Source organism: Eurosta solidaginis, chromosome 3 (assembly GCF_040869045.1).
Source record: "Eurosta solidaginis isolate ZX-2024a chromosome 3, ASM4086904v1, whole genome shotgun sequence".
Classification (NCBI taxonomy): Eukaryota; Metazoa; Arthropoda; class Insecta; order Diptera; family Tephritidae; genus Eurosta; species Eurosta solidaginis.
The window spans coordinates 225265678-225383655 of NC_090321.1; the positions used below are offsets into that span (position 1 = coordinate 225265678).

The window sequence follows — 117978 nt, forward strand, 5'->3', positions numbered from 1 at the left end:
TCAGAAAAAAAAAAACACTTTTTCTGTATGACCCACTGTGCGTTACCTTAGAGCCATCGTCGCTGTTGTCATTGGTTGTGACTGCTCGCGCCCAAACGTTGCGTGCCATCATTGCTAAAGTGACGCACCGCCACTTGCAATCAACGTATGCCTTTGTTTTTTTTTTGGAAAACAATTTTTTCCACATATTTCCATGATTCGTTTTATCACCAACTTCTTCTTGGTGGCGAACTTAAGAATTTCATATTTAAAAATAGATAAGGAAGCGCAAGAACCTTTCGCATGAACACTGTCTGAGAGTCATGTGCTCTCAATTAGTTGCGCTGCAGTAACCAACCAGTCTTTGGCTGGCAAGGTAGTCCAGCTATCAGCGCGCACACCAAAAACTATTCGACATCAATTGATTGCATGAAACGTTTGCTTATGGTTGAGCTAGTAACAGAGGCACCATCGCGCGATCAACATACCTTAACCAGTCTGTGGTGCTGTGCGCAATAAGTGTGTCTGTGTGTGTGCAACAGTATGGATTGACTATTCGACGCAAGCGGATTGCATTGTGTATATATTGACAAGCCAACGGATTTTTTACTTGTGTGCAGAGGCAAATTCAAAAATAAAATTTTATGATTTTTAATTTAATCAATGAAAAATTTGTGCAAAAAAAAGATTAGTTCAAAAGTGTGCGCGTGTTTTGTTTTATGTTTCATTATCGAACGCAAGAATGCTGTGCATACCTGGTTACATTGCCTACAAATAGTTTGGCCGTAAAAAGTGGTTTGACCAGGCAGGTTCGTATCTTAAGTCTTTGGTTTTGTTTTGTATTTTATACCACTCGTTTCAGTATTTTTTCATATTTGCAACAAATATTTATATTTGATATACACAAACCGGGGTAATGCCTACGCATAATAAGTTTTTGTTGTAATACATAAATTTAGATTTTTTTTATCTCAGCGAAGCTAATTTTCAAAATACGAAAATAGTTGATATATAAAATATGTAGTCCCATGTTAAAAATATTACCATTCGATTGATAAACTTTCATACAAGAATATTTATTAAGCGAAAATTCAGCTGAAAAGGCGGCAAACGCAACTTCGAAGGTCGCATTTTCCTTTACATACACGTTTTTAGGACCAAGCAGATCTTTATTTTGTGAAAAACTTTTGCAAGTTCAAAATTCACTGACGGCGTTATCGAAAACTTCTAGCCTGGAACGCCACATATTTTGATGTTGAAGCTTGATGCTAGCCTCTGTTGTAGTAAGTAACACCTATTATCAAGGCAATACGTAAACACAGCTTGGCGGACTCCACCGGTATTATTTTTGAATGACACTGTATGTTGTTGTTGTTGTTGTTGTTTTTTTTTTTTTTTTTTTTTGCAGAAGTGATTCGCCCTATCCAATAGGTAAGACCAGGGCCTGATACGATATGTCGAAAATTTAAATGTCGAGATTAAAAATGCCGAAAAAAATGTCGAAAAAGGAAATGATGAAAACCAAAAATGTTGAAAATTAAAATCTCGAAGAAAAAAATGTCAAAACAATGATGTGTAAAATTCGCGCGAATTTGTAGGAAGTATTTTTATACCCAGCTGAGCAGAGCTCACAGAGTATATTAATTTTGTTCGCATAACGGCACCCCGTAACGGCATAAACTAATCGAGATAGATGTATTCTTCTATATATCAAAATGACCTGGGCGAAAAAAGAAATTCATTTAGCCATGTCCGTCCGTCCGTCTGTCCGTTACACGATAACTTGAGTAAATTTTGAGGTATATAAATGAAATATGGTATGTAAGTTACTGGGCACTCATCTCAGATTTCTAATTAAAATGAACGAACTCGGACTATAAACACGGCCACTTTTTCGATATCGAAAATTTCGAAAAACCGAAAAAGTGCGATAATTCATTACCAAAGACCGATAAAACGATGAAACTTGGAAGGTGGGTTGACCTTATGACGCAGAATAAAAAATTAGCAAAATTTTGGACTATGGGCGTGGCAACGCCCACTTTTAAAAGAAGGTAATTTAAAAGTTGGCGGCCACCGTGGTGTGATGGTAGCGTGGTCCGCCTACCACACCGAAGCAACATCAAAATTTTAGAAATAAGGTTTTTCAATTAGATGAAAATCTTTCTAAGCGGGGTCGCCCCTCGAAAGTGTTTGGCAAGCGCTCCGGGTGTATTTCTGCCATGAAAAGCTCTCAGTGAAAACTCATCTGCCTTGCAGATGCCGTTCGGAGTCGGCATAAAACAAGTAGGTCCCGTCCCGCCAATTTGTATGAAAAACTAAAAAGGAGCACAACGCAAATTGGAAGAGAAGCTCGACCTAAACTCTCTTCGGAGGTTATCGCGCCTTACCTTTATTTTTATCTTTTATAATTTAAAAGTTTTGCAAACTGTAATTTGGCAGTCGCTGAAGATATCATGATGAAATTTGGAAGGAACGTTACTCCTATTACTATACGTATTTTATATACAAATTAGCTAAATCGGATGACGAACACGCCCACTTTAAAAAAAGAAAATTTTTAATAAAATTTTAACAGTATATAAATAAATTACGTCAAAATTCAACTCCAGTAATGACATGGTGCAACAAAATACAAAAATAAAAGAAAATTTCAAAAGGGGTGTGGCTCCGCCCTTTTTCATTTAATTTGTCTAGAAGAAATTTACCAATCCTAGTGAAATTTGGTAAGGGAATAGCATCTATGACGATAACTGTTTTCTGTGAAAATGGGCGAAATTGGTTTAAAGCCACGCCCAGTTTTTATACACAGTCGACCGTCTGTCCTTCCGCTCGGCCGTTAACACGATAACTTGAGCAAAAATCGATATATCTTTACTAAACTTAGTTCACGTACTTATCTGAACTCACTTTATCTTGGTATTAAAAATGGGCGAAATTCGACTATGACCACGCCCACTTTCGATATCGAAAATTTCGAAAAAAAAATTACATAATTCTATACCAAATACGAAAAAAGGAATGAAACATGGTGATTGGATTGGTTTATTAACGCAAAATATAACTTTGGAAAAAAAAACTTTGTAAAATGGGTGTGACACCTACCATATTAAGTAGAAGAAAATGAAAAACTTCTGAGTATGTAATGTTCGGTTACACCCGAACTTAGCCTTCCTTACTTTTTCTTTCTGCCTTGCACAGGGTTATTCATGTAAATGCTCTAACTAAATATATGCGAGCTAACGGTAAACCTAAATATGCACAATAAATCATTAGCTTTTCTCAATAAAATCAGCTTAATTAGTACTGAAGATGCAACAAAACCAAACAAAGTATATCAAAAGAGAAAAGAACGTATTCGAAATATTCTTGATAAAAAGACAGAGTAACAAAAAATTTAAGTTTTGAGAAATTTAGCATAATCCAAATATTTATAACAAGCTATAAATTTTGGCAAACAATTTTCGAAGTTTGATAAATTTTTGTGAGTTAAGTATAACTCTTTAATCTTTTTTTGGTATTTTTTATTATCTATGTATATTAACCTGTGTCGATTTGTATGGACGAAAGTTAACCGATATCGCGCCATCGACTTATCGATAGGATTTGGGCTCAGGAAAAAAGTTCCACTACGCATACCCAATAAAATAAATTGCGAGCCTGCAAAAATTCATTTTTTTGACTTTTTTTCCTCTTTCGATTTTTAAAGTTTTTTTCATAACCTACTAAAAAATTTTCATATGTATACTCTGTCCGACCCCAAAATGTCCGCTAAAAACGCTGGTGATAACCGTTTTTTTTTTGAAAAAAGGTTATGAAAAAAACCTTAAAAATCAAAGTCGAAAAAAGTCAAAAAAATTAAATTTCCCAGGCTCGAAAATTATTTTTTTGGGCATGCGTAGTGGAACTTTTTTTTTCTGAGCCCAAATCCTATCGAAAATTCCATGTCGCGATATCGGTTAATAAATCGACACAGTCTAATATATATACTGTGACAAATATTATCATCTCTAAGGTTATTAAATAGAGGCACTACAACAGAAACATTAAGCAAGCTACATCATTTACCCACATACATACAAGGCAACGAAGAGATAACTAACATACAGATGTAGACATCGCTGGAAGTAGTACTCACATATACACGCGCATATGGCTATGCGAGAGGCTATAAACATGTATCTGTAGTTTATAGCTGGTAGCGCATAGCTGGTAACCAAGTAGAAAATTTTAGCAGAAGAAACGTCTAGACATTTGGGCACAGAGTATAAAAGCAGCGAAAGCTGAGTAATCTGTAATCAGTTTGATTTAAGCACGCTATTGGTTGTGAAGTATAACTGTTATTGTGACATACTTTCAAAGTAGTCTAATAAAGACCATTTTGCATTATTGAATATTGGAGTTATTTATTCCACAGTTTAGCGAAACGAACGATAGTAGAAGGTGTAAAATAAGCGGAATTTCACTACATTCGTTACAATACTAATATATGAATACTACTTCCAAAAATTACGTTATTGTGATTAGGAAACAGATTTTTTATATTGGTGCCATCTTAACGCCCACCACTCATTGTACAAGTATAGTTTTTTTTTAATAATAAAACACTGTCTTAAAATTTTATTTTTGGAGTTTTGCTTTAAGTATACATACCAATTTCGACTTTTTACGGTCATTATTCTTTTTTCGACATTTTTTAATTCGATAAAAAAAGTTTTCTTTAAAAGGAGGTTTTTTACGATTCGGACTTTTGTGTTTCGACAATTTTTTTTCGACATATCGTACGGATCCCGTAAGACCACTCACAAATTGTCATCAATATCCTCTAACGGGAGTCAGAGGAAACTTGTAGTTCGACAGGGGTGGACCAGCGTAAGAGGGATGGTAGAGGCGTTGGTTCCACATTGCAATTAAAGATATGGTTGGTATCATATGAGGGCACATGAAATGCTATCCAGTGCTACTACGGTTAGGGAATTTAACATCTACTCTGATAGCCAAGCGGCTATCAAGGCCTTGAGCTCAACTACAGTGCGATCGAGGGTGGTCTGGGAGTGCCTGACCTCGCTTGCGGTTGCATCGAATTATTTTACAATTAAGATTATATGGGTCCCGCGCCATAGCGATATCCCGGGTAACTGTCAAGCGGATCTCCTTAGCCCGCATCGGTACAACTGAACCGGATGAAGATGGCTGTAGGGATTTCGAGATTCCGCTGGCCACCTGTGGATTGCTCCTCCATAGTTGGGCCTCGAGTCATCGCAGCAAACGTTGGGCGGACACCACATCTTGCAGGATAGCAAGATCTTTCTGGCCGAAAGTGGATGGCAGGAGGTCTGCTGAAATAATTGGGTTCACTAAGGCTCACCTATCAATGATCATTGGGGTTTTGACAGGGCTCTGTCCCATGGTTATCCATGCGGTACGTCTCAATATACTGGAAACTCCATCCTTCTGCAGCTGTATGGAGGATGATGAGGTGGAATCACCAAATAACTTTATGCTTGATTGCCCAACTTTTGCCAGAACTAGGCGAAAGTACTTCGGTCGCGACTCACTTGGGTCTCCCGAGGATTTATCCAAAGTGGAGATCGGTATCATTCGGAGCTTTATCGTTGCTACCTACCCAACGATTCTCTAAGTAGCTAGATCTAAGTCCCGTTATTTTTGGTGTATTTCGTATCACAACGGACCATCGTGTTGTCCAAGTGAGCTATCCTTATCAGGGCAGCTACCACCTAACCTATGCGAGTTCAGGCTATTTATCTTTTGGAACGTAGTTCTCTGGGTAATTTTCATCATAGAGGTCCGAAACCTTTTTGTGGATCTAACTGAAGACCTGTTTGTGTTTTTTTTTTTCTACATACGTCTGTGTTATCAGTGCCGTATTTCCTCATAATGCTTGCGGAAATAACTTCTTAAGCCCCTGTGATTGCCAGGTTTCTGGGTATTCAATAGAAACTGTTTGTTCAGCATTTTATTTCTCTCTCTAATAGGAATTACTCTCGTATCACTGTGTAGGTGTTGTTCTGGGGACATGGTAAGACAGCGATTCTGAGAGCAGTGTTTTGGCAGGCCTGTATTTTCTTGCAGTGAGTAACCTTTAGGCTTGGCGACCATATCGAGGACGCGTAGCATGCAAGCGGTCGGCCAATTGCTTTGTAAGTGGTAATGAGCGTCTCTTATTCTTTACCCCAAGTGTTGCCGCCAAGAAATTTAGGGATTTTATTACGGCTCTGGACTTAAGGTACAAATGCGGTTGCATGCTCGCCAAAATGTAGATCCTGATCCAGCATCGCACCCAGTTTTTTTTTGTTGTTATGGTAACGCATTTACCGTGGAAGCAGTAAGGAAGGCGGTCGGCATGATGTGTTGGTGCACAGTGGCTAGTCATTGTCGGCTGGGGTGGGTCCTTGCCAACCTTACTGTTCCTGCGCCATAAACAGAAAAAAATGCCTATCATGCCTATCAAAACTAGCTGTCAAAAAGCGCAGAGACCGACTCAAAACGCTTATAAATTCAAAATAAAACAACATCCGGTCGAACCGGATGTCACGGACAGACCGTTGACATTCAAAGATTTAAACTCAAATTCAAAAAAGAAACTAAACGCAACAAAAATTTCCGAACCGGACATGACCGGTTAACAAACGCAGAAAATCAAAATGACAAAAAAAGCTGAAAATTGGAACAAACAAAAAGGCCGAATATACATAGGGGCGCCGCGGGTGGTGTTGCGACGCCCGGTGCATTATCCCACCCTCAAAAAACCATGGCCACCGTCGCACCTAAAATTCCGGTGGCCCCTTACCTGTTTACCCTACGTGCCTTCTAAATGAATGGTGACGCCTGCATTCCCATATTGTTAACAGATTTATTCAATATTCATTATTACTAACATAGCTTTTCTTTTTCTTTTCTTACTGCAAGGTTTTTTTGAATATATTTATGCTTATAAATAATTTTATAAAAAAAATAGCAATCGAGAATGCGTGCCTAATTGAAGAGGAACTCTATTCCTTTTTGTAAGTTTTTAAAAAAATTTATTGTGAGCCGCGTTTTGCGACGGTTCATTGAAAGTAATAATAATTGGTATGTTTTATAATCTACTATACTATATATGTAATAAAAAAAATCTTTTTTTTTTGTAGGAATTTGGTTAAATGCCCTTTTTTCTTTTTTTTTCTTTTTACAAACCTATCTTAGGGCTGTACAGTTTGTATACAACTTCTGATAATTGGGGCCCCCTTACAAAATTAATAGGTTGTTGTATTAGACTTACTTTGAGTTTAACAGAACATAAATTTGGTATTACACATAGTATAATGACACTAATATGTACTATGCACTAAGAAATTTGTTAAAAACGCAACTAGGACTAAACTCGGGGTAAATCCTACCCCTCAAAAAAATATCGTTTCACAAGTTCAAGTAAAACGTAAGCTTTCAAATTCCTGGAAAAATTACCGGAGCCATTCACCAGTTCAGGTAGAACGTGAACTTTTAAATTTATTGTAAACTCGACGAAATTGTTTTACAGGTTCAGGTAAAACATGAACCTTTTAAACTTATAGTACAATTAATGAGATCGTTTTACTTGTTCAAGTGAAACGTAAACTGTTTTACATGTAACAGTCAGGGTTGATATTGTTTCGGGCTTAGTTAAACTCAGTCAACAAAAAATGTATACAAAAGAAGTTTTTGTTTTGATAATGCAAGCTAATCCGCATTACTTGTTATTTGCGTCTCTTAATATAGATTTAATGCATTTTAGCTGATAATGCAACTGAACTTGAATTACCAATAAAACTTTATTCCTTACCGAAACAATATCAACACTTTTGCTCATTCCAAAATCATATTCGCAACGATTGCATCAATTAAAAAATGTAATGGTAAAATTCTACCGTAACGCAAAGCAAATTTTAATACCTGAAACACTTTTTTCTGTTTCGCCGGTATGAACGCATCTAATAAAGATGCGCTAGTAGTATTTTCGCCGGTATGAACGCATCTAATAAAGAGGCGCTAGTAGTATTTTCGCCGGTATGGACGCATCTAATAAAGATGCGCTAGTAGTATTTTCGCCGGTATGGAAGCATCTAATAAGGATGAGCTAGTAGTATTATCGCCGGTATGAACGCAGCCGATAAAGATGCGGCTAGTATTGGGGTCGGTGGTACCGCCTGTTGTTGGTGTTAACATTAATGGCCGCAGGCCTATGTACGTGGCCCCGCTACGTGCGTTGCAACTGGTGTGGCGGTACGTCTGGTGGTTGTTGCGCTCGTGGTTGGCGCTTATGAAGGAGTTGGGGGAGGTACTACCGATGGTGATGCCCGTGGTAATAGTAGGCACCGTTGGTGGTGGTTGGCGCTTTGGTCCGAGGTAACCAAATGACCCGGGTGGCGATAAAGCTTCGTGCTGGCCTTTACGCCGGTGGTAGTGTCCTTAGTAAACGTAGAGGAAAAGGTTTATCTCGCTAAGTATGCTGCAAACACCGGCCTGCTTCCACTGGATCTTGTGTCCACTCAACATAACCTGTACGCGTTTATGATCACCACAAAATAGCCGTGCAAAGCGAGATTTGTCGCAAAGAACTGTTTCGGTGTTTTGCGCTATTGACTCTTTCCTCGCTTTTCTTACAGATCCTCGGGTAAGTGCACCGCCGGCGAGGATGTTTTCCGATCTTTTTTAAAAATTGTACGTACCTCCACACCTTATCTTGCCGGAAACTTAATTGCCTTTTTCTTTTTTTCCTCTAGTGATGGCCGGTCTGTCTTTTTTCTTGTTTTCGATATCTTTTTATCGCAACTTTCGCCACATCGCTAGGTGTGTTCGCGTGAAGACGCTCCCAAGTGGATCGTAGCCGTAGACCGTAGCGGCAGACCGTAACAAACCTGCTTCGCTTTGAAGACCTGACGATGAAGCGAACAGGAAACCGGATCATCTGTGGGAAGCTACTGCCAGGGATCTCCGACGACAAGCAACGTGGGGCACGACTCACCCCTGAGATAAGAGTCTCAAAGTCCTACTACGAAGCTAGCCGGGCAACATAGGTCCATCAAAAAAAACTAAGTGAAGTTGGGAATTAATTCTGTTTCCTAGTTTAAAAGGGCTTTGCGGCAATTAGACATTTGTTATGGAGAACTCGTCAAAACTCCGAAAGATGATTTCTAGTGGGTATCGCTCCCACAGGAATGCAAAACAAAAAAAAAGTGTAGACATTTTGATCTGGAGAACTCGTCCAAACTCCGAAAGGCTAGTCCGACCTAAGCGTGGACTGCCAGGGTGTTCACGTTCCTCGGTGAGTACGCGTGTGAACATCCTATGAGGTCAGTGCTCGGGGAGAATACTGGGCGAGATGTCTCCGACCGCCAAAACGCCCAGACAAAAAAGTCCGATTGGTAGATATAAAAAAAAAAAAGATCAGATTGTAATTTAGCAAAAGAAACGCCCTTGTTGGTTCATTGCGGACGAATATCCGAAGCATGGAAGCGACCTATCAATTTCCCGTTTAGGTCCTCGAGATCATACAATGCATTGCCTATTTTTCGGAGCACACGACACTTAAGGTATTTCGGCAGGAATTTGGCGTTAATGCCCTGTTTAAAGTTACTTAAGGCAAAGTTTCTTCGGAAAACTTCCTGACCTTCCTTGTAGTTGACTTGCCTAGAGCGCCTGTTATAGGTGGTTACTCCCCTATCCTTAGCCTGATCTAAATTTTTACGGATTTGCTCGCGAATATTAGTCAACTTGTCAGTTCGACTTACTATCGTAACTTGGTCTTCCCGAAGGCTGCCGAGCTTCGCTAAAATTTTGTACGTTGCGGCATGCTGGACCATATTTTGACCATATAATGCAAAGTATGGAGAACACTGAATCGCCGTATGAAAATCACTTCTCAAAACTGATAAAATTTCGGGTATATGCTTATCCCAATCGGTGTGGTCAGGCTTATCCTTCAGGAAAATCCTAATCTTAGAAACAATTTCTCTATTGACGCGTTCGGATGCGTTCGCTTGGGGAGAATATAGCCCCGTCCTCACGTGCGTCACCCCGTAATTTACTAAAAATTGGTTAATTCCCTTCGAGATAAACTGTTTACCATTGTCACTATGGATAAATTCAGGAACCCCTACAGTCGGGAAAATTTCGGAGGCGAAGTAATTTATAACGTTAACAGTGGTGGCTCTTTGCATGGGCTTTAGCCAAACTTATTTTGAAAGATGGTCTAATACTATAAAAAGAAATTGATTACGCCGCTTAGATCTTGGATACGGCCCTAGAAAGTCGCAATATAACCGCTGAAATGGCCTTTCGGATTCAAAGGTACTCCCTATAGGTGGTCTCGACTGCTGATTGGTGGGTTTTACCGTTTTGCAGGTGTCACAACGCTGGACGTAGTCCCTGACGTCCTTAGCCTGCTGCGGCCAGAAGTACTTCTGCCTGACACGTTCTAAGGTTTTCTGCCATCCGCCATGGTAACTCCGGTTAGCGTCATGTGCTAATCTCACTGCTTCCTTAGTCAACCCTTTTGGCAACCATAACCGCCACAGCGAGTCTTCTTCCCCTTCCATCCCCTTACGAAACTTAACTCTTTTGAAAATTACACCGTCCACAACTCGTAAATCCGGAAGTGATTCCTCGTTTTCAGTGACGGTCCGAATTAAGTCTTAATATTCGTTGCTTCTAAATTCGGGAGAGACTAAATCTATTTCTCCGGGTGTGGTAGTGAAAGACAACTCATCGGCATCAAAACGCGACAGCGCGTCTGGTACTACATTCAGGGTGCCCTTACGATGTTCCATTCTAAAATCGTATCTTTGCAGGAAGAGTGACCATCTCGCCAACCTCCCGCTCAAGTATTTTTGTGTCATCAACCACTTGAGACTGGAGTGGTCCGTAATAATCCGAAAAGGTAATCCTTCGACATAGGGTCGGAAACGCTTCACGCTGATTATGGCTGCAAGACATTCCAGCTCGGTTACTGTATAATTGCGTTGAGCATTATTCAGCTTTTTCGACACGTATGCGATTGGATGCTCAGCGCCCTCATCATCGACCTGGAACAACACTCCGCCAACACCTATTTTGGAAGCGTCGCATTGTATTACGAATTCTTTGGAAAAGTCTGGTTGGGCCAAGACAGGCGCCGAACTCAAGGCTACTTTTAGTTTTTCGAATGCCTCTATAGCTTCAGGAGTAAGCTTAAACAGGCCTGCTGACTTGCGGAGACAGTCGGTCAAGGGACCTGCCAAGTCAGCAAAATTGGTAATAAACGCTCGGTACCAACTCGCCATGCCCACAAACCTACGCACTTGCCGAGGGGATTAAGGGATCGGGAAGTTTTGCATTACATCTATTTTTTCCGGATCCACTTTCAAACACCCGCTGCCCATCAGGTACCCTAAATAGCGTATTTCTTTCTGGCAAAATTTACTTTTCTCGACGTTTATTGTCAGACCTGCGTCTCTCAAACAGTTAGCCACTTCCGCCAGCAATTTCAGGTGGTCTTCAAAATTTGTACTACACACCATTAGATCATCTAGGTAGACGAAGGCATTCTCTCGCAGACGCGAAGGGATTGCCTTGTCCATCAGCCTACTCATAGTCTGCGGTCCATTGCACAGACGAAATGGCATCACCTTGAAGTGGTACAGAGGCCTCCCCGGAACTGCGAATGCTGTTTTTTCCTTGGAGGACTCTGTCAGTTTGATCTGGAAGAACGCGTCCTTCAGGTCAATGCCACTAATAAAATGCGTATCTTTCAGTCTGCTCAATAAGCAGTTGATATGAGGCAGGGGGTACGAGTCTTTCTTAGTCACCGCGTTGACCTTCCTGGAATCTATGCACAGCCTAACTTTACCTGGTTTCCGGACCAGTACTACAGGACTACACCACGGGGAGTTCGATTCTTCTATAACTCCTAATTCGAGTAACCTGTTTAGTTCTCTAAAAGCGTCGGCTTGCCTCGGTGGCGAAAGAGGGAAATGTTTGCTTTTTATAGGTACAGCATCACCGGTGTCGATGTGATGCTCCACTAATTTGGTTTGCTCTAGGCCTAATTTCTCGTATGAAGGAAACGTCTCGATGACCTTTTGTAATTCTAATTTCCGGTCTGGTGACAATTCATGGAGGTTAAGTTCCTCTTCCTTTTCAAGCCTAATCTCTAAACACTCTACGCTTGGGAATATTTCGGGAGCTAACGCAAATGCTCTCCAAAAATCTACCCCGAAGTATGCTTCTTGGAGCAATGAGGGAACAAGGTAAAAACGAATAACCTTTGTGATATTTTTGAAGGTGACTGGTAGGGATACTGAGCCTAAAATTGTTTGCTTGTTGCCGCCCGCTGTATATACGAACGCGTGTAAGGGCTGATATTCGAAGCCGTTATCCTCTAGGAATTCTACTCCATTTTTCCCTAAGATGGAGACGTTGGCTCCCGAGTCCAACAACCCTACAAGAAAACTATCTTTAATTTTAGCCTTTACTAAAGGCCTTTCGTCCTCTGGAGATCGCATGGAGATCTCCATCATGATCTCGTGGTCAGTTTTCAAAGTGCCAAACTCTCTTTTCAATGAGTAGCACAAAAAGGCATAAGTCGCGTTTGGGTTTTGTTTCGTGAAAAGCCAGTACCATTCTTCGGCCCGCCCGGAAAGAAACAGGTGGAAACTAGCCATTATTTGTTCGTCCGTGCATTGTGTGCGCTCACACAAGGTGTTCAGTTTAAAAAGGAAATCGGCCACGCTCCCAGTGCCGTCGAACGAGATTTTCCACTCCTGCGGCTTCACTACTATGTTGCTCGGAGCAGGGTATATTGGCGGTACTACCGTTGGAAATGGGTTACGGTCCATCCTACTTGCGTTCCTGTTTTGCTGATTTGATTGCTGCGCGGATTCGAGAGCGGCGTTGAGCTGGTCCATATTGGTTCTAATTGACCCTATATCTCTCCGCATTTCCTCCTGCGAAGCCTAGAACAGCTGGTGTAGCGCGTCCACCCACGAGCCTCCACGAGTGGCTTCTCCCTGCATTCCTAGGGTATTCGTCCGATCACTTGTAGCGTCCCCAAAATTTCCCGTCTCCTGATTTGGTGGTAAAGCACCAGCTCCTTCGGGTTCATAGATCGATGCATTGGTTATTAGCCCCGAGATATCATGCGCGTTTAATACGGGCGCGTTCAATTGACTGTTGCTTCCCGGTCTGTCCAATTTTTCGCGAGGGTCATTCAGGTCCGGGCCCATATTCGGCCCCGCGGGATCTACATATGGTCCACCTACTGGGGTGTGCACCACCAAGGGACGCCTTGCCTTGGGGAAAGCCCCCTATTACTACCGCCCCGGTTCTGGCTCCCACGGAAGCTTCCCGCACTCCCGAACGGAGTAGTTCGGCCAGGTTGGCCGTACGACTGCTCGCGTGACATAATAATTAAAAAAAAATTTTATTTGTTAGGTCGTAGTTTGTTAAATCCTAGTATTCGGAGAAAGCCTTTTATTTACTGCCAAACGTAAGGCCGTTAGGGGTTAGGTAAAAGGTCTGAACTAACCCCCCTTCCACCCTATATTTTAGGCGAGGATTTGTCAAAAAAAAAAAAAAATGTGTATATATATACATATGCGAGAAAAAAAAAATTTTTTGTGCGGAAAAAAATCGTGCGAACACGTATTATTGTCCTTTTTTCGACTATCGTATCGACAAGAAATTCAAAGCTGGGAAAAAAGTAGTTAGTAAAATATACAATATAGGTGGTGATGGGAATGCTGACATCCCATCACTAGAAGGCAGCAGGGCTTACAGAAAAAAAAACACAGATACATTCATACATGTCCCTAGTGCTCCCAACCGCAATGCGAGGGGGTCTTAAGGCCCCCCTCCGAGACTGGTAGGGGCCACTAGGGTCCGCTCCAGGCACACACGGGTCGGTCTCAACACGCCCAGCCGCAACGCAGGGGCAGTCTCCAGGGGCTCGCCCCTGGGACTGGTTGGGGGTGTTGGGGCCTCCCGTCCATTCTCTCTGGGCACCCCTCCTGCCTCCACAGCAATGGGTGGAGCGGTTTCGAAACCGCTCCCCCAGTCTGATGGGACAGGAAGGAGTGCCACTCTGAATCCCAGCTCAACCCGTCACAGTCCAGGTGGTATTCCAAACTGCCACCTGGGACGTGGGATGAGCTGGGGTTCTTATAATACACAGACACAATCTCGCACCGGACAACACAGAACAAAACAAATTCGGCATAAGGGAAAACTAAAAAAAATTATTTCACATTATAAAAAAAACCCAATTAGCGGACATATTCAACCAGGGCCGACTAACGGACAAAACATCCGGAAACACAAAAACCCACTTACAAAAAAAAATCAAGTGCGTGCAGCACTGCTTCATCGGGTGAAACACAAAAGTCCGGAGGACAAGACGTTCAGTCCGCGGCTCCTTCGGGCACTGCCCCCGATGACCAGCCCGGACAACCTGATCCGTCTAACCATCCCACCGCAACGTAGGTGGCAGCTGCTGTGGCTGCTCACTCGGACTGGTGGAATGGTCAACCTCACAGGCTGACCCGACTGACCCTCGCGGCCAGCGCCTCAGGCGCCACGTTGGACGCCATCTGTTATGGCGCCCTCAGCAACTGTCATCGCGACAGTGCCTGGGACGCCAAAACGTTGGGCGCCATCTGTTATGGTAACGCATTTACCGTGGAAGCAGTAAGGAAGGCGGTCGGCATGATGTGTTGGTGCACAGTGGCTAGTCATTGTCGGCTGGGGTGGGTCCTTGCCAACCTTACTGTTCCTGCGCCATAAACAGAAAAAAATTCCTATCATGCCTATCAAAACTAGCTGTCAAAAAGCGCAGAGACCGACTCAAAACGCTTATAAATTCAAAATAAAACAACATCCGGTCGAACCGGATGTCACGGACAGACCGTTGACATTCAAAGATTTAAACTCAAATTCAAAAAAGAAACTAAACGCAACAAAAATTTCCGAACCGGACATGACCGGTTACCAAACCCAGAAAATCAAAATGACAAAAAAAGCTGAAAATTGGAACAAACAAAAAGGCCGAATATATATAGGGGCGCCGCGGGTGGTGTTGCGACGCCCGGTGCATTATCCCACCCTCAAAAAACCATGGCCACCGTCGCACCTAAAATTCCGGTGGCCCCTTACCTGTTCACCCTACGTGCCTTCTAAATGAATGGTGACGCCTGCATTCCCATATTGTTAACAGATTTATTCAATATTCATTATTACTAACATAGCTTTTCTTTTTCTTTTCTTACTGCAAGGTTTTTTTGAATATATTTATGCTTATAAATAATTTTATAAAAAAAATAGCAATCGAGAATGCGTGCCTAATTGAAGAGGAACTCTATTCCTTTTTGTAAGTTTTTAGAAAAGTTTATTGTGAGCCGCGTTTTGCGACGGTTCATTGAAAGTAATAATAATTGGTTTGTTTTATAATCTACTATACTATATATGTAATAAAAAAAATCTTTTTTTTTTGTAGGAATTTGGTTAAATGCCCTTTTTTCTTTTTTTTTTTTTTCTTTTTACAAACCTATCTTAGGGCTGTACAGTTTGTATACAACTTCTGATAATTGGGGCCCTCTTAATAGGTTGTTGAATTAGACTTACTTTGAGTTTAACAGAACATCAATTTGGTATTACACATAGTATAATGACACTAATATGTACTATGCACTAAGAAATTTGTTAAAAACGCAACTAGGACTAAACTCGGGGTAAATCCTACCCCTCAAAAAAATATCGTTTCACAAGTTCAAGTAAAACGTAAGCTTTTAAATTCCTGGAAAAATTACCGGAGCCATTCACCAGTTCAGGTAGAACGTGAACTTTTAAATTTATTGTAAACTCGACGAAATTGTTTTACAGGTTCAGGTAAAACATGAACCTTTTAAACTTATAGTACAATTAATGAGATCGTTTTACTTGTTCAAGTGAAACGTAAACTGTTTTACATGTAACAGTCAGGGTTGATATTGTTTCGGGCTTAGTTAAACTCAGTCAACAAAAAATGTATACAAAAGAAGTTTTTGTTTTGATAATGCAAGCTAATCCGCATTACTTGTTATTTGCGTCTCTTAATATAGATTTAATGCATTTTAGCTGATAATGCAACTGAACTTGAATTACCAATAAAACTTTATTCCTTACCGAAACAATATCAACACTTTTGCTCATTCCAAAATCATATTCGCAACGATTGCATCAATTAAAAAATGTAATGGTAAAATTCTACCGTAACGCAAAGCAAATTTTAATAACTGAAACACTTTTTTTTGTTTCACAGGCAGTATAAATTGCACACCTATGACCATTAAAATATGCTTTGTTTTTTTTGTTGGGTAATTTTTTTTTTTTTTTGTATGCAACAATTTTGAACGTACAACAAGAATTGCTTTTTTTTTCTAAACTTTTCATTTCCTTTGGTCATTGTGCATATTGCATTCGTATTCACATTCGCTTTAATTCTACACTAGGGTGATAGCCTTAAACTTGAGTATGTTGGTATATTGACATTATATAATGTTGCAGAGTCAAAAATATAATTTTAAAAGACAAGGTTAAGGCTACAAATACATAATTTTAGTTCAGTATTGGAACGAACTCACCGCTTTAACCGCTGATGTTCGTTATCGCAATTGGAATGGCCGCAGGCCTATATTCGCTGCCCTGTGATTGTCATTGTAGCTGGTTTATTGTAGCCCATATGGTCGTAGCGGATAAGGGTTGCGCTAGTATGGTTATAGCCGGTATGGGCGCATCTAATAAAGATGCGCTAGTAGTATTATCGCCGGTATGAACGCATCTAATAAAGATGCGCTAGTAGTATTTTCGCCGGTATGAACGCATCTAATAAAGAGGCGCTAGTAGTATTTTCGCCAGTATGGACGCATCTAATAAAGATGCGCTAGTAGTATTTTCGCCGGTATGGAAGCATCTAATAAGGATGAGCTAGTAGTATTATCGCCGGTATGAACGCAGCCGATAAAGATGCGGCTAGTATTGGGGTCGGTGGTACCGCCTGTTGTTGGTGTTAACATTAATGGCCGCAGGCCTATGTACGTGGCCCCGCTACGTGCGTTGCAACTGGTGTGGCGGTACGTCTGGTGGTTGTTGCGCTCGTGGTTGGCGCTTATGAAGGAGTTGGGGGAGGTACTACCGATGGTGATGCCCGTGGTAATAGTAGGCACCGTTGGTGGTGGCTGGCGCTTTGGTCCGAGGTAACCAAATGACCCGGGTGGCGATAAAGCTTCGTGCTGGCCTTTACGCCGGTGGTAGTGTCCTTAGTAAACGTAGAGGAAAAGGTTTATCTCGCTAAGTATGCTGCAAACAGCGGCCTGCTTCCACTGGATCTTGTGTCCACTCAACATAACCTGTACGCGTTTATGATCACCACAAAATAGCCGTGCAAAGCGAGATTTGTCGCAAAGAACTGTTTCGGTGCTTTGCGCTATTGACTCTTTCCTCGCTTTTCTTACAGATCCTCGGGTAAGTGCACCGCCGGCGAGGATGTTTTCCGATCTTTTTTAAAAATTGTACGTACCTCCACACCTTATCTTGCCGGAAACTTAATTGCCTTTTTCTTTTTTTCCTCTAGTGATGGCCGGTCTGTCTTTTTTCTTGTTTTCGATATCTTTTTATCGCAACTTTCGCCACATCGCTAGGTGTGTTCGCGTGAACACGCTCCCAAGTGGATCGTAGCCGTAGACCGTAGCGGCAGACCGTAACATTGTGTAAGACGGTCGGTAGCGTAATGCCATCGACGGGGGTGTCAAATATGGTCAACATTTGCCATGTCCATATTGTAAAAAAATAAGGTTGCCGATGATTTCGTCGGTGACAATGTCAGTTTTCGCGAGGCGAAAAAACTGGAGAGATCAGATAGCTAGTTGTGTATTTTATTACATAGGTTATCGATGGGTGGGCCGGAACCTGTAGCCATTATTGTGCAGTCAACGGCGTAGGATACAATGGTTGCTCCTTCTGGTAGCGAAGGGAGCTTCGGTATGTAGAAGTTAAAGAAAATTAGGAATGGGACACCACCCTGTGATACCCCTTATTTAATTCTTTTAGGTTTAAATGTTACGTCCCCGATTTACACCGATGCTTTCCGACCAGACAGAAATTTCCGGTTGAGACTTGGAGGACGGTAGGACCCTTCCAAGTTTTACAGCAACCTGCCGTGGTTGACTGTATCAAAAGCTTCTGATAAGCCTAGCGCTATGAGCTGGTTTTCCAGGCTTTAGCAGCGCTAACACCCTGGCCATTTTCAGGATGACGAAGGTGGACAAGGGCAGGTTGAAGACATGCACTAAATATTTAAATCCCTATATGTGGAAGCTTTCAATGTACATATCTGAGTATCTCTTCAGGATTTCTACTACATATCACCAGGGGATTAAGACTCACGCCACCTAGATGATCGGTTAGATTTAACTTAAGTACATAGGTAATGTCGTATATTACAGTGTCCCGTATAGTTCCGAGTTAGAAGCCGTAGATCATCGTTGCTTTAACTAATGAGTTGGGCTGATACTCTCACTGCTGGGAGTATAAATAATTTGGCCTGTCTTTACCCTGGGCATTTCATCCAATGTTGTCTGAGCTGCTTTTTTTTCCCAGTTACTTACGTTTTACCTAGTGTGTGCCTTTTTGAGTGCACGGAAGGGCTCTGGAGCATAGAATGCTGCAATAGAGCCCCGCCTGACTAAGTAGTCTGTTGGTTCATTACCTCCATGTCCCTGATTACCCGTACCCCATCCTAACTAAATCTTGTTTTTGGTTGCGAGATGATTAAGGACTCCAATGCATTATTCCACTAGCTTAGAAGTAGTTGTGTAAGACTGCAAGGCACACAAGGCTGCTGGCTATCTGACATAATGAGAATACTCTTCGAAGTTAAACCTCTTCGTAGACATTCTCTATTGCAATCTTCCATGGCATGTATTTCTGCCTGAGATGTAGTGGGATAGCATGCCACTGGTATAGATTTCTTAAATTTCGTATCTCAAATACCAGCTCCCGCTTTTCCGATCTATCCGTTTACCAGATCTTTGAGTCAGAGTCACTATATGGCGGATCCATGTTTCCAAAGAGTTTAGTACGCAACGGTCACCACAAAGTTCCGTGAGATTCTAAGCATAGGGACCATTGAATTAGAGATATACGCCGCCATAAACGCCGCCGCCGCCGCCGATTAGGGTCGCTTTTCGCACGCCGCCGCCGAAAGTTAAAAATATCGGCGCTATATTTTCTATTCGTTTAAGACTGTTTATGCCATTTATTGTTCATGTCGAAAATTGGTCGGATATGATCGAAAGTGGTAACAACGGATGCGCATAACTGCCAGTTATAAGAAACTAATTGCGAAATTTAACTCGTTCTAAATGTTCAAAAGTTATTTAAAAAAACAGGCGTTTTCGATGTCAGCTTAACACGGACTTTCCATCACCCAATTCACCAAGTTATTAAAACAAAACACTAAAAGAAAAGTTATATAATAAATTTATATGCTCACTTTGCATACTTTTTTCAAAAAATTAATAATGAACAATGAATTCAAATAAAATGACCTAAGGCGCTTCAAATTGTTTTCAAATTGTCCTCAAGTTGTAAAAAAAAAAACCAAAATACCCAAAAAAGGTGCCGATTTTTTTTTTTTAAATATTATATTGCGATTGGCTGAAAGAAAAGCGAAATCAGTCATGCAAAATCCTTTAGTAGGTTCTAGGGGCATGAACACTCCTTTGAAATGATTCTTACCTCATACTTAAGTTGAGGATATATGTACGTAATAGAAGGGTTTGAAAATCCGCTTGGGCTTACATTCAAACATCTGTTGTTTATTTGCGAAATTATACAATAGCGTATGAAATTTTAATTTTGATTTTCACACTTCATCCTTCAACACCCAAGTCTCCCGGTTTGACATTTCCTAAAGGTGGCGGTCCTATCCAAAACTAGTCCTTTGGAGTGACTTACATTGACTATACCTATCAACCAAGTTTAAATATCAACTACATGTTACGGCTCCTTTTACAAATGTGAATACGTAGGCACATATATTTACCAGGTGAGGCTTTGTCCTTCGCAAGAACACTCAAAGTGATGAAGCAAAAGCTTTCCGAAGACAGTCGAAATAATGACCATGTGTGCTACTACCCTAACGTAGTGGACATTCGAACTAATCTGAAAACTGACGCTACGCGGTCATCCATAATGAGCTGTTATATCATAAGGCCGGAAAACAGCAGTAAAGATTTTCAACTTAAAATCGGTCGACTCTCATTCTAAGATATCGTTTTGAATTAAGGAAGACTATTAAATCAATGTTGTGAACACAAACGTCTGCAAACTATGGTCTACATTTCAAAAAATTTATTCAGGGTCCTTGTAAAATTTTAATCATGCAGATGCGCCGAGGATTATACGATTTTCACCCATTACGCAATGACTTCCACTTAGATTGCTTATGATTTCGAAGGCGGCATCCTTGGCCGAATAGTCACTCCCTAACGTTTCATGGCGTTTCTCTGGTGTAGCTCGGCAGCATAGCGACAAAGCATCCGTTGGAAAGTCTTCGGAGCTACACCTTGAGCTTCTAGGAAAGTGAAGTCGACGAAGGTATGAGTTCGAAGTCGCAGTCCTATAGCTTCTGCATATGGTGTGAGGGTCAGGAGGCATGGTAGCGACTGGTTGTAGGGATTGCTACTGTTCGCACATTGGGAATTGTAGCTCTTAAAATACAGCCGAAAACACTGGACACCTGTGCTACGAGAGTCATGAGTATTAATAGACCATTAATAGCAACCGTAAGTCGCCTTTGTGCGTGACCGCCAAGGAGCCACAAATGATTTAAAGAAATTGTGTTAGTGACGAGTATTAGGAGTTAACCCTAGGTGAAACTACGCTTTGCACGAGATATGCAGACAAAAGTGTGGCTATTTTATGTATCTCTATTTCTTTTCAGCAGACGCAGCAGTACCATTTCCAAAGACCGGGGTTAGGTTCGAAGCCTCTCTGGAGTAAGTGAACGAGGGACAATCCCTCCGCAAGGAGCTACTCCTGAAAATTTTTGAACGGTCTGCGAGATCTTGAGGTAAAAACCCCGGATCTTTCCGAAATGGCCAACACTTTGATTTCCTTAAATACATAAAACAAAACCTTTCCTAAATATTATTTTTTTTAAATAGAAAAATCAAGCTTTTTAAAGTAAGAACACCGGCGTAAGCTGCCGCCGCCGGTATATAATAGAGCCTACGCCGCCGCCGCCGATAAAGCAATCGGCGTAACCCTCTACATTGCATCACATATGTAGTTGCAATATGAGATTTTCTACGAGTTTTCTTATTACCTTCATATGCTCTGTCATGTTTCCGATCTTTACCTCAGAAATATTTTCAAGTCTTATTGGAGCAAGTGTTGCCTCTTTCTCTATAAGAATAGGAAGGTAAGAACTCCTACTGAGGCATTAATTGCATCAGCAGGAGACGTTCTCATCGCACCCGTTTTGCCAATACAAACTAGTCGATGCAGTTTTATTTAATTTTGGCTTGGGGAGTGTTATCGAGTTGATGGTCCTTTGCCGGATGCAGATCCGGTACGTTCCGGTACCAAGCCCGACTATCTCCGGAACGATTTGTTATGACCACATGCGACCTTCTAGGCCATACCACCCTTCCGCCCCCTAGATCCATGAGGAGTTTGGGGTCGTCAAAGCCTCGGCTGTTAATGGAACAGAATTCGCCACGGATAGGCGGGGTTGACAATTGGGTTTGGAGAAGCTATGTATTGCGCTGGCAACCTGAAAGGGCTGCACTACACAAATGCCTTGAATTCGGTATTTTAGTGGCCTCTTACGACAGGCATACCTACCACGGATATATTCTAGCCCCCTAACCCGCTGCTTTTCTTTGAGTGGTGTTCGGCCATCAAGCTAACGAAGTACAGGTGACCATTGGTTTCATAACAGTATTAAATTTCCATTTCATCGATAGCCTCCAAACGATAGCAGGAAACCACAGTTCAGTCTTTACCAATTTCCTTTAGGGCACGTGCCTATCTAAAAAGATCGTTTTGTTGGTCTCTGAGATCCTAGCCTCAGGTGGAAACAACGAACGTTCAAGTGGTTACTCTTTGTATTAGGAGTGACATGATGGACGGCCAAAACCGTTTAAACGGTTAAGCGTGTTTTTACCGCAGCCTAAACCTCCCCTCATTCCTTCCACGAAGGATAACTTTTATTAAGTACAGTTCACATTGTAAGTAAGTTCAGTTTCCATCCCCATTTAATCGACCACTTGCCATGCCATCGAATATCGTTTGCGTTCCTGTATTCGGCTGATTTCCAAATGTTGAGTTCCTTCAGGCGGTGAGCCTCATTTGGCATTTAAAATAATGTTTGTTTGTATTTCTAGACCTAGTACACGTACTATGTTGCGGCACAATGGACCCGACATCATGAACGTACATAGCAGTAAAAATTTGAGCGCAACTATAACGAATACGAATGGCTCGTCTTCGGGTAATCCAATGGATGCGCTTCCCAAACAGTTTGTCACATCAATGAAAACACTCTTCGACATATTGGATGATCAGCACACGGGCTTTGTAAGATTCGTAGACATCGAAAAGGGTTGGCAAGATGATGGCAGTAAAGGATTGCCGTATGGTGTTATAGACTCTTTAAGAAAGGTCACACCCGCTAGTGGTCTCCTGTCGTTTGATCGATTTTGTGCGGGCTTAAAATTGTGTTTACTGCGAAATCAGAGCACTACCTCAAGCGGAGGCGACATGGCGGTGTCGCCGTATAAACCACCACGTCCACCATCTGCACCACTACTGGACATTGACACTCCTATGCGTCCTAGCAGCACAACATGGGCTCACAATAACACCAACACCACAACCGCAATGCGTTCCCATAAAATTTTGTCTACACATCGAGCTCTGAGTTTACCACAATTGAGTCCAGATTCCGAATTGGAAGCGGAGATGGCTAATGCTGATGTTGACGTTTATAATTCACCACCACCACCACCGAAGCCGCCACGTGCTTCAGCTGCTGGTCAGCTTGTTGCGAGCGCGACGACGCCTACAACATCTTTGGATAAAGCGGAAATTCGACATCATTTACAAAATTGGCAAATGGGTATATTATTGAATGAAATGGGTTCCAAGGAGAAACATAATCCTACGTACAATATGTATAATCAATATCCGTATCGTGGTTGTGCTGATGGTGGTTCATCATCAGCTACCGATAGTTTAACTGGAGGACCTGCTGCAGCCACATTGCATTCAAAAAAGGGCATCTCGAAACGTAGAGAACCTCGAAGACACACCCTACAGAATGGTATTGATTATAATATGCTGAAGCGACTTAAGCAGTTTGAGGAAGAACGTGAAGTCCTATTGACGGGCTTGGATGCAGTGGATAAGGCGCGTGATTGGTATTTACAGCAAATTGCAAATGTTCAAGAGAAAATGAAATATTTGGGACGGATGGGACATGTGGTGAGTATTTGTTTTTAGATAGATATTTAGCTACATACATATATAACATTGATGCATTGCGACCCACGCCTGTCGCATACAAATTGTGGTCTAGTTTCAAAAAAGTTTTGAATTTATTTATGAAATCCTGAGCAATAAGCTGTCGTAGAAGAATATATTATGGTTGTTGTTGTTGTTGTTGTTGTTGATGTAGCGATAAGGTTGCTCACCGAAGGCTTTGGGGAGTGTTATCGATGTGATGGTCCAATGCCGGATACAGATCCGGTTCGCTCCGGTAACACAGCACTATTAAGGTGCCAGCCCGACCATCTCGGGAACTATTTATATGACCACATTAAACCTTCAGGCCATCCCTCCCTCCCCACCCCCAAGTTCCATGAGCAGCTTGGGATCGCCAGAGCCTCGTCTGTTAGTGAAACAGGATTCGCCGCGGATGGGTGAGGTTGACAATTGGGTGTGGAGAAGCTATATATTGCGCTGGCAACCTGAATGGGTTGCGCTACTCAGCCCCTTGAATATGGTATTTTAGTCGCCTCTTACGACAGCCATACCTACCACGGGTATATTCCGACCCCCTAACCCGCTGGGGCAATATATTATGGTATTGGTCCCAAGTATAACCATTGTTTACACCGAGTAAACACACTGACAGACTCAAAATGATAATTGTTCCGGCTCTGGATTTTCGGAACAATTGCGGCTGCGTGCTCACCAAAATGTAGATCCTGATCAAACGTCACACCCAAGATTTTGGGGTGTAGGACAGTCGGTAGCGTAGTGCCATCGACGTGGATGTTCAAAATAGCCAACATTTGGTACGTCCATGTTGTAAATAAGGTCGCGGAAGATTTATTCGGTGATAATGCCAGGTTTCGCGAGGCGAAAAAACTGGAGAGATCGGGGGAGGTAGCCGTTTATTCTGTTGCAAAGCTCATCGATCTGTGGGCCTGGGCCTGTGGCCATTATTGTGCAGTCATCGGCGTATGAAACGATAGTGACTCCTTCTGGTGGTGAAGGTAGCTTAGATATGTAGAAATTAAACAAAAGTGGGGATAGGACACCACCCTGTGGCACCCCTTGTTTAATTCTTCTTTGTTTTGATGTTTCGTTTCTAAATTGCACCGATGCCTGCCGACCACCCAGATAATTTGCGGTCCACCTTTTAGGACATGCGGGAAGGGTAGACCCTTCCAGGTCTTGCAGTAACGTGCCATGGTTGACCGTATCAAAAGCTTTTGATAGGTCTAGCGCTACGAGTACTGTTCTATGGTGGGGGTTTTGATTTAAACCGCAATTTATCTGGGTGCTGATTGCATTTAGCCCGGTGGTGGTGCTATGGAGTTTTCTGAAGCCATGCTGATGAGAGGCTAGCTGCAAATTTGCTTGGAAGTAGGGGAGCAAAATGGCTTCAAGCGTCTTTGCTACTGGCGATAGGAGAGATATCGGACGATACGACTCTCCTATGTTAGCTGGTTTCCCAGGCTTTAGTAGCGGGACCACCATTTTCCATTTTTCGGGTATGACAAAGGTGGAAAGAGACAGGTTGAAGACATGTGCGAATTTCGGGAATTCTCCCGGCGGGAATGAAACGTGCCGAGGCGGATTCAATGACCTTGCGGAAAGCACGCTCCCCTTGGCGGGCATCAGTCGGGATAGGGAGGGCTGCAAAGAGGTTGTCTGCAAAAGATTTGTATTCCTCCCACTTTACTTTTTTAAAGTTTATGAAAGTGCGTTTTTCTGTAACGATGAAGTCAGCGGTACGAAATAAGTATAGGCAGGTGGTCGGATGCCAATGTTACCATCCGCTGCCAGTTGACGCAGTTTACGAGTTCTGCGCTCACGATTGAGATATCCGGCGAACTGTGACAGCTTCCTGCCATACGTGTGGGGGCATCTCCGTTTATTGTGCAGAACGTCGTAAGGCGTAGACTACGGGACGCCCTTGGACGTAAACAGCAAGGAGCCACAAAAGATTTATAAAAGTTACGTGGACGTCGGGTTTTGGGATCAAGCCCAGAACAACCTGTCCGATGCAACCATCCCTTACACGAGACACACTCAACAGAGTATGACCGTCCTAAAAAGAGTCTATTCCGGCAGATGCAGCAAAACCATTTCTCAGTACGGGGGTCAGGAGACAGACCCGGATTGGATTCGATACCTTCTTGGAGCAAGAGAATATGGAGCAGTCCCGCTGCAAGAAGCTGCTGGGAGGATGACAATTTGTGGAAGGGACGCAACAAATTAAATGGGGTTACACTGAAATGACAGTCCTTGGTCGGGAAAAATCCCGAGTCGCTCCGGTACATAGAACCAACTGCCTTGGGAAGCGCCGTAATAAAATCCTCAGATCCCTTGCTGACAGTACTTGGGGAAAAGACAAAGAAACGCTCATTACCACATACAAAGCAATTGGCCAGCCGATTGCATGCTACGCGTCCCCTATATGGTCGCCAAGCCTAAAAATTAGCCACTGGAAGATGCTACAGGCGTGCCAAAATACTGCTCTCAGAATCGCCACGGGCTGTCTTCTTATGTCCCCAGAACATCACCTACATAATGAGGCGAGAATACTCCCCATCAGGGAGAGAAATGAGATGCTAACCAAACAGTTTCTGTTGAATACCCAGGAACCTGATCATCCCAACAGACATCTGATTGATGAGCCAACACCGCCTAGGGGCTTAAGGAGTCCTCTCCGTAAGCATTTTGAGGAAATACGGCCCCTGAGAACTCAGTCGTATGAAGCAAAAAAACACAAGCAAGTCCTTGGCGAACTCCACAAACAGGCGTTGGACCTTTATGCCGGGAATTGCCCGGTGAATCCAGTACTCAAAGAACAGTACCCAAAACTTGCGGAAGAGGAACGCATACTCCCCAGGGAAACGTCAGTCACTCTAGCTGAACTTCGTTCTGGATACTGTAACAGGTTAAACTCTTAGCTATCCAGAATCAACCCCGACATACAAAATGTATGCCCCGCTTGCAATGTGTCCCCACATGACACCAACCATCTCTTTAATTGTAATGTGGGACCAACGCCTCTAACACCCCTTTCATTATGGTCCACCCCTGTTGAAAACAGCAAGTTTCCTCGGACTCCCGTTAGAGGATATTGATGACAATTTGTGATCGATCTCAGCTGTTAGGGGGCGAAGCGCTGCTACAACAACAACAACAACATGAGCTAGAGTGACATGCTTTTCCCTAGGGAGATTGCGTTCCTCTTCTGGCAGTTTTGGGTATTTTTCTTTAAGAACTGGATTCGCCGGGAAATTCCTGCCATAGAGGTCCGACGCCAGTCTTTTGGGAAGCCCAGGTTTCTGGGTATTCAACAGAAACTGTTGGTTCTGCATTTTATTTCCCTCCCTAATGGGGAGTGCTCTCGCCGCATGGTGTAGGTGATGTTCTGGGGACATAAGAAGACATCCCGTAGCGGTTCTGAGGGCAGTATTTTGGCAGGACTGTATTTTCTTCCAGTGAGTAACCTTGAGGCTTGGTAACCATTTTGGGGTACACGTAGCATGCAATGCCCATTTAATTTAATACCAGTGGTTGTTGGCAGTAGTTAACACAGTCCTTATGCTAGTCTGTGCAGAGATAGAATGCAGCCTTCGTCAGGAGTTATCTCAACTGATCCGGCAGCAACAACTTAATGGCGAGGCGATTGTAACGTAACGTAGTTGAGGAACTGCCAAAGTTTTATAGAGATGGAGACTGTGGTGATATTAACCTATTAGTCATTTCAGCAGTGCCAACATTTTGGTTTCACGCCTGTCTATTAAGTTAATAGGTATGCCTCTCGTAAGAGGCGACTAAAATACCAAATTCATTCAAGGGGTTGTGTAGCGCAACCCTTTCAGGTTACCAGGGCAATATATATAATTTCTGCAACCCAATTATCAACCTCACCTACCGTGGCGAATCCGGTTACATTAAAAGCCGAGGCTCTGGCGACCCCAAGTTCCTCACGGATCTAGGAGTGGGAGGGCGGTATGGCATTGAAGGCTTCATGTGGTGTTGTTGTTGTTGTTGTTGTAGCGATTAGGTTACTCCCCGAAGGCTTAGGGGAGTGTTATCGATGTGATGGTCCTTTGTCGGATACAGATCCGATACGCTCCGGTAACACAGCACCATTAAGGTGCTGGCCCGACCATCTCGGGAACGATTTATATGGCCACATTAAACCTTCAGGCCATCCCTCCCTCCCCACACCCAAGTTCCATGAGGAGCTTGGGGTCGCCAGAGCCTCGTCTGTTAGTGAAACGGGATTCGCCGCTCGAAGGTGAGGTTGACAATTGGGTTGGAGAAGCTATATATTGCGCTACACAACCCCTTGAATCCCGGCTTCATGTGGTCATACGAAATCGTACCCGATCTGGTGCCTTAGTGGCGAATGTCCTTATCGCTATAACAACAACAACAACAACAAGATAACAGACTACCATCCTCGTCAGCCAACAGCATGTTCTTTGAAATCCTGTTTCCAGTGTTAGTCTCTCATCGCCGCTTCACCAGAAATCTTAGAATGGAATAGAAGGTTCAATGTGGTCATATTAAATCTTTCCCGAAATGGTAGGGCTTGTACTTGAGTGGTGATTGCTACCAGAACTTACCGGATATTAATCCCGCAAAGGACCATCAACAGCGGGTCAGGGGTTAGAATATACCCGCGGTAGGTATGCCTCTCCGTAAGAGGCGACTAAAATACCAAATGGATTCAAGGGGTTGTGTAGCGCAACTCTTTCAGGTTGCCAAGGCAATATATAGCTTCTCCAAACCCAATTGTCAACCTCACATATTCGTGGCGAATCCTGTTTCATTAACAGCCGAGGCTCTGGCAACCCCGAACTCCTCATGGATCTAGGGGATGGGAGGGCGGTATGGCCTTGAAGGTCGCATGTGGTTGTTGTTGTTGTTGTAGCGATAAACACTCCCCAAGGTCTTGATGGTCCTTTGCCGGATGCAGATCCGGTACGTTCCTGTACCAAACCCGACCATCTCGGGAACGAGTAGTTATGACCACTGCGACCTTCTAGGCCATCCTATCAACTATTGATGATAGTTTTATTTTTCTATGCTGTTTGCGAAGGCTTGCATAGTGCCTAATAATGTCAATAAAAAGATCTAGATGTTATCCATTACTGTATTCTTTTTTTTTTTTTTTGCCAAATAGTCGCATATCTTAATAACGATTATTTATATAAATATTTCTCTAATTAGGAACAATGGTCCGATGTACAACAGGAGCGACTGGAGTTTCAACGTGCTCGTGTATATGAAGTTAATCGAAACTTAGCAACACTTGCCGATTGCTGGGAACGCGGAGGATTCCCTTTACATTTCAATCTTGCCATAAGAACACCCGGAAAGGCGTTGAGTCAACGTAACAATAGTAGTAACAATAGTGGTGGAGGCCTACTACAACCAGTCGATCGCCTGCGTCAACAAAATCATAATCTTACCAATGAGGTGAACATGAAAAGCGATCGAATAGCATTACTTGAACGGGAAAAGCAAACGCTAATGAGAGAACTATGTGAACTCAGACAACGAGTTGGGATAGTTGGGCGAAATCCTGGATTCGTAACGGTTTTAGGTCAGTCATCACCTTCGTCTTCTGGCGGTCTCGGAGAGGCCGATGTGGTTTTTTAATATAGAATAACTAAATAAATAATTTAGAATTTTCCATTAATAATATAGCTTTCGTATGTATATATATAGATACCGTATAGCATATATAATAAGTGATAATATAGTACATTGTATATATTTCATCTAAAATATACAGCAATGCATCTTTTAATTCCAGAGTTGTTGAGTAAGTTTTATGGTATAGATTATTGCCCCTATTACCGTTTACAACTCAACTTAGTTGGGTTGTAATTAAAACAACTCAACTTTAAGACAACTCAACTCCTGTTTGGTATTACGAATTACAACTTATTTCAGTTGAAATTGAATTGAGTTGCCAACTTCCGAAAGTGATGATTTGACAGATAAATAAACAGCTGATCAATTTGTGGCAGAAATTTAAGCATTTTCAAATGTGATTTTTTTATTAATATTATATGAAATCTATTTTATAATGACAAAAATGTTGGTGATTGACATTTCGAGAATACGGAAAACATTCGCGTGATCATTCCAATCCCTTGGAACTACCAAGCACCAAGTAAGAAAATGTTTAAGTGACAAACAAATAATGTGTTTCATATGAAGTTATTTTTCAGATTTGAAAGGAAGCATTTTACTCAGTACTAAACAAAATTAAGGACCATTTCCGCATACGCGTTCGTATTTTAAAATTATGCGCCATACTCCGATTCCTTGCTGACGGCAGCTATCAAATATGATGTGGAAATGATTTTGGTGTTGGATTGGTTTTAGATATTATTGAGGAGAATATTTGTGTGAAGTAGATTAAAACCCAAACAGAAAAAACTGTATTTTACTCAAATAGGATTCCCAGGAGTAGTGATAAGTATCAATGGGACTCGCATATTTATTTCACCTATTTTGGCTGCATCCGAACTGCGGCCAGCCTCGTCCAACTAAAGTCAAAAAGTTATTCAATGTAATTCGTTTAAACGTTGTTTTTTTCTAGAAATGTGTACAAAATTGTTGATTATTGTTTTTGCTTTTTTTTTGGTAACGTTTTATAAGCCCGTGCACCATCTAACTCTTATCAAAGGTGGTATCAAAAGACGGGTTTCCATCTCCGTTTTTAGGATTCGAGAGCGGAAATTAAAAATGTTATTTCTTTTGAAAGATATTTACAAAGACCCACAAAATGGCCCGAGAGAGTACGAAATATGAGGCCCGTTCCACAGTTTTTTTTGCACAGAACACTTTTCTGCGTTGGCGGCCTTTGGCCGCGATTCGTAAAAATAACTCTGGTTGGGTCCAACACCTTTCTGCATAGCTGTGTACAAAAAATCTGGCAAAATACAACAACCACATGAAATTAGATTTTATTAGAAATACAATTTTTAATTTTTGTGGTAATTCTTTACGACAGCATGACACTGCTAATACGTGTCCAAAAATATCGAGAGAGGTATTAAACGATGCGTCTTGGCATCAGTATTAATAATCCGAAGGCGGAAAATAAAAATTTTAACTCCTTCAAAAGATATTAAACAAAAACCGAAAAAAGACAACAACATTACAACAACCACATGAAAATCGCCAACTTCAACTACAAATATCTCCGGAAAAGAGATAAAATGTTTCTTTTCCGCCTTCGGATTATTGTTCTCGAGATTAATACGCGTCTCGATATTTTTGGACGCGTATTAGCAGTGCCATGCTGTCGCAAAGAATTACAATTTTTGTTTTCGGATTCTTAAATCGGAGGTCGAAACGTGTCTTTTGATATCAACTTTGAACATCTTTGTTAAAAATTAGGTGGTGAACCGTCTTCTAAAACGTAACATTTTTTCAAAACAACTGCAAAATTGCATGAGACAACTGCTAGTAAGCAGTTGTAAGATTTTGACGTCTTTGACAACTACACCAACACAAGGTTGTAAACGGCAATGCCACAAAAAGTTGTAAGACTAGACAACTCAACCGAAATTTTTTTTGACAGGTTGAGTTGTAATCTGTAATACCAAATTACGAAATTTCAACTCAACCAGAGTTGAGTTGTAAACAGTAATAGGGGCATATGATACCATGAAACTTATAAGTCGTCACAATAGAGAGCCTCATTAATATTTACTACATAATTTCTAAAAAATATCAAGATACAATTCCTTGCTCTTTAAGCAGTTTCTAACGGAATGTCTATATCCGTATTTGTTGTTATCATCTTGTAGAGGTAGACAAAGTAGTTATTACCACACATCCGTTCATACTGTCATGATGGAAAAGTTTTTTATATTCTTTAAAATTTTGAATGAACAAAGATTTCGTGATTATATTGAAACACTTTATTGTTTTCCTTTTTGTTTTAATTTGGTTTAAGTAGTTGTGAACTATTGTGGATTCGGGTACAGCCTCATATATTTATTGAGCTGCTTATAGTTAAGATTTTTCCCGGGTGTTATTATACCTTGATTCACAGTTTTCTTGGCTTCAAATTTCGCATTCGTGTAGGTCTTATAACATTTTTGGAATTGTTGTATTTCCTTATTACAAAACTTTTCCACAAATTCATTGTCTTTGAGACAAGCAAAAAGCACTCCCATTTCCTGCAAACAAGCTACATCCGATGAAGAATCCGCTTTACCGCTTACTCGATTCTTTAGTCGCAGCGGCAGAATTTCTTGGAAGGGAACTAAATGCTCTTTTTGCGGTGCGCGTGCAGCGCCGTTTTTGGACGCAAAAACTTGTGTGGGTACACGCATTTTTAAGATCTGAAAAAAAAAAAAATTCATTTTTAATAATGCAATGCATGTACATATTTCCGAGCAAATGTACTATGTATGTATCAGGGACGCCTTAACTATGAGCATACTTTGGTTTAGAGAAATTAAACGGCGTTTTAGCGATATTTGAAACGTTGGTTAATTCATTAATGTTACCTTTTTTACCAAACTCCCAAATATTTTGATTAAAATTCGTATGAAAGAGTAAATAATATTTTTGTTACATGAACAATAAAGTGCTGCCAGGTTTAATTAGAAATCACCTGTTGTCAGCTGAGTTGGGTGTAGCTTCTAAAGGCCTAAACATATTCAACTATCGCGACGTTTCGGTGGTAGCGTTCGTCAAAGAAGATAAATATCATCCCAAAAAAAAAAAAATTCCGTGCGAGTTTTTTCCCTTCTCCTATTTCTCGTATTCTAAATAAAAATTACTCGGGAGTTTTTTCGTTTCTCCCTATCCTCCTATTCTGAACAATGTTCGAAAAAGCGGAAACGGGTTATGGGAGAAAAGTAGGTATTATGTATCAGAGAACTGCAAAAATCACAATTTTCTTGATTTAATCAAACACGAAAACTTGCATTCACATTCCATTATGCGAACAAACTCATGATTGAATAAACTTATAATTGAATAAACTCAGCATCTGTCTTTACTAGACTCCGCCAAAGTGTCAGTAAATAATAATTACCTGTAAATATACACATATTTATATTTTTACATATTACATATTTATACTATTATTTATTTGAAAATTTTCTTTCTTTCTACAAAACAATATTTATTTTTCTTGTTTGTTTTGCCATTTTGTTTAGGAGCTCTTCATGAGTTACTTCAATAGTAAAGTGGATGTTGAGTATATCCAGCCCATTCATCCTCTTCTGGCCCATTGTATTTCTTATATAAGTTTTTAGCCTTCGAAGGGAAGAGAAAGAGCGTTCGCTAGGAGCAACGGAAACTGGAAATGTCGCAGCAATTTTTATATATCGATATACCGTAGGGAAAAAGACACGGAACAATTATTTAATGCATCACTGAACGTGCTTGGTCGCTTCTCCTTTGGGATTGTCAAACTTTGCCGTAAAAAGGTTTGCTATGTTTTTTATTATGGCGTAATACAAAAAAATATTCTTGATCATATTTTCATTTGATTTAGTTGATTAGAGATTTCTTTCATTGCATTTTTATTGAGAGGTGGGTAAAGCCGCGTCATAACCGGACATGTTTTTTTAATTGATATATAGAATTGCAACAACGAAGCAAAAATTTTTAGGTAATGTCGATCCAACATTACACTTTTCGAGACTCCTCTTCGTTTGCAAGAAAACATTTTTTTAAATGGAACATTTCAGTGAAAAATTAATAACTCGCATGTATATTCTTTTTGTAGACAAAACATTTGCCTACTCTCAAAAAAATTTTTATAGATTTATTTGGTTTGCTGATGTGGTTATGGCGTTAGCGTTATGGTATGGCACCATTAATGGATTACATTGATTTCCATAAGGTTGGTTCTATCAGCTGTCTTATCTGGTTATGGTGATATGGTTATAAGTCACAATTAATTGGCCCTTTACATCTATCATTTAGAACCTCTAAATTTCAATAGCATTATACTCAGATGCAACTGATATATGTGTCTATGTTTCACCTACCTCTACACTAATTCTATATATCACCTCTACAAATGGTGTGCGTCCACTATTCGTCGCAACCGATATGTTATACACTACGGCCACCAGAGGTTTATATTCTAAGCGAGGATACGCCTTTTTTTACCCGCAAACTTAAGCGTATATGCATTTAAAAAAAGAAACCATTTAATTATCTTTTGTTAAAATGGGTAAAAACGTCACAAAAATTAATTTTAGAAGCAGTTAGTATACGGAATTTATTAATTTTTGGCATTCCTTTCGTCTTTTTCGCATTTTTTACGTTTCGTTAACCTGTGCTGCCACCTTTCTACTATTAAAACGAAATTTAAATGTCATTTATTTCGAGTCGTTAAATCTAAGTTAGTGAATAGTACAATCGATAAGGCAAGCGACAAAATCGTTAATTAAAATCTCAACATATCGCATCTTTATAAGTTAGTGAATTCCACTACTGGTTATGGTTTTATGGTTATAAGTCACCGTTAATTGACCCAAAGTTGACATCTAAATTTCAAGTTTGACGTGCGAATTGTTGTAAAGGTTTGGCAGCACTTTTTCATTCATGAATTCATATTCTTTTGACATTAGTCCTAAATGTACTTTACTTATTTGTTTTCATTTCGCTGCACATAAAAGTAAAGTGAAAATTACTTGTATACAATTTAAATCACCTTAAGTGGACATTTTAACACGCCAAATAAATAAAAAGTAAAATAAACTCTGCTTATTTAAAAAATGGACAGTGAAATCACAACGCCAGGTGATGGAGTACCAGGTGCTGCGCCATTTCCCAACGTTTCCGCACCTACCTTGTCGGCATCTTCATCAGCGGCTAATAGTGTACCAGTAAGTAATGGTGAGATCTTACCTTCAACTAGCCACATTAGTAGCAAGCGACAATTAGCACGATTCCATCCATATCATGGCGCCAATATTATTTTATGTGAAGACAACACAGTCGCTTATCGCAAGGCAAGTTTTGCTGATGCAGTTACCTTTTCGGAAAAGCCACTAGAACCAGGAGAAATATTTTTGGTCGAAATTGAAAAAAATGAGCGCGGTTGGTCTGGTCACATTAGACTAGGTTTAACACAGTTAATACCCGATGTGGTGGGTTCAATGTCTGAGGGTTTGCCACAATTTGCATTACCAGATTTAGCTAACTTGGGTACAAGTTGGATTTACCCGATATCAAAATTTGAATCACATTCATTGACAAACTCCAGCAGTGCTATTGGTGCTGACATCGACACAACAAATCCATTTATACTAAATGGGCAACAACAGCAACCTTCTACAGCACGCGATTCATCATCACGTATGGACTCGGATAGTGATGAGCCAGGTAGCAGCAACCCTACAAGAAGTAAGTTTATTTTAATTTGTTAAATTCTTTGTAAGTTTTATAATGTTGTTTTTTTTTTTTTTTAATTTATTAAGGTAACATTTTAGGCGATGCACTTTATGTACGTACACCACGCGGCATGATTCCAAAACGTTTACTACAACCCACTCTTGGTAATGGGTGCGATAGCAACTCTGGCATTTTGCTAACAGATAAGGGTTCACGCATTGGCGTTGTTTATGTGCCTACTGAGACGGATAAAGATAAAGGAGAGATGCATTTTATTATAAATGGCGTTGATCAAGGTCCATGCACAAAAGAAATACCAATGGATAAATCACCATTGCATGTAGTCATTGACGTTTATGGCACAACAAAGCAAATACGTATAATACAACTTTATGGGAGTAAGTAATTTAGCATCCTATAAAAACGACTTTTAATAAAAATATCTTTTTACTTTCCAGTCGTTTCCTTACAAAATGCTTGCCGAGATGCCATTCTTTTACACACAAAACCACATAACATTGATATGTTACCGTTACCCGAACGTCTCAAAACTTTTCTTCGACGTTGTGATTAAGTGCTACATATACGTACTAGTTTTATTTACCATTCAGCTCAGACATCCAAGTAGTTTCTATGGATTGTATGTCAGCATTAATTTCTGAGGAAAACAGAGAATGAATTTATATGGAACTATAGAAAACGTTGACGCAATGTATTGTTAGAAGTATTTTTTTGTTACAACGATGTTGTGCAAGAGCTGAAAACGAATTTCCTTTGCATTATTTATAAGGAGATTATAACAATCATTTAAGTATTTTTCATTTAAGAAATATAAAAGTTCTGCTGGGGCATCTACTTTAATAAATATTCTTTTATAATTAGACCACATAATAATTATTCGATATCTTAATTCTTGAATATTTCTCAGAAATAATTACAGCTGCTGGCTTACCATATACAGTTTTGGATTGTTTTAAAATATTTTAGAAACATGCTTGTTATCTTGTCTTCTTTTTCAAATTTTCTAAAAAAAACCTACTCCCAGCCGGCTGGGGGAGTGCTCACAGTTACAGAACTATTTATATGATGTTAGCGAAATTTGTTGTCAGCTCTTGTACTATTGTTATTAGTATTGATAAGAAAAAGTGTGTCACAGGCACAATTATGTAAAGTTTATGAAGTAGAAGCGCGGTACCTTTTTACCGTTAGTCTATTTGGTGGAAAAGGGAGGACGCAGCACCGGTATGGAATGAAAATATATAGATTGAAGAAGAATCCTGCAGTTGGTTACAACGCAAACATACATAAATAAGTAAACCATAAATGCCCATATATAAAAAAAAGGGTTTTATTATAATGCAAAATCTAAATAAATAAATATTTATACATAATGATATGCATACATATGTATGCACTTATGTATATATGAGCCCTTCAGTGCACACAACGATTAACTACTTTTTACGAGGACGACGGATTTTGGGGTCTAGCACAGAACATCCCGTCCCGTGTAAGTATCCCTTACACGTGATACACTGACAAGAGTGTGACCGTCCTAAAAAGATTCTTTTCCGGCAAACGCAGCAAAACTATTTCTCTGGATCGGGATCACGTACAGGTCCCGGATTTGGTTCGGTACCTTCCCGGAGCAGGAGAATATGGCGCAGTCCCGCTGCTAGAATCTGCTGGGAGGACGAAAATTTGTGCGAGGGCCGCAACAAATTAAATGGGGTTACACTGAAATTACAGCCCTTGGTCGGGAAAAATTCCAAGTCGCTCCGGTACATAGAACCGGCTCCCTAGGGAAAAGCGCGCCACTCTAGCTCAACTTCGATCTGGGTGCTGTAACTGGTTAAACTCCTACCTATCCAGAATCAACCCCGACATACAAAATGTATGTTCTGCTTGCAATGTGTCCCCACATGACCCCAACCATCTCTTCAATTGTATTGTGAAACCAACGCCTCTAACACACCCCCCTCACTATGGTCCACCCCTGTTGAAACAGCAAGATTCCTTGGACTCCCGTTAGAGGATATTGACGACAATTCGTGATCGCTCGTACCTATTGGATGTGGCGAAGTACTGTTACAACAACAACAACATCAACTCCTTTTTGAAAAGAATCATGGACCCAATTTTAGAATTTTTATAGTAGTACATGCTGCTATAGCATTTTTTTAAAATCACCAGAAAAATTGTTTCCGAAAGTGGACTGGCGCTTCTTTTAAAAATACAGTTAATCATTGTGTGGACTGAATGGCTTAAATACATACTAATTAATAATAATCTGTTTCTTGTAGTATATTTAATGCTAATTATTGGTTTTTTTTTAGTGTAAACTTGGATGAAAAGTAGCATAAACAAGTAAACATGTCATTTACATTAATACAAATAAGTATGCATACCAAATATATTTATCACATTTCTTTGTAAACAAATTCGGAAAACTGCTTTACGCAAAGGGGTGCCAGGAATCGAGTTAAGAAATGTATGCGACTCTAAATGAATAGAAGACATTGATTATTTTTGTTCTTACCGTAATATGTACATATGTAACATTAGGGTGGGTACAAGGGATATGGTGAATTTTCATTTTTGTTCTATCTTTCGGGGCACCCTTCTAAAATATGCTAATGATCAGAAAATGATTATTGCAAAGTTTTAGGCCAATCCGATAATGTTAAAAGGTGCCTCATTGAGGTCAAAGTTAAGAAAAACAGCGATTTTTCAGAAAAAATTTTTTGTGTTTTGTCAGTAAAAGTGAAACCATTTATGCCAGGAACTTGACTCGTATACCATTGAATATTGTAATGTCCATAGACGTTTGCATGGAAATTAAAAATTAGGGATATCCACTATGACCTGAAATGCTAAATACTGCTAAAAATAAACGTTTTATAAAATTATTATTAAGATAAAAATCAATACAAATAAAATTACCTATCGAATGGTGTACGAGTCAAGTTCCTGCCATAAATGGTTTCACTTTTACTGATGAAACACAAACAATTTTTTCTGAAAAATCGCTGTTTTTCCCAACTTTGACCTCAATGAGGCACGTGTTAACATTATCGGATTGGCCTGAAACTTTGTATGTATCATTTTCTAATCTATAGGCATATTTTATGGGGGTGCCCCAGCGGAAAATCTAAAATTGATTTCTTGTGGCCACCCTAATGTAACATTCACTATTGTTTAATTGATTTTCTAAGTTTATTTTTATTCTTTCGTATTATTATGAAATTTTATTATAAAAACAAACTTTCATTAAACTGAATAAAGATTCAAAAATAGTAAGTGTTTTGAATACCACGGAAATACGAAAGCACTGTCCTGACTTGCATGCTACTCAAATGGGCTTAGTGTTAAATTAAAAAGAAAAATATGTTGTTCAAATTATACAGACACTCGGAAAACAAAATAATCCGAAATTATACAAATATAGTTTCTAAAACAATCCCGAAATATTTGTAAAATAAACAATGCCGACATGATCCCGTAAGCAATTTCCAAATCGCCCGAAATTAACCCGAGTAGACCCGGAACATACGAGCACATTTCTGAAAAGTTACCCGAATAATCCGGAGATAGTTCCGAATTGGTGTGCATTCTGATCCCAAAAACAACTTCGAACTAATGACGAACACAAACGTTCTCGAAATAGTCTCTATACGGTCCTTAAAGCAGTTTCGAAAAGCTCCTAAAATTAACACTCAAACAATTCAGATGTAACTCGGTGATTCGGAAGAGGAAGGGATAACAGTATTCACTTTTCCACAATTGATTAAACCTCGATCTATGTACATAACTTTGACTCTAAATATTATTAGTCTAAGTCAAATGGTTTTTGACAAAAAAATATTCCGGAGAAGGCGGTGGCACTTCCACTTCTTCAAAATTGCTTAGACATGTACCCATATGACCACCATATACTCAATATTATTGGTCTAGTTCAATATATGTACGATTAAAAAAATTTTTAAAAAGTGACTGTTCCCCGGGCCCCTTGACGCCTCCCCCTTTTTCAAATAAAATTGTAGCTGGTAGATGCTTCCATACTACTGAAAATATGTGCTCAAAATCCATTTAGTCCTTCTCGTGTGATTAGGTCACAAAGATAATTAAATGTCATAGGTGCGTGGAGCCCTCATTATTCAGCGCTCTAAATGTTATCTTATTAACCTTTATAAGGTGTTCGGGTCAAATTTCACCCATTTTAGGAAGAAAATCGTTTTTTTCCGGAAAAGTTTGAGGATATAGTTATTTATATTTTATGACTTTCATTTTAGAAGCCACAAATGTACTAATTATTTTGAACTCATATATTTACTACTTTTTTGATATACAATTTTTTAAAAATAGGGTCTTCGGATCAAGTTTGACCTATAGTAAACGCACTATTAATTTTGTTTTGCTCGATACTTCTTTTGGCGGACTTCCGCTTTTCTAACGTCTATAAATTCAAACTAAACGCTTATATATGTTTGTCTCGCTTCCTTTTATTGCGTTTTTGCTTTTATATCGGGGAATCCCCAGATTAATGGTTTGTGAATGAACTAAAAATGTTTGCTTGCAATACTGATACAGTAGTGAAATAAACACGGAAAGAGTAACACGAATAAATTTGAACTCTAAGAAAAATGGCTTCAAAGAAAATAAAAGATAGTGAAATAGAGATCCTATTGAATGAAATAGCAGGCGAAGAGGAATATTGTTCAGAAAGTTAAGATAACATTGTATACGCTGAGTCGTCAGGTAGTGAAAGTGATAGTCAAAGTAATAACGCAAATATTTTCACTGAGGACTTCGTTTCGAAAACTGGACAAATAAAATATTCAAAGGCGCCTTGTAACAATATGTATGGAAGAGCACCCATCGAAAATGTTATCGATAAAATTCCAGGTGTGACTCGCTATGCCTCTTCAAGAATTACTGAGGAAGAGATGTCAATCTTTCAATTATTCTTCCCAACTCCTATGAGCACTATTATGAGGCGCACAAACATTGAAGGAAAACGTATTTTCGGTGATGACCGGCATCGACGAGATTGAAATGTTCGCGTTTATTTGTTTACTTTTGTTAGCTGGAGTGTATCGGTCAAATAATGAAAGTACCGAAAGTTTATGGCACTCTGAAAGATGAAGACCCATATTTGGAGCAAGTATGCCTTTGAAAAGGTTCAAAGTCATTTCAAGAGTAATAAGGTTCGCCAATAGAGACTCGGAGCCAACGGTGAATGGTATACAAGTTTGCACCGATACGTGAACTGTGGAATCAGTTGGTTGACTTTATAACCTTTCACAAGATGTAACAATCGATGAGCAGCTGGAAGCATTTAGAGGAAGATGCCCATTCCGACAATACATACCATCAAAACCAGCAAAATATGGGATTAAATTTTGGGTTCTTTGTGATGCGGTTACTATTTATGCCTGGAGTATCCAACCGTATACAGGCAAAGATATAGGAGCCATGTCCAAAAAAAAAACCAAGGTATGCATGTAGTTCTTGATTTGACAGCTGGACTTAAAGGGCATAATGTGACTGCAGACAATTTTTTCACATCATATCAACTTGGACAAAAACTACTGGAAAACACATTACTTTAGTTGGAAACATTCGCAATAGTAAGCCTGAGTTGCCGTCAGAGTTAGTAACAACTAAAGGAAGACCTCTTTAGTCTTCGACATTTTGTTTTACAGAGAACACCATCCTGCTGTCTTACATCCCAAAGAAAAACAGACTGGTGCTTCTGCTTAGCACTTTGCATCATAGCTCAGAGGGAAATTATCACGAAGACAAAAAACCTCAAATAATATTGGATTATAACAAGTGTAAAGGCGGTGCAGATAGGTTAGATAAAGTTGTGTCCTATTATACTTGCAAAAGAAAGACAAATCGATGGCCACAACTTGTATTTAGCAATATGATTGACATATCAGCGTATTATGCTTTTATTTTATTTACATCTGTTAATAATGGCTATAACGAAAACCTTTTTCCAAACGCCGACACTTCTTGGAAAACGTAGGCCTCCAGCCCACATCGCCTTATATAAAAAAAAGAGAAACGTTACCAAGGACTAAATTTTCTGGGTAAATCGTTAAGAGAATTCAAGATTTGGATCAACACGATTAACAGCCGTCTATTTAAACAAGATCGGAGTTAAGACCAGACAAAAGTACAACAAAAAGACGTCGATATCAACCATGCCAGAAGTCAGATAATAAAACTGGTTTAGTCTGTACCAATTGTGAAACCTTTGTATATAAGGAGCATTCTAAAACGATTGCTTTATGTAACCGATGCAATAATTAAAAACTTGCATTACCTAGATATCATTTTTCCATGAACACCATTTTATTTTTTTCTTGAACTTAAATAATTAATACTATATTTTTATTCCATAATAAATAAAAATAAATGTAAGGCGCGATAACCTCCGAAGAGATCTAAGGCCGAGCTTCTCTTCCAATTTGCGCCGTGCTCCTCTTGATTTTCCCTACAAATTGGCCGGACGGGACCTACATGTTTTATGCCGACTCCGAACGGCATCTGCAAGGCAGATGAGTTTTCACTGAGAGCTTTTCATGGCAGAAATACACCCGGAGCGCTTGCCAAACACCGCCGAGGGGCGACCCCGCTTAGAAAAATGAAAAAACATTATAATATGTTAAATTAGTTCTATATCGCAACTTTGCCGCTTGGGTCAAATTTGACCCAAAGAACTTTAACGTCAATAATTTTGAAGAACTTATGAAGGTTAAAGTGATACACTCATAAGAGCTACAAAATTGGGTGTTCGATTTTTGTAACTCAAATACTTAAAAGAATACGAGAATATTTCTGATTGTTGTTGTTATAGAGATAAATCCCCGAAGGTTTTAGGGAGTATTACCAATGCTGATGGTCCTTTGCCGGTACATTTCGGTAACAAGCACCATTAAGGTACAATTCCAACAACAACAACATTAAGGTACAAGCCTGACCATCTCGGGAACGATTTAATAAAACCACATTAAACCTTCTAGGTCATCCCGCCCGAAAATTATTTTTTAAAGCTTCCTATTTGCTTTAAAATAACATAATTAATATTTATTATAGAATTTTGCAATAACTAAACATTTTTGATTTACACAAAAAAAATGTATTATTTTTGCTTAGAACGATTTGCTGCTAAAATTTCCTTAAATATCTTCTTCAATTCATCAGCACCTTCTTGATTGGTCTTTTGATAGTTCGGCAATTCAGATAAACGTTTCAACCATGCAAGCAACTTTGGAAATTTGAATGCATCAATCGGTGCCACTTCATCAACGGAAGTTATTGTTGCTACGCAACAAAAATCGGCAATTGTTAAATCATCGCCGCAAACGTATGAATGATCTTTTAACATTTCTTCCAAAATTTCATAGGTCTTTTGTATATAAGCAATTTTATCCATTGAACAATCAGTTGACCCATAATACAATATCGGTTCGTAGAGAATACGCAAACGCGCAAATAAATGCCCGGAATCGAAGTGTAAACGTGCATTCACTTGTGCACGTTTTACCAAATCGTTTGGATATAATTTATCATTCTTTCCATATTTATCAACCAAATAACCACAAATGGCATGCGAATCATAAATAATGCTTCCATTATCGTCCAATGTGGGTATGGTATGTTGGGGATTCATTTTTAAGAAATCGTCTGTTAGATGTTCACCCTTTAACAGGTTTATGGGGCTGTGGAGAAATTTGAAAAATTACACTCATAATTATTTTTTTTTGTTTGTTCACAAACCATACCGTAATTCCAATTCAATGCCGAGTGCATTTGCTGTCAATAAAACAGCACGCGATGGTGGGCTCAATGTGGCATAGTATAAAACCGGTTTTGCCATGTTTCTAAAAAAAAGTAGGTAGATATGAAACACATAGATTGTCAAGATAATACGGTGAATTTTTTTTAAAATTAAAAGAAATTTTTCTAATGGACTTAAGTTATCCAAAACATATGTATGTATTAACTCAAATAAATAAACCACATATCAGTTCTCGCTATAGCATCATTGTGTCAAAATGAATATTATACCATGTGATGTTTAATGCATTTGTACAATGTCACGCCTTAAATGAAATCGCAACATGTAATATGCTTTCACGTGATATTACATTTTGTGGTATGACATCATGTGACAAAAGCGCTTGTCATATGACATAAAATCATGTGTTTTGGCATCATGTGATAGGTCAAAGTATGATATTGTAACGAATTTTGGGGATTTCTGATATTTATGCACCTTCTGATAACCTTCGAATCGCCAAGCCGTTGAATAAATCACTCCAATGTTCAGTATTGCAAACTAGTCTTTATTTAGATTACTTCGGGAGTACAACACACCATAGCGTGTTTCAATCACAACTGATTAGTTATTACTTGGCTTGCGCTACTTTTATACTCTCAGTTTCCTCGCTCACCCATTTCTCCTAAGGTCTAGTAATTTCGCGAACAGTTGTACCTCATGCTTGGTTAGTTACCAGCTATATACATGTATATCTGTAGTCCACGTCTCTCCCATAGCCATATGCGTGTGTATGAGTGAGTAACTACTTCGGCTGATGACTACATATTTGTGTGTGTGATATATCTCTTCGTCGCCTTCTACATAAGGGTGGCTGCTTTATTGTTGTTGTGCATTTATTTATTAGCAGCTCACTGATGCTAATTTTCGTTGCAATATTATATCATGCAACTATTAAATGAAAATGTATCATGTGATATGCCATCACGTGATATGGCCGCATTTAATGTGCAATTAGGCAATGTTACGTCATATAATATGATACCATATGATATTAAATAAAAATAAAAAATGTAAGGCGCGATAACCTCCGAAGAGATCTAAGGCCGAGCTTCTCTTCCAATTTGCGTCGTGCTCCTCTTGATTTTTCCCTACAAATTGACCGGACGGGACCTACATATTTTATGCCGACTCCGAATGGCACCTGCAAGGCAGATGAGTTTTCATTGAGAGCTATGATATTATGATATTGCATCATGCAATATGACAACATGTGCTGTATATGATGTCAACTAAAATAATGAAAATCCTTAATATTTTAATATATACACGAGGGTGGTTGTTATATATCAAATTGCCAGTTTCTTACAGTCTCACCCCTTAAAAGGACGATACCAAGGTTAAAAATATCACTTATAAATTTCGATTGGAGGCGGTTAAAGGGTTTCACACTATGGTCAAAGTTAGGATTTCTCTATGAAGACACAAACATTTTTAAATAATTTTTTTTTTCTTCTAATATTCAAATGACTATATGAGATATACATTTTGGTCTGGATTGGAAACGGCTACAGCGTGTTGCACAGGAGTTCAAGCTCAGATTTGGCTATGAAGGCTCAAGTATAACAATATGAACTTTAAACGCTGTGTGACACCCTTTAAGCAAGACCAAAACTATAAATGATTTGATTTATAAGGACCACCCCATTATATAAAAATAAATAAGTAAAGGGTGCTATATACCTCCGAAGAGATTTAGGTTTTAGGATTTCACTGAAAAGCTTTTCATTACTAAAAGACGATTTGATAACGACAGCAAATCGACAGATTAGTGGAATATATAAACTAAGCTGAATTTCCAATTGCCTTATGAAGCAAACCTCAGAGTGTGGCTCTCAACCGTCTCTGTTATGAAAACATTCATTTATTTTGTCAATAGTCGATTTTTAATAAGAACCCCAACTTCTACAGAAGCTTTAAAAAGAAAATGAGTTTAATTTTTAAATCAGGTATCAAACTAATCCTATCAGATATGTAAGTGATGGGTAAAAAGAATTTGAGATTTCACGTTCTCACGACAATTGGAATTACAGAAAAAATAAATGTGCTAAAGTTATACACATAAATATATGCTTATAAATGCTTGCTCCCACAAAAAATGGTGTAAGTAATTATAGCCGTGTTTTTTTTACACGTAAACGTCCATACGCTTAAACTTTATATGGACTGCTAAGCGTCAAACTTTAAATACACCTCTGAAATTGCTGCGCATAAAATGTGTACTACTAAATTTCAATACGCATTATACTCAGATGTAACTGAAATATGTGTCTATGTTTCACCCTCTACACTAATTCTATGTATTCTATGCGTGTCCACTATTCATCTCAACTGATTCAGCTATATGTCAATATATTTTAACGAATTCTGGGAAAATTCCGCTTATTTGAATCCTTCTGCTAACGTTCGTCTCGCTAAACTGGTGAATAAATCACTCCAATACTCTGTATTGCAAAATGGTCTTTATTAGACTGCTTTGGAAGTAGTACAATTATACTTCACAATTATACTCCACTTCGCAACTGATAGCGTGTTTAAATGAAACTGATTAGTCATTCCTCAGCTTGCGCTGCTTTTTTACTCTCTGTTGCCTCGTCGGCATATTTCTCCAAAGGTAGTTTATGTTTATGTTATAGTTTATTCTTATCTTATAGCCATATGCTGGTGTATGCCTGAGTACTACTTCGGCTGATGATTACATGTGTTTGGGAGTATCTCTTCGTTGCCTTGTATGTATGTGTGTAAATGGTGATTGATTTGCTTACGTACACACGAGTGGCTGCTTCATGTTTTTTTATTATTACGTGATCATTTATTTAGAATCAGCTTAGTGATGCTAATATTCGTCACAATATGTGACCCGGCCTATGAAAAGGTGGCTTATGACACAAAAAAGAAATTGCGAGAAACAGCTGTTAAAGATAAACGATGCATGTCTTCGGTTTCTTAGTAGTTTTTCTTTTGCATTATGCACAGTCATGTTCAAAAGGCAAAGCACAAACCAGTTTCTGACCGATATTTTGGCTCAATTGCCATCGAAAAAAATGCTATCAAAAAAATCTGAGGATGCTTCACCAGCCACCAAAGTGGCATCGAAGGAACCAAAGGCTTCATCGTCTTTCATTTGTGCTCTTCTTTCTCTACATTTTTAATGCACTTCTAAGCAAGTTAGGACTTTCTAGGTTTCACCAATAGTCTCAAAAACTATCGAAACCAGAAAAAAAGTGGAAAAATTTTTTTTGAGTCATAAGCCACCTTTTCATAGACCGGGTCACATATGTTAAACAATTTTCAATTTAGTTTTTTAATTTCAAACAATTGTTATTCAATTTTCTATTTAACTTCAAAATAATTTAAATAATATTATCCTATTTTTAAAGCATTTGTTTTCTATAGTATACTCTGTGTGTTTCTTAATTTACTTACTGTCACATCGATCGCAAATAACACTGGCCTCGTATATGAGTTAGTCTTTCAGTGGTTCGACGATACTGAAGCCGAATAACTTTCGCAAAAAGAGCTGAGCTAAGCTTTTAAAAATGATGATAGCTTGGTTCTTTATAGCTTCTCTCTCTTGTTAGTGTACCCAAACTCGAAGTTTAACATAGACCTAAAATTATACAGGTTTCGGCTCATGTCAGTTGGGCGCACTAGAGCAATCAAGTCTTCCCCCAACTCTGTCAGCCAGTCATGACGATATAGTCGGAAATATATTAAAATTAACTCTATACAAGTAAGGAAGGCTAAGTTCGGGAGTAACCGAATATTACATACTCAGCTGAGAGCTTTGGAGTCAACCTAGGGTAACCTTGGAATGTGTTTGTATGACATGGGTATCAAATGGAAGGTATTAAAGAGTATTTTAAAAGGGAGTAGGTCATAGTTCTATAGGTGGACGCCATTTCGGGATATCGCCATAAAGGTGGACCAGGGGTGACTCTAGAATGTGTTTGTACGATATGGGTATGAAATGAAAGGTGTTAATGAGTATTTTAAAAGGGAGTGGGCCTTAGTTCTATAGGTGGACGCCTTTTCGAGATATCTATTTTACAAAGTTTTTTCTAAGTTATATTTGCGTCAATAAACCAATACAATTACCATGTTTCATGCCTTTTTTCGTATTTGGTATAGAATTGTGGAATTTTTTTAATTTTTCGTAATTTTCGATATCGAAAAAGTGGACGTGGTCATAGTCGGATTTCGGCCATTTTTTATACCAAGATAGAGTAAGTTCAGATAAGTACGTGAACTAAGTTTAGTAAAGATATATCGATTTTTGTTCAAGTTATCGTGTTAACGGCCGAGCGGAAGGACAGACGGTCGACTGTGCATAAAAACTGGGCGTAGCTTCAGCCGATTTCGCCCATTTTCACAGAAAACAGTTATCGTCAAAGAATATATGACCCTACCGAATTTCACAAGGATTGGTAAATTTTTGTTCAACTTATGGCACTAAAAGTATTCTAGATACATTAAATGAAAAAGGGCGGAGCCACGCCCATTTTGAAATTTTCTTTAATTTTTGTATTTTGTTGCACCATATCATTACTGGAGTTGAATCTTGACATAATTTACTTATTTCTAATATATAAAATTCTTCTGTCACGGTGTTAGAGACTCAACTCCTCCGAAACGGCTAAACCGATTCTCATGAAGTTTTGTGAGCATATTGGGTAGGTTTGAGAATCGGCCAACGTCTACCTTTTTTTCGCTACGTGCCTAGGGTTTTGAGATCAAAACATGGACCCGGGTACCCGTAGAATGTGTTTATACAATATGGATATCAAATGAAAGCTGTTGATAAGTGATATAGTACAGGATAATTTTCATACCCCTGGGTGACTAGGGTCTCGAGATATAAGCCAAAACGTGGACACGGGTACCCCTAGAATGTGTTTATACAATATGGATATCAAATGAAAGCTGTTGATAAGTGCTATAGTACAGGATAATTTTCATACAACTGGGTGGCTAGGGTTTCGAGATATAGCCCAAAACGTGGACCCGGGTACCCCTAAAATGTGTTTATACAATATGGATATCAAATGAAAGCTGTTGATGAGTGCTATAGTACAGGATAATTTTTATACAACTGGGAGGCTAGGGTTTCGAGATATAGCCCAAAACGTGGACCCGGATACCCCTAGAATGTGTTTATACAATATGGATATCAAATGAAATCTGTTGAAGAGTGCTATAGTACAGGATAATTTCCATACAACTGGGAGGCTAGGGTCTCGAGATATAGCCCTAAACGTGGACCCGGGTACTCCTAGAATGTGTTTATACAATATGGATATGAAATAAAAACTGTTGATGAGTGCTATAGTACAGGATAATTTTCATGCAACTTGCAGGCTAGGGTCTCGATATATAGCCCAAAACGTGGACCCGGGTACCCCTAGAATGTGTTTATACAATATGGATATCAAATGAAAGCTGTTGATGAGTGCTATAGTACAGGATAATTTTTATACAACTGGGGCGCTAGGGTCTCGATATATAGCCCAAAACGTGGACCCGGGTACCCCTAGAATGTGTTTATAAAATATGGATATCAAATGAAAGCTGTTGATGAGTGCTATAGTACAGGATAATTTTCATACAACTGGGAGGCTAGGGTCTCGAGATGTAGCCCAAAACGTGGAACGGGGACCCCTAGAATGTGTTTACAATATGGATATCAAATGAAAGCTGTTGATGAGTGCTATAGTACAGGATAATTTTCATACAAGTGGGAGGCTAGGGTCTCGAGATATAGCACAAAACGTGGACCCGGATACACCTAGAATGTGTTTTTACATTATGGGTATCAAATTGAAGCTGTTGACGTGTGCTATAATACAGAGGAAGTTTTACACCGCTGAGTGACTAGGTCTCGAGATATAGGCCAAAACAAGGACCCGGATACCCCTAGTATGTGTGTGTGTTAGGGATATCAAATGAATGCTGTTGCTGAGAGCTCTAAAGTTCATTGTGGGACGGAGTGGGACTGGGACTGAGACTCGGAATGGGACTGGAACAAAATACATACCACCCTCTGGGACTGGCAATAAGAGATAAAGAAGAAGGAGAAAACTTGAGAGAAGAGAAAAGAGAGAAGGAGACTGAGAAAGAGATAGAATGAGACGAAGATGGAGATGAAGCGAAAAAGACGAAGGGAGGAGTGAATAAAAAGATTAGGAAAAAGTGTAGAGGGGTAGGGCAGAGTAAGACGGAAAAAGCTTATTAAAATGTATGCAGATAGACCAAATTTAGGGCAGAATAACGTCTGCCGTGTCTGCTAGTATACTATAAAGATATTCAATTTTTTGTTAAAATTTTACTTTTAAATTTTTTTTTTAAAGTGGGCGTGTTCTTCATACGATTTGGCTAATTTTTATTTAGCACATATATAGTAATAGTAGTAACGTTCCTGCCAAATTTCATCATGAAATCTTCAACGACTGCCAAATTACAGCTTGCAAAACTTTTAAATTACCTTCTTTTAAAAGTGGGCGGTACTACGCCCATTGTCCAAAATTTTACTAATCTTCTATTCTGCGTCATAATGTCAACCCACCTACCAAGCTTCATCGCTTTATCCGTCTTTGGTAATGAATTATCGCATTTTTTCGGTTTTTCGAAATTTTCGATAGCGAAAAAGTGGGCGTGGTTATAGTCCGATATCGTTCATTTTAAATAGCGATCTGAGGTGAGTGTTCAGGAACCTATGTACCAAATTTCATCAAGATATCTCAAAATTTGCTCAAGTTATCGTGTTAACGGGCAGACGGACGGACGGACGGGCATGGCTCAATCAAATATTTCTTTGATACTGATGATTTTGATATATGGAAGTCTGTATCTATCTCGATTCCTTTATACTTGTACAACCAACCGTTATCCAATCAAAGTTAATATACTCTGTGTGCAAAGCACGCTGAGTATAAAAATGCAACCAATCCGTGCAAGGAATATGAATACAACCTAGGAGTTTAGTATACATTTGGATTAAAGCATCGCGCATACAACGAACAATACGAAATTCAACGCCCTTACTCTGTAATTCGAATTGAAAGGGAACATATAACATAGGTATCCTGTTTCCAATAAAAAAAACTTTAACGTCTTGGCGATATGGGAATCGATATAAAACAGCGTATTCAACTAACCTTAATGGAAATTATTAATGTATATGGTCAATGCTGCCATACCATAATGCCTTAGCCATAAACATACCATGTTTTTTCGCTATATTCATAACCTATAAATATTTGACTTGTGAATTTATCAAATTTATTTTAACAGAGCAAAGAGCCAGCGCATTTGAGCCATGGAAACCCAACCCACTGTTGGCAGCCATAATTTCGAAATAGTAAAAGACCTCATTTATTTTTGAGCTAGCATTAACACAAACAACAACATTAGCTATGAAATCCAGTGAAGAATCACTCTTGCCAATTAATGCTACTTGGTAATTGAAAAGTATGCAGAAGCATCGACCATGACTACATCAGATTAGGCAGCTCTGGATGTGTTCGAGAGAAAAGTTGTTCGAAAAATTTATATCGCGTTAGCTATGGCAAATACCGAAAAAGATTTAATGATGAGCTGTACAAGCTTCACCCGCTGACATCAACATAGTCCAGCGAATTAAAACGCAGCAGCTACACTGACTAGGCCATTTTATGCGAATAAAAGATGATGCTCCGGATAAGAAAGTATTTTTAGTGGAACCCTCCTATGGAAGCAGAGGTAAAAATCATTTAAACGGTTAAGCGTCCATTAGTAGTAGTAGTAGTAGTAGTAGTAGTAGAGTTTATTTATTTAGCAATTTAGATACTTTTTAAAAAATAAATTAAATGTAGTAATTCATAATTACATCTCAAACCTTAATCATAATTAACTTTAACAAATTCAATCACTTCTCATAAAAATATATATATATTAGATTCAGACTTTTTTTCCATCGGCAATGAATTAAATAAGTAATATGTTTTTACTACATGACTTATTATTAACCCGATTTGTTAGTTATTTTTGCATTCTCTTCTTTTTTATGCAATTATAACATTTTTTAGGTTATCCGTTTGTCTGTCCCATGCATGAAATCACGTTCGCTGTCTCTTGGGGTCAACATGACCCCAACGAAACGTCAATACAAAATAAAAGGAATCTGTATAAATACTGGCCGTATTAAATTTAAAATTGAACGGCGATTCCCCGAAATGTGATTTTTCTTCTTTTACGCTTTGCTAACGCCATTTCAGTGTTTGGGGTTGAAGTGAAAACATACAATTCAGTAATTGCTACTACCGGTATAGTAAAAATTTAAGTTTTCAGTGAAGATGTGCCTCAAGATATTGAGGAAGTGTTTTCTGACTTTGACGAATGCGATTATATCGAAGTGATAAATTTCTCAGAGGAGGAAGAGGATGGAACCCAAGAAGAAGGTAAAATAACTGCATTAGAAACTCATGCCGATCAGCTATATGGTAAAAATGGACGTGCATGGAGTACTGGATGCAGCCCAGTGACTCAACCAAGAATTGCAGATATCGTACGTGAAAAACAGGGATTACCCAGCCGACACGCTCAAGATATTCTGAATCCAATAGACGTGTTTTAGCATATAATCAGACTGACAATCGTCCAATTTATCGAGCAGCAATGTCTTTGAAGCGTTTCCAGCAGTTACTGCTATTACGATTCGACGATTTTCGCACACGAGAGAGACTTGCTTCCGATAAAATTGGTGTTGTTCGAGATATTCGGGATATGTTTCAGGCTCGTCTAAAGAACATATATAATCCTTCTGCCTATTTAACTGTAGATGAGCAACTAGTGACCACTCGACTGCGTTGTTCGTTCCGTCAATACCTACCATCAAAACCATGAAAGTACGGTTTCAAAATATTTTGGTGTGACGCAACAAACAGTTATCCAATGAAAGGCGAAATATATATTGGTCGTCAACCAAATACAGACAGAGCACAAAACTATGCAATGTCCCTAGTAAACAGAATAACTGGGCCGTGGCGTCGAAAAGTTAAGTGTTCATTTCGGCTGATATCTTATATATTGTCTTATTCTCTTCTCATATACTTTTTATAGGTCGAAGTTTACCAATAGATGGTTTTTCATAAGTGTGGAGTTAGCTGAGCAAATGATAACACAAAACATTACTATTGTAGGAACAACGCGGAAGAATAAGATACACCCAAAGAGCTTTTAGCAGTAAAGGGAAGACAAGTAGAAACTAGAATCTTTTGCTTCAACAAAGACCTGACTTTGGTTAGTTAGATTCCAAAAAAAGGAAAAATTGTTATCATGCTATCTACTCTGGATCACACTTCAGAGGTTGATTCCGAACAAAAAAATTAACCTTTCATTATCTTGGACTATAACCAATATAAAGGCGGCGTCGATACTCTGGATCAGCTGGTTTCTACATATACATGCAGGAGAAAAACTTTTACAATATGATCGATGTTGCTGCCGTAGCTGCTTATAATTTGTATAACATCAAATTCCCTAATTGGAGCACTACGAAACGCAAACTATTTCTACAAAAACTTGGTCGAGAGCTATAGGATCCGCCTATTTGTAGAACGTCTGGCGAACGCCAATATCCGTAAGCGATAAGCGGCATGTGCCATACGCCAAATGGGATATTCAGTGATAGGAATATCAGAGACGTCTGAGCCATCAAATTCTCGGAAACATTTGCGATGCGCGCCATGTCCTCGATCAAATGATCGTAATACTATGTTCAAACAGAAAAATAAATTGAGGAAATTTCGATTTGAATTGAGTGCTGTTCATACAACTCGATTTAGCTTACACAATAGTAATTTGATAGCTGGTTGGCTCATCTCTACAGCAAGAACATACCTTTGTTCAGACTGTCAAAATAAACACGCACATTATTAGGCGAATGAAATGGAATGAAAACATATAACTTTGAAATTTTTGTGTGTTGTAAGAAAATGTGTTCAATGTTTTGGTTTCATTTTGAGTTTGCCATCTTCTTTTGACAATCCCTACTCCAGGAAATGAAAGACATAAAAACTGCTGATGAGATGAGCCAACCATATAGTTTAGCCATGCGTAACTGACATTTAAATATACTCAATAAACACACTTTACAATGTTGCATTTGCAGTTTGAAACAATTTATTACGCAATTTTTTTTAAATTGGCAATTTATTATTACAATTTATTATATGACAAATTGCGTAATAAATTGCCCAAATAGTATAAATTGCCCAAATAGTATAAATTGCCAATTTGGTGTGTGTTTGAACTTAGTATAAGGTAAACACTTATTGCCAATCGTGCTAGAAACCCACTTGTAAGGAGCATTCTTGCATGATACGCAGCAAATACATAAGTGCCGAGGAGGACCACAGCGAGAACGAGATGGATTCGGATTAAATTCGTTTGAAAATCTAAACTTATAACACTAATTTGTTTTTATTAATAAATTAAGTTTTTCTAAAGAATATTAAATAACTATACCTATATTTCCTCAAAAACACTTGGGGTTAGTGTGACCCCAAAGGACAATAAGTGTGAGTTTAGACTTTAAGTCAAAATATGAGGCTTTGGGGAATTATTGTAGGGTTCCAATCATTTCGAAAGCGTTGATAATTGGGTATTCAAGGATGTCCTAGAAGATGGATTACGTGAGAATCGAGGAAAAATAATTATAACAAATTAAAGTGGCCTGGGGTCAAATGGACCGCAAGGGACAGACAAACGGTTAAGGCACCAATAACCGATGTCTATAGATATGGTTAAGTATTAATGTAGTTATGACTGAGGTGTTATAATTAATTGAACTTTGCCAGTGATTTTACGTTACATTTTTGTGGGTACCACATATATTACTAACTGCGAATGTATTCAAACAACTCAATTATCCCGGAAAACAGCCGTCCATACCTACATGTTCTTTCATATATTGTACAATAAGCAATAAATACATACAGGGATATATACAAATATGTATATATATTTACTTGAAGTACATTTAAGACTATGTAGGAAATTCGAAAAGTAAGAGCTTTCGTCATAGCATATTGAACACTGGAAGCTACTGATGGTATTTTTAGCTGGGCAATGATAATGTTGGCGGTCACCGTGGTGTGATGATAGCGTGCTCCGCCTACCACACCACACCGAAGAACCTGGGTTCGTGCCCCGGGCATAGCAACATCAAAATTTTAGAAACAAATCTTTCAATTAGAAGACAATTTTCCTAAGCGGGGTCGCCCCTCGGCAGTGTTTGGCAAGCACTCCGAGTGTATTCTCTCAATTAAAACTCATCTGCCTTGCAGTTGCCGTTCGGAGTCGGCATAAAACAAGTAGGTCCCGTCCCGCCAATTTGTAGGAAAAATTAAAAAGTAGCACGACGCCCATTGGAAGAGAAGCTCGACCAAAAATCTCTTCGGAGGTTATCGCGCCTTACATTTTTTTTAATGATAATGACAAAGAATTTTTTTAGGCGCGGTTATTCAGTGCGAGTTTAAACTCTATTTAAAGCTGGCAAGAGTTTGGCCTTGAATAAAATTTTGCTGCTCATCTCACGCCAAAATGGTTGTTAGTAAATAATCACGCAACAACAGAAACATGAACCAGCCACTTATGTACGTGTACACATTGAAGCTACCAACATATGTAGAAGGCGAGGAAGAGCTATTTCACACACACAGATGTAGTCATCAGCCGAAGTAGTTACTCACACATACACACGCATATGGCTATAAACTACGAATATACCTACATGTACTAATATAACTGGTAACTAACCAAGCATGAGCTACAACTGTTCGGGAAATTACTAGACTTTAGGAGAAATGGGTTAACGAGGAAACCGACAGTATAAAAGCAGTGCAAGTTGAGTAATAATGAATCAGTTTTGATTTAAGCACGCTATTAGTTGCGAAGTGAAGTATAATTATACTACTCCCAAAGTAGGCTAATAAAGAGCATTTTGCAATACAGAATATTGGAGTTATTTATTCGACAGTTCAGCGATTCGAACTTTAGCAGAAGGTTTCAAATAAGCGGAATTTCCTTAAATTCGTTACAATATATATACCGTTGAAAAGCTAAAATTATAAGCTTAATTTTCAGTTATTAAAAAAAAAAAAAAACAAATAATAAAATTGTGTTTTATTAAAAATAAAACATTTTTTTTTTACCATCATGACCATGTCAATTGAAAAGTAATGAAAAAATGCTACGGAATGCATTGTGGATAAGACAAGTGTGATATCTTAGGCGAAGGCGTCAAAATAACAAATAGAACCCATTACTTTATTTTTTATAGTGGCTATGGTGGTCCTGTATCTATTTTTATCACTCGTTGAAGATGGCCGACCGTATGCATAGCCATATTGAACATTCTGTTAAAAGTTGATGCATAAGGTAACACACTTGTTTTGAACACAATTACAGGCACTTGCAAGTATTCAGCCGAAGAATAAACATCGTTTTTTAGAAATGTCCGCGTAATAAGTACATATTCGTTGTATGTAGAATCGTCGTGTAAAGAAAAAATGTTTTGTGTTAAATAAAAGAATTATGTTTTAAATATTTAAATAAACTTTCGTTTATTAATAAAAAATTTTTGTAATTATGTGAAAGATTAAAATCAAATTTACTTTGCTACTATCATAATCGTATGATATAATGGAGAAACAAGCGCTACTATTATAATCGTATGATAAAATGGAGATACAAAGCGGTAAAATTATCATAAGTACATGAAAAGAGGTAAAATTATCATAAGTTCATGATATAACGGAGCCACAAAACTGTAAAACGAAAATTATTGGATGACTAACGGAGCAATCAAAATAGAAGAAAAATAAATTAAGTGATTAATAAATATGCAAAATTTAATACAATATTTAAAATAATTACATTAAATATTTTATAAAAATTATTAATCGACATAAATAATGACACCAGCTAGATTAAAAAATCAAAATGACATTAGTAATCACAAACATGAGCTGATATATATATAGATACATGCACATGCATTATACTTATTTTAACAAAAAATTAAATTAAAATTTGACTATATAGCCTAAAATTACTAAACTATCTATGCTACTACGTAAATCAAAGGAAAAATTAAGATTTAACTAAATTTCGGAGACATTGAGAATAATGGAAAGCGAAACAAAAATATAGACATAGCAACATGACTTATGAATACAAAACTTATTTTAACTTCCCAGTCTTTGTATGAAGCTAAATGGTTAATTAAAAGACTTTATATCTATGAAAAATATAAACAGATTAAATTGGACAAAAATACAAATAAACATAATTTCTACGATTATAATCGTTGTGATAAAATGGAGTGACAAAGCGGTAAATTTATCATAAGTTCATGATATAACGGAGTTACAAAACTGTAAAACAATTAAAAAATTTCTACGATTACATTTACAAAAATATGTTTAAGTAAATATTGGCAAAAAAGCATAAAATAATAACTATTACAAGTGCATTGCAGTGTAAATATTAGAAAATAAGCATAGCATTACAACTATAACAAGCGCATTACAATACCTTGTCTAACCCGGTCTCAACTTTACAATTAAAGAAATTTCTACGATTGGAATTACAACTTTACAATTGAAGGATTAATAATCTACATTAAGAAAACAAGTCACCACTGGGAATTACCCAAAAAGCTGAATTATTTAACAAATTAACATGACACATGATGACTATATTAATATTTCTATTACAATGGGAGGATGTCTGAAGCCACTGGCTTGGGCATGATGGGGTTACCACTTGCTGGATGGGAGTGAAATTATGATACATACATAAAAATATAATTTACGATGAATGGAAAATCTTGAAAAGGCACATGGCAATAAGCCATATATTTAGCAATTACAAGGAGAAAATTTGTGCGACGGGTTTTTACTTTGCGACATATGTTAGCTGCTTATGCACGTCTATATGTTGCAAGTATATTACCCTTATACGTTTGTTAACCTGACGATTTAAGTGGCAATTAAGGGTCCTCTTGCCATTTATTGGAATTGAAAGATTCAATTCCCAAAACTGGAAAAAAAGAACACAATTACAGAAAGCACTTAATAAATATACCTATTAATAAAAGCGATAAATAGTATAAGAAAAAAATATAAACGAAACTTAAAATAAAATTTTTCCAAAAAAGAAAAAGAAACAAATTTTTGAAGTTTTTTGATGCAATTTTTTTTCGAACATCACTAATTTTCATTGAGAATTACGAAAAAACGCTGCGGTAAGTACTTAATAAATATATTCATAAATACGATTTAATATAATAAAAAATCAAAATTTATTAAATTTTAAAACCGCTTCATCTTGACAACCCGTTGTTAATAAGTCTTGCTTTTTGATATATAAGCTGAAGTCCAATACAACAACAACAAAGTTATTTTACCCCTTGCGTGAAGTTATTTTAATATTTTAGTTCGTTTCATGTCCTATAGGGTGTGTATTGTAAGTACCAGTGTATGTATACATTGTTATTCGCACATAAATATATACAACGCAAAGTATCTAATTGCTTACAATGTGCAACAGCATTTTGGGGCCGCAATAGTTCTAGCTTTGAATCGAAGACCTATGTAGGAAAACACTTTTTTTAGAAAGTTCGCATAAAGTAGCATTTCAAAGAGAGCTAGAGGGCTCAAGGATATAAAGGAAATTTTTATTTTCACGTGCTTAGTACAAGGAAATATTTCAAGAGGATCCTTAGTACAAAGGGATAAAATGTTCAACAAATATTTTCCTAGTGTAATTCCGACTACATACGTACATACGAAGGCTTTAGGGAGTGTTATCGATGTTGATGGTCCTTTGCCGGATATAGATCCGGTACCTTCCGGTAACAAAGCATCATTAAGGTACTAGCCCGACCATATCGGGAACGATTTATATGACCATATTAAACCTTCTAGGCCATACCGCCTTTCCCACCCCCTAGTTCCATGAGGAACTTGGGGTCGTCAGAGTCTCGGCTGTTAATGAAACAGGATTCGCCACGGGTAGGTGAGGTTGACAATTGGGTTGGGGAAGCTATATATTGCGCTGGTAACCCCTTGAGAGGGTTGCGCTACACAACCCCTTCAATCAATTTGGTATTTTAGGCGCCTCTTACGACAGGCATACCTACCGCGGCTATATTCTGGGGGATCACTTCCACTTGCAGAAATCTATCGAAAATTCGAATTGCGAACTTGAAAAATGCAATAAAGTCTTCATTACGTTGACTTGTAACCATCATGTAGTACTGTTCCTCACTAGTGAAAGTAAAAAAAACTCACTCAAAAAATGTAGTTATGTGGTTAACGAATAAACGGAACGATATGTTGTTTAAGTCCCTCTTGTTCTAGCATTGGCAATATACCCAATTCAACAAGCACATTTCTTGGCCCTATCACTATGCCCATTATCAAGCGTGATCAGTGAATATTTCTCAAGGCATTTGAATTACAATGTTGGGTACGTTAAAAAATAAAAGTATACCCCAAAGTCTGTAGTGGGTGGCATGTTGGGCAAGGGTGTGGACTTTCTGCAGGTATTATAGTTTGTTATCTGCGGCAGGATGCCACCTTGAATGGCATGCCAAATAGAATGTTTATAAGCGAGGGTTGTACCTGCTACAACGTTCATAAGAATTATCATGCCTAGTGGCTGACCTGCAGAACTACAAGTGTATGTATGCATGAAATGTTTTATCTCTTTTTATTAAACGGTTTTATTTAGCTTGACTTGACAGGCTGGCTGGCTGGCACGAATTTTGTAATTGAAATTTAAGTAACTTCCCGATAAGCTACAAGCTTGAAACTTGGAATATAGTTCAGAACCCGATGACAATGCAATAATAAGAAAAAAACTCCGATAGGTGGCGCATGGATCGAAATATTTCAAAAAATCGTATTTGTGGTCCGATTTAGTTCATATTTGGAACACATAATACATACATGAATAGAAAGCAACCTATGAAAAAAATCGAGGCTAGGAGGCGCAAGGATCGAGATATTCAACAAAATCGTATTTGTGGTCCGATTTGGCTCATATTTGGAACACATAAACATACAAGAATAGAAAGAGACCTATGAAAAAATCGCCGATAGGTGGCGCAAGGATCGATATATTAAAAAAATCGTGTTTATGGTCCGATTTGGTTCATATTTGGAACACATAATACATACATGAATAAAAAGCGACTTATGATGTCCGATTTGGCTCATATTTGGAACAAATATTACATACAGTCCGGTAGAAGTGACATCAAGGATATTGTATTGAGGACTTAGATTGTAACAATTTGTCAGGAAAGAGTCCTAGTAATAATGAGTCATTAAATGAACTAAATAGAATGAGAAATAATCGACAATTAAATAAAGACTAGAAAAGAAATTTTAAGTTAAACGGTTTTATTGAAAACAATAAAAAAAAAATTAAAAAAAATGTAAGGCGCGATAACCTCCGAAGAGATCTAAGGCCGAGCTTCTCTTCAAATTTGTGTCGTGCTCCTCTTGATTTTTTCTACAAATTGGCCGGACAGGACCTACATGTTTTATACCGACTCCGAACGGCATCTGCAAAGCAGATGAGTTTTCACTGAGAGCTTTTCATGGCAGAAATACACCCGGAGCGCTTGCCAAACACTGCCGAGGGGCGACCCCGCTTAGAAAAATTTTCTTGAAAACAATACTTACATAATAATACTAAAAGCTAGAAAATAATAAAATAATTAATTAGGTCCTAGGTACTAGTCATCACACTCCTCATCAACCTAGGGCGTTGATCAGACAATTAAATAAAAGTGTTGGACGCGTCAAATTATTTTCTAGCTTTTAGTATTATTATTACTTCATGTAAGTATTGTTTTCAATAAAACCGTTTAACTTAAACAATTTTTTTTAACTTATTTTAAGAATTCATGAGCTTAACACCGGCTTATATTAATTGAATATTCAATTATTATGTTTTTCTAAGAGAAACTGAAAAGAAAGAAAAAAACATTTACTGGCATATTGCGATGGTACCATTTCGAAAACCGCCACGTAATCATCATGAGGCAATTTCGTTATGTTATCAAAGGTTTCACCGAGATTCGAACCGCGAATCACACCGTGAAACTGCAGTTGCCTTAACGACTAGGTATTATAAGCCGGTGTTAAGCTCATGAATTCTTAATAAGTATAAATTGAACACACCATTAAAACAAATAAATTTTTGTTTTAATTATTTTATTTTCTATAAAGATTATTCGCCAAAGGAAGCAAAACGAGTTTAAGATTTGTTGCATAGTGTTATTTACTATTGCAATTATTATTATTAACTTTCAATCCGTCCACTTCTATGATATAAATCAAATAAATTCCGTGTAAGTGACCAACATTTTTTTTCACATTCACTACATGCATAAATATGCTTTTTAACAGAGGCGTGACTCTCTTGTTATTGGTTCTAACACTTGCAAATTTTTCCTGGGAGCGTATTTTAATATATCATACCAAAATCTGCGAAAAACGCAGCTTCGAAAAACTGGTCAGAGCCTTTGTGAATTAAGCTAACGATATATACTAAATTTAGGTACTATCAGTTAGACCCATTCAGCGAAAATGTTGCATTATCTACCCTTTCCTAACGGCGACCAGAACGATAGGCGGGGTCAAAGAAATCACCCCCACAACAGTCGTGGTAGTAGCAGAGGGCGCTGGAGGGTACCGAACTTCTAGTCGGATTTTTTGATCAGCCAACCTTCAGGTAGTATTTTTGTAATAAATACAACAAGTACGACTTCGAAATTCTGTAAAAAAACGTATTTGGCCTCCAGTCGAAAAAATTCAAGCAATTATATAATTCAATATGAACATATACTCTGAGGACTTAGTTTCTCTGCATCTCTATTAATTGCAATAGTTCAAGTCGTCCTCCACGTTACCCCTCAACTTACTACAGGAGAGCCACTTCCTCTGCTTCTAAGCACGGGGACCCATAGGAATACTTTCTGCGCCGGAGCATTTTCAATCATTTTCATTACATGATCTAGCCATCGAAGCCTTTTGGCTTTAATTCATTTCACTAAGCTAATATCTCCGTAAAGTTCGTACAGCTCTTCATGGAACTTTCTTCGAAATCATAAAACTTTTGAAGAACTATTCTCTCGAACACTCATTTAACCTCTACACCGTACATGATTTCGAGCCTAACATCAAAACAGGTATGATGAGAGACGCTCTATAAATAACGTGATATTTGACCGTCGAGTCAGGAACTCTTCAATTGCGTACTCAGTTCAAAGTAGCTAGGTCCAATCTGTTCGTCGACTTTAAGCTGTGGTCTTTTCTTTACATGATATTAGGCATGCTGATTCTGCAGTAATATGCACGGCTTGTGGGTTTCTTTTTATTTGTGCATAGGGCTGAGTACATACTCCCAAATTTTAGTCCTTTGCCTCGGTGTTTAAACTGCTCGGCGTTATTATTATTTACGCGGGATATTGCAATATACACTTCATCATGGTCGGGTGGACGGACGATACATTTATGCCATCACTGTGGTTTGGAGTATCGACTTCGTCATTTCCCTCGCTATCTGGCAAATGAGATGAAGTGAGTTCTCAACAACCTAAGCACACTTCGTACATAAGTTACCAGGTCGCGATTATCATTCTTGCATAAATATGCCTTGGTCTGGAGACATTCCGTCAACCTCCAGATTTTTCGGTAGAGTTCCTATTAGCCAGCATCTGAAGCTCGTTACACTCACACTGGTCTTGCTTATGTTTTATTCTACTAAGGAAACGTATGTAAATATTTCTTCTGGGCGTCACGATAACGCCAAGGCGTTGTTGTTGTTGTTGTTGTAGCGATAAGGTTTCTCCCCGAAGGCTTTGGGGAGTGTTATCGATGTATTGTCCTTTGCCGGATACAGATCCGGTACGCTCAGGTAACACAGCACCATTAAGGTGCTAGCCCGACCATCTCGGGAACTATTTATATGGCCACATTAAACCTTCAGGCCATCCCTCCCTCCCCACCCCCTAGTTCCATGAGGAGCTTGGGGTCGCCAGAGCCTCGCCTGTTAGTGAAACAGGATTCGCCACGGATAGGTGAGGTTGACAATTGGGTTTGGAGAAGCTATATATTGCGCTGGCAGCCTGAAAGAGTTACGCTACACAGCCCCTTGAATCTGATATTTAAACGCCTCTTACAACAAGCATACTTACCGCGGGTATATTCTGACCCCTAACCCGCTGGGCTACGCTAAGACGTTGATGCGCCTTTATTTATTTATTTATTTTTCAAAGGCGGCGTGTCATTTCTCATCGTACTAGGTATCTTTATAGGTTTGCTGGAAACTTATGGTCAGCGGCGGTACGTAATTATAAATATGTAGGTACTCCTACAGTTCGGTTAAATCGTCAGGCCGAAAATTGTTCTCGGTGGGCCAGTATGAGAGCCGAGAGAAGTAATTATCAGCTGTCTTTTCGACGGTAAACTTTTCGTATCTCACTGCGAGAGCTTTCTTCGATACACAGAGACGTGTGCGTTGGATCTGGTAGCGTGCAGATTACGCCTGCAGGCATGCAGGAATCTAAACTGAAATAACCATATTTTGAGCCGCGGCCAAGTCAATAATTATCCCAACTATATGACTTTCCAGTGGAGAGTCCATCTAAACTGTGCATACTCCATATCCACCGCTTACAGCAAAAGAAAGAAATGCCTCCAATTCCGGACTTTTCAAAATGTCTAAGTAGCAAACTATTAGTGGACAACGTGAAATTATCGACTGGTAATTGATTCCTACTAAAGTATCATCAGACAAAGCACATAGATATTACTAGAAGTAGTTGAAACGTATCTCGTCTGCATACCATGCACAGAGACTATTAAATTTATCCATTATCAATGGGATCGCACCCACGTTTTAGCCACTGCATATAAGTACTTTAAATTTAATTGAACTCATACTTTATGTTTGATTAAATACATATTGATTTGGTCTTACTTTCCGAGGGGAATACACTTTAATAAACAAATATCACCGACCGCTGAGTAACGAGTTTTCTGTTGATCTTGGCTGAATAAGCGAACTAAAGAGACTAAACTTTCATAAAACTTAAAATTTTTGCGTTCAGCACAATCGGAAAAATACGTAGATTCTCGCATATGCACATACATACATCATTAAGTTATTGCTCCGGGTGTGACCAATGTTATTATTCCCAGACAACACCTAAGATGGCTGATGAGTACTCCGGGATCGCCTATATTGCGGAATATTTATAGAACAAAATTTATACTCAATTTAAAATGGGCCAATAAAATGTGCTGCGTCAAAAAGTTTTAGACTTAACAAGTAAAGGTGTCTAAGTTCGGGTGTAACCGAACAATATATACTCAGCGTGAGCTTCAATTGTACATTCCATTTCAGATAAATTACTTTTCTACATAACACGTGGCACCGCCCGTTTAAAAAAAAATGTCCCCCATTTCCTCTTACAATAAAATTTGATAAGTGAAATATCATTGATTTAAAACAATTTTTTGCTCGTCAGCATAGGCAACTAAGTGGATGCCTCTGCATTCGAGGTTTTGGAGTAGTTCGCTTACGAGGAAGACTCAGGGAGACAGAAAACTGTCTGCGGCGTACTCCTCTTACCTTTCTCTGGTCACTTAACCTAACCACTCCGCTGTGACATTTCTGCCGGCCAAAAGTCTACTGATAAGCTAGTGGCCAGGGTAAGTGTTTGCACACCCTGGGCAATGTTCTGCGTGGCTACCGGGACTAGCTACTTTTACAAGGATTGGTAAGTTAAATGTTTTCATGCCTTCCTCAGTAAACAAGTGCATTAACTGCATAAGAGCAAATAAGGAGCTGAATCTAGGACTTGACGAAAACCATGATACTCTGGATAGAACTTGTTCCGTATACCAACAAAAGCTAGATGCAAGGAAAAGGAAAGTTGTTTATTAGCAACCAAAGAAGATCCTTAATGCAACACAAAAGTCAAAATATTATTTAAATCGAGATAGCAATATATACAACTTGGAATGCATTTATCTTAATATTAGTAGTATTAAAGCAAATAAAATCGAGCTGGAACGTCTGATTGAAATAAGAAGACCAATTATTGTTTTATGTAGGGAAACGTGTACAACAGAACATATCTTGGATTCTGAACTTGGTATTCCGACTTACAAATGCATTCGTTGTGACTCTCAAAGTAGGCATACTGGCGGTGTTGTCATGTATGTGTATGAAAATATACAATTTAGCATAATTTGTAATAAAGCTATCAACATGAATGTGTGGTGCATTATAGTAAAAATAAACAAATGCGCGTTAAAATGGAGAATCGTTGTACTATATCAATCACCAAGTAGCAGTGACTCCACCTTTATTACTCATCTAAATGAAATCATCACTGAACATTTCAAGGAGGCGGATAATAATTTAATAATTGGTGATTTTAATATCAACGTAAATGTATCGTCAACATATTCAAACCAGCTAACAAGTTTATTTGCACAAATGGCAATGATACAAAGGATAAACTTCGACACGAGGATAACAGAGTACTCGTCTACAAGAATTGATCTGCTTTTCAGTAACAATGATAAAGTTAAAGCAGTGAATATAGGTGAACATCGCATTTCTGACCATGAGACAATCCACGTCGAAGTGCCAACAACAAAGCTTTGTAAAATGAGAAGATATGCTACTATTACATGTTGGGAAACTATAGTACTGAAAATCTTTTAACTTTGCTGCGAACATGCGATTTCAGCTTTATGTCAATTTCGGGATTAGAAACTAAAACTAAAGCCCTGAACGAAGTTTTAACTGAGGCTATGCAAGCACTGACTTATATAAAGAGGACCCAAATACAGATAAGAAATAAATGGTATGACCGCGAATTAACAAACCTGCATAAGAGAAAAATAGAATCTTATAAAACTGCTCGAAATACTGGATTTTTGGACGAATATAACGTCATTAAGAAAATACATAAAAGAACCATAATTTATAAAAAAAAGAAATACATGGAAGATAGAGTAAATATAACAATGGCGATAGGAAACGTATGTGGAAGTGTCTAAAAGACCTCGTCGAGCTTAATGATGTTAAAAAACATATTACTAAAATTATAATTAACGGCGAATGCCTGGAAAATGAATATGATATAGCTAATGCCCTAAATAACTTTATTATACAAAGTATTGTTGAAATTAATGATAGCATCGAAGAAATTGTAAATGGGGATAAAATAAGCACAAATCACAGTAATCCATTTGAAACATTTAAATTTACTGACGTTGTAGTGGACGATATTATTATTATCACAAAATCACTTAAAAAGAAATATGGCGATGACAAGCTTTTATCGGAGGGTGTATTTAAAGATGCCATGATATATACTGCTAATTTCTACAAAGATCTAATTAACGAGTCCTTAAACAGCGGTATTGTACCTAGTTACTGGAAAATTTCAACAATAATACCTGTGGAAAAAGTAAAAACTACAATGAAACCTGAGGAACTACGTTACCTACAGATGAAAAAATTATGGAGACAGTGGTGAAGAATCAACTTGTGGCATACTTAGAGAAGCACAATGTGATTATCCGAGAACAATCGGGATTCAGGAAGAGCCATTCTTGTGAAACAGCGTTGAATATGGTAATTGCGGATTGGAAATAAGAATTAGCGGACAAACAATTTACGGTGTCTGTCTTCTTGGACTTAAAACGGGCTTTTGAAACTGTCGATAGATCTGAGTTATTGGACGTTATGTTTAAAATTGGTATAAGAGGAAAGGCGTCGGAATGGTTCCGGAGTTATTTGAGCGACTGAAAGCAGAGAACGACAATTGGAAAAGAAGTTACATCAGTGGTGGATGTTAACATTGGTTTACCACAAGACTCGGTCTTGGCGCCAATATTGTTTACATTGTATATCAATGATATCAAAAGATGCTTAAAATATTGTAAAATACGTCTATTTGCGGATGATGCATTGCTTATCATAAGTGAAAAATATGCAGAATGTGCCATGCTGAAAGTACAAGAAGACCTGGACTCGCTATACAAATGTTTATGCCTCAGGAAACTGAAATTAAATGTCGAAAAAACTAAGTTCATGATATTTTGTAAAAACACTAATATCATAGGTAACAATAGTTTAAATAATTTTACGCTGAAAGTGAAAAACATGGAAATCCAAAGAGTAGATAAAATTAAGTATTTAGGAGTTTTGATTAATGATTATCTAAATTTTGGAGAGCATGTAACTTATCTGGAAAGGAAAATTGCACAGAAAATATGCTTCATGTATAGAACATGTAAACACATCAGTCAAAGTCATAAAATATTGGTTTATCGTTCAATTATTGAACCACACTTTATTTATTGTCCTACTATTCTGCTATTAAGTAATGATATATATATTAAGAAACTTCAAATACAGCAAAACAAGGCCATGCGATTTATTTTAAAATGTCCTCCAAGAACGCCAAAAATTGTAATGATCAATAGATTAAACTGGCTTAGTATTAAACAGTCAGTTAGTTATTTCACATTGAAATTTATACACCAACTTAGGTTAGGAATGTTACCGAATTACCTGAGTAGTAATATACATTATAATCATGAAATCCACAATTATGGAACTAGAAATTGCAATAATATAAGACTGCCTAGAATAAGAATTGAGTTCCCCAAAGGGTCTCTAGATTATTTAGGGTATAAAATGTACAATGAGTTACCTTCTGAGATAAAAGACTGTCAAAATATTAGTAAGTTCAAAGAAAAACTGTTTTTATATAGTACGTCGCTAAATGTGACATGAGTATTTATGTTAATCTGTTAATTTTAACCTAAACTAGGTCTCAAAGACCGTAATAATAAATAAATAAATAAAAAATATTTGGAGAGAGATTGTATTAGACAAGGAACTGTATTCGAAAGTCAATAGTAAATAAAAGGCTAGAAGTGCATCGTTGTCTTCGTACTGCTGTAGGGGGCATTCGACAAAAGCTGGAACCTCGGCCGTTGTTGTTGTTGTAGCAGTGCTTCGCCCCATCCAATAGGTGCGACATCAATATCCTCTAACGGGAGTTCAAAAAAACTTGCTGTTTCAACAGGGGTGGACCATAATGAGAGGGGTATTAGAGGCTTTGGTTCCACATTACAATTAAAGAGATTGTCGGCGTCATGTGGGGACACATTGCAAGCGGGGCATACATTTTATGTTGTTGTTGTTGTTGTTGTAGCGATAAGGTTGCTCCCCGAAGGCTTTGGGGAGTGTTATCGATGTGATGGTCCTTTGCCGGATACAGATCCGGTACGATCCGGTACCACAGCACCATTAAGGTGCTAGCCCGACCAGTTCGGGAACGATTTATGTGGCCACATTAAACCTTCAGGCCATTACTTCCCTCCCCACCCCCAAGTTCCATGAGGAGCTTGAGGTCGCCAGAGCCTCGTCTGTTAGTGAAACAGGATTCGCCGCGGATAGGTGAGGTTGACAATTGGGTTTGGAGAAGCTATATATTGCGCTGGCAACCTGAAGGGTTGCGCTACCCAGTCCCTTGAATCTGGTATTTTAGTCGCCTCTTACGACAGGCATTACTACCGCAGGTATATTCGGATCCCCTAACCCGCTGGGGGACATTTTTTATGTCGGGGTTGATTCTGGACAGGTAAGAGTTTAACCTGTTACAGTATCCAGATCGAAGTTGAGCTAGAGTGACTCGCGTTTCCCTGGGGAGTATGCGTTCCTCTTCCGCAAGTTTTGTGTGGAACCTCTGTTGTTGTTGTTGTTGTTGTTGTAGCAATGTTTCGCCCCACCTAATAGCTGCGACCGATCACAAATTGTCATCAATATCCTCTAACGGGAGTCCAAGCAAACTTGCTGTTTTGACAGGGGTGGACCATAATAAAAGGGGTGTTAGAGGCGTTGGTTCCACATTAAAATTAAAGAAATGGTTGGTGTCATGTGGGGACACATTGCAAGCGGGGCATACATTTTGTATGTCGGGGTTGATTCTGGATATGTAAGAGTTTAACCTGTTACAGTATCCAGAACGAAGTTGAGCCAGAGTGACTCGCGTTTCCCTGGGGAGTATGCGTTCCTCTTCCGCAAGTTTTGGGTACTGTTCCCCGAGTACTGGATTCACCGGGAAATTCTCGGCATAAAGGTCCGACACCTGTTTGTGGAGTTCACCAAGGACGTGCTTGTGTTTTTTGTTCCATACGGCTGAGTTCTCAGGTGCCGTATTTCCTCAAAATGCTTACGGAGATGACTCCTTAAGTCCCTAGGCGGTGCTGGCTCATCAATCAGATGTCTGTTGGGATGCCCAGGCTTCTGGGTATTCAACAGGAACTGTTTGGTTAGCATCTCATTTCTCTCTCTGATGGGGAGTATTCTCACCTCATTATGTAGATGGTGTTCTGGGGACATTGAAGACAGCCCGTGGCGGTTCTGGTCTGGAACCTCTCGCCAAGGGTGGTGAACTATCTTTATGAGATGGTAGTAAAGCCTGTACTCCTCTACTTGAATGCTGGTCTTGTGAAACCACTGGAACCGCCGATTATTACTAAATGTGGATGTCCGTACAACGGATAGCACCAGATGCTATTATTTGAGAACAACACCCATCTTAGCCCTGACTGTTACGCTGAAAGTGCATTCGGTGGACATTGTGGGCAAGACGGCTGCGATCCGGGCTTTGATTTACTTCGATTTTATCTCGGGCAAGACGGACTTTTATGTCCCGACAATTGCTCTCCGTGCAGACTTCAACGCCTTCACTATTCCCAGAGTGGAACAGTTGAGTCCCTAACTGTGACAGTGGATCCGTTACCTGATTCACAGATGGGACGAATTTAGATGGGAAGGTCAGTTGCTATGTTTTCTGTGAGAAACTCAAGCTGGGGGTCGTTTAGCGCCTTCTGAGCGTAATTTGCTGGGAAATATTATTTTATTGCTGATTGGGTTTTACAATGTATGTACTTGACTTTTAGAAAAAATGAACAGAGATAGAAAACGAATGTTGCCGATAACGGCAGATAAGCAGAGAACGTATAACTATAGATTTACGTCTTTGCAGATAAGCGGCAATTACTCCAAAAATACTTATTTTGCTATTCTTAAAAATTAGACGTACATAAATATGTAGAATACAGTAGACTCTACTGTATAGAGTGTGGCGTGCCGGTTAAGTACCCGGCCATGTTATGCGAATAAAAGATGACGCTCCGGCCAAGAAAGTGTTTCTATCGGAACCCGCCTATGGAAGCAGAGGTAGGGGTGGCCCCACTCCACTGGAAGGACCAGGCGGAAAACGATTTAAACTCCCTTGGTGTGACCAATTGGCGCCGGTTGGCAGAGAGAAGGAGCGACTGGCGGGGCTTGTTGGACGGCCATAACCGTTTAAACGGTTAAGCATCAATTAAGTAAGTAAGTGATTGGACAGAAGTTAAAATACTGGTCTGCACATATTTTAACCTATGCTTACTTTTGGATCGCATTAATCTCCGATTATTAAAGGAGTGAAGCGCTTTGGATTAAGGTATGTCTTCTACCCAAAGCAAAGAGGCATTCTTAAGGCAGCTGGTGAAATTTTAATCCCCTTTTGAAAGCTTATTTCTCTCGTATTTCCTTTCTGCTGAGCAGATATAGGACGTAGTTCTACTCAATAATGAAAGGGCTTGGTCGCTTTGAGAAGAAATTATGGCCTTACCGCTCTGTCGTAAGACCAAGATAAGTACAAATAAACAAGCAAAAGAACAGCAAGCAGTTCAACTAATAACAACAATATAGCTAACAAAAACAATGCAACCAATAAAAAGATCTACAACAAAATCGGAAGCACTAAAGCAAACAAAACTTCCAACTACTAAGAAGTAGCAACAATAACTAACCATGGCGAAAACTTTCTGTAGAACTTGGAAAAGAAGAGGCGCTCAAAGACGTCTTTGTTGTTGCTGTTGTTGTTGTATCAGTACTTCCTCCCATATAATGTGTGAAACACTCACAAATTGTTATCAATATCCTTTTACGGGAGTCCGGGGGAAACTTGCTATTTCAACAAGGTTGGACCAGGGAGTTAAGATGGTTGGTTGGGAACACGTTACAAAGACATAAGTATCTTAGGTAAATCGGGGTTGATTCTGGATAAGTAAGAAATAAACCTATTACAGTATCCAGATCGAAGTTGAGCAGTAGTGACGTCTCCCTGGGGATGTTGCTTTCCTCAACTGTGAGCTCTAGGTATTTGTCTTTAAGAACGGGAATCACCGCTCAACCTCCGGCCTAATAGTCCAATGCCTGCTTGTAGATGTCTCTGACGGCCTTTTCATGCTCTTTTCCTGCATACGGCTGAAATCTTAAGTGCCGGACTCTTTCGGAGATTACTTCTTTAGTTTCTGGAAGGTGAAGCCCTTTCAATCAGACGTCTGTTGGGATGTCCACGCTTCTGAGTATACAGCAGAAATTATTTGTTCAGCATTTTATTTATCTCCTTTATTGGGAGTATTCTCGCCTAACTGTGTAAATGATGTTCTGGAGACATACGCCATTCCGTGACAGTTATGGGCGCGGTGTTTTGACAGACCAGCAGTTTCCTCCAGTTTGTTTATTTTAGGCTTGGATACCATATTGCAGACACGTAGCATACAAGTACAGGCCAATTGCTTTATGAGTGAGGTTATGAGAGGCAAGATGGCAAGGGACTTGTTGATTTTGTTGCAGCTCTGCGGTATAATTGCGGCCGCATGCTCGCCAAAATGAAGCTCCTGATCGAACGTCATACCCAGTATTTTTGGATATAAGACAGTCGGTAGCATAATGCCATCGCCGTGGATGCTTTATGTCTGTTATAAAAAGGGTCGCCGAGGATTTGGTCGGTGACAATGTCGCATTTTGCGAGGTGAAAAAACTGGAAAGCCTACGGAGATCGTGGGTTTTAAAGTACAGCTCATCGATAGATGGGCCTGTTGCCATTATCATGCAATCATCGACGTAGGACACAATGGTAACTCCTTCTGTGGGAAAGGGAGCTTCGATATGTAAAATTTTAAGAAAAGTGGGAATAGGTAAGCACCCTGTGACACTCACTGTTTAATTCTTCTGGGTTTTGTTGTTGGCTTCCAGAACTGTACCGATACCTGCCGACAACACAGATAATTTGCAGTCCACCTCTTTAGACTGGGAGTAAAGTTGGACCCGTACAAAGTACATCCACAGGGCGTTGTTGTTGTTGTTGTAGCGATAGTAACACTCCCCGAAGGCCTTGGGGAGTGTTATTGATGTTGATGGTCGTTTGCCGGATGCAGATCCGGTAAGTTCCGGTAACAAGCACCATTAAGGCACCAGCCCGCCCATCTCTGGAGCGATTTAGTAAGACCACATGAAACATTCAATGCCGGGCGGAATTAAGGCTAGATCCCTGAGGAAATTGGGGGTCGCCAGAGCCTCGGCTGTTGAAGTAACAGGATTCGCCACAGGTATGTGAGGTTGATGATTGGGTTGGAGAAGCTATATGTTGCTCTGGCAACACATTTAAATGGTTGCGCTGCACAACCCCTTGAATCAATTTGGTATTTTAGTCGCCTCTTTCCTGTTGTTGTTGTTGTAGCGATAAGGTTGCTCCACGAAGGCTTGGGGAATGTTATCGATGTGATGGTCCTTTACCGGATACAGATCCGGTACGCCCCAGTAACACAGCACCATTAAGGTGCTAGCCCGACCATCTCTGGAACGATTTATATGGCCACATTAAACCTTCAGGGCATCCCTCTCCCCCCACCCTCAAGTTCCATGAGGAGCTTGGGGTTGCCGGAGCCTCGTCTGTTAGTGAAACAGGATTCGCCGCGGATAGGTGAGGTTGACAATTGGGTTTAGAGAAGCTGTATATTGCGCTGGCAACCTGAAGAGTTGCGCTACACAGCCCCTTGAATCTGGTATTTTAGTCGCCTCTTACGACAGGCATGCCTACCGCGGGTATATTCTGACCCCTTACCCGAGATGGTCAGGCTTGGTACCGGAACGTACCGGATCTGCAACGTTGTTGTTGTTGTTGTTGTTGTAGTGCTTCGCCCCATCCAATAGGTGCGACCGATCACAAATTGCCATGAATGTACTCTAACGGGAGTCCAAGGAAACTTGTTGTTTCAACAGGGGCGGACTATAATAAAACGCGTGTTAGAGGCGTTCGTTCCATCGCGAAGAGATGGTTGGGACACATTGTAAGCAGGACATACATTTTGTATGTCGGGGATGATTCTGCATAGGTAAGAGTTTACCATGTTACAGTTGAGCTAGATTGGCGCGTGTTTCCCTAGGGAAAGTGCGTTCCTCTTCTGCGAATTCTGGACATTTTTCTTTAGGAACTGCCTGAAATTGTTCCGCTACTCCGAAACCGCAACATTCTAGGTCATCCACCTTCAACTTCCGTGTATGATTTGTTTGATCCCCACCCCGCCGAGCTGCGATTAATCGTGTAAGTTAGAACATGACAGATTTTCTGGTGTTTACCCCTTCTTCCAACTCTTTTTGGGGCCATGGTCATTCATATATGTACCTCTCAAAATTAGAATCTTCGTTTTGAAGGGAACCATGTAATAAATGTACTGATTATGGAAATAAGTAGGTTTTTATTATTAAATTATATATGTATATAGAGATTTTCTCTTACTATTAAATATTAGCAGTGAAATTTGTTATTTCACTTTTCTTATCCATGATCTAACAAGCGCTCTACGAATATATTTTTCGGTAATACAGCTTATTGATCTTAAGTATTTATCAATCAGCCTGTGAAATATTCTGTGCAGCACTAATTAGAGTATCATGTATATCTTTTGCCGATTGCACATGTACACGTACAACATTAAGGTATGTAGAATATGTCATAGGTCCACCAGGGTTGTCTTGCATATAGGGTTCCATACGTGCTGTTACAGCGATAGGTAAATAATGTTGTGCCGATGATAATTGTTGCATGCATTGTATGGCTGTTTTTAAATGTAATTCAATTTGATCGCAATAGGCATAAAAATCTTCCAAATGTTTTTCAAAACGTCCTGCATGCCCCGCGGCATCACGTTTAAGATTATCTGCTAAATTATGTTCTTGTAATGCAAATGCGCCAGTACGTAGTGTAAGGAATAGTGATTCCCGAAGTGGCGAAAGAAGACTCTTGACTTTTAGAATGTTGTCCATTTTTTCAGCTTGCTGTTGTTGCTGCTGTTGTTGTTGCTGCTGCTGTTGTTGTTGTTGAGCAGCATTTGAAACTTGAGATTGCATTTGCCCTTGCATTTGTTGTTGCGGTGATGCTTGCATCATTGACACAGGCGAAACTCCAGGTTGCATCATTGGATTTGGCCCACCAACTCCGGCGATGTTCATTTGTTGCATGCCATGCATGTTCATATTGGGATTCATTGTTCAATATAAATTTTCTTCTTGAGCTAAAATCTACCTAGTAATAGCAATAAGGGTTATTTTATTGAACTGATTGATTTTTTGCTTTTGTCTGTTTAGTGATGGAACGATAGCTCTTTTTGCTGGACGATTTGTTGGTCAGCTGCTTTGGCTTAGGCCATGTTTACATCTTGGCGGAACCATATAGGTGAATTATCTTATTGGTCTTTTTTATTTGATTTGACATTTCAATTTTTGACTTTGGGATTCATGGTATTTTTGTGCAGTACACCTTTATGCACCGCCGGCTATGTTAAAAAATGACCCTGGGTGGATCTTACACCGGTTTGGAGGTCAATACTATATTCGCACAAAACACTTGCCTTCACACATTTTTTTGGTTGGTACAACAAAAGCATCGAAATTACAACAACCACATGATAATTTTCAGTTTCTTTTGCACATATGTTTTGACCGAACGGGTCCGTGGTCCTGTGTTCAAAGCGCGTCTTTTGGCAACTCTGCCGAAATTTTTGGATGAGTGTTGGCAGTTGTGACAGAGTATCAATTACTAGCATAACTGGAGCCCCAAAAACTACCCTGACATAAGCATTGCATGCCATTCTACGCATATCGCCTGCAGACCTAACGGCCAAAGACATGGCGTTAGCAACTGCAACAAGCCTTAAGGTTCATGCACAATATACGATGCGACATGTAGCGACACCTTCCGACAAAATATTCTCGGCATTTTTGCTAGTTGGCAGCTTGGGCGTGTCGTGTCGTACGACTGTCGGTAGATATCCATGGCTCCAAAATAATACATGCAAAGAATAATTTGTCGCTATATGTCGCGTCGTATAATGTGCAGCATGAGTGCAGGCCTTATGGCCACAGCAGTATCGCGTCATCTAAAAGCCAAATTAAACTTCCTTAATCCTAACGCCATAGTCGTAACCATACCCATATCCATAACCATCTCAATGTGATCGATTAATGGTGCGTTAACCTAAAAATCGTGAAAATTTCATAAAAATTTTGAAAACGCAAAAAATTACAAACATATTCCACAAAAAATAAGTATCTTAGTCATAACGTATCCAAAACAATGAAGAAAATCTAAAAAAAGTTATTAAATTCACCAACTCAAATATTTTTAGGTTATGGATATGGCGAGAAACCAAAAACCAATTGATTGTCTATGGCGTTAGCGGTTTGGTATGGCACCATTAATCGATTACATTCCTTTCCATAAGGTAGGTTCGATCAGCTGATTTATCTGGTTATGGCTTTATGGTTATAGGTCACCATTAATTCGCCCTTAAAGCTGCAGACATTGGTGCTTTATCGGTAACCGTATAGGTAACCTTATAACAGCTGATTCGACCAATCTTATGAGAAACAATGCAATCGATTATTGGTGCCGCTAAGGTCGTAACCGTATCGTAGCCAACCAATTGGGTTTTGGTTACCGTCGTAACGATAAACAGCTGATTACGTTAGGGATACGGATACAGCGATACGACATACGGCACCAATGACTCCGGCTTATGCGGCAGTTACCCACGAACGTACGTAGAAAAAACGTGTCAGCTGACACGACCTATCTTATGAGTGTGCAATGTAAAAGACAACTCACCGACGTGCAACGCCCGTACGTACGTAGCCCGGAACGTAGAAATCAAAACAATTTTGATTTTTTCCGTAAGAACGTGTCAGCTGATCGCTCTCTCACTAGACAGAGTTGCCTAGTAAACTTTTGTGCGCTAATTTTTGACCGTTTGCAGTTTTATCCAAAAACACCTAATTGAAGTTTGAAAAATTGTGAAAATAATTCGAAATAATTATGTAAAAGTGCAGATTATAAACGCGTAATCTATTTATATTTATTTAATATTAATTCCAGCCTTTTACAACATCAAAAATTAAATTGGAAAAAGTTGATGTTTCCATAAGCATGCATGCAAAATGGTCAATGACAACAGTGCTTATCTGTAAACAATACACACACAAATATGTTATGTACATGTACACAGACGTACACATTGATTCCTACGGGCTTGAGAGTTCGGTCAAACGTGCTTCGTACGACAAACGTCTTTACGTACGGCACACGTCGGTGGGTAACTGCCGCATACATATCGGCAAAGAGGATAAATACAATAAGAGCCGTCACTCGTTATTTTGTTTGGCATTTACTCGATGTATACTGAGAGGTAGTCGCTGCTTTTTTTTTGGCGAGATGTTTATAAACGTCTTCTATACATTTTCGTGGGGTATTTGTGTTTATTTTTCGACTGTATTTAATTAATTTATTTAATTCTCTTTCCAAAAATCACAGTTGCACAAGGGGCCTACACGGCATTGATAAATGCAAGACAATTAAAAATGTCCCTCTCAGAAAATATTCGAACCAAAACATATGCAACAACAACAACACGGCTAACTGGCCTATCGGTTACCTGTATCGGTTACCTTCTATCAAATCGCTTTTCCATGAATGAAACGCGTCCTTTATGTTCAGATAATATTTAATTATAAATAATTCATATATACAATGTTTTTTTACAATTTAAATTATTCCCTTATTACTCTAGTGTACTTTACATATGTGTATATTGATATGTACAAGTTAATTAAGTACAATAACGTCTATTAATAGCTGTGCCCTCTCTGAAACTTTCGAAGCTCAGTGATGACGCCCAATTTTTCCTGCGCTGGTGGTGTTGGTCAACATCAGTTTGCAGAGCCATATGAGTTTTGTAGGGATAATATCTGAAGCCCCAATTCGTGCTATCAAAGTCGATTTATAGGTGATATTGATCCTTTGGTCTTGACCCTTTTCCATAGTATGCTTGTTAACGCCTTATCTGTGGTACTAAAAAGGCGGGGGGATAGTTGTCGCAGTTTTCTAATAATTTGAGCAAATTTATGTTCTTCCTTCAGCTACAGCTGGAATATCTGGAATATTGCTATGCCCACATCGTCAAAATCAAATTACCTAGAATGAGAAAGAAACTAATCAGTAAGGATAAATTAAAGTTTTTAATATATTTAACCCGAAAAGTGTTCTATAAATAGGGCTCCACAATTAGCTCTTTTCTGAGAGGCCAAAGACACAAGGGACTCAAGGAGATACTTCGCTGTTGCATTCATAGAGAACACAACATTATAACAAGGGATAATTGATTGATGTTACGAAGGAAATTAAACGTGCTACAAAAACAAACAAATGCAGATGACTGTTTAATTCAACAACAATAACAACTGTTTAATTCATTATCCGAAGTTCTTGTATGGAGTACAGTATGAAAAGTGCAAAGTACTGCTAAAACTGATTTCTCCGAGTAACCCGGGAAAAAATTGATGGACAGGAAAATAAACGTTTGGTTATCTCCAAGTTGATCATATGCTATTACAGAATATACTCGTTTGCTGCATCCGACCAGTACATCCAACTTTCCAGATTTTCTGGGCTCAGCAAGGGTATCCTCCTGAATGGTCCATTTGATGCACGCTGCTGCCTGGCCGCTCACCCAACAACACAAGACACGACGGAACTTTCCTTGGGACACCCAAGGTCACTACGCTTCTCATGGCTGCAGCGGGTTAGGGGGCTTAGAGTATACCCGCGGTAGGCATGCCTGCGTAAGAGGGGATTAAAATACCAAATTGGTTCAGGGGGTTGTGTAGCGCAACCCGTTCAATGGGTTGCCAGCGCAATATATAGCTTCTCCAACCCAATTGTGAACCTCACCTACCCGTGGCGAATCCTGTTTCTTTAACAGCCGAGGCTCTGGCGACCCCATGTTCCTTATGGATCTACATTTGAAGGCGCTTAGTTAGCTGACATCGCTTACTTAAATGGTTGATTCTAAAGTAAAAACCAAAACAAAATATAGGTTAGGTTGAACTGGCGGGTTCATGACGACCTCACATAGACTGAATGAGTCCGTAGTGTTACCAGAAGTTTGTTTTAACGACCAAGCTAAAAACCCTATCAACAACCAGGACATGTTATAAAATAACTCCGTCCTCTTGACAAATACCAGAAGCTTCCTAGAACTTAAGCCACTTGCTGCTTCTAGATCTGACAGCTGTCAGCTGGAGTCAGCCTGGCAAGCGCAGGGCAGGAGCACAGAACGTAATCGATCGTTTCCTCCTCCAACCCGCACTTCCTACATCTGCTATCACTGACCAAGCCTAATTTAAATGCATGTGACGCCAGAAGGCAGTGTCCAGTAAGAATACCCGTCATGAGTCTACAGTCTACAGTTTAATGATAATGAAAATATAAGAATCAGTGTTTATGAATAACATATTTTAACTAATCTCTTACAACAACATGATCGGTGGCTACATCGCATGTAGATAGTGTGGTGTTCCACCTTGTATAAACGTAGGTACTGTATGTGCTCAACCGTGCAAATGGACATAAGCAGTAACATTATTCACATAAACATAGCTTGGTATTTGTGCAGGCATCAATATAGCATACATTGGTCCAGTTCGGTGTGCACCAGCCACTGGTACAAACACTTTTGAATGCATAGCTTTCATATAGATTGGATGTCCAGCAGTGCTCCGGTAGTGCCAAAATGTAATGGGCTGCTCAGTTTCTTGGTATGGCTGTATAGATATGGCCGGGTGCAATGTATTACTAGTCTGCTCAAGATCGTATGGTACATAGATGGCTCGAAGACGCCAGAGAGGATTGAAGCCAGAGTTTTCGGACCCAGAGCCAAATGTCAGTAACTCTAACAGCACATCCGAGCATTTACAAGCGGAATTATTCGCCATAAGTTAGTGCGCTAAGCTGAACCTTCAGCGCTGATACCCCAACGAAACAATTGCCATACTCAGTCAGGCAGTCAGGCCCCACTAAAGGCATTTGCGGCGTTCGAAATAAAGTCAGCACTGGTCCTTCAGTGCGTAGAAAAGCTAAATTAATTAGGAGCACACAACGTAGTACTGTTGCCCTGGGTCCTAGGCCACAGGGGCGTAGAGGGTAATGAGCAGGCGGACTCAGTGTTTAATTTATTGCGTCCCTCCCACAAATTGTCATCCTCCCAGCAGATCCTTGCAGCGGGTCTGCGCCATACTCTCCTGTTGTTGTTGTTGTTGTTGCCATACTCTCCTCTTCCGGGAAGGTATCGACCCCAATCCGGGTCCTTCTCCTGACCTCGGTCCTGAGAAATGAGTTTGCTGGAAAAGAATCTTTTTAGGACGGTCATATATATAAGGGCCTGAAATATTTCAATGAACTTCCTAATCACATAAAAAGTAGTAATAAGTTCAGTACTTTTAAAAAAAGTTTATTGGAGCATTGTAAAACCCTTCCAATAAGATAAAGTTTTTCTCCTCTTATTTTTTACATGATATATCCGATACTGGAGCGCGAAAAGGGAATGGTAATATTGGAAGCAGCAAAATACAATGCATCCGGCCCTAAGGAAAAGAAAATCGGTCGCCACCTGTAACTCCAGACAGTTCCAACAACTAATTTCGCTGGAATTCGGTATTTCCAGCGGATATTTACTGTTGCTGATCGGAATCACTCGCATTCCGACAGCATTAATATAACAATAAAATTATATAATGTGTAACAAAAACAAGTAAGAACGGGACTGTCTTCGGCTGTGCCGAAGACTTCATACCTTTCATGAATGGGGCTGAACAATAATCTTATCCCGTTCGTAATCTCCGAATAATCGGATGTATAAGATAAGAAATATATAGTGAACAGATCTGCATACCTTAACGATCTTTAAGATAAATATAAAATAAAAAACAGGTAGGTACTTTGTGTGAGGATGCAAAGTTTCTGGTTTTTTGTGGTCTGCGTGTAAAAACTATGACTGCGAATCACGTATTTCAACAATATATGACGTAAACGTAACTATTTGATGAAATTTGATGAATTTTGAAGCTTCTAGCCGTAAAAAGGGGGCAAAAATTTAGTTTATATGGGGTATATACAACAATATATGCTATACACGTAAGCATTTGGTGAAATTTGAAGCTTCTAGCTGTTAAATGGGGAAGAAATTGCGCAAAGTTTCTTATCTGAACAATCGGTTGTATGGGATATATACTATATATACCACCGGTATCTATGATTTTCTCAGACAACAATATATGCTATAACGTAAGCATTTAGTGAAATTTGAACATATCTAAACAATTTTTAAGATAAATATAAAATAAAAAATAGGTAGGTAAACTGTGTGAGGATGCAAAGCTTCACGTTTTTTGTGGTCTGCATGTAAAAACTGTGACTACGAATCACGTATTTCAAAAATATATGACGTAAACGTAACTATTTGATGAAATTTGATGAATTTTGAAGCTTCTAGCCGTAAAAAAGGGGCAAAAATGACAGTTTATATGAAGTATATAATATATATACCACCGATCTATATATATGCTATATACGTAAGTATTCGGTGAAATTTGAAGCTTCTAGCTGTTAAAATGGGGCTAAAATTTGCGAAAATATATATATATATATACTATATATATATACTATATATACCACCATATATATACTATATATACCACCGCTCTTTATGATTTTTTCAGACAACAATATATGCTATATACCTAAGCATTCGTTGTAATTTGAAGCCTCTAGCTCTTAAAATGGGTCAGTAATTACGAAAAGTTCCTTATCTGAACAATCGGTTGTGGGGGATATATAGTATATATACGACCGATCTCATCAATTTTTTCAGGCAACAATATGTGCAATATACGAAAGTATATGGTGAAGTTTGAAGCTTCAATCTGTTAAATTGGGTAAGATATTACAAAAATCATCTTTTTCTGAAAAATCAGTTGTATGGAGGATATATGCTATAGTGGTCCGATCCGGTCGGTTCCGACAAATGTCTAATCGGACACCCAAATACACCCGCTCACCAAATTTTATCAAGATATCTCAAAAATTGAGGGACTAATTTGCATACAAACAGACAGACGGACAGACGGACAGACGGACATGGCTAAATCAACTCAGCTCTTCAACCTGATTATTTCGGTATACTTAATGGTGGGTCTATCTATTTTCCTTTAAGGACTTACAATTTTCGGTTTCGTGACGAAATTAATATACCATTTCATTTTCATGAAAGGTATAATAACGAAAATAAGGCCAAACAAAACACGTCCTTTCAACCTCCCATTATATGTTGAGCTGTGCTAATCGGAATCTTCATGCATTCCGACAGCGTCTTTACTAAACAAAGTTGAGGGGTGATTGGATACACGTTATTTTCAATTTCCAACATCCAAAGACATGTTTAGCTGTGTTGATCGGAGACTGATACATTCCGACAGCTTAAAATACACATATAATTGAAAAATATAAGTTCCAAATTTTGTTGCCTTAAGCTGGGAGCACTGGAGGATTGGAAACGCGTCCTTTCCGACCTTCATTAAATGACTGGCTCCCAAACTCGTCCCTTTGTCACGCTAGTAAATATGCTGATCGGAATCACATGGCATTCCAACAGCATATTCAATAGAAATAAGTGATTATAACAATGAATTGCACTTAGTAGTTTAAGTTTTAGGCCTAAACTGCCGTAATAATAAATAAATTAAATTAAAAAAATAAATACTCTTGTCAGTGTTTCACGTGCAAGGGATGGTTGCATCGGACAGGTTGCTCTGGGCTAGATTCCATAATCCAGCGTCCTCGTAACTTTTATAAATCTTTTGTGGCTCTTGTTGTTCACGGCTTCACGGCACCTGAGAACACAGCCGTATGAAGCTAAAAAACACAAGCATGTCTTCAGTGAACTCCACAAACAGGCTTCGGACCTCTATGCCGGTGATTCCTGTACTCAAATAACAAAACTAGCAGAGGAGGAACGCACTCTCCCTAGGGAAACGAGAGTAGTCACTCTAGCTCAACTTCGATCTGGATAACGTAACAGGTTAAACTCTTACCTATCCAGAATCAACCCCAACATACAAAACTTTGTCCTGCTTGTAATGTGTCCCCACATGACACTAACCATCTCTTTAACTGTATTGTGGAACCAACGCCTCTAACACTCCTCTCATTATGGTCCACCCCCGTTGAAACAGAAAGTTTCCTTGGACTCCCGTTAGAAGATATTGATGACAATTTGTGATCGGTCGCACCTATTGGATGGGACGAAGCACTGCTATAACAACAACAGCGGGCGGACAACACGGAAAGAGAGGCAGCAACTGCATGACCCATCGATCCCGAGCCGTTCCTGCCAGTTGGTCCACAGGGGCATTTATTAGCAGAAAGGAGGGGAAAGAGAGAACACTGGCGCAATATGCCAGGCCTGAGTCAATCTAAGTTACTGTTAGGGGTTACAGCACAACTAGATATAGGGCATTAATAGGCCTCCCAAAAAGATAACCTAAGAACCCTAACGGCTATTCTTACAAGACACTGTAGACTGAACAGTCACATGCAAAAGCTGGGTATAATATCGAACAACACATACCGATTTTGTGATGGATCAGCAGACGGTGGACCATATCCTTCTAGATTGCGGCGCAATTTCAAGGCGTAGGGCTAAGTTTATGGGCTCACCATGGCCAGATCATTCCCACATTTAATCCCTCAAGCCAAGAACACTGCTGGGGTTCATCAAGGAAGTCGGCTAGGATGAGGTGCTGTGAAGGAGATATGCAAGTCACTGTGCAATCCTCAATAAATTATCTATCTATCTACGTTCCGGTAACAAGCACCATTGTGGTACTAGCCCCACCATCTCGGGAACTATTGATATGACTACATTAAACCTTCTAGGGATTGAATATTAATAATGCCGGCAATGCGAAAGCCTGCTAAAATATACCATTCTCCATGGAATGCTCGATATATAACTTTCCACGTTTTGAAACAGTGATGAAAAGAGCAAAATTTACTAAAATTTTAACTGGCTGTGGGTAGTAAGGTGTTGATGTCCTCTCTTAACGCAATGTAATGACAACTGCGATGCAGGGAAAACGACAAAAATCTTGCAAATCTACTGATAATAATTAATTTTTCCTCCCCTTCTATGCAGTTCTATGCATACATACATATGTATTTTTCTCTCCAAACGCTAATTAAAAAAATTAATTGGTTTTCACATGAACTTCGAACTCTGTCGTATTTGCATTCTACAGTTGATTATCAACAAAAGCATGACAAGTTATCACTAAAAAATTCATACAAGTTGATTATATATTTAATATGGTAGCCAATTTACTTACCCTTTCTGGTGCGATGATTCCTGGACAATCGGGCCTGACTAGACGCGATTTTTTTTGCCTTAGAGAGCGTGCTTAACGCGAACCATATCATGTTAAGGCACACCTTTGGTGATGCAAAAAATCAAAGACATTTCTGCTTCTAATGCTTCTAGGATAGCAGCAGCAGCTCCCGGTGGCGTCACATAAATAACAGTTGCATGCCGATCAGTTGCCTTTTTTGCTCCGGCTACCTATTCAATTTTAATTCACATTACATTATCTACTATTGCAATTTTAATCACTACAAATCAAAATAAATTACCGAAGCAAATACTGGCAAACCAAGATGCGTAGTTCCACCCTTTTTTAGGGAAATACATCCAACCAGTTTGGTACCGTATTCCAAAGCATGTTGGTTGTAAAGTACTTTGTATCCTTGGCAAATGACACGTGAATCTGCATTTAATTTTACATTTCCTCTGATTTTGGCATATTCTGAGCTGAATCGCAACCCGGCGGGGATGCTATCTATTAGAATAATATAACATTTTTTTATTATTTAAAAATGCACATACGTATGAATGAAAATCAGAAAGTAAATAATGTTGTTGTTTTTGTAGCGATAAGGACACTCCCCCTTATCGACTTTGTTGGTCATTTGCCGGATGCAGATCGGGTACGTTCCGGGAACCATTAAGGTACTAGCCCGACCATATCGGGGGCGATTTAGTTGACATGAAACCTTGTAGGCCATCCCGTCGATTCTATACCACTTAATATGGTAACGATTTAAAAGACGGTGCACCACCTAATTTTTATCAAAAATTATCAAACGTGGAATCAAAAGACGCGCCTCGAGCTCCGTTTTTATTATTATTTGATATTTTTAAATTAGGTGGTGTACCGTCTTGTAAAACGTTACCCTTAATATTATTTTGGGCGAAGGCCGCCAACGCAAAAAGATGGTCTCGGCAGCAAGATTTTTAATTTCCGTCTTATTGAATTTGCGTGAATTCCTGTTGCAAGCTAAGATGGTCCTTATGCCTTCGATATTAACATTTTTAAGCAACAATTACTGATTTTATATATTGGTTTCTAATCGGTTTATTGATTTTCGTATATTTTTGGTAGGCTTTTCCGATCTATTCTGAATTAGTGCAAATAAAACAATTTCTTTCACCTTACAGCTCGACGTTTCGCCAAATTTCCTTGGCTTCTTCTGGAGCAATTCTGTATTTATTAACAATAAAAACACAAAACAACAACATTAATTTGGAATTATCACAATTACACATATTAACATTTAACATTGATTTATATGTTTTCAAATTTTCACTTACATTTGAATTACGGCATTAAATTAAAGAAATAAAACATAATTTACAAGAACAAAGGTTAAAAAATATAGAAGATTAAAAATATAAAATAAAAAATGAAAAATAAAATGATACCATCTACTGTGGTACACTTGTTATACTAAAAGGAAAATGTTATAAACATAATATGTAAGTGGCAGCGATACCATCTGTGTCCTCTTTCTTATTCATAATCTTTTCCCTATTTTGTAAAATTCGTAGGCTTTTCAAGGTGTATCGTTTTTTCTCTCTAGCTTCTTTGTCTATTATTTTCGTGTTTTCGAAGTCAGCGACGTGGTTGTGTGTTATTACGTGTTGTGAGAGAGCTGTATTTTGTTTTTGTTTCCTAATATCAGCTTCATGTTCGGCTAATCGTGTACCCAAAGCGCGCTTAGTTGTTCCTATATAAATTTTGTTGCATTTTTCTTCGTTATTCCCTTTGCATTCTATTTTGTAAACCACATTGCTTTGTTGTTCTCTGTTTATAGGGGTTTTTGTTTTTGTAAAGCATCTTGATAATGTGTGGTTGGATTTGTAAGCTAGTTTGATGTTCTGTTGTTTAATTACGTCTTGTGTTAAATTTTCTGTTAGCCTGGGAATATGAGTGACACTGTGACATTGTTTTGTTTCATTGTTTGTTGTTGTTGCTAGTGATTGGTTTTGTTGAATTTGATTTAATTTATATGTTGATTGGACCAAATTCTTTATGAAAATGTTTGCTGGGTTGGAGCTGTTTTGGTCGATATGTATAAAGAAAAAACCCAAGAGTTTTTACTTTTCTCTTCTATGCATTTCGACGCATCCGCGTCATCATCAGGAAGTCTATTTATTTTCAAACAAACAACATGAAAATACAAAAGTAATCATTATTTTCAATAAACATTACAAATTCAACATTAAAACAATAACTCACAATAATTTGATTAGTTGTACAAACACAATAATATCACAGGACAATCGACACATTCATTTTTCTTATTTTCTATTTTTGTTCTTATCATTTTTTATTATTGCTGTATAAGCGCTATTTGTATTGTCAATGTCTTCTTTAAAATTCATGACATTCGTCATATGTTGTTGGATGCGGAGACTTTCCAGTGTCATCCTCCTTTTGCATCTTCTCTCAACATCTAAAATTTTTGCGTTCCCAAAATCAGCTGTATGGCCATTGTCAGTCAGGTGTTGAGAAAGCGCGGTATTTGTTTTTCTGTTTTTTGCGTCCATTTCATGTTCGTGTATTCTCGTTCTCAATGCTCTTTTCGTTGTGCCAATGTAACATTTATTGCAGGCATTGTTGTTGTTACCGTTGCATTGAATTTTATACACTACATTGCATTGTTGTCCCTTGTCTATTTTGTCTTTTGTTTTTGTAAAGAAACGATTAAGTGTATTGTGTGGTTTGTGAGCAAATGTTATGTTGTCTTTTTTCATAATTCTCCTGAGCGATTGATTACTTGTTAGTCCGGGTATATAGGTAACTCCAATATAAGTTTTGTTTGTGTTTGCTTCTGTTTGTCCATTTGATGAATTAGGGTGGTCCATTTCTTGTGTCGTATTAATTATAAGCTTTTCTATTAGAGTATTCGGGTAGCTATTTTTGAAGAGAATATTTTTTATTTTCTTCTTGTTTTCTTCTATGAAATCACCGTCACTTAGAAGATGTATTTTCCTTATTAGACTTGTTGCTGTGTTAATTTTCTGCTTCCATTGATGATTGGAGTGATAATTGATAATTCTTCCTGATGCCATCGACTTTGCATACCAGTTGAACGTTAAGGTTTGGTTTTTTCGGTGTATTTCTACGTCTAGGAAGGCAATTTTGTTGTTCTGCTCTAATTCTTTAGTAAATTGTATCCTGGTATGCTGTGCATTAAATACTGTTAGTATGTCTTCCACGTCTTTAGCTTTAACAATTGCGAATATGTCATCTACATATTTGGTTATGTATTTGATTTAATTTTTGTTCTATAAGGTCAGATATAAGGTAGTCAGGATAATTATTTCTTTTAAGCGTCATTTGTATTTTCTTTATGTTGTCGTCATGAAATTGCTGATGGCTTATACTCAAGATTTTGTGTATGAGGTTTTTGGCGGTGTTAATTTTATATTTTCGTGGTTGTGATGAAAAAAAGTTTATTAGGCGCCCAGGCGCTGTTGGCTTAGAGTACCAGTCTAATATTAAGTTATTGTTTGTTTTATGTATGCGGGCATCTAGAAAAGGTATGCTGTTGTTTTTTTCCATTTCCATCTTGAATTGTCCAAAACAGAAAGGCTAAAACACGAACAAATACGTCGACTCAACATCGAAACAAACAACGAGTGGTTCGTCAACAAAACGAATATTGACTTTCCCGAAGAGGTAATGTGGCTTCTCTCACTTGGCAAAAAATTTACACTACCAACAACACGTAAGAACTTTTCACCAATACATTTAATAGTAGAGGTTGAACAAATAATTCAAGGAATGGAGAACGAAAATGACAAAGAAGTAGCCAGAAACAAACTAAGCTACAAAATTCAACAATTTAAGAGGCACATAAAACACAATTCCGCCGAAAAATTTATTATAGAAGCCTACAACAAAACTAAATCCTTTTTAAAGTCACACGAAGAAGATATAATTGTAACTGATGCGGACAAAGGTAACAAAACAGTCGTTTTATATAAGACAGATTACACTCAAAAGATTGACGAAGTACTAGGCGACAAGAACACTACAAAGTTATTCGAATCGATCCAACAAATACATTACAAAGGAAAACAACAATATTGTTGATGAGCTTTATAAAGGAAAATACATAACACAAAGAGAGAAGCAACAATTATCCAGCTCAGCGACAACCGCTCCAAGACTGTACGGGCTACCGAAAATACATAAACCCGATTTTCCCTTGCGTCCTATAGCGTCCTCCATTAATGTCCCATGCTACAACTTGTGAGGACCAAATAAATCCTCATTAATTTGGCCCACACAAAACGACCCCACACCATATTTGACACGACATTAACACAGCAAGTGGCCACAAAAGGCTCTAGCAACACGATCAACCAACAAGTCTCAGCAACACAACGAGCGGTCGCAACATTTAACAGCAACACCGCCAACCAACAAATCTCAGCAACACAACGAGCACACGCAACCATTTGAGCTAGCAACACCAAACACAACAGCCATAAAAGGAGCGACACAGCAGCACAAAAGTCAGTCAGCACGGAGCTGTGGTCGTGACCAGAGCTACTAGCAAAGTATATCCCTATTGCAGTTGATCTTCTCTATGCAATAGGAATCCACTTCATAGGAGCGAGGCGTGGAATGGTGATTGCAGTTGATCTTCTCTACGCATCACCCCCAGAGACCAAAAGCCCCGCCACAGTAACGAGCAACCGCGACAGGTGACACCCGCTCACCTCCGTCAGTAGAAGTACGCCGGCAGAGGCCGCAACTGAGCGGCAACGCACGCAAACCAGCGCAGAGCGCGGCAGCAAAGCGCAGCAGAGGTCCGCCGACGCACAACGTAACCAGGGTAAGCCAGCGCGAACCGCGGCAGCAGAGGTACGCCGACAGAAGTCACGTCAACGCGGCGACGCGGAGCGCAGCCAGGGTAAGCCAGCGCCAAGCGCGGCGGCAGAGCGCAACAGAGGTACACCGACAGAGTAACACAAGTAAGCGCCGACGTAGGGCGCGACAGAGCATCGCCTCAGCAATATAAGTAAACGCCGACGTAGGGCGCGACAGAGTATCACCCAGCAACCAGCAATACAAATAGACGCCGACGCAAGGCGCAGCAGAGTAATACAAGTAAACGCCGGCGTAAGGCGCGTCAAGGCAGCGACGCCACATACTAACGGGATCCGTCTAACGGAACACGGCGACAGAGCATCGCCTCAGCAATACAAGTAGACGCCGACGTAAGGCGCGACAGAGCACCGCAGCAGAGAGAGACGCCGTCATAAGGCGCGTCAAGGCACCGACGCCACATACTAACGGGATCCGTCTAACGGAACACGGCGACAGAGCATCGCCTCAGCAATACAAGTAGACGCCGACGTAAGGCGCGACAGAGCACCGCAGCAGAGAGAGACGCCGACGTAAGGCGCGTCAAGGCACCGACGCCACATACTAACGGGACCCAGCTAACGGAATACGGCCGGACCGCTAAGGCCCGCCACCGCAATCAAGGATACCGCAAGATAATCCAAGTGAAATTGAAAATGAAGTATACAAACACGTTTTATTTTATATTATAGAATTTAGAACCAATAAAGAGAGTGAAGTTTTTTATATTAAATCGATTTGCAAGGTGCCCCTTTAACACAAATTTATTGTAAACGAACCCTGGGCACGGCGAGTATACCCCAGCAAATATCAAAGAAGCAACGGGGCACGAAAAAGCTTCGTTACAAACTTATCCAAACATGTATGTGAATTAAAAGAGAGATTGAAAGATACGATCATTAGCCATGAAGATGTGTTGGTATCCTTTGATGTTATCTCCCTCTTTACCAACATACCGACGAACTTAGCTATAAAGATAATCATGAAAAAATGGGACAAGATTCAAAACAATACCAACATACCGAGGAATAAATTTCAAAGTATTTTAGAGTTTTGCTTAAAGGAAAACAATTATTTTATATGCAACAATAATATATACAGTCAGTCTTTTGGAATGCCGATGGGTAACCCCCTTTCCCCCACGATCGCGGATATAATAATGGATGATCTTTTAAATAGCACATACTTGGAGCTCAAAAAGCAGCAGAAAGGCATTAAGTTCATTGTAAAGTATGTGGATGACATATTTGCCATTATCCAAAGAGATGATGCAAATATCATACTTAAAACGCTGAACCAATACCATAACAGACTACAATTCAAGATGGAAATGGAAAAAAAAACAGCATACCTTTTCTAGATGCCCGCATACATAAACCAAACAATAACTTAATATTAGACCGGTACTCTAAGCCAACAGCGTCTGGGCGCCTAATAAACTTTTTTCATCACAACCACGAAAATATAAAATTAACACCACCAAAAACCTCATACACAAAATCTTGACTATAAGCCATCAGCAATTTCATGACGACAACATAAAGAAAATACAAATGACGCTTAAAAGAAATAATTATCCTGACTACCTTATATCTGACCTTATAGAACAAAAATTAAATCAAATTCAACAAAACCAATCACTAGCAACAATAACAAACAATGAAACAAAACAATATCACAGTGTCACTCATATTCCCAGGCTAACAGAAAATTTAACACAAGACGTAATTAAACAACAGAACATCAAAATAGCTTACAAATCCAACCACACATTATCAAGATGCTTTACAAAAACAAAAACCCCTATAAACAGAGAACAACAAAGCAATGTGGTTTACAAAATAGAATGCAAAGGGAATAACGAAGAAAAATGCAACAAAGTTTATATAGGAACAACTAAGCGCGCTTTGGGTACACGATTAGCCGAACATGAAGCTGATATTAGGAAACAAAAACAAAATACAGCTCTCTCACAACACGTAATAACACACAACCACGTCGCTGACTTCGAAAACACGAAAATAATAGACAAAGCTAGAGATAAATAACGATACACCTTGGAAAGTCTACGAATTTTGCAAAATAGAGAAAAGACTATGAATAAGAAAGAGGACACAGATGGTATCGCTGCCACTTACATATTATGTTTATAACATTTTACTTTTAGTATGACAAGTGTACCACAGTAGATGGTATCGTTTTATTTTTCATTTTTTATTTTATATTTTTAATCTTCTATATTTTTTAACCTTTGTTCTTGTAAATTATGTTTTATTTCTTTAATTTAATGCCGTAATTCAAATGTAAGTGAAAATTTGAAAACATATAAATCAATGTTAAATGTTAATATGTGTAATTGTGATAATTCCAAATTAATGTTGTTGTTTTGTGTTTTTATTGTTAATAAATACAGAATTGCTCCAGAAGAAGCCAAGGAAATTTGGCGAAACGTCGAGCTGTAAGGTGAAATAAATTGTTTTATTTGCACTAGTTCAGAATAGATCGGAAAAGCTTACCAAAAATATACAATTACTGATTGTCTAAGCTTTGGTGATTCGGCGAGCGAATAGTTTTTTTGCTATTATATTATTTAAGTGGACTGTGTGTTATTTTAGAGAGGGAGGTTGCTTTGCACCTGTTACACCTTGTATTTATTCATTGGGGCGAGCACTGGGGGCTCTAAGGTATTGGCTACGGGTTGAGCCACCTTATTTTGCTTTGAAAAACCCCTTGTATTTATTCATTGGGGGCGAGCACTGGGGGCTCTGAGGTTTCGCTCTAATGAGCCACCTCATCTTCTATTTGAAGAACCTCTTGTATTTATTCATTGGGGCGAGCACTGGGGGCTCTGAGGTTTCGCTCTAATGAGCCACCTCATCTTCTATTTGAAGAACCCTTAAAAAATGTGATATGGAGGCGAGCACTGGGCTCTGAGGTATTGGCACCCCATCTTCTACTCGAAGAACCTCAATTTTAAATTAAAAACTAAAACTATATCTTTAGAATATTTCACTAACAAGTTGAGAATTACAAGCACACTCAATGGCTAATGAAACAAACGAAAGAAAAAAAGTCATAGTTTAAGTCGCTTAAACATGCTCCCCCCCTAGACGGCTTAGTCGTCTAGTTGTAATTCCATAGGAGCCGGTCATCCGGCTCGAAGGACCATGTCTAAGCTTTGGTGATTCGGCGAGCGAATAGTTTTTTTGCTATTATATTATTTAAGTGGACTGTGTCTTATTTTAGAGAGGGAGGTTGCTTTGCACCTGTTACACCTTGTATTTATTCATTGGGGGCGAGCACTGGGGGCTCTAAGGTATTGGCTGCGGGTTGAGCCACCTTATTTTGCTTTGAAAAACCCCTTGTATTTATTCATTGGGGGCGAGCACTGGGGACTCTGAGGTTTCGCTCTAATGAGCCACCTCATCTTCTATTTGAAGAACCTCTTGTATTTATTCATTGGGGCGAGCACTGGGGGCTCTGAGGTTTCGCTCTAATGAGCCACCTCATCTTCTATTTGAAGAACCCTTAAAAAATGTGATATGGAGGCGAGCACTGGGCTCTGAGGTATTGGCACCCCATCTTCTACTCGAAGAACCTCAATTTTAAATTAAAAACTTAAACTATATCTTTAGAATATTTCACTAACAAGTTGAGAATTACAAGCACAATCAATGGCTAATGAAACAAACGAGAGAAAAAAGTCATAGTTTAAGTCGCTTAAACACTGATGTTATATTATCAGAAACAACGGGTAAACTGTGTAACATTCACCACAAGCGAAGAAAAAAGCATGTGCAATATTTGCAGACATGCGTAAATATCAAAATCGTTTTGATTTTAGCGCAGTTCTCTGCGCAAATAGCGCAACCAGTGCACACACCGAGCAAATCTTGTGCAAATTGGTAATTGGCACAAGGATACTTGAGCCGTGTAATTGGCGTATTACTTTGCAGCGCTCACTGAGGTACAACGCAACAAGAAGCGCGTACTTGCACACGAATATGCTCTAGTGGCAATACTAAAATCATTCAACCTGATATAAATCTCAATACGGTACCTGAAAGCGAACTTACAGACTTGCAATTCGCTGAATACAATAAACCGGCTCTCGCTGATAGCGCGTATCTCAATCTCAATTTGGATATACATATATACATACATACGTTTGAATATGTCGCACACACCAATGATTGTTGCAGCAAAAAAATCACGCGAATCTTTACAACAATTGAAAGTCAATAGCATGAGCGTTATAACGCTCACGGAATTCCTGCAAAAATCTGTAATACTACCGATGACTACACATTTGTGTTTGGTTAACAATGAAGTGATGCGCTTGTTTCTCGAAGAACTGCAAATACTTGAGGATTTGCGTAGTTTGAGACATTATTTCTTTTTGATGGATGGCGAGTTTGGTTCGATTATCAAATCTTATTAAATCCTTAAGGAGGCTGTGAAAAAACAAGGCAAAACCATACTCAAATCACCACAGTTTCGCCATATTCAACTGATGCGTCATAAATTCTATCATTTTGTACATGCGCATCAAAATCACATAACAGCAAATGCATTGCAAGCATCATGGAAGACCTTCAAGAAGATTTATTACAAGCGAAATCAATTGAATACATTTATCGCAAGCATACCACGTATGTGAAAAGGATACTCTTTCTTTGCATGCTAAATCGTCACAGCACAGAGTTTTAGTATACTATTGAAAATATATTTAAAATATCGTTACGGTTTTACAAGTAAGTAAGCACTACAAAAGTTAATACATTTTCTTGTATAATTTACTTTTTCTTTTATTTCTCTAAGTAATCTATAGTCACGCGAATTCAAGAAACGCAGCGGCGATGAGCATTTTACACATTCACGCTACGAAAAACTATCCAATGATGGACAAGAATTTGATAAATTTATCAAATTTACAATTTATATAGGTAACAAAATTGTACGTCATGGATAGGAGGATATTGACCTATTGATTGACTGTATTAATTTTAATCAGTACTATAGCGCGAGCACAATCGCTTAGAGCTTTAAAAAAAAAAATTAAATAGTACAAAATGTTTATTTTAAATGTCTCAAATGTAAACGCTGAATATAGTTTTTAAAAACTAGAATTTTTAATGCTACTATGTATGTATATATTATTGTCTATACAATATGTTTGTAAGTATATGTATGCCTGTATCTAATTTTACTATTCATTAATATAAATGCGTTGAATTATGGTAAATGGTGCTTGTTACCGGGTCTATATGCGGCAATGGAGCAACGTGAAGCATTTGGAAGATTATATACACGCTTAATATTTTTAGTTTCTTGATATTTTAGGGATTACTTCTTAAAAAATGTATCATTTAATTATTTTAGTATATATATGAATGTTAAATCAAAGATCTTTAACAAATTGTTCGATGTATTTTAATGCAACAAAAATATGTACATACATATGTATAATATGCATGTAGTATGAAGATTAATGAAAATGCAAGCTTACTATGTAGTAGGGCATGTTTTTCTTTCAATTATTTTTTGTTTGAATAATCAATTTGGAGCTTCCTCACAAAATGTTTTTCTGAGACTAAAACTCATTTCCGTGTAAACATTAGATTGATATTTATTATTAATATGTTTACATACTTTTTGATTTCACAATAAATTAAAAATATCACTATTTCATTTCACAGAAAGAATTTGTAATGTATTAATTCGTAAAATGTTTGAAAAAACTGCGAAATATGAAATTTTCACAACAAATTAAATTCGTCTTTGCTCTAACAACCAGGAGGCTTTTGTATCAATTTCGGTTTTAGACTGGATCTGGTATCGGTACCTGCTATGGCAAAAGTTCTGTTTGGAGTGTTTCCGTATCGGTTATACTCCGGTTTTGTTTTCTTGTCATCCCCTTTTTTCTATGTATTGCCCTGAAAATAACCATAATTTTAATAATATGGAGGATATAAATAATCAAAAAGTAAATTTATAATATGTAAAACATAATTGTCTAGCAAATTTTTCTCTTGGTGGCCCTGATAAGGGCCGTTTTGCGTAGGTATAATTGATTAGCAATTTTTTCTCTTTGTTGATTACTGGTGGCCCTGATAAGGGTCGTTTTGCGTAGGTATAATTGATTAGCAATTTTTTCTCTTTGGTGATTAGTGGTGGCCCTGATAAGGGCCGTTTTTCGTATCGTCAGGGTTGTGCTGAAATAGAGATATAATTTTTATTTGAGTAAAATAATTCTAAATCTTTCTTTTACCAGATTATAGGGTTACTTTACTCATTTTTTTGTTTCGCATTACTCGCGACTTTGCTTTCTCTACCTTTAAGCGGTTATTCAAATGCCGTATTCGGAAAAAGATGCGGCACCTGATGTTGTTGCTAGTGTTGATACTGGTTCCCAAATAAACGAAGTCTTTTACTATTTCGAAATTATGGCTGCCAACAGTAGCGTGGTTGCCAAGGCGCGTATGCGCTGACTCTTTGCTGGATGACAGCAGGTACTTCGTTTTGTCCTCATTCACCATCAACCCAACAAAAAGAATAATCAAATATGCTTACCTTTGATGATCAAAAACTGAATATAGTTTTTCAATCACATTTTGGAATCATATTTGAATCAAATGTGTTTACTTTAGGTGATCAAAAATTTATAATCATTTTTCATTGAGCTTTCTGAATCTTTTATGAATATATTTGTTGACGGAATAATGAATTTTATACTTATTGAAATTTTACTTTTCATTAAAAATCTTATTTTTTCGCATACACATATTTTTTCATGAAGCTAAGAAAAAATATATAAAAAAAGATATTATTCAAGACAAAAATAATGTAATGCTGCTCGTGAACGAAGATTTCTCTAACCATTTCTCTCCTTCAGCTTCCCAGAAAATACATAATGATTGGACAATACATAGGTTGTGAGCTATTTGAACCCCAGGTAAGTGAAACTATCTTGACATACCTGGATACGGCTTCAACATCCCGTAACGTATCCGTATTTTAAGATGCAGACGATAATGCTGATGCTGGATGTTGTAGTCGCAGGTGTATATCGGTCAAGTTTGTTAGCAATATTTCTTTTCAATTCTTCATTCTCCTCACGTAGCTTAAGATTTTCCACCCTCAAGCGGGTAATTTCTAACTCCATTGCGCACTGGAGTAATATTTCACTAAATAATTTAAATTTATATGAGGTATTAGAAAGACTAAAATGTAAAGTGAATAAACTACGGGAACTTACTGCGTCTGGGTTTCACAGCTTATTTGTTGAACATCATGTATATCCGTTTGTGTGCTGCAGTTTTTCCATGCCAAGTATTGGCTTTTCGCTCCAAAGGTGTCACTTAAACAAAAAAAAACCAAACATGTAGAAGGGACTTTATCAAATAACTTGCATATATTATCTTACTTTTCTTTCATGTTAGAGATGAAAGGTTCCTTTGTAGCGGCGAAAGTATTGTCCGAAATTTTGGTAGATCACCGTAGGAGTTACGGTTGGGGACGACGAGACAACTTTCGTTTTTAACAAACTCTCGATTAGTACTCCTAAGTCATAAATAAAATTATATTTAATTTTTTATCTTGCACCAATCGGGAAAGTGAATACTTACATAAAAGCCGGTAAATATAGCGACGGAGTGGAGATGGGCATCAAATTTACTCTCTGCGCCCCCACAATAAGGTCAGAGACTTGAAAATGGAGCGAGTAACTGAAGCAATTTTGCGGAAACTTAACGCCACACGCTTTTTCGCAATTGTTCCTCTTACTTGGATCTTGCGGAACTGTGAAAAGCTTCACACCCGCTTTCTCCCTTCTAATATTGCACAAACAACACTTTCCCATATTTAAATATACACAAAACTTAAGTAAATTATTTTTTCTTTTCTTACAAACATTTGCAAAACATTTAAAGACCACTGCGTAGTAAGAAATTTTCACATCAAACGTATATAAACAAAAAATGTAAACATAAACAAAGTTTGACATTTTATGACCACCTTCGAATGAAAAAACATGTAAAATGCAACTCTGATGCGTTTACCTGGTAATTGTACCATGGAGCAGACCCAACCACTTCCAATAATTCCATCCGTATCCACGCGTATATTATGTTCTGCCATCTCTTTCGAAGCTCAGCCACGGGACTATATCCCTACAAGACGCCGGTAACCAGTTCACTTCATTCAAAGCTTTTTTCGCTCTCCACTAACACATCGACGTTTTATGCTGTCATCGAAATGACAGTTCATTAATTATTCCGGAAAACATTGAAACGCAAAAAAAAAATATATTTGTTTGCAACGTAAATATCTTGTGCTTTTAGTTGTGACATGTGACGGAAATTAAAAATTTTGTTGCAGAGAACACCTTTTTGCGTTGGCGGCCTTCGCCCAAAATAACATTAAGTTAATTTTAGTTTTTTATACAATTAGAAAACGTTTCATTTGTTGCGCTAGTTGAAAAATGAATATTGCGCAGTGCTGCAATGAGTTGAGCTGGTCTTGCAACTAAAATATAAAAATTATAAATACTATGGAAAATAAACGCTTCTGGTGCGAATTTTTCCACTTATACTGTGAATTACCAGCACTGTACAGCACTTTATACAATTAAAACACATGTTTCATTTGTTGCGCTACATTAAAAATGAATATTGCGCAGTGTTTTTGAGCCGTGTATGTCAAAATTTTCATTTGCACAAATTCCGTCGTTTTATATTTGCGCATGGCTTTTGTGTCATGTATGGGCCGTCTAAGAAAAAAGGATGTAAGGTATGTGGGCGATAAAAAGAACGCAGATGCAAACACTTACGCTTCTCTTTTGTAACTGCAGCGGGGGAACCAATGATTATAGGTGCTCGACCAATAGCAAATGTTGTGCTACTTATATTTGAAGTCAATGTTTGTGCGTGTGTAGCTGCATTAATAGTCATTGTGGTGCTACTGATATTTTTCGTCATTCCATCTGTGGGCGGCCCATTTTAATTAAGCACGTCAGAGGCGCTGCGCTTCAAAAATGGGGTTTTGGATGGGTTCGCTAACAGCCTTGTACTGCTATCAGAGCGCGCTTGCAGCAGGCTCTTCAAATAAAACGTAATGTCCTATCCGATTCTGGCTCCATTGGCTCATTCACTTGCTTAGCTGCTGTCGTTTGGTCACAAATTGCTTGAAACTCATTTTCATTCTCTTCGAATTTTTGCACAAATTCATCTGCATCTGCAAAATGAAAAAAAGTGAATAAAACAAGACTAAGTATAAAGAAACAGCTCATTACCTTTCTTTTGCGTTAAATATCAGAAAACCAACTTTATTTGTTGATTTTCTTTTTTTCCAGCATGTTGTTTGTTTTTTGTTTTCGACGTAAAAAATAGTGTCATATCTCTTCGTACATCAGTTTTGACAGCAGAAATTGAAAGACCGATTGACAGTTTATGTTCCAGCGGCAACAACAAAATACACGGGAGGGTTGCATTTTTGCTAATGCTTCTACCTGGTAATTGTACCATGGTCTGCTCTTTACTGTGTCGACCCGGAAATAACTAGATCTTAGAGGCTGCCAGATTACTGCAGCATTTTTCAGGCGGAAATTATAGCAAAGAAGAAAGCAGCAGAAATTCTGGAGGAGGCGTGCTTAAGCTGTAGTCGCGTCAATATATACATTTATAGTCAGGCTGCAATTAAGGCAATAATCTCACACAGTACTTCATCAAGAAGTGTTCTGGAATCCTTCGATTAGGCCGGCCCATACATCTTTACTGGGTTCCCGGTCATAAAGGGATAGAAGGTAACGAAAAGACCGATGAGTTGACAAAGGAGGGTGCAACACTCACTGAGTCGACGATAGCCGTCCAAATCCGTTTGGGAGAAATCAAAAGGAGACAGGAGTTGCATATGATCAATCAATCGGGAAAGGGGTGGACAAAAGCGCGGGGCTACAAAATTTCTAAGATCATGTACAAAGCCTACGATATTAGGCTCACAAAGTGGCTCATATCTTTAAAAATAGAAGACTTAAGGCTCACATTGAGCATACTGACTGGACACTGCCTTCTGGCGTGACATGCTTGCAAGTTAGTTCTTGTCAGTAACAGCAAGTGCAGGAAGTGTGAGCTGTAGGAAGAAACGGTTGAGCACGTTCTGTGTTCGTGTCCTGCGCTCGCCAGGTAAAGGCTCCATCTATTAGGGGCGGCAGAGTTGCTAGATCTCGAGGCAGCAGATAAGCTGGGTCCTAGAAAACTGCATATATGTCCTGGAACCTGTTTGGGGTTCTTCCGTTTGATCGTCAAATAAATTCTTGTAAAACTATGGAAACATTCAGTCTATGTGAGGTCTTTATTGGCCGGCCAATTTAACCTAACCTGGCAGTTGTAAAGAAATGAAAATGACTGTATTTAGGAGTTTTATGAATGAAGTTTGCAATTCTATTTGAGCGGGAGTGTTCTTAAATTTTTCGGTATTTCGTTAATATGGCGGCCACCGTGGTGTGATGGTAGCGTGCTCCGCCTACCACACCGTATGCTCTGGGTTCGCACCCCGGGTAAAGCAACATCAAAATTTTAGAAATAAGGTTTTTAAATTAGAAGAAAATTTTTCTAAGCGGGGTCGCCCCTCGGCAGTGTTTGGCAAGCGCTCCGGGTGTATTTCTGCCATGAAAAGCTCTCAGTGAAAACTCATCTGCCTGGCAGATGCCGTTCGGAGTCGGCATAAAACATGTAGGTCCCGTCCGGCCAATTTGTAGGGAAAATGAAGAGGAGCACGACGCAAATTGGAAGAGAAGCTCGGCCTTAGATCTCTTCGGAGGTTATCGCGCCTTACATTTATTTTTTTTTTATTTCGTTAATATCTTTTAAAGGACGCAAAATTCAAAATGCGTCTTTTAACACCTCTTCCAAAATTGGTGGAGAGGACCATAGTACAATTGTATCATGGAGAGAACTGTTGGTTGTTCCAGAGCAGTGGTCGTCAGTTAGTGAAATAATTATTAGCGCTCACTTCACACACATTATGATGGGTAACCTCATGGCTCAACTATATGGTTGGCTCATCTCAGCAGCTGATTTTATTTTTTTCATTTCACTGGTATAGGGATTGTCAAAAGGAGGCGGAAAACGCGAAATGTAACCAACACATTGATAATAATTTACTGCCTATTTTTTATAAAAAAAGTAGTTTCACATCACTTTAAATTTATTTTTTTTTTAGTAAATGCATCTAATTTAGCGACATTATTTTCTAGCAACAAACAAGAATTGCAAAGTTTTAGGTTTTCTCTTCATTCCATTCGCTTAACACCAACTTGCTGATTTTGACAATCTGAACAAAGGTATGTTGTTACTGTAGAGATGAGCCAACCATATAGTTGAGCCATGGGTAACACTTGGGCCGTTCCATTGGTTTATCGAGTTCTGGCTCTGGCTCAAATCTCATTGGAACGATCTGGATCAACTTCATGAGAGCTGGCAGCACTAATATAAAACATCTGTTTTGTAGAAAATAAGAAGAAACGTACACAAAATTTTAAGATTGATAGAATTATTAACATTTAAATAGTTTCGCATGTAAGCAAACTTTTTATTTTCCTTACATCATCTTCAAGTTGTTTACTCTTTCAGTGTTTTTGCTTTTAAATATGGCGAGATCTTTTATGTATACACAAATGTACACGTATTTAGTTCAACTATGTGGTTGGCTCATCTCACCAGCTGATTTTATTTTTTTCATTTCACTGGAGAAGGGATTGTCAGAAGGAGATGGCAAACTTAAAAAGAAACCAACGAATTTACAACATTTTCTTACTACTTAGAAATGCTGCTAAGTTTTATGTTTTCATTCCATTCCATTCGTCTAACACACCAACACGCTAATTTTGGCAATGTGAACAAAGGTATGTTATTGCTGTAGAGATGAGCCAACCATATAGTTGAGCCATGAGTGCTACCAACTCAAAAGTGGTTAGCTGGTTAGCTGTCAAAAAATCTACTACAGAAAACGAAACGAACAGAACTGCTATACGGATCAAAATTGAACCAGATAAAAGTGGGACTCATGAAAGCATATAAACTTATAAGGTGTAAAATTATATCCATTTACACACGCTGTTATATGAACGCACCTAGTAATACTCTTGATAAACTTGATTGTTTATCAGATGTATTATTGCCAAACAAAAATTTTAGATTGTTATACAAATTAAAAAAAGCCAAGATTAAGTGAAAAATCAAAACTAAAACGTCTGTACTAAGATATTCTTGTAAATGACTTGCTAATGTTGGAGATTTCTGATGAAAATGCCTGCTGTAATGTCTGCAAGGTTGCATTCCTTTGAGTTTACCGCGTTTACACAATGAAATGTGCGCGTAAATTTATACAAATTTTGCAAATTATTTTTCATACAAAATTTGACAGCTCGTTTACTCACTAGATAAATTTATACGTTTACACACTTTATAAGGCATTTATACGGTTACATGAGTCGCCCTAAATATCAGGATCGCAACGTTGTTGTTGCATTTGCATGTTAAATTTGTATCCGTATCTCGCTCAAGTCTCAATGGAACGTAACTCTTTACAATGTATTGCGGAAAAAGGTATATCGACAGTTTGCCACCACTAGCAATATTATTTGAAAATTTATTTTAGCGATTTTTTCGCGCAAGTACAATTTTTTATCTGCAGAAAGAACAGTTAAGAGATTCATATACCAGTTTGAGGAACCATAATGAGTGACTTGTTGCGGGCTGAGCTAGAAAACGCACAACTTTGTTTACTGGAAACATATGAATTGGCTGCTTCATATGGGGATAATGGTAAGCATTTTATAAACCCTTGCATGCTTATACATAATACGTTACTATAAATTAAAGAGGACAAAGACATGGATAAGTTTCTAAACTTGATGGAACGTCTATGTCAAATCCGTGATGATGGCTTACGCAACGAGAACGCTCTGGCAGTGGCCATGGAAGAGCGTAGTGTTGCTGATTTTGTTGCTATGTTTCAGCGGGAATTGGCAAAGGGCAATTCTAAAAAATGTCAACCTAAAAAGACACGCGAATACAAAGCATTCCACGATCGTTTGAATGAAATCGCGAATTCCGGTGAAACTAGTACAAGTGGTGGTGGTGGCAATGGCGGTAGAACATCTACTGATGGCATTGAAATGGAAATACATGTTAATTTAGATGATCCTCTAACAAAAAGGCGAATGGTGGATCCAGTAAAGAATACGCTATGCGGTCATGTTTATGAGAAATCCAGTATAAGAGATGCGATACAAATCAACCCTCGATTGCGGTTTGTTTAAAGATAAAGTCTACTTAATCGTACCTAAATTAAACTTGTATTTTATTTTCAGCTGTCCAGTTGCTGGTTGCGGTAATAACCAATATATTAGTGAAGCGCATTTAAAACCAGACAATGCATTAAAATTACATCTCCAACGCATAGCCGATGCCCAAGAAAATGAATGAGTAACATAGAAAAATGCGAAATTACTTTAATTTGTTTATTATATTTTTTCACACACACAAATAAAATGAATTTTACAACAAATTATCAAATAATTGTTTTCTTAAAGAAGTCTCAAGCGACAATTTGGTGCGCCACATTGACAGTATAAAACTTTACCGGGTACAACACCAACTTCATAATTGTAATTCCATGTTAGTTCTGTACCAGCACGAATATTTGTAGATGAAAAGAACGCTACCCAAGGAAAACGCAAGTCGTGTGTATCGACAAATACATTTTGTACGAAAAGGTTTGGTGAACAAGAATGCTATAAATAAAAGACAGTTATATGTAAATATTCGATAAATATTATATAAGCGTAATTACGTTGAAGTAACGTCCAAGATTTCCAATAACTTTTGCATCCATCACATAACAAGCCTCATCCTTACCAAATAGAGTACGTATAGACCTGGTAGAAAAGATTAGAAAAGTAGCAAATAATTGAAGATATTTAAGTTCGTAAACAGTCGATAACATGATCACTATTTGTTTGCAGTATGATAGATAAAATTTTGAAATTAGAACTACAAATCGTTTTTAACTTGGAATCAATGACTGACGCCATCAAGTCTTCCTGCACATGCCTCTCCCAATAGGAACCTATGTTGTTGTTTTTGTAGTAAAAAAAAACGCTCCCCGAAGGTCGCTGTTCTTACTAAATATGCACTAAATTTGACTTACGATTCACGACCCGAGTCTTCTTTCATATCTGCATTTGGATTGAAATTGATTACTTGGCGCTCTTGCGAATCTTCATCAGTATTATGACTTGAAGTACTACGAGTAAGTTTTTGTGCTCTATTTTTGGCACGAGTTAAAACTGATTTACTAGGTGTAAACTCGTCATCATCTTCTGGATCTGGTGCATAAGATTCCTGAACTCATTTGTATATTAATAAACATTTGGCATACCAATCGAATCTTTTATTCGTAGATACATACCTCCTCTTCTTCGACCTCTGGCGGTTCCACATCAGATTCGTAACCCTCTTTTATTTGTTCAGCAACTTCTATGTAATCCAATTCAGCAAAATATTCATCACCAGCATCTAAACCACCCTAGTAAATGTAATAAAAAATAATTGTGTGCATATTTGAGATAAACTTTGTTTCAACAACTAAATCTTACTTCATTTGCTTTCGCTTCTGTTAACAAATGACCAGCATAAATACAAACAAAGCTGCCTCTCGGTACATCGTTAATGCAACGAAGACCCCAACCGCGATTCGATGTTTTAAATACTTGCAATTTCATAGCTAAGGGTTGCTGTGCTACGCGATTTAGACAATTTGATTTACATTTACATCTAAAAAAATATATAAAAGTGGCATATTGGAGGTATTAAGAAAAAAAATTAAGAAATTTTCAAAAATCCTTAACCCACCTTGAATTACACTCATAAATTCCAGTTGGCACGTGTTCATATAAACGTTTATATTGATAACCAATTTCTTCTACAGCAGTATTTGGATTGCCATATTTAGCGCCAGCATATGTTAATTGCCAGCAAGAGCATTTTTGTTTATCCTTAAAGAAAAAAATTTTATAACTCAAACATGCATTGCATTCAATAGTATTTCCCATTTACCGAGCAATCTCCTTCGCAATCGCAGCCAACTAAAAAGTCTGGATCCAAATTTAAATTTACACCTTCAGTGGGTATGCGCTGCGCTGCATATTTACATTCAGGTGGCAATGTATTATCATAATAATTAACCAATGGTATAGCCATTTTCTCTTGACCACCAGATATATCACGTTTCTGTACAATTGCTGATTCGATAACATATTCCGCCAAGCAACTTGTTTCATGATGAAAATCAAAATTATCCACATTCAATACATTATTTGTTGCGCGCAAATAGCGACGCACCTCCTCCATATTACGCATTATTTTACCACATGGACCACGATATGCGACAATTTTTTTACTCTTTAAACGCATAATCGGACGTTCCCAACCCGAAAGCAATGGTTTAGATAATGGACTATAAGCGCTTAAATTATGTGGGATCTTAAATAGACATGTTGGTGAACATTTGTGTGGACGATAGATTAATGGTGGTAAATCTCGTTTAGCCGTGTAATAAACAACCTTGTGGAAAAGTGTTTAAAAGCAAAAACAAAAAGTTATAAAAACAAAAAGCATTTGTTAAACAAGTATGAAAGCCCCCTTACCTTTCCTTTCGGTTTGTTTTCATCTTCTAAATAAATAGTTGAATTGTTCAAATGCCGCACTGTTGGTAACGAAGTTGATTGTGGTGTTGCTGCAGTTGGTGCAGTTGCGGAATCTAACGATAAACGACTAACACTTTTCTTAGCCACTGCACGTGCTTCGTTTGGAGATGAAGGTTCGCGCTCTTGTGGTTTTGCTTGCTGTTGTGGTTGAACTGTAGTAGCGTCTTCATCAGCAGTATAACGTATAAACGGTTCAGTACGCTAAATGCAAAAAGCAAAACAAAAAAAAAAAAATTACGAAAATCGAGCTACATATTTGACTAGGTAATTTATTTACCCTAGCGAGGCGCGGCATAGGTAACGTATCTTTTTGTAATGTTTTTTGATATTCCTTGAATACTGGACCAAGACGCAACGACCCACGATATATCCATTCTGTATGACTTTTTGGTCCTTCAAATTGCATTTGTATTAAGCTACAATCAATATCTATTACACGCGCATAAATCCATTTGCCATTTGATTCTGTGGTCATGCTTTGACCTTTCTGTGTTTGTACCATTGGACGATTTATAGAATATTGTGTCAGATATTTTTGAATAAATTCACGTGATGCAGGATGCACGTCCTCCCAAACATGTTCCGAAACATTACACACCAATCGTACGTCTTTATGGGAAACATATTGCGTATAACCATCATCGTAGAAAATTAGGTACCTATTGTATATACAAAATTAAATATGTACATTATATAAGATAACTAGCAGACCTGGCATACGTTGTTCTGCCCTAAATTTGGCCTATCTGCATACATTTTAAAAAGCTTTTTCCGTCTAACTCTTCCCTCGCCCTCTTCACTTTTTCCTAATGTTGTTGTTGTTGTTGTAGCGATTAGGTTACTCCCCGAAGGCTTTGGGGAGTGTTATCGATGTGATGGTCCTTTGTCGGATACAGATCCGATACGCTCCGGTAACGCAGCACCATTAAGGTGCTGGCCCGACCATCTCGGGAACAATTTATATGGCCACATTGAACCTTCAGGCCACCCCCCCCCCCCCCCCCCCCCAAGTTCCATGAGGAGCTTGGGGTCACCAGAGCCTCGTCTGTTAGTGAAACGGGATTCGCCGCTCGAAGGTGAGGGGTTGACAATTGGGTTGGAGAAGCTATATATTGCGCTACACAACCCCTTGAATCCCACTTTTTCCTAATCCTTTTATTCACTCCTCCCTCCGTCTTTTTCACTTCATCTATCTCCATCTTCGTCTCATTCTATCTCTCAGTCTATCTCTTTTGTTCCAGTCCCAGTCCCAGTCCCACCCCGAGTCTCAGTCCCAGTCCTAGTCCTAATCCCAGTCCCAGTCCGTCTCTGGTCTACTTCTCGGAAAAAAGGATCGTAAATACTAATATAGGCAAATTTATATACCAAATTCAGGCAAATCGAATAGGACATATGTAAATAGGTATGTGGGTATTATTAATTCATGTCTCTATTTCGGCTTCGCATGTATATTTATCAGTTTTGCCAGGTTGTTGCGACTAAATCGAATATCACAATGAAAACTACTTTAGAGCTCTCAGCAACAGCTTTCATTTCATATCCATATTACCCACACATTCTAGGGGTATCCGGGTCTACGTTTTGGCCTATATCTCGAGACCCTAGTCACCCAGAGGTATTTATTTATTTATTTATCAGTCTACAAATTAAACGATTATACAGGCCAAATATACCGTATATTACGTATAATATATTACTCTGTACTAAAGCACTCATCAACAGCTTTCATTTGTTATCCATATTCTATAAGCACATTCTAGGGGTACCCCGGTCCACGTTTGACCAAAATCGACCGACGCATCTCTTCAAACACCGGCGACCAACTAACACACATTTTAGCCTTTCCTTTTATATACATAGATTTTTATTTTTCACACTTCACTATAATATTAAAACGAAATGCAGATATTCGTTGCTTTTGAACTAAATACTCTCCTGAATTAAAAAAGATGTCTTAGTACTTCTAAATCGCGGACCCCCTCAGAAACCCGGGGTCCGGGGTAATCCCCCGCCCCCCTCTAGACAGGCCTGGTGATGTGCTATACTTGATATCATTCGCTATAATATTTTTTATTGATAAGCACGTTGTTTAATTAAACACCAACCAATTACACGGAAGTATATCTGCACCACCTGAAAATATGAGTGGCGGTGGGAATACATAACATTTTAATATTACGTATAAACATATAAACAAATTTACAATAAAGTAATATTGCGACTATAAACTGAGATATAACCTATCCTATATTTCAAGTTACGTACGGGGTGCAAAACAAATTCAACATCGCTTCAGTAGTTTAGGAGTGCATCGCTGACAAACAATGTGACACGTGATTTTTATATATAAAGGTGATGAATAGATAATTACCTGTATTTATTGTTAGGCTTCAATGGTTCAGCAATAATTCCAGGATAAAAAGCGCTTTGAATTAACATTTTCTCTTTGCCACGCGACAATGAAGTGGCATCAAAGTAAGCAATTACACGTGAACCTTGAAGAACAATTTATAAACATATAAATTAAGGTATATTGTTTTCACACAAGTATGGAGTAAATGTACCTATTGGCAATCGTACTTTTGGTGGATCATAATATGCTAAATGCTTTGCTGAGACAGTTTTCAACATTTGATATTGAAGCTTTAAGAATTTAACTTTAAAATGTGGCACTTTTGCAAGTGTACCAAGAAAGCCAGGGTCTACCGGTTCAACTACTTTACAAGGTACCCAGCTGGCAATTGCTTTATTCTTCACTGCATAATATGTTTGATTGATTTCAATTCCTGGACGTGTTATTTCGCCTACAGGTGGACAAGTCTAAAAGATTGGAAAAATTTGCAATTGTAGAAAAATTGTTTATTAAAAGTATTTATATCCCACTTTTAGTTTTAAAAGATACTAAGTCAAATTGCGGAAGTGATCATGCCACAGACTTCCTTATTGAATACCTTTTTGTTTTTTTTTTTTTTGGCGGATTTGCTCAACATGTGTGTTGGCCTCGACTATTCCGATAATGCCAAATCAAGTTATTCACAGTAGCTGTGCTATTCAATTTTATTTAATTCCGTTATTTTTCGTAAACATGTTAATTTCACAACAACTTTTTGCTTCAATTTAGTATTTTAATGGCAGTATGCCAGGCACAAATTCATAAGTTGTTTTCATTTATTTTTCATTTCATTTTCAAATATATTTGTCATCAAAATTGGCTTTTAAATGGCACCACGACAGGCATAATTCGAGAATTTTCTTTTATATAAATGTATATACATATATTGTTTCCATATGTGGCTTGTTGCCATGTTTTTCTCACTATCCCGTTAATTAATTAATTTATTTATTTATTTACTATATTAAAGTCAACACAGACACAAAGCGGTCGACTTCTGGATACAAGATACAGTACAAATAATAAGAAAAAATAAACATAAGTGTAAAAACAAAATTATAAACAATAAAATTAATTAAGTTAAATTTTAATTTTAATCAATATCTAAATCAAAATTAATATTGAAATAAAAATTGACATCTTATTAAAAATCTTTGAAAAATATCATGCCAGACGTGAGAGTATTTCCTTACGGATAGCAGCAACCGAATATTCAAAACTAATACAGTTATACAGTTCATTGTAGCTCGAGCACCAATTGCGAAGAGGGGTAAATTTGGCAAAATTTCGCCGGAGAATGGGTAAATGAAAGAGAGCAGTGTCTCGAAGTTCTCGCAGGAACAGAAAAATTTAGTCTGCTCACAAGGTCAGTGGAGTCTATCTCTCCGATAATCAGTTTATTATTATTATTATATTTATTTATTACGGTCTTCAAGACCTAGTTGATGTTAAGTAAACATTTGCTTCATTAAACATCAAGTGTTTTACAATATAAAAATAATTTTACTTTAAACTTATTAATATTTTCACAATCTTTTATCTCAGTAAGTAGTTCATTGTACATTTTGTACCCTGTGTATTCTAAAGTCTTCTTTGCGAACTCTGTTTTTACTCTAGGCAGATTTATATTATTGCAGTATCTAGTTCCATAACTATGGATCTCGTGATTATATAATATTTTATTGCTCAGGTAACTCGGTAGCATTCCTAATCTTACATGATGTATACATTTCAAAGTGAAGTAACTTATTGACTGTTTTATACTAAGCCAGTTTAACCGATTCAGCATTATAGTTTTTGATGTTCTGGGGGGACATTTTAATATAAATCGCATTGCCTTGTTTTGTTGTATTTGTAGTCTTTTAATTTGCATATCACTCGCTATCAGCAGAATTGTAGGACAGTATATAAAGTGCGGCTCAATAATTGAACGCTACACCATTATTTTATGACGTTGACTAATATGTTTACATGTTCTGTACATGAATCCTATTTTCTGCGCAATTTTTCTTTCAAGATAATTTATATGTTCTCCAAAATTCAGGTTTTCATCAACTAAAACTCCTAAGTACTTCATTTCATGTACTCTTTGAATTAAGTTGTTTTTTAACTTCAGGGTTATATTGTTTAAATCGTTATTACGTATGATTTCTGGTTTTTGCAAAATACAATGAACTTAGTTTTATCTATATTTAACTTCAATTTTTTAAGGCACAACCAGTTGTATAGAGAGTCAAGATCATCTTGTGCTTTCTGCATTGCACAGTCAGCATATTTCTCACTGATGGTGAGCAGTGCATCATCCGCAAATAGACGTATATTGCAATATTTTAACCATTTTTTTATATCATTTATGTACAATGTAAATAGTATCGGTGCAAGTACTGAACCTTGTGGCAATCCGATATCTACATCCACAACCGATGAGACTGCGTTTCCAATTACCGTCCTTTGCTTTCTGTCACTGAGATAACTTCGGAACCATTCCAAAGTCTTACCTCTGACACCAGTTTTGAACAAAACATTCAACAATTCCCGTCTATCAACTCTTTCAAAGGCCCGTTTCAAGTCTAAGAAGACAGACACCACAACTTTTTTATCTGATATATCTTCTTTCCATTCTGCAACAACCATGTTAAGTGCTGTTTCACAAGAATGGCTCTTCCTGAATCCAGACTGTTCTGGTATAATAACTTTGTGCTTTTCTAGGTATGCCACCAATTGATTATTCACCACCATTTCCATAATTTTCTCATCTGGGGGTAGCGTATTGATTGGCCGTAGCTCCTCCGGTTTCACTGTATTTTTTGCTTTTCCCACAGGTACTATTGTTGAAACTTTCCAGCAGTTTGGAACAATGCCATTATTTAGGGACTCATTTATTATGTCTTTGTAAAAGTTACCAATGTACATCATGGAATCCTTGAAGACACCCTCAGATAAAAGCTTTTCTCCGCCATATTTATTTTTAAAAGCTTTTGTGATATTCATTATATCATCTAACTCAATGTCAGTGAATAGAAATGGTTCTATTGCGAACGAGCGATCAACGTTTAGTTCGGATGCAGTAGGCATTTTTTTGATACTATCACTAATTTCGACTATGCTCTGTACAAAAAAATTGTTTAGGGCATTAGCTATATGATACTCATTATCCAGGCATTCGCCATGTATTACTATCTTAGTGATATGTTTTTTGTTATCTGTAAGCTCTGCGAGGTCTTTCACCCACTTCCACATACGCTTCATGTTTCCGTTATTGCTGTGAACTCTGCCTTCCATATACATCTTCTTTATACTTAAGAGTACTTTTGTATATTTTCTTTAATATATTGTATTCATCCCAGTATCCTGTTTCTGTGGCAATATTATATAGCTCAAGTTTTCTTTTATGGAGAGCTGTAAGCTCACGGTCATACCACTTATTTCTCAGTTGTATTTTTGTTCTCTTCACATATGTCAGTGCTTGCATTACTTCAGTAAGAATATTGTTCAGGGCTGTCGTTTTATTTTCTACTCCCGCATTACGCATAAAGCCCGAGTAATGTTCTTCTATTCTCTAAAGTTGGCAAACTAATGAGAGGAAGTCTATTTCTATAAGGCGGGAGATGAGAATTTGATTCCTAGTTAAGACCACGTAATGCGAAGATTAGAAACTGCTTCTGTACTGATTCAATTCGATCTATATGATTTTTATATCCCGGAGACCAAATACAGGAGCAATACTCTAGTATTGGGCGTACCAATGATGTGTAAATGGTCTTGGTTAGATAAGGATCGTCAAATTCTTTAGCCCATCTTTTAATAAATCCAAGTACACCCGATGCTTTGTTTATGATAGATGAAATATGCATGTTAAAGCTCAGTTTCGCATCAAAAAGAACACCTAGGTCACACACTACAGATATACGCTCTAAGGGAGCACCATCTAGCACATAGGACTTGAAAACTGGGTTGACTCTACGAAACGTCATTAGTTTACATTTGCAACAGTTCAAAACTAGTAGATTTTACTGTACACCATAATTGAAATGAATCTAAATCGACCTGAAGTAGATCCAAACGCGAAGAGTCAGAGGGCAAGTATGTATAGCATAGTTTTACATCATCTGCATACATTAGAGCTCAGGAATACGAAATAACGTTAGTATATAAACTAGTTTGGTTTTTAAATGGCACCATGGCAGGCACAAAATCTGTAATAATTTGGCTTTTTCAATGGCACCACGCCAAGTACAGAAAACTATTTGTCAGTTCAGGTTGGGAGGACTAAAGCTATTCCTAAGAAAAGCCCAAGGATGATTTGCCCATCCCAACCTCCTACGTTGAACGATGATTGAATACCTACCGATAGTCGGCTAAATAATTTCACCACCGAGCACACATAATAATCTTTGTAAAAATTAAAAATCAGGAAATTTTCCGCCTTACTAACAAACCTGATTTTGATTTCAGTTAACAGCAATTTAGAACTAGATGTGCGATAAGTAAATGTGTACTTACAGCTACTTCAGGGAATACATAAGGTAAACCGGTATTCAAATCCAATGGCTGAAATTGGCGCAATCGAATTTTAGGACACTGATAAAGTGAGCTATACATTTGATCAGCCTTCTTTTGTAAGGAGCGTAGTAACTCATCATTTAAATTTGATTCTTCTTCTAGTCTGCGTGCGCGTGTAGTCAAAATTGTTTTCGACCATGTTAATTGGTTTCGTATTTCCAAATTTTCAAGTACGCTTTTAATAGAATTCTCTATCTCAGCTTCAATTAAGTCTAAATCCTTTTTGGAAAATGAACCTTTTGCTAAATAAGAAATAATAAAAAAAAAAATTATGTGAGAATTTACATAAAAATTTTATGAAAAAATTCTGCTTTTCAAACATTACTTACATAATTGTAGCTGCGATGCTGTAGGCTCTTGATCCTCATCTTCACTGCTATCGGAGATTTCAACAAACTCAGGACCTTGTATCGTTATTTTCTTTAAAAGTAACGGTTGCTTCGCCTTCAATAAGACACAGTATTCCTAAAATTAGAAAGCACATTAGTACATACTCTCATACAATGTCTATGGTAGGCCTACCTCATACATCTCGAGTGCATTATCGTAGCATTCTGCGCAAATGTATTGAGTTTTACTGTGACGTTTCTTCGCTTTAAAATGACTTAGCGCAAAGTGAGGAGCTTGAAAGAATTGCTTGTGGTTATGTGGGCAATCATGATTGATACATTCTTTATTGTAGAAAACTTCATTAATATTTTCCTCCAAACAACTCTCATCCGTATCGTTATTGGTTTGTTTGGTAGGTTGTGGTGTTGATCTGCTTGTTAGTAATTGATCTGATTTTTCCAAATTAGTTGTCGATATATCTTCCATTTCAATGTCGTCGTTTGCATTTTCAGATTCTTTTTCAGTTTCTCGTCGCTGAAGAGATGCTTCAGCTGTTTGCAGCAAATTAGTGGGGGGTTGACAACGTTGCTCTTCTTTCTTATCTTCATCACTACCATTAGTTTCTTTAGCAATCACACTTTCCTTAGTAGCTGTTGTGATTTCCTTTTCTGCATTCAATTCGCCTTTTGACGCCTTATCATTTTCTGGTGGAACATCATCATCATCATCATCTATTTCTATAACTGGTATATATGTAGGACTTCTTGTTTCAGTAATTTCAACATCATCATCTATTTCTATCACGTTGTCTTGGGCAGTTGCATGTTCAACTAATTTCTGCATCGGGGGCTCGTCTATTTCCTTTTCGTTTGGTCTATCTATTAGTTTCAAGCTAGTAACACTTGCTTCTTGCGGCAATGCATTCATATCTTTTTCAGAAATTTGCCCATCGGCTATTTTACCGTTTGTATCAATAGATGCAGAGGGAATTTCAATATTTGTATCTTCGGGAGTAGCTGGTTTCTCATCTATTATAAGTGGTATAGATTCTTGACTGTCATCGATCCCCTCGGTGCCTTCATTTTCTGTTGTATCCATTTCAATTACTTTTGGAGACGCAATACCATCTACCTCCATTTCATGTAAAGACCCATCAGTTTTGGTTTTTTCCGCAGCTGGCAGGGTCTCTTCCAAATCACATTCTAATACTGTGGCGGTTTGATGTTGTTCGATTGATGTTGTTGCCGTACTTATCAATTCCATTTCCTTATTCTCCAAAAATTGCCCAGTAGGCTCACCGCACTTACTGCCTATTTCAACAACTTCGTCTACTGCAGAGTCTGACTCATTTGTTGCATTAGCAAATTCATCCAAGGGTTCCGCTGGAACTGGTTCAATATCTTTCACGTCTGCAATTTCTGAAGTGCTCATATCTGCTTTGGTATTTTCTTCATTAACATTTATGGCTTCTACATCTGTTTTATTAATTATGGCGTTAACATTTCTCAGTTGCTGCTCCACATTTTTGTCTAGAACTACATTTTCCTCTAAGTGCACATTCAGCTCAGCGCTCACTTTTTCTCCGCCAAATAACTGTTCCAAGTTGTTCGGTGTTGAATTTTCAGCGTTGTTGGTATCATTTGGAGTCGACTCACTACTATCGGCCATTTTTAAATGAGTTGAGGCTCGAAAAATTTACTTTTATTTAAAATCTGGTTAGTAACAATTCGCAAGAAAGGATGAAAATCAGGAAGAAAGCTCCGCATAAACAAACCATTTTATAGTATTGCCAGAATGAAAACTGGTATAAGGCATGATACCAATACTCACAAGGTATAACCGTTCTCCCTTTTGAAGTTGTTCGCAAAAGAAATTTTTTTTCAGAACTAAAAGGAAATAAAAATTAAGATAGTGAAATATTCTAATTTGTTTTTGTTGACATCAGTATTAATAATCCGAAGGCGGAAAATAAAAATTTTAACTCATTCAAAAGATATTAACGAAAAACCGAAAAAAGACCCGCGGGTACCTTCTTCTTTGTGGGTACACACAAAAACAACCACATGAAAATCGCCAACTTCAACTGCAAATATCTCCGGACAGAGATATAATTTTTATTGTTCTCGAGATTAATACGCGGGTTTTGACACCTCTCTCGATATTTTTGGCAGCGTATTAGCAGTCGACCCCTCAACTAGACTTTTACCAAAATAAATATTTAAAATTTTTTCAATGCGGAAAAACGTCAATAATGTCAGAAACAGTTGTACATGTAAACATTTTTATCATAGTATAAAGTGTTATACACGTTCAAAAAAACGTGTCCCTTTTTCTTTCTACAGTCGTGGTTTGTTAGGGTCTGCTGCTACGGTCTACGGTTACGGTCCACTTGGGAGCGTGTTCGCGCGAACACACCTAGTGATGGGGCGAAAGTTGCGATAAAAAGTATCGGAAAACAAGGAAAAAACAGACCGGCCATCACTAGAGAAAAAAAATGGGAATGAGTTTCCGGAAAAAAAGTGTGATTGGCTGCAGCTAAAATTGAGGCGGCCTGGCGATATATAAAAAAAGGGATCGTGTAACATCGGTTGACACAACTTCAATAGCAAGGCGCCAACTGCTTTATTAACATTATTGCTACGTCAACTGCACATCCCCACTTATATTTAACGAATCGCCAAACACCCTAGCCGGCTGTGCACGTATTCAACGAGCATTGTGGAAGAACCAAAAGACTGCAACGAGGAATTGCAGGCCCAACTACTAGAAGAACAAACAAGTGGGAATAAACCTTATCACGGTGGTGTCGTGTTGACACAAGTGCAACGTATATAATATCTAGTGAAGTAAGTCGGCGTTTCACAGCCACACTTAGTGAGGAAAGTGTTAGTGATTCCGATACGGATTCGGATGGCACTGAGCTAAATGTTGATGAGAACCATTGCAATCCGATGATAAACCCCTTTCTCTACGTTACGAAGTACCCTACCACCTTCGGAAAAGCGTCCGACCACCAATTCCGCCTCCAGGGCCAGCAGTACACTGCCGCGTAATACAACTAACGTCAAAATGGCCAAGTCCTCCAGACCGTAAAGGCCAGCACGAAGCTTTATCGCCACCAGGTTCATTCGATTACCTCGGACCAGAGCGCTACAACCACCAACAGTACCAACACGGCGCGCCCAAGACCGCGCACCACAACCAACAACAGCGTCGGCTTCACCGGCAAAGTCAACTTCACCAGCGACAACACGCCGGCAGAGACCCATGGTACGTACTCTGTCGGCCATGTAATTACCAGCAAGGTATAACTTTAGATATAATTACCCTACAAAAAATTCTGGTCACGAAGCTTACCCATGCCCATGCAAATGTGACTAGGAATATAACCTATGACTGTATAATAACTAGTCAAACGACGTGGAATGACGAGAGCATTTTTGCAGGGTAGTTAAAGGAACTTCCAAGTGGTACTTAGAGGGTTTTATACAGCCCGGGTAAACCATTGACAAGGATCGATCTTTTTTCGTCAAAATTACGACATTTTTTAAGAATTATCAACACAAAAGATGAAAGGATAGTTTAACTTATTATAGAAAAAAAAGTTACAAATAAATGATTTCCACTATTTAAGTTTAGCTTGATTTGATTATCTAACCAAAAGAATTACTACATGAACACTTATGTTTTGCAATTTGACAAGATATTAAAGAATGCAACAACAGTTTAATATGCAAAATTATTTACACATTTTAAAGGTTTGTTCACAAATAAACAGGCAGTTTTGTCTCAGTCAGGTTAAGCAGCAATTTCATTTCATTTATTTATTACGGCAAAAAAGCCTAATTCATAAATTAAATTATATTACAATTTACTATCTTATTGCTAAGGTTTTACAATATTCATAAAGTTTTGCTTTAAAAGCTACGATTTCATTACAACTTACCTGTTAGAACGCTCAAAACTAATTCAAACATACTCCGTTTATTTGTGAATGCATCTTATATACATTATATTGAACAAAACTCTTTAAATATAACTAAAATTGTATTCAGCAATTTACGAGTATAATTCCATTTACCTAATACCTACCTAAGCATTAGCTTTACAAAAAAAAGCGTACATCTTTTTTTATCATTTTAATAATATATTTTGTCGCTTTAAAATGTTTGAAGTTAGCTGTATAAATTTTATTGATAATAAGCCGTCTCTATTACGTGAGACATTTTAGCAATTCTTTTTTGGGAGCTCAACCTTAAATTTAAAGAAATTTTTTTTTGCGACAGCAGCCATTCGTCGATTATGCACGAATTGGCAAAAGGATTTTGGATTTAATTTTTTTTCTTATATCTTACAAATGCAATATATATATATATATTTTATATTTATTTATTTTATTTATTTATTTATTTATTTAAAGTCGACGCAAACACAAAGCGGTCGACTAATTATTGTAATAGACAGATATATATGTAAAATACAGAGCCATTCTTAAAATTAAAAAATTCAAAAAAGGTACATAGAAAATTTGTATGTTATAAACATTTGACATCGCATTGTATAAGAAAAAATAAAATTAAAATATCAGGCTAAACATAAGAGTATAGCAGTATGTAAAGCAGCAAACGAACATTCAAAGCCAATGCAGTTATACAAATCATTGTACCGCGAGCACCAATGGCGCAGGGGACTGTTTCTAGCAAAATTTTGCCGGCATAGAGGTAAATGAAAAGGCACAAAATGCCTGGACGCCCTAGCAGGAACCGCAAAATTTAGTTGACTGATTAGGTCAGGGGAGTCAATCACACCAATGATGAGCTTGTGAATGAACATAACGCCAAGTAATACTCTACGATTCTCTAGAGATGGCAAATTAATTAGAAGAAGTCTATTCCTGTATGGTGGAAGATGAGTACTTGATTCCCAGTTGAGACCTCGTAATGCAAAAATTAAAAACCGTCTCTGGACCGACTCAATCCGATCAACATGGATTTGATAGATCGGAGACCAGACACATGAACAGTACCCGAGAATAGGACGTACCAGCGAGGTATAAAGGATCTTTGTGAAATAAGGGTCATCAAACTCTTTAGCCCAACGTTTGATAAAACCTAATACACCAGTTGCTTTGTTTATAGCGGTTGAAATATGTGTGGTAAAACTTAATTTCGGATCAAAAATAACTCCTAGATCAGTAACAATAGATATCCGCTCCAAGGGGTCGCCGTTAAGTGTATAAGATGATAGGACCGGCTTCACACAGTGAAAAGTCATTTGCTTACATTTAGAGTAATTCAAAAAAAGTAAATTTGCAGTACACCAGCTTTGAAATGAGTCCAGATCGGCCTGAAGCTGATTAAAACAGAACAAGTTCGAAGGCAGATATGTGTAACAAAGTTTTACATCATCTGCATACATAAAAACTCTAGAATGTAATATAACCTTTGGTAAGTCGTTAATGAACAGGTTAAAGAGTAATGGACCCAAATGGCTACCCTGGGGCACGCCAGAAGTTACATCAAACGACTTTGAAAGATTATTGTTAAAGAAAACTCGCTGAGTCCTATTTTCAAGATAACTTGAAATCCAACTTAATAAAGGCGCTGGAAAACCCAGAAGATCAAGTTTGGTAACTAAGAGCTCGTGATTAACAGAGTCAAATGCTTTACTAAAGTCGGTGTAAATTACATCTGTTTGTTTGCATACTAAAAAACCATTCATAACAAAAGACGTAAATTCAAGCAAGTTGGTAGTAGTTGATCTCCGATGAACAAAACCATGTTGACAAGGTGATATTAAAGAGATATTAAAGAGCTACACAAGTATTGAAGCTGGTATGTAATTATCTGCTCAAAAGTTTTAGGGATAGCTGAGAGCTTAGCTATGCCTCTGTAGTTCTCAATATTAGACCTACTACCTTTTTTATGCAAAGGTATAATAAACGATTGTTTCCAAATAGATGGGAATGATGCGGATTCCAGAGACAGTTTAAATAATTTAAAGATAGGCTCTGATAAGCTGACAGCACAGTACTTAAGTACACAACTAGGAACACCATCCGGACCCGGCGAAGATATCGGTTTCAATGCAAGAAGTTTATTAAGAACAGTATCTTTATCAATAAATGGGTTTAAAATATTATTAGAACTTTCCAAGCAATATGGGTAAAGATTAGACTGGACACATTGGGATGAATAGGTTGATTTAAAGAATTCAGCAAATAAATCAGCGATTTCGTGATCAGAATTTGCGTTTTTGCACCCATAAATAAAAGTAGATGGGAAACCAGAAATTTTCCTTTTGGAATTAACAAATCTGTAGAAACGTTTCGGATTATTAGTAAATTGGAATTTGCAACATGATAAGTAACCTTTATAACACTGCTGGTTAAGACGATGAAAATTGGAGCGCGCCACTAAATATTTAGATAAATCAATAGCTTTACCAGATCTTTTGAAACGCTTATAGAGTCTAGATTTAATATTATCAAGTCTTAATAGTTGCTTTGAGAACCAAGGTGGTTTACCCGTGGTGGTACTGGAATAACGAAGGGGGACACAGCTTTCAAACAAAGCATCAAGAGAACTATAAAACAAGGAAGTCGCTGTTTCAACGTCTGTACACGCATAAAGACTCGACCAGTCATGGGCAGAGATCAAATTATTGAGCTCACTAAAATTCGTCTTTGAAAAACATCTCGACCGGGGTCGGGAATTGGGCTTAGAAATATCGAGCATCACAGGTTGAACAACATCCAGTACTATCTCAAGCGTAGGATGAAGAGGGTCTTCAGGAAGGGATAATGGGGGAGTTCGGGTTAGAGTAATACCCGCAGAGTCATCTGTAAAAGCTAAGTCTAAGATTTTCCTTTTGGAATTTAAAACATTATTAATTTGGAGAAGAGATGTATCTAGCAGGCTGTTTAAAAACTCGTGCTGAGTAGTGGGAGTCATGAAATTTGAGTCGATGGTATTGATCCAATTTACTGATGATAAATTGAAATCACCAAGAACTACTAGGCGGTCTTTGTCTCGCAATTGCGAGTACAAACTGCAAATAACAGTGCTATGACATGTATAAACGTGTATATCCGATCGTGGCGGTATATACGAGCAGCAGATAAACAAACTAAAATTGTGCAAGGCAAGCTTTACTGCTATAAATTCAATGTCATTTGTGGTGTCCAATAGCAGCAACTCAGATGGAAGCGTCGAGTCAACAGCAATAAGGACACCACCTGCTCTAGATTCACGATCACGCCGATAAACTACATATTTACGTGAAAAGAGTTCAGAGTTAAAATTGTCAGCTTTTAACCAGGTTTCAGTAAAAGCTATAACTTGAGAAGTAAAAATAAAACTATTCAGATAAAAGGTACTTAATTTCGATCTTAGGCCACGAACATTTTGGTACGTGATGGTTATTTTTTCACTGTTTCCGCAGGGATTTTTGAGTTTTTTGAAGCTCCTGCGGCGTTAGGTTTTTTTGTAAACAAATGCACAACTGAATGTTCCGGCCAGAATGTATGTTCAAGAACTCTATCAAAATAAGCGTCTGGCACTGATATTTTAAATG

General features: G+C 38.3%; 8 protein-coding genes across 18 annotated transcripts; 3 read left to right on the plus strand and 5 right to left on the minus strand.

Moving 5' to 3' along the window:
- The first annotated feature begins 367 nt into the window (after positions 1 to 367).
- Positions 368 to 29315, plus strand: LOC137245130 (suppressor APC domain-containing protein 2). The gene is made up of 3 exons (XM_067775298.1): positions 368 to 788; positions 22419 to 23517; positions 28741 to 29315. The coding sequence occupies exons 2-3, from the start codon at positions 22435 to 22437 to the stop codon at positions 29170 to 29172; spliced, it is 1515 nt and encodes a 504-aa protein (XP_067631399.1). The 5' UTR covers positions 368 to 788; positions 22419 to 22434; the 3' UTR covers positions 29173 to 29315.
- Positions 29316 to 31372: 2057 nt separating this feature from the next.
- On the minus strand, positions 31373 to 62918 carry LOC137245133 (small ribosomal subunit protein mS37). Of its 6 annotated transcripts, none has more exons than XM_067775304.1 (3): positions 62792 to 62874; positions 34414 to 34902; positions 31373 to 31880 (listed from the first exon to the last, which is right to left on the minus strand). In XM_067775304.1, the coding sequence occupies exon 3, from the start codon at positions 31869 to 31871 to the stop codon at positions 31500 to 31502; it is 372 nt and encodes a 123-aa protein (XP_067631405.1). In that variant the 5' UTR covers positions 31872 to 31880; positions 34414 to 34902; positions 62792 to 62874; the 3' UTR covers positions 31373 to 31499. The 6 variants fall into 6 exon arrangements, with proteins under 6 accessions (XP_067631405.1, XP_067631410.1, XP_067631409.1 ...); XM_067775309.1 differs by lacking the exon at positions 34414 to 34902 and adding an exon at positions 37308 to 37400 and having other exon boundaries at positions 62792 to 62856; XM_067775308.1 differs by lacking the exon at positions 34414 to 34902 and having other exon boundaries at positions 62792 to 62918.
- LOC137245131 (neuralized-like protein 2) lies at positions 34118 to 38217 on the plus strand. Its single transcript, XM_067775299.1, has 3 exons — positions 34118 to 34911; positions 34986 to 35297; positions 35358 to 38217. Exons 1-3 carry the CDS (start codon positions 34281 to 34283, stop codon positions 35471 to 35473), a joined length of 1059 nt encoding a protein of 352 aa, XP_067631400.1. The 5' UTR covers positions 34118 to 34280; the 3' UTR covers positions 35474 to 38217.
- On the minus strand, positions 41971 to 62908 carry GstE12 (Glutathione S transferase E12). 3 transcript variants are annotated; one of them, XM_067775301.1, is made up of 4 exons: positions 62792 to 62853; positions 46178 to 46361; positions 42696 to 42794; positions 41971 to 42632 (listed from the first exon to the last, which is right to left on the minus strand). In XM_067775301.1, the coding sequence occupies exons 3-4, from the start codon at positions 42788 to 42790 to the stop codon at positions 42053 to 42055; spliced, it is 675 nt and encodes a 224-aa protein (XP_067631402.1). In that variant the 5' UTR covers positions 42791 to 42794; positions 46178 to 46361; positions 62792 to 62853; the 3' UTR covers positions 41971 to 42052. The 3 variants fall into 3 exon arrangements, with proteins under 3 accessions (XP_067631402.1, XP_067631401.1, XP_067631404.1); XM_067775300.1 differs by lacking the exon at positions 46178 to 46361 and having other exon boundaries at positions 62792 to 62908; XM_067775303.1 differs by lacking the exon at positions 46178 to 46361 and having other exon boundaries at positions 62833 to 62866.
- A 9506-nt stretch (positions 62919 to 72424) lies between the features above and the next one.
- On the minus strand, positions 72425 to 73353 carry ix (intersex). The gene has a single exon (XM_067778060.1). The coding sequence runs from the start codon at positions 73232 to 73234 to the stop codon at positions 72596 to 72598; it is 639 nt and encodes a 212-aa protein (XP_067634161.1). The 5' UTR covers positions 73235 to 73353; the 3' UTR covers positions 72425 to 72595.
- Positions 73354 to 75829: 2476 nt separating this feature from the next.
- LOC137245141 (succinate--CoA ligase [ADP/GDP-forming] subunit alpha, mitochondrial-like) lies at positions 75830 to 96806 on the minus strand. Of its 4 annotated transcripts, none has more exons than XR_010951257.1 (7): positions 96642 to 96805; positions 96180 to 96583; positions 95953 to 96119; positions 94978 to 95875; positions 94776 to 94912; positions 94608 to 94709; positions 92972 to 94536 (listed from the first exon to the last, which is right to left on the minus strand). XR_010951257.1 is itself a non-coding variant. In XM_067775328.1 (5 exons), the coding sequence occupies exons 2-4, from the start codon at positions 96325 to 96327 to the stop codon at positions 82552 to 82554; spliced, it is 492 nt and encodes a 163-aa protein (XP_067631429.1). In that variant the 5' UTR covers positions 96328 to 96583; positions 96642 to 96806; the 3' UTR covers positions 75830 to 76214; positions 82460 to 82551. The 4 variants fall into 4 exon arrangements, 1 of the variants encoding a protein (XP_067631429.1); XR_010951256.1 differs by having other exon boundaries at positions 92972 to 93285; positions 94329 to 94536; positions 94978 to 96119; XR_010951255.1 differs by having other exon boundaries at positions 94978 to 96119.
- Positions 96807 to 99820: 3014 nt separating this feature from the next.
- Positions 99821 to 100929, plus strand: LOC137245140 (E3 SUMO-protein ligase NSE2-like). Its single transcript, XM_067775327.1, has 3 exons — positions 99821 to 100173; positions 100231 to 100660; positions 100722 to 100929. Exons 1-3 carry the CDS (start codon positions 100086 to 100088, stop codon positions 100834 to 100836), a joined length of 633 nt encoding a protein of 210 aa, XP_067631428.1. The 5' UTR covers positions 99821 to 100085; the 3' UTR covers positions 100837 to 100929.
- On the minus strand, positions 100851 to 112204 carry egg (eggless). The gene is made up of 14 exons (XM_067775320.1): positions 110596 to 112204; positions 110403 to 110538; positions 110014 to 110315; positions 105683 to 105938; positions 105490 to 105613; positions 103396 to 103777; positions 103059 to 103319; positions 102469 to 102975; positions 102265 to 102407; positions 102009 to 102186; positions 101822 to 101938; positions 101561 to 101754; positions 101204 to 101288; positions 100851 to 101144 (listed from the first exon to the last, which is right to left on the minus strand). Exons 1-14 carry the CDS (start codon positions 112069 to 112071, stop codon positions 100938 to 100940), a joined length of 4368 nt encoding a protein of 1455 aa, XP_067631421.1. The 5' UTR covers positions 112072 to 112204; the 3' UTR covers positions 100851 to 100937.
- Between the last annotated feature and the right edge of the window lie 5774 nt (positions 112205 to 117978).

Coding starts and splice junctions, on each gene's coding strand:
- LOC137245130 (XM_067775298.1), top strand. CDS start 22,435: ATGTTGCGGCACAATGGACCCGACATCATGAACGTACATAGCAGTAAA. Junction 23,518..28,740: donor TGGGACGGATGGGACATGTG/GTGAGTATTTGT, acceptor TTCTCTAATTAG/GAACAATGGTCCGATGTACA.
- LOC137245133 (XM_067775308.1), bottom strand. CDS start 31,871: ATGCGTGTACCCACACAAGTTTTTGCGTCCAAAAACGGCGCTGCACGC.
- LOC137245131 (XM_067775299.1), top strand. CDS start 34,281: ATGGACAGTGAAATCACAACGCCAGGTGATGGAGTACCAGGTGCTGCG. Junction 34,912..34,985: donor TAGCAGCAACCCTACAAGAA/GTAAGTTTATTT, acceptor TAATTTATTAAG/GTAACATTTTAGGCGATGCA. Junction 35,298..35,357: donor TATAATACAACTTTATGGGA/GTAAGTAATTTA, acceptor TTTACTTTCCAG/TCGTTTCCTTACAAAATGCT.
- GstE12 (XM_067775300.1), bottom strand. CDS start 42,790: ATGGCAAAACCGGTTTTATACTATGCCACATTGAGCCCACCATCGCGT. Junction 42,633..42,695: donor GGCATTGAATTGGAATTACG/GTATGGTTTGTG, acceptor ATTTCTCCACAG/CCCCATAAACCTGTTAAAGG.
- ix (XM_067778060.1), bottom strand. CDS start 73,234: ATGAATCCCAATATGAACATGCATGGCATGCAACAAATGAACATCGCC.
- LOC137245141 (XM_067775328.1), bottom strand. CDS start 96,327: ATGACGAAAAATATCAGTAGCACCACAATGACTATTAATGCAGCTACA. Junction 82,967..96,179: donor TGCAGTTACAAAAGAGAAGC/GTAAGTGTTTGC, acceptor TTATTCTAATAG/ATAGCATCCCCGCCGGGTTG. Junction 82,690..82,760: donor GTTTGCCAGTATTTGCTTCG/GTAATTTATTTT, acceptor AAAATTGAATAG/GTAGCCGGAGCAAAAAAGGC.
- LOC137245140 (XM_067775327.1), top strand. CDS start 100,086: ATGAGTGACTTGTTGCGGGCTGAGCTAGAAAACGCACAACTTTGTTTA. Junction 100,174..100,230: donor TGCTTCATATGGGGATAATG/GTAAGCATTTTA, acceptor TATAAATTAAAG/AGGACAAAGACATGGATAAG. Junction 100,661..100,721: donor CAAATCAACCCTCGATTGCG/GTTTGTTTAAAG, acceptor TTTTATTTTCAG/CTGTCCAGTTGCTGGTTGCG.
- egg (XM_067775320.1), bottom strand. CDS start 112,071: ATGGCCGATAGTAGTGAGTCGACTCCAAATGATACCAACAACGCTGAA. Junction 103,320..103,395: donor CTATGCCGCGCCTCGCTAGG/GTAAATAAATTA, acceptor TTTTGCATTTAG/CGTACTGAACCGTTTATACG. Junction 102,976..103,058: donor AAAACAAACCGAAAGGAAAG/GTAAGGGGGCTT, acceptor CTTTTCCACAAG/GTTGTTTATTACACGGCTAA.